At 37.3% G+C, this 121,896-nt stretch overlaps 4 protein-coding genes and 2 long non-coding RNA genes across 6 annotated transcripts; 4 read left to right on the top strand and 2 right to left on the bottom strand.

Moving 5' to 3' along the window:
- The first annotated feature begins 3,952 nt into the window (after positions 1-3,952).
- Positions 3,953-47,715, top strand: acvr1c (activin A receptor type 1C). Its single transcript, XM_030124266.1, has 9 exons — positions 3,953-4,203; positions 19,948-20,178; positions 30,679-30,921; positions 34,766-34,996; positions 36,405-36,572; positions 37,914-38,070; positions 38,629-38,753; positions 38,992-39,122; positions 44,853-47,715. The coding sequence occupies exons 1-9, from the start codon at positions 4,134-4,136 to the stop codon at positions 44,976-44,978; spliced, it is 1,482 nt and encodes a 493-aa protein (XP_029980126.1). The 5' UTR covers positions 3,953-4,133; the 3' UTR covers positions 44,979-47,715.
- LOC115411963 (uncharacterized) lies at positions 31,189-46,815 on the bottom strand. Its single transcript, XR_003934291.1, has 3 exons — positions 46,754-46,815; positions 40,708-40,712; positions 31,189-31,210 (listed from the first exon to the last, which is right to left on the bottom strand). It is a non-coding gene; the product is annotated as an uncharacterized LOC115411963 (long non-coding RNA).
- Positions 47,716-49,254: 1,539 nt separating the features above from the next.
- On the top strand, positions 49,255-54,470 carry cytip (cytohesin 1 interacting protein). Its single transcript, XM_030124267.1, has 8 exons — positions 49,255-49,885; positions 50,229-50,272; positions 50,519-50,573; positions 51,257-51,359; positions 51,542-51,635; positions 52,586-52,652; positions 52,924-52,990; positions 53,222-54,470. The coding sequence occupies exons 1-8, from the start codon at positions 49,718-49,720 to the stop codon at positions 53,698-53,700; spliced, it is 1,077 nt and encodes a 358-aa protein (XP_029980127.1). The 5' UTR covers positions 49,255-49,717; the 3' UTR covers positions 53,701-54,470.
- Positions 54,471-55,572: 1,102 nt separating this feature from the next.
- Positions 55,573-57,140, top strand: ermn (ermin). The gene is made up of 2 exons (XM_030124268.1): positions 55,573-56,309; positions 56,469-57,140. Exons 1-2 carry the CDS (start codon positions 55,766-55,768, stop codon positions 56,840-56,842), a joined length of 918 nt encoding a protein of 305 aa, XP_029980128.1. The 5' UTR covers positions 55,573-55,765; the 3' UTR covers positions 56,843-57,140.
- Positions 57,141-58,016: 876 nt separating this feature from the next.
- galnt5 (polypeptide N-acetylgalactosaminyltransferase 5) lies at positions 58,017-67,669 on the bottom strand. The gene is made up of 10 exons (XM_030124265.1): positions 65,900-67,669; positions 65,651-65,817; positions 64,590-64,709; positions 63,045-63,180; positions 62,065-62,184; positions 61,834-61,951; positions 61,411-61,740; positions 61,048-61,128; positions 60,130-60,282; positions 58,017-58,861 (listed from the first exon to the last, which is right to left on the bottom strand). Exons 1-10 carry the CDS (start codon positions 66,994-66,996, stop codon positions 58,721-58,723), a joined length of 2,463 nt encoding a protein of 820 aa, XP_029980125.1. The 5' UTR covers positions 66,997-67,669; the 3' UTR covers positions 58,017-58,720.
- A 26,727-nt stretch (positions 67,670-94,396) lies between these two features.
- Positions 94,397-115,884, top strand: LOC115411953 (uncharacterized). Its single transcript, XR_003934288.1, has 5 exons — positions 94,397-94,546; positions 97,082-97,086; positions 109,422-109,429; positions 110,907-110,914; positions 115,875-115,884. It is a non-coding gene; the product is annotated as an uncharacterized LOC115411953 (long non-coding RNA).
- The last annotated feature ends 6,012 nt before the right edge of the window (positions 115,885-121,896 follow it).

Raw genomic sequence — 121,896 nt, 5'->3', positions numbered from 1 at the left:
CATGTGCATTACAATGGCACAAAACATTTAGTAACGGGCAGAATATTGGTAAAATTGTATTTACTTTTCTTAAGACATTTTCATTTGTTTATTCATATTTGTTCAGGTTATTCATGTTTTTTTGTAAAAGTATAGTTTGGTAATATAAACATTTTCATGTAATTTTACTTTTTTACAGAGAGAATTTGGGGTTGTCATAATTTATAGGTTATAATGATAATATTTTACTGGTCTGACCCACTTGAAATCCAATTGGACTGTATGTGTCTGTATGTGGAACCTGAATTAAAATGATTTGACACCACTGATTGTTAATATCTTTAGTGTAATTTTTGCATTTCACAAATTCATCCTGCGGGCCAGATTGGACCCTTTGGCGGGCTGGATTTGGCCCCCAGGCCTGTCTTTTTAGAGTAAAAAAGAACAATTACATTATGGAAACTATCCTTTAAAAAATGTGAACAACTATAATCAACCTGAAATTTAACCCATAAAGACCCAGTGGTAGTTTTCTCTCAATATTTAACTTTTCTTATGTGATTTAACACCATTTACTCTAATGTTATACTCTGTGTTTTGCATTTTTAAGTGAAAATCCTGTATTTTCCTGTATTTAACCCTTTCATGCATAGTGGTCACTACAGTGGACAGTTATTCTACAGCTGTTCTCTTGTATATTCATGGGTTTTGTTGTTTTAGTTCCATATCAGTCACATCAGTGGACACTTATACATCATATAACTTTGCTTTTCTTAATAAACCTGATATGCAGTGAGATGTTTGAGTGTAAACCAATTGCTGATTGTTAACAGACTGTAATTATCATTTTTTCTTTAACAAAATGTGTTTTTTTTGTATATTATCTCCATGAAGTGATGAAGTGAGTAATAATTAGTATTAGAGTATGTTTAAATATGAGAAGACATCAGATTAGCGGCATTAAAAATGTTTTTATTGCATAATTTTCACACAGTAGATCAGTAAATACACATTTCTTGGTTTCAAAAATTAAATGTATCATATCCATCTGAGTGGACATTTTTGCAACTCCATGAAAAACAGGTTCATATAAAAATGTTAATCACGTTGGGTTTTTTTTCATGCCTAAAGAGGAATAAAAACAGGGAGGAAAAATTGTGATTAAGGTTCTCATAATTCATGCATGAAAGGGTTAATTTAGTGATCATGTAGATGTTCACTGAAGCTCATATTAACCCATAAAGACCCAAACCACAACTGGCAACCAAAAGCATCTACTGATCTGTTGATCCACTAATCCTATTAATATATGTAAATAATTGGTGTAAAATACAGTTTGTCATCTTTTCATGGACATCAGATATGACCCATTTGGCCGTTCAGAGACTCCGTAGTTACCATGGAAACACCGTCATCTTCTACAACATTGATTCACCAGTAAAACCCAGGGAGTTGGATCAGTGACAGCGGATGGACACAATTGTTTTATGTTTAGTTATTACTATAGTATTAGCAGCCTGTAAATAGGCTATTACCAAAAAATGGTGCAGATTAGAACTATCAACAACTAACGACTGGCTACAAATTATGAATGGAATATTTGAGATGGAGATTCTGACCCACAGATTGAGGACTCAAGAAGAACAGTGTCATGAAAATGAAAGAAATGGACAATTTTCATTTCAGCGTCACAAAGGTTTTTTTTATGGTCAATGAATCCCAAATGTCCCTCATATTTGTATTGTATTGTACAGAAATCAAACAATAAAAATAAAATGCAAAAAAAAAACCAACAACTCCAAAATGTTTCGTCTTTGCTGTTTATTTATTTCATCCATTACCATCATTTCAGATCAAATGCACCAGTGGAGTCATGCGTTACACTCAGCTGGTGGATTGTGGTCCTGTGCCATAAAGGGACCTTGTTTCTGGAATTTTAAGTTTATAATTAAACTGCTGTACACTGTACGGTCTGTGTGTGCTGAACTTAATTTGAACTTGAATGTGAGAATATTCCATAGGGGCCGTGAAACTGTGGAAGTCGGTCAGAGCTGGTTTTCCTTGGAAATGTATGCATGTTTATGTTTAAGGTTTGGTGCAAAAACAGCCACTGTAAATGTGAGAATATAGTCTTTTACTGTTCATTTCACAGTTTGTCATTTTCACAATATATCGCACTATGCAACAGTCTCAGGTCCACATTGGATTTGTTAGTTTAATTAAGTTATAACGACCACACATACACATTTATCAGTCTCTGTATCTGGATCAATGGGAAGAATATTCAGCATTAACCCTTAAGGGCAGTTCTAATACGAGTCACACCTGTACGACTAAAAAAAAGTCTAAAAATAATGAAAATTAATGTCATATTCTACTTTCACTTTTCACTTACATCTGACCTAATTATTGATATCAAATATTCATTAATTTTGTAAATATTTTAACCTTTTGAATGCCAAATTTTTGCCACCGTGTTTCATCTGAAAAAGAAAGCAAGAGAATCTATTATTTTCAACATACTACATGCAAAGTATTTTTGTGTTGAACTGTGACAACCTGGGATATGTCAACGATGAGCAGCAACACTCATTTTTATACATCCACACATACACGCAGTTGCAGTAGCAAGAGGCAACGAAGACGTTTCCATGTTTGTTGCCGCTGCGGCCATAATGCTGTTTTTTTCCCCCACTAAATTTTTTTCCTGGTATTTCTTTTCCACTAATTTTTTTTTCTAGTATTTTTTCCCACTAAATTTTTTTCCCTGTTTTTTCCCCATTAGAATTTTTTCGCATTCCCCACCCCCACTACATTTTTTTCTGTTTTTTTCCCCACTATTTTTTTTCCCTGTTTTTTTTCCCCGCTAAATTTTTTTCCCGTTATTTTTTTTCTCCACTAAATTTTTTTCCTGGTATTTTTTTCTCCACTAAATTTTTTCCTGGTGTTTTTTTTTCCACAAAATTTTTTTCCTGGTATTTTTTTCCCCACTAAATTTTTTCCGTGTGATTTTTTTTCTCCACTAAATTTTTTCCTGGCATTTTTCTCCCCTCTAGATTTTTGCCTGGTATTTTTTTTCCTACAAAATTTTTTCCTGGTAGTTTTTCCCCACTAAATTTTTTTCCTGGTATTTTTTCCCCATCAAATTTTTTCCTGGTATTTTTTTCCACACTAAATTATTGTCCTGTAATTTTTTCCCCAATATTTTTTTTCCTGGTATTTTTTTCTCTCACTAAATTTTTCCTGGTATTTTTCCCCAATAATTTTTTTTCCTGGTATTTTTCCCCACAATTTTTTTCCAGGTATTTTTTTCCCCCACTAAAATTTTTCCTGGTATTTTTCCCCACTAAATTTTTTTCCTGGTATTTTTTCCCCCACTAATTTTTTCCAGATATTCCCCCTACTAAAGTTTTTTCTGGTCTCCCCCCCCCCCCCCCAACTAATTTTTTTTCCTTGTTTTTTTTCCTACTAAGTCTTTTTTATGGTTTTTATTTTTCCCACTAAGTCTTTTTTATGGTTTTTTATTTTCCCCATTGCCAACTTGCACATACTTTCCTTTTTTTCTAGTTTGGATTTGTGTGCTCTGTGTATGTTTTTGTGTTTTTAGTCAAATCACTTATTTTCCTTTTAGTTCAGTGATCATGGTGTGGGGCTGCACCCCCTATGACATATAATCTTTTTTTTTTTTTTCTTAAATATATATTATTTCTTATTATTATACTTATGTAACTGTAATATCCACCGGACTGAGAGGAGGAGGAGGAGTGTTATTTTTTCTTCCCCGGAGCTGCAGTAGTTAAATGCACACACACACACACACACACACACACACACACACACACACACACACACACACACACACACACACACACACACACACACACACACACACACACACACACACACACTCATTCACATGTCTTTATCTGGGCTCTGCAGCCTTAATCCTCTTAGATTCCAGTAAACAGAGGCGGAGCTCCAGCTCTCATTTGCGCTGGGCGCTTCTCCTTTCTTGCTCATATTTACCGGGGCTCATATTTGTGCAGAGCTGCGCCGCCGTTACAATCTACCGCAATGTGTTGGAGCGGGCTGTCGGTGGAGTAGGTGGAGCGGGAACCGGTGCGTCGGAGCTCGGACCAGATGCGCCGCCGGTCATGACGCGTCCCGGGAACAGGAGCTTTCAGGCGGCGGTGATCGTCCTGTCTGTCGCCCAGCTGACCGCAGGTACCGGTCTGGACACCACACACACTTCATAATGCTTTAATACAGAACAAATCAGAAGACAAGACTGAACTCTTCCTATGATTGAAGTTTGTGTGGGTCCACAGTGCACCGGCTCTGATTTGCTGAGTGGACTCTTTATTCTAGTGTGAGTGTTCCAACACACAGACTGCAGTGAGTTAGGATTACAAATCTAACATCTGCCTCCTACAAACACCTGTTGTCCATGTTTTATAGAAGAACAGTGTGTTAGGGAGAACATTTCTGATGTTGTCACCTGAACAGCAGTAATGCTTGGAAGTCTTCCCATTGCTCCCAGTATCAGAGGCAGGTCCTGCTCTGTCCCAGTCAGTGCTCATGCTCACATCTACAGTCCACCACACTGACAGAGTTCACAGTGGCTGTGGGTCATTTCCTTCTATGGACTTTGACTCTGCACATAAACATGTAGATTACTCAGTGACTTTTTTTTTTTAAGTGATTGCATTTGTGAATATATTCAGATTGTACACTCTCAAAAACAGAGGTACCAGCTTGTACTTAAAAGGGTACAAATGCTTGTCGCCGGTGGTGTACTTTTTTGAGAGACATTTCTGTACCCTTTCGAAATGGTCCATTTTTGTACCTTAAGTACTTTACATAGAAAGAAAACTCTCGTATAGTTGATGATGCCATGATGTTTAACCCTTTCATGCATAGTGGTCACTCCAGTGGACAGTTCTTCTCCAGCTGTTCTCTTCTATATTCATGGGTTTTGTTGTTTTAGTTCCATATCAGCCAACACAGTGGACGCTTATGCACCATCCCATACACTGACATTCATACAATGATTGTATTTTTGCTGTTCTTGATGAACCTGATCTGCACTAACGTGTTTGAGTGTAAATCAGTTGCTATTTGTTATTAGACTGTAATTAACAGTTTTCTGAAAGAACTTTTTTTTTTTTTTTGCATATCCTCCTAAGACCCAGTAAGGCGTTTTGTCCTCTGTAGGGGACAAAAGTTTGTCAGTTTTACTTAAAAAAGGCTGTGCATTACAAAAGACGTTCCATTAAAAAAAAAATCAATCAATCAATAAAAATGATTTAAAAAATGTATCCAAAAAACTGTTGCATTATGCAGTTTCCAATCAAGACAATTTTTTAATGTAAAAAAGCTAAAACTGTCAAATTCCTGGGTCTCAGGAGGATATTATCCCCATGAAATGAGTAATAACTGATATTAGAATATGATAAAATGTGTGAAAACATTAGCGATTTAGCAATTAGCGGCATTAAAAATGTTTTTATTTCATAGTTTTCACACAGTATATCACTTTCTGATGATGAGTTTTAAATACATGTTTCTTTGCTTCAAAAATTAAATGCATGGTGTCCAACTGAGTGGACATTTTTGTAACTCCACGAAAAACAGGTTCATAAAAAAAAAAAAAAAAAAAAAAAAAAAAATCCTTTGTATTGTTTTTTTCATGCCTAAAAAGGAATAAAAACACTCAAGAAAAAAATATTGACTAAGGTTCTCATAATTCATGCATGAAAGGGTTAAAGTTTGAACCGGTGGCCTAAATGAGAAAAAAAACAAAAAAAACAGCATAGGCAAGCTACGACATCAAGACATGGAGGTGTGAATGAAAACTTGATAAAACAGAGATTATGGCAATAATCAGAGGTTCTAATAAGCTAAATAAATTATTAGGCTATTATCATTGAGCTAATTGGGCAATTAAATTAAAACAAATTATTATTAAATATAATATAGAGTAATTACAGTATGCTATATAATAATGTGCTCATCCTAATGTTTGAACTCTAATTAGGCCTACTGTTCAGTTCTCCCAGCCTATAGCCTATTCTCATGGTCTACATACATTTTTTAATGCTGCAGGGTACCTTATAGTACAAATTTGTACTTTACAGAACTTTGGAGCCTTTTTTATAGTCTAAAGGTGCAATGCTGGCCTCCTAAAGACCAGTATTGTACTTTTGAGAGAACATTCTTAAAAAATGTACTTAAAGGTACATAAATGTTCTGATGTCGTACCTCTATTGTTGAGAGTGTCTCTCCAGAAAAAAAAAAAAACATGTATGTGGATGAAACAACAACAAATATCCACCTGCCACTCATTCATATCTAAGTTCTGAACAGGTTCTAACCCAAATATACACTGTAAACTAAAAAAAAAAAAAAAAAAAAAAAAATCTGTAATTTAATAGAATTTTCACTGTTTATTTGACAGATTTTTCCTGTATTTTCAAGATACAGGAAAATATCAATGAAATTACAAAAATAGACTGTGATTTCATATGTCAAATGTAAAATAACACAAAAAAACTGTGAATAACCATAACATTTCATAACCATAATAACCATAAAAAGTTTAATACTGTAAAAAAAATAATAAAATGAGATAAAATTCCTGACAATTAACCGTAAAAAAAAGTATTTGTTTTGTAAGTTTAGCAAGACTTGTTTGTTAATTGACAAATATTTTGTGTAATTACGGGAGGTTTCACAACAAAAATGTTGAATAAATGTATTTTTGTGAATGTATAACATGTAAAAACACTGATAAACTGTCCAAATACAGTTTTTATCAGTGGATTGTACAACTTAGTCTCACTGAAAATTATTTATGTATATATTTGTAAGTAATCTGATTGTTTTAATACATGAAAATATTCTTTATTAAAAATTAAAAAGTAAAAAAAAAAAAGCAAAATCTCATGTAAAGTTTGGGCAAAAAAACTGTATTTTAATTATGGAAAATTACTGTATTTTTATGCGTTATTTAACAGTATTTTTTCAGCACCCCTGCTGCCGGAATATTACTGTTTTTTTTTTGTTTGTTTTTTTTTTTACAGTGTAGTATATAAAAGAAAATGTGGTCTTCTTTTTCACCTATGTTGCTCCGATAAACAACAGTGTGACTAGAAATCTGATAAAGTTAAATACTGCAAAAGGTACATCCTGTTGATATGTGCTGTTTGGAATGAGTTAACACTGATTTTAATACATTAAAATGAAAGCATTTGGCTGAATCTGTTTCTGTTGGAGCAGGTTTTATAATTGTACAATGGATAAAAAAAAATCTGAAAATATTATCATGTTGTTAACAGGCATTCATGTTTTCCCAACACCAGTTAATAGAAGTGCACTTAACACACTCACTCTGCTGTTCACAATAATTCAATCAGTCCATGGTAATCAGAGGAGTTTTTTTTTTTTTTCTAAGATTTCCATCAGTTAAGACTGGACTCAGTTCGTGATTCCATTCTGTTTGTCATATATGAAGCATAAGTGTGACTGTTCAGTGCAGTCGATTCTAGCTGAACACCTCTACGTCACAGCGCGGTTCTGTGTCCCTAAATGACTACCTCATAATCAGTTACGTAAGAGCTTATCAAATTAGTCAGATAAATGAAACTACAAACGTTACTGAGCACAAATAAGACACTTTCAGCAATAAACTCGGATGGTTTTGTACCTTCGTCCTCTTTTATCTGTCGCTCAGCTGTAGAAAGATTTAACATGAGGCTGACATTATGTGGTTTTTACTCTTTGTGCTTTTGCGACAACTACAGGGTGTAGAGTGTCACTTAATGAGGACGCAGGTCAAAGTCAAGCACTGTGAAGTATAAGGAGCAGAGAATCTAAAATGGAACGCTTTCATATGCACACACAGGCTCAGGTTGTTCATATCTTTGAAGCTGAAAGTGTGTTTTTTTTTTTTTTTTAAATCTGGGATGTGTTCATTCTAATCCAGACTTCACTCACTTTTCTCTTTCTTTAACCCAGGGGTGTCAAACTCATTTTAGTTCAGGGGTCACATTCAGCTAAATTTGATCTGAAGTAAAATTATAATTTAATAATATATAAATAATGTCAACTCCAAACTTTTCTCTATGGTTTAGAGTGAAAAAAGTAAAATTACATTATGAAAATACTTGCATTTACAAACTATCCTTTCAAACAATGTGAATAATATGAACAAACTGAAAAAAATGTGTCATTTTAATAATACTATGCTTCAGTTTATCATTTACACATGCACAATATAACTTACAAATACACAAAACATTTAGTAACAGGTGGAATATTATTAACCCCTTCATGCATGAATTATGAGAACCTTAATCAAGATTTTTTTTCCTGAGTGTTTTTACTTAACTTTAGGCATGAAAAAAACAATGCAATTGAATTTTTTTTTTTTTCAACCCATTTTTTGTGGAGTTGCAAAAATGTCACCATGCGTTTAATTTTTTGAAGCAAAGAAACATGTATTTACTGATATATTATGTGAAAACTGTGAAATAAAAACATTTTTAATACTGCTAATCTGATGTTTTGTCACATTTTAACATACTCTAATACTAGTCACTACTCATTTCATGGAGATAATAATAATAATAATATGTTCTAATAACAATTACATGCACTTGATTTACACTCAAACATGTTAATGCAGATCAAGTTTATCAAGAACAGCAAAGTTACTGTAATGGTATAAATTGCAGTGTATGGGATGATGCAAAAGCGTTCACTGTGTTGGATGATATGGAACTAAAACAACAAAATCCATGAATATATAACAGAACAGCTGTAGAATAGATTTCCACTGTAGTGACCACTATGCATGACAGGGTTAAAATTGCACTTACCTCTCTTAAGACATTTCAGGTTGTTCATATTTGTTCAGGTTATTCAGATATATTTGCAATATTATACTTTGTTTTAGCGTAAATACATGAAAACATTTACATTTACGAAGAGAAAAAAATGGAATTGTGTGTATTTATAGGCTGACCCACCTGAGATTGAATTGGTCTGAATGTGGAACCTGAACTAAAATTATTGCTAACATCTTAGTATAATTTTTGCATTTCGCAAATTCATCCCAAGGGCCGGATTGGACCCTTTGGCCCCTGGGCGCATGTTTGACACCTGTGATTTAACCCATAAAGACTCAAACATGCACCAGCAACCAAAATTATCTACTGATCTAAACTGTTTAATACCTGTTGATCCACTAATTCTATCAATACATGTCGATAATTGGTGTAAAATACAGTTTGTCATCTTTTCATGGTCATCAGATATGACCCATTTGGACGTTCAGAGGCTCCGTAGTTACCATGGAAACACCGTCATCTTCTACAACATTGATTCACCAGTAAAACCCATGGAGTTGGATCAATGACCGTGCATGGAGACACTTGTTTTATGTTTAGTTATTCATAAATTTGCTGAAGAAGTCACTTTTTTTTAGTCTTCTCTGTTTTGATGGAATAACCTTTGAATTTACAGAGTTTTCATGAACATCTAAATTAAATATAGGAAACTGAATACAACAAACACCGTCATCTTCTACAACATTGATTCAGTAAAACCCATGGAGTTGGATCAATGACAGTGGATGGAGATACTTGTTTTACATTTATTTAATGATATATTTTGATGAAAATGTCAGTTTTTCTACAGTTTTTTCATTTTTTGTTAGAGTAACCCTCAATTTTAATCTGAGCTTTTATTCACATCTAAATGATCAGTCCATTAAATACTGGAAAATAACAGATTTTTACCGGAAAAATGCAAAATACAGAAGATTATTTTATGATAAATGGTGACAAATCGTTCGAGAAATATTAAATATAGAGAAAAAAGTAGCACTGGGTCTTTATGAGTTAGATTTGGGTTCTAATTTAAGTTCATACGATCAACCATAACATTATGAGTGCTGCCAAGAAGATAAGTGGTGATAATAAGGATTCTTTCATTCCAGTGGTACCTTTGACTGGGCTGGATATATCAGACAGACAGTGAACATTTAGTAATCCAAGCTGATGTGTGGAAGCAGCAGATTTAATGTAAAGAACTGGGGCTGTTTGCCAGGGGCCATAGTGGAACAGTGAGGACGGGGTCTGAGCATTTCCACCACTGTTACAGTTGAGTGTTCCTGGTCTGCAGAGGTTAGTAGAAGATCCAGAACAGACTAAGGAGGGACATCCCAGCAGCTTGGTCCAGATACCAGAGCACCTTCAGAGGTCTGATGGAGTCCAGGCCTCAGCTTAGAACTGGTTTAGTGGAAAAACGTCTGATCCTGGTCCCCCCCCCCCCCCCCCCCCCCCCCCCCTAAATTTTTTTCCTGGTATTTTTTTCCACAGTAATTTTTTTCCTAGTATTTTCTTCAGTAAATTTTTTCCTGTTTTTTCCCCACTATTTTTTCCCCTGTTTTTTTCCCCACTAATTTTTTCCCTTGTATTTTTTCCCCTCTATTTTACTTTTTCTTTTTTCCTCCACTAAATTTTTTTCTTGGTATTTTTTTACACACTAAATTTTTCCTGGTATTTTTTTACCCATTAATTTTATTTTTTTTCCTGGTATTTTTTTTACCCACTAATTATTTTCCTGGTATTTTTTTTACCCACTAATTTTTTTTCCTGGTATTTTTTTTCCCTGCTAATTTTTTTTCCTGGTATTTTTTTTAACCAGTAATTTATTTTCCTGGTATTTTGTTTCCCTGCCAATTTTTTTTCCTGGTATTTTTTTACCCACTAATTTTTTTTTTTTTTCCGGTATTTTTTTTACCCACTAAATTTTTTTTCCTAGTATTTTCTTTAACCACTAAAATTTTACTGGTATTTGTTCTTAACCACTAAACTTTTTTTTAGTGGTGAAGACATTAGACAGGTGGTCATAATGTTCTGCTGCCATAGATGTTGGATTGGTTGAGATTTGGTTTTTCTTTGGATCACTTTGGGTAAATACTTAACACTTTACACTGACAATGAACAAAATCTGGAGATGTTCTGACCCTGTGGTTTAACCTTCATATTTTCTCTCTCTGTCAAAGTCGCTCAGATTCATATTCTTACTAAGCCAAACTTAAGGCAATTCTTCATCATCATCTAACCCCTACCCTAACCCTGACTCTAACCCTAACCCTACCCCTAACCCTGACTCTAACCCTAACCCTACCCCTAACCCTGACTCTAACCCTAACCCTACCCCTAACCCTGACTCTAACCCTAACCCTACCCCTAACCCTGACTCTAACCCTAACCCTACCCCTAACCCTGACTCTAACCCTAACCCTACCCCTAACCCTAACCCTAACCCTAACCCTAACCCTGACTCTAACCCTAACCCTAACCCTGACTCAAACCCTACCCCTAACCCTGACTCTAACCCTAACCCTACCCCTAACCCTGACTCTAACCCTAACCCTAACCCTAACCCTAACCCTAACCCTGACTCTAACCCTAACCCTGACTCAAACCCTACCCCTAACCCTACCCCTACCCCTACCCCTAACCCTACCCCTAACCCTAACTCTGACTCTAACCCTAACCCTAACCCTACCCCTAACCCTGACTCTAACCCTAACCCTTCCCCTAACCCTAACCCTAACCCTAACCCTAACCCTGACTCTAACCCTAACCCTACCCCTAACCCTACCCCTACCCCTAACCCTAACTCTGACTCTAACCCTAACCCTAACCCTAACCCTACACCTAACCCTGACTCTAACCCTAACCCTAACCCTACCCCTAACCCTAACCCTAACCCTGACTCTAACCCTAACCCTGACTCAAACCCTACCCCTAACCCTAACCCTACCCCTAACCCTACCCCAACCCTGACTCTAACCCTAACCCTCGCCCTAACCCTCGCCCTAACCCTCGCCCTAACCCTAACCCTACCCCAAACCCTGACCCTACCTCTAACCCTACCCTTAACCCTACCTGTACCCCTAACTCTAACCCTGACTCTAACCCTAACCCTAACCCTAACCCTAATCCTAACTCTATTTGATGCAGCATGAACACACACGTGGAACCCTCATAAATCCTACAGATAACACACCAGTTCAAAGTGCTGTGTTATCTGTACACAGTTCATGTTATCCTGTTGCACATATTCATTTCTCAGTTTCTGTATCCAGATCCAGTCTGAATATATGTATGTACAGCAGTAAAAACGACATTTTCAGGGGAAAAACATTCCATAAATCAAAGAAGTAGTATTTAGTGTGACCTCCCTTTGCACTGAACATGACTTTAACCCTTTTCTTCAGACAATATGAGATTTATGGCATTAACTTTCAGATGTTTTATACCAGGTTTCATTCAACACACGTCAGATGTCTCGCACTGTTTGTGCTGCGTCTTGTCATGGGGTCAGGGGTCACATTAAATACTGACTTACACCTTTACAACCCATTCAGTTCAGTTTGTGTGTGTCTTTTAAGACCTGAACACATTTCCTGTATTCTTTCTTATTGTATCTGAAGAAAAGGGAATGAGAAATAAAAATGTGCTCATTTCAACCCCTACAAAATCAACAAACCCAAAGGTGACCTAAGATGTTTACAGATCATACAATGAATTCAGATTAATCACAACCTAAGATAGATCACCCTGTTGTACTTTTCAGTATATTGTAATTCCAGTGGTCTGACAGTATCTCCTTTAGACTCAGACTCAGGATTTTATTCAATCATAAATGTTCTCATATCATAGTTCGGTGCAATACTAGTCATCCTTGTGGCGATACTGGTACAGTTGTCTTCTATAATATTGGTGATGTTTTTACTGTGTTTTTTATTGATTTTTATTTGTTGCTTGTTTGTTTGTATAGGTGCCCTATCCATAGTTTGTGTAGTTGATGGCAATTTCAGTTCTGTTATTAAATAGTGATGTGTAATTTTATAATTTAATTGCATTTAAAAAGATCTTACATGATTGTAATTTAATATTTGAATTATTATTTGCATGGTCATGGTATTTTGGTTATTTCATGTCAATGTACTGGCAAGTTGCTGAGGATAAAAATAAGAGCCTGTAGCTTTAAGAAGGTCCGGTGAGCTTGGGGGTGCTACTGGCCTGGGGGCGGGGGGTAGACGACATTAGAGCCAAGAGGAGCTCACGGTTTTTCTGACTGTGTTGGGACTTGTGTGGATAAGTTCATATATTTATATAAATTTACAAAATTTACTTAGGGGGTCAAATGAGTGGCCATTTTTGTCAAAAAAAAAAAAAGTTGTAAGAAATGCATAGAACTGTGTTGAAATAATGCTAATACATTTGTGCACAGACTACTGGTATTATTTGACAGTGGAAGCTATATTTTTTAGAAATATTGGATTTTGAATAGCATGTGTATGTGAAAACTTTTGCTGGTGGACGGACGTGACATTACCCATGATGCTCTGGTCAGTACCAGTACTTTATGAGGAATAAACTTATAGACTTACTATTGCTAATTCTCCTCTTATTCATAAATGTTAGTATTGTGGATCTAAAACAATAACAGCTGACACAAAAACACAAAATGTGCCAGTGGACAGATGTGACATGGTTGGTACAGATCCCATCATACTGATGCTCGGCAGCCATGTCACCGTTTACACTAATGATCCCTGTGCAAAAACTAGGATTAGAATTATTTATTGTATAGTTTATCATCATACTAAAGAGTAAATAACAATATAAAATTATTTCTTCATAAAAATGCTTATTATTAGAAAACCGTTGATTTAAAAAGTGACTTGTGACATTCTTAATGTATGTATTGGTGTAACATAAGCAGGATGGATCAGCACCATACTCCTTATTGCAACCTGTAAAAATAAATTGTGATATGTAGGATATAATCTTGTAAGAAAAATTGGGGAATCTAAAAGAATAGAATATTTGTTTTTCAGGTAAATTCAGATAAAATATAACTTGGCCATTTGTGACATGAAAATATAGCATTAATTGTGATGAAATCGGACATTTTTGAGCTGAAAACATAGTTCATATGACCATCATCATGTTGCAAAAGAACTGAAATCCTGTAAATTTGCAGAACTTGCATTTACCAACACAAAGTTCCTTTGGGGATTCACTTATATTGATTTCTTATGCACAAAGACATAAATAAGACCTCTAAGCAAATTTTAGCCGATATATTTAGGCCTTATTTGGACAGAAAATGTATGCAGTGGATTCCTGTATGTATTTTACTTTTTATTTTTTGTATTTTGTTCAATAAATCTGAGAAGACGAACTTTGGTGGAGGACACACTTTTTATAACATGAGTCAGCCATAAGCTCCGGTGGAAGGTTTTATTGGAAAAGCAACAGATTGTTTTTAAATGGACTCTTCAGTCTGGAAATGATGATGATGATGATGATGATGATGTTGATGATGATGTTGATGATGATGTTGATGATGATATGTGGCTGCCAGTGATAATTACCAATTGTTGTTAAGATTTTCTAAGATGTGGCTCAACTGCTCCACTATTTGGACTTTTTCCACTTCTCCGTAGCATGAAACCGCATTAGATCATGTATTATTCATTTTTAGTTTTAGTTTTTTGGTTTGGACAGAGGGGAGAGAGCTGCAGGCATTTCCCCCTCTGATCTGTGGTTCCTGTATTTTTAATAAACAGGAAGTTGTCCTCAGGACTAAAGGGCAGATGTACAGGTAAACAGTACAAAATAAGAATGACACCAGTCCTGTTTCCTTCCAAAGTACAGTAGGTTGGTGAGTATTTTTGGCAAACCCTCCTCCTCCACCTGTACCTTATTTGTACTGGTGTAAAACATCTCCTTCATCGTGGGTGCGATTGTAAAATTTAGTTCTGAGAATCTGCTTGCCTCGGGGGTCGAGTAGCCTTTCTTTGATACTTGCTGAGGCCGTTTGGTCCAATTTCATCAGAGGACGTCACAGATGGAGGATCAGATAAAAACTCCCTCCAGGCTTCTTAACGTTAACTTCAACCCTCAAACTGGAGCTCAGTACTACACACTCACTGCCTACCTCTTAAGCATCGAAATTATTAGAGTGAGAGCTTTAATTATTATATTTACAAAGTTATACCTGCTTGAAATGATGAAAATGTAGCCGTGCAGATTTCAACTGTTTGCAAATCTGTGTGTGCTGTGTCGGATCTTTCATTGTGTGAGAAAATGCAGAAGTAGTGTTTTTTTTTTTTTTTTTTACTCTATAAATTTTGTGGAAGGGTAACTGTTGTCCAGCCTTGTCAAACCGTCAAATTGAACAGTGTGCCTTTATTCAGTGGTGCACTGTTCAGATAAAGCTCTATTCGCATTCAGGAATATCAAAAGTCCACCTTCCACCAGACTTTCCATTCCTCGAGGCAAGAGAGGATTTTTTTTTTTTTTTTTCAGCAGTGGAAAGTTTGTAAATACATTTTGTAAGTCAGGTCATGTTCATAGCACAGGCTGAATTTGTCACAAAAATGTATTTATTTATTTAATCTTAATTTGAGCTGCAGGGATGTGACCACCATATATGCTGCAGTAAATAACATACAGCATTTTTACTGTTATAAAATGGACTTACATTTGTTGACAGTGCAGCAGCGTGTACTTTTATTGATTACAAATGATCGATATCCTGCCATGTATTAACTTTAAAAGGCCTATGCTTATTGCACCTCAGTTACAGAAACACACTATGTTAAAACTTCATTTAAAACTCATTATCCTTGATGCTGTTGCCAAGCAACTCCCACTATTCTGATGGAGAGAATTTTTTTTTTTTTGTCACATACTAGTCAGGCTTTCCGAGAAGTGATGTCCTGGTTTCTGTTAAAATCTGCTGCTTTTGACTGCATGGGCGTTCTACAGGTAAATCAGCCCTAAAATACAAGTGGGAATTTTATTTATTATTTATTATCTATTCTAGTCAATAAATGCTGTTAAAAGACCAGACCTGCTATAAAATGCACAAACAACACATTCTATACAATGAGAACATGCTTTAAATTTGCCCCTTAAGTAAATAGATTATATTTATATATTTTATATTTGTTTAACCCTTTCATGCATATTGGTCACTACAGTGGACAACTGATCTCTTGTATATTCATGGATTTTGTTGTTCTTCTTGCATATCAGCCAACACAGTGGACGCTTATTGGTCAAAACACAGTAATGTCCCGTCAGAGAGCGAACTTTAATTGATTACCGTTCCAACATTTATTTCAGTATGAAGTAGCTCCTTGTTTTGGATAATCCCTTATGGTCCAACTAAAGCAAAAATGAATTTAAAAGTAAAACTGTGGGTCATTTAGCAACACTAATCTGTCAAATTGTCTCTAAAATGTCCCGTCAGAGAGATTTTGAATACTGTTTTTGACCCTTATGCACCATCCCATTCACTGTAATTCATACCATTACTGTAACTTTCCTGTTCCTGATAAACCTCATCTGCAGTAAAATATTTGAGAGTAAATAAATTGCTAATTGTTATTAGACTGTAATTAACACATTTTTTTTTTTTTTAACAAAAAGTTTTTTTTATTGCTTATTATCAGAGTGAGTAATAATTAGTATTATAGTATGTTAAAAATACCAGAAAACATCAGATTAGCAGCATTAAAAAAATTTCTTTCATAGTTTTAGTCAGTAAATGCATGTTTTTTTTGCTTCAAGACTTAAACGCATGGTGTCCAGCTGAGTGGCTATTTTTGTAACTCCATGACAAATAGGTTCATAGAAAAAATTTCAATCACATTGTTTTTTTTCATGCCTAAAGAGGAATAAAAACAGTCAGGAAAAAAAAATCTTGAATAAGGTTCTCATAATTCATACATGAAAGGGTTCAAGTTGATAATACATAAAAAGGATGATAAATTCATCCAGTTGGTCTTGATTATACACAGCTACATTAAACACAAATAGCGAATGTTATGACAAAAAAAAAAAATACATAAAAATCTCCACCTGGATTTAACTCAGCAAATAGTTCACATCCTTTCATTGGATAATTACTGCAGGGATTAAAATGTTTCAGCTGCAACAAGTTCTTTAATCCTAACTGATGCAATGAGTAGTTTCTCATTTCTTCAACAACCATCAGTTTGTAGAGCTCATAAAGACTGGACTGTGCTTCAATGGAAAAGGGTCATGTGGTCTGACGAGTCCAGGCTGACCCTGTTCCAGAATGATGACACGAGGTGGATGAAGTGATTACCCATCATGCCTAGTGTCTACAGTGCAAGTCGGGTCAGTGTTATAATCTGGGGTTCATTCAGTTTGTCAGCAACATTATATGTATAATAAAAAATGAGGTTAATGGAATATACTGAATGAACAGGTGGATTATTTCTTCAGGCTCAGATTATGCAAGATTTTACACATGGATTGGCCTCCACCGAGTCCAGACCTGCAGCCCATTGAGAATCTTCTGGATGTAATGGATCAGACTTACCACACTGGTCCGACACTTCCATCATTAATACAATATCTTAGTGAAAAAGATGGAAATAAATGTTAACAAGTGGTGCCAGGCACAACAAACTCCACCCCTCGCACATATTGTATCTTATTTTAGCATCGATCCAGCTGGTGTCATCATGTCTATGCATGTGCTGATGTCAGCACATCAGTTGCCTCTGTACATATGCCAAGTTTGAAGTAAATTTAAAGAAAATTGATGTTTACATAGACATTTGAAATTTTGCCCATTATAAGTAAATGGGAGAAAAAAAAGATTTTAAAAATTCATACAAATTTGGAACTTTGACCTACTCCTCCCAAAATATAATCATATCTATTCTGGGTCACTGGCAATCTATAAACCCAATTTGGTATGAATTCAACCAGTAGTTTTGCTGCTACAGACATGTGAAGTTTCACCCATCATAAGTAAATGGGGAAAAAAAAAATGATTTAAAAAAAATTCATAAAAAATTAGAACTTTGACTTACTATTCCCAAAATGTAATGAGATTTATTCTGGGTGACTGGCAATATATAAACCCAATTTGGTAGGAATTCAAAAATAGTTTTGCTGCTAGGGTGTTGACAAACAAACAAACAAATAAACAAACAAACCAAACCAAAAATGGGGGGTAGGATAATAAGCATTGTGTGGTACAGAGCATGTGTCATGTAATCAAACCTGAAGGTTATAAATATATGTGTGTTTTTCATACTACGAACAGTGGAAGGAAAAAACACCACTTACAAAAGCCACTCAAGGTCACAGCATGAACTCTGAACATCAAGAAACAGACCTAAAGTTTCTTCTTGTGAAATGTTTCTGTCCCCGTCACTCACAGTCTGGACAAAGTGTCATGGATGAGCTGATTTCCTTTTAATTGCTGGGAAACATGACAAAATCTCCATTTCTAAATTTGAAGTGGGCTCACAGCATTAAACACTGGAATCAAAGTTTGGTTCAGTGAAGTTTCAGAGAAATAATTTTTTCAACTCTTAGGGCTGGGTGATAAGATACTAATTATCAGGACATTATTTTATATCCCAATACTGATAATGATCACATTTTACATTGTCTTTTGGTTATTTTGTTTAAATTCTCAGCCATACATTATAATCATTCAATGATTTATTGAATAATTATAATTAATTGTAATTGCTTTGAATGTACTTCTATATTTCTAAAATGTTCCTCTTAAACATTACTAATATCTACTGATGTGAACATTTTTTATCATGATAATAATCTTGGCTTTGTAGCTCAGAATCACAGCTTAATATAATTTAATTTTGACACAAGTCTAACACCAGTGCATTGGATTAGAACAGATGATCCGTGCTTTTCCAAAATTTAAGATCTAAATTGGTATATATATATTTAGCATGTCTATGTTTATTGTAGCATGTCATTTTATGCAACCTTAAATGTTCTTTCTTTCTTTCTTTCTTTCTTTCTTTCTTTCTTTCTTTCTTTCTTTCTTTCTTTCTTTCTTTCTTTCTTTCTTTCTTTCTTTCTTTCTTTCTTTCTTTCTTTCTTTCTTTTCTCTACTAAAAGCTTGACTAGGGACTGGAGATGGAAACTAGCAGTAGCTGTAATCTCTTTATGTGAATCATCGGTTACAACAGCTTGTTGGTAACAGGTAGAAGTGATACTATGTCATTTGCATTGTCCCTATCAAATAAGCTTTCTAAAAATAAAAAAAATAAAAAAAAAATAGGGATGTGGCCAGTTTTCTTTTTTTTGTCTTTGCCAATTTTCAGTGTATAATACAAGCAATAACATCAAATGAAAATAATTTCCAATTTAAACTGGAAGAGTTTTTTTTTTTTTTTTTTTTTTTTAAATATCACCTTACTAAAGATAAATGTGAAGATGTTAAACGATGAAAAATGAAAAAAGTGAATTTACAAAAATGTAAAAAATGAAAACAACATAAAAAAAGACAATTACACAAAACAAATGTAATAAGATAAAACTACTTAATAGGCCCAATAAGATGAAAATAAGGTAAAAGATAAACACGTAAGCAAAACAAGGTGAAAAATATGTAAGAGACAAAAGAAAAGTGATGTAAAATACAGACTTCTAAAAGTGCGAAGGTCATTTATGAGATAATTCATCAGTTTGAGTTCAGATAGGTGTCCTGGGTCGTCATTATGAGTTCAACTACAGTGAGTTTATTTCCAATTTATTTTTCCGTTTGGCAGGTGGCGGCACTTTGCTCATCCATCACTTGCAGCCTTATCAAACAAAGCATGACAGCAGCTTCAAGTAGAACACAAGATTACCTGGGTGTTAAACTAAGAGGTATTATTCCTACAGCTCCGGGCACTTAAGAGCGCGGTCCCCATTACATAAGAGCAGCATCCTGTTTCTGAAGGAGTTAAAGACCATTGACCAGGAAAGTCTGAATGATACTGTCTCTATAGTGATCATTAAGTGTCTGTGGAGAAGTGGTTGCAAAGAAAAAAAAAAAAAAGTAATCTGGAGTGCTAACTTTGTGTTTCAGGTCTGAAGTGTGTGTGCCAGCTGTGCGCCAATCACACCTGCGAGACGTCCGCAGATGGCGCCTGCTGGAACTCAGTGATGTTGATTGATGGGAAAGAGGAGACGGTCCAGTCTTGTCTGTCGCCCTCGGAGATGAAGGGCCAGGTCTTCTGCTACAGCTCCAGAAATGTCTCTAAGAGAAACTGCTGCTTCACTGACTTCTGCAACAACGAGACACTGCATCTCCACCCAGGTACAACCCACTGAAACATGCATATGAACTGACAGCTTCTGCATCCACACTGACACTGGAGCATCTTTTATCTGAATTTGATGGGAAAAACCTCATCCAAAATAAACCCCCCCCAAAACAGGAAATTGACTAAAGATAAATTTATCCTTTCAGGCGGTCGGTTAATCTCAGTGTTCTTGGCAGTTCAGTCCACAGCAACGCCCGCCCAATCACTGTGGGATTTCCCACTCATTCCGTCCCCGGCTAGACGAGGTGGACGCTGATCCTACTAGATCCTGTGACATAACAAAGCTGGCAGAGGCTGCGGGCCGGCAGTTAGCGAATCTCCCCTCCCGCCTGATTTATAAATACTTTGTACATGTAGACGTACTGCACGGTTAAAGCCTTTCCTGAGTCTGCTGAGTAGATGTGGGCCTGGAAAAAGAGGAGGACGTAGCCCTGTGGTTTCCAACCTTTTTTGGCTCAAGACCCCATTTCAATGTCACAGATTTCTGGCGACCCCAGACATTCAAAACAGAGACTTTTTTTTTTTTGGCTAAAATTAATTTTTTTTGGATCATGTAATAGTTTGCTATACTATGTTACAAATAAACGTTAATTTTAGAGGACATTTAGTCTATATCATGTAAATTTTTATGAGTAAGTTTTAATTTTTTAATTTTTTTTAATCAATTATTAGAAATTTCAGTTGACCCTGTGTGGGGTCCGGACCCCAAGGCTGAAAAACACTGCATTAACAGCTCCCAATCCCCTTTTTAAGTTGTTTGGTACAGTCTGTTCTTTCTCAAACTAAGAAAATCTTGTGCCACAAACATCTTAAACCAGTGTACACGTCTGAATAAAGGGGTTAACCCAGTGGTTCCCAACCTTTTTTGGCTCAAGACCCCATTTTAATGTCACAAATTTCTGGCGACCCCAGACATTCAAAACGGAGACTTTTTTTTTTTTGGCTAAAATTAATTTTTTTTGGATCATGTAATAGTTTGCTATACTATGTTACAAATAAACGTTAATTTTAGAGGACATTTAGTCTATATCATGTAAATTTTTATGAGTAAGTTTTAATTTTTTAATTTTTTTTAATCAGTTATTAGAAATTTCAGTTGACCCTGTGTGGGGTCCGGACCCCAAGGCTGAAAAACACTGCATTAACAGCTCCCAATCCCCTTTTTAAGTTGTTTGGTACAGTCTGTTCTTTCTCAAACTAAGAAAATCTTGTGCCACAAACATCTTAAACCAGTGTACACGTCTGAATAAAGGGGTTAACCCAGTGGTTCCCAACCTTTTTTGGCTCAAGACCCCATTTTAATGTCACAAATTTCTGGCGACCCCAGACATTCAAAACAGAGACTTTTTTTTTTGGCTAAAATTAATTTGTTTTTGATCATGTAATAGTTTGCTATTCTATGTTACAAATAAACGTTAATTTTAGAGGACATTTAGTCTATATCATGTAAATTTTTATTAGTAAGTTTTAATTTTTAATTTTTTTTTTTTTTATCAGTTATTAGAAATTTCAGTTGACCCTACGTGGGGTCCAGAGCCCAAGGCTGAAAAACACTGCATTAACTGCTCCCAATCCCCTTTTTAAGTTGTTTGGTACAGTCTGTTCCAAGGTTATTATCGTTAACGAAAACTAACGAAATGACGAAAACTAGAATTGTAAAAACATTTTCATTAACTGAAATAAATAAAAACTGTAATTAAAAGAAAAAATGATAACTAACTGAAACTGTATTGTGTGTTTACAAAACTAACTAAAATGGATAAAAATTATGGATAAAATTCCCTTCGTTTTCGTCTTTGTCAGTGGTGGATTGATATGAAATCGATTTGTTTCCCTTTAGCAGTTTTAGCTGTTGGCACCATATGACAGTTAACAGTCTGTCACTTCTCGTCACTTGTCATTTAGAGTCAGCTTTTCATCCCTGCTCCACCTGGAAACATGGAGACTAAAGTTGGAAGAAAGTAGAGTCCGGTCTGGGATTTATTTGAATTCGACAGCGAAGAAGAGAAAAGCTATTAAAAAAAAAACAAACTAAAACTAAACTAAAACTAAGCATTTAGAAAATAACGAAAACTAATAAAAACTAGCAAACCTGCTCTAAAAATGAATTTAAACTAACTGAATTAGAGAAAAAAACGTCAAAACTAAATAAAACTAAACTATAATGAAAATCCAAAACTATTAGAACCTTGGTCTGTTCTTTCTCAAACTGAGAAAATCTTGTTACAATACAGTTTGTCATCTTTTCATGGTCATCAGATGTGACCCATTTCAATCAATCAATCAATCAAACTTTATTTCTATAGCACTTTTCATACATTTGGATGTTCAGAGGCTCCGTAGTGTACGTGAAAATACTGTCATCTTCTACAACATTGATTCACCAGTAAAACCCATAGAGTTTGACAAATTACACTGGATGGAGACACTTCTTTTATGTTCAGTTAATTGATATCTTTGCTGAAAATGTCCCTTTTTCTTCAATTTTCTCTGTTTTGATGTAATAACCTTTGAATTTACATGAGTTTTCATGAAAATCTAAATTAAATATAGGAAATTAAATATAGGAAAATACATTATTAAAGTGAAAAATGTATATTTCAGAGGATAATATTACAATAAATGGTGATAAATCACTTCAGAAAGCTTGACAAATGACAGTGGTTATAGACAGTTGTTATGTTTAGTTAATATATTTTGCTGGAAAAGTCACTTTTTCTTCAGTTTCCTCTGTTTTGATGTATGAACCTTTGAATTTACTCTGAGGTTTGATGAACATCTACATGATCTGTGAATTCAATATAGGAAAATACCTGATTGTCAGTGAAAAATGCTAAATGCAAAGGATAATGGTGATAAATCACTTAGAGAAGGTTAAATATAGATACATATTAATTTGGAAGTCGTCACAAAAGGTTAAATAGAGAAAAAAAAAATCATTTGGTAACTGCAACACAAGTACCACTGGGTCTTTATGGATTAAGTTGCATTATAATACATTGATTGATTTATAAATATTGAAGTAGCATTGTCATATAAACATCTGCACCATGTGAAGTCAGTGACTCAAATTAAACAAAGAAAGCCACGGTATAATTCAGCGCCATTTTAACAGTATTTATTTTAGTCCAATTGTGGACTCTGGAGGGTTAATTATATAGGAAGGATATAGGGAGACTGTAAAAAATACAGCACTTGTTTCTTGAGGTTTCCTCAGTAGGGGGCAAAAGTTTCGCAACTTTATTTAAAAAAAGAAAAAAAATATCTGAAGAAATTGTTGTCCCATGCTGTTTTCACCAAAGACTATTATTTGCTTCAAAAAAAGCAGAAACTTTTGCCTACCTGGGTCTCATGGGGACACAAACTATTTTAGAACATAGCTATTTTAACAGCTTCACATAAAAGGGATCATTTTGTTAAAGCTGCATTAACCTATTTTTGTTGGGCTGAAATTTTGTATTATTTTGTACAGTGTGTATTATAGCCACATTGTAATTATTGCTGGTGATCTTGCAATTTTAATATGATTTTAGTATTAAAATACACTGATTACTCCTTTAAAAATAATCAAATATACAGTCATTTAAAAAGATGCTCCTTATGTTAAGTAAGCACATTTTATTTATAGAGCACTTCTCACAGTCACAAAGTACTTAACAGTGCAAAATACAAATAAAATACAATTAAAATACCATTTAAAAATACAATGTTACCTCTTGGCTTATTCTTACTACATCTAAAATATCCCCATACAACAGATATTGTGTTTATTTTGTCATTTTCTTTAATTAGATGAGTCTCAGTTCATTTAAATCTGAAACTCTGCATCCTTTTGCTAACATTATTCTCACACATGTTGATATTGTATTTACAACTGTGATTCGTTTAACTAAGCAGCCCTAGCATTTATATAATACAGTTCTGACCTTTTGGCCTCTTGAAGCTGAACAGCAGCATGTTGTCATCCATCTTTAATTATTCATTTGGGCTTTTCTAAAGCTCTTTTTTGCAGCTCATGGTCTGTTGTAGGTATTTGACTCTTTAGCAGCTTTAACATTCCTCTGTTCTCCAACGAATTCCAACTTAGAACTGAACAAAGCTGCTTATCATGTGTTGCTGTGCAGGTACTACACAGTGGTCCGTTTGGGCCTTTTTGGGTAAAAACCTTCAGTGTTGACTTCCTTGTTCCTTGTTTGCTCACTAATGTGCTGTAATGATTTCAGCCTAACCACATATACACAGTTCATACATTATGGATGGTCTATGGGGAGAGTTAAACCCACATTAGACATCACATGAGACACACAGAAGGGATTTATCCATGTTTCATAACATAAATACTGGCAAAAAGTAAGCAGTACTGATGGTCTACACTTTTGACAATGTTTAAATCATTATTACCCCACGCCCCAAAGGGGAGGCAAGGGGTGTTGTTTTTGGTTCGGTTTGTTTGTTTGTTAACACTCTAGCAGCAAAATTATTAGTTGAATTCATACCAAATTGGATTTATAGATTGCCAGTGACCCAGAATAGATGAGATTACATTTTAGGAAAGGTAGGTCAAAGTTCAAATTTTTTATGAATTTGTAAATTCATTTTTTTTCTCCCATTTACTTATAATGGGTGACATTTCACATGTCTGTAAAAACATCAATTTTGTTTCAGTTTACTTCAAACTTGCCACATACATAGAGGCAACTGATATACTGACATTATCACATGTATGGACATGATGACATCAACTGGATCGATGCCAAAATTAGATACAATAAATGCGAAGGGCGGGGTTTGTTGTGCCTGGCACCACTTGTTTAATATCATTTTGTTATGATTTAAAATGCTATATCTGAGTAATGACACCAGAAAGGTCGTTTTCAGCGCTGGCCCTTTAAATGCAAATGAGCCACTTCACACCCCACCCCCTCCAAGTTGTTGACCGTGCTTTCTGTCCCGTTCAGTCACTTGTTTTCATCAATAAAACCAACAACTGAACATTTTAGGTAATCAGCCCGAAGTCTGAACATATTTTCAGTTTTTACTACAACCGCTGCTGCTGATAAATGAAATGTCCGAGAAATGTTCGGCGGAAGTCTTGACCTTATATGTGCAAATGTCGTGATGTAACTAGTTATAAAACATAACAAATTAAGCAGAAATTGAAACGAGTTGCAGAAATCCACTTGATTTGCTTAAATGAATATAAAGATAGCTTTGCAGCACCTGGAGGGTTCAAATTTAAACTTTTGGAACTATTAGGGTCCAAATACACAAATAAATGTACCAAAGACTAATAAAAGTAAGTTTAGCAAAATATGACCCCTTTAAATCAACATTGCATTAAACCAGGGGTGTCAAACATGCGGCCCGGGGGCCAAAACCAGCCCGCCAAAGGGTTCATTCCGGCCCGCGGGATGAATTAGTGAAATACAAAAATTACCAATCAAGGATGTTAAAATAATTTTAGGTCAGTTTCATCTGAAGTGGGTCAGACCAGTAAAATACTATCATAATAAATTATAAATAATGAAAACTACAATTTTTTCTCTTTGTTTTAGTGTAAAAAAAAAAAAGTAAAATTACACAAATGTTAACATTTACGGACTAGCCTTTTACAAAAAATGTGAAAAACCTGAACAAATATGAACAATCTGAAATGTCTTAAGAGACTTAAGTGTAATTGTACCAATATTCTGTCTGTGTATTTGTAGATCCACTGTGATCTGTAAGTTGTAATGAACATGTGAAAATGAGAAGCTGAGGCCAAATAATGGCATACATTGTTAAAAATTTCACTTTTTTTCTTAATAAATTTCATTTTGGTCATGGTTGTTCATGTTTTTCCACATTTTTTAAAGGACAGTTTGTAGGTGTAAAAATTTTGACAGTACAGTGGTAATTTTACTTTTTTCACTCTAAAACATAGAAATTAGACATACAAATTTTGGAAATGATATTATTTATGTATTATTGTATTATTATTTTAATCATCACCAGCCCACTGCAGGTCATATTGGGCTGTATGTAGCCCCTGAACTAACATGAGTTTGACACCCCTGCATTAAACTGTTATGTGCCACAAAAAAAAAAAAAAGTAGATAAAAATTTATTTGGATGTCACCACAAAAGTAGATCTGTGTCTTTAAGGGTTAATTATATCCATGGGAGTCCTTGTAATGATTTCCATGTGTGCACCATTATACTGACACTGATACGTCTTAATGTAATGTTATTAAAGTGAGGTTTTACAGTGAGATTCTTTCTTAATGATGCAATGTGTCGACAAAGTGTCATCCCACTGGGTCACAGAATGTCTTCTTAGCACCAGTTGCACACATGGCAGGATCTGAATTTAGGTAAAAGGCTAATGATTTCTTAGGAAACTGTGGTATAGTTCATGTGTTGCTTTGTCCATCTGCAGCTGTTGTGTTTTTTAAGCTCTGGTCGTGAGGACATTTCATACTCTGGGGGATTTAAGGAGGCCAAAATGCTAGAGTAGTTATTGCAAATATCTAAGTATTAATAGACAGGTTTGTATTTTTTTTTTTTTTTTAAAGCTGATTACAAGACTGTACTTATTATCTTTGTGTGCAGGGAGGTTCTGTTTTTGTTACCATTTTACATAAGAACTTCAGCACTGATTTCACTCAAAGTTACCGAACGTGGGCCATGAGTATTTTTAGGGACAATATTTTTCCTCACCTTTAATATTAGTGCTGTGTCATGGGTTTATTCCAGTTTTTTTTTTTTTTTTTTTTAGTGTTGGCTGTGCACTTATATGTCAGTGTGGCTGCAAATCTCATTATCACAGCGCCCACCAGCTCTGCTATTTTTGTTTGTGTCCAGGTCTCGTCTGCCCACCCACAGACTGAATGAAGGTCACAGATAGAAATGCCAGGTTACATTGTTTTGACAATCTCACCGTACAGTACAGTTTAGCTGATCGGTGATTGCTTAAAAATCAAGGTGGCGGAACACTTTTTGAGAAATACACGTAGAGTGAAAATAAGTGCAAACGCTGCTGTTGTATCTCGTTACTTTGAATTAATGACATTTATGGACGGTGGATAAAAGCGGTGGCATCCTCTAGATTAAACATTTTTTGGCAGACGTGACTTTGCGTCTGCCAAATGCACAATATTAATCTCACTAATTTTATGATTGCTCACCAGTGGATGTATTAATTTTGCTGAGCTAGTGTTTGTAATGAAATACGGTGCAGGAGAAAAGGCAGGTTTCATTTTACATTAGTAGTCGTTCAGTTCATTCTAACACTTACTGAACAATAAAAAACAGATGTACTAACCTTTAAACTATGTGTATCATTATTAGTAAAGTTAATATTTTGACCTTATTGTTATGTCTATGTGTATTTTCCAACTCTAGACTACATAATTTAGATTGTTTATTGGATTTAACCCATAAAAACACAGGGTTGCTTTTGTGGTGGTTCCCAAATGATTTTTTTCTCTATATTTTACATTTCTTAAGTGATTTGTCACCATTTATCATAAAATAATCTTCTGTATTTTGCATTTTTCCACTAAAAATCAGGTTTTTTTTCCAATATTTAATTCACTGATCATGTAGATGTTCATAAAACCTCAGATTAAAGTTGAAGGTTATTATATCAAAAACAGAGAAAACTGAAGAAAAACTGACATTTTTATTAAAATACATCATTAAATTAACATAAAACAAGCGTGTCCATGGGTTTTACTGGTGAATCAATGTTGTAGAAGATGACGTGTTTCCATGGTAACTACAGAGCCTCTGAATGTCCAAATGGGTCATATCCGATGACCATGAAAAGATGACAAACTGCATTTTACAGCAATTATTTACATGTATTTGTATGATTAGTGGATCAATGGGTATTAAACATTTTAGATCTGTAGATGATTTAGGTCGCTGGTGTATGCTTGGGTCTTTATGGGTTAATAATTGTAATGATGTGATATATGTGTATTTGTGTAATAAGGGAAAATGTGCCCTAAAATGATTTACATCTTATATTAAGATGTGCACAGTTATGAGGCAGGGTCTTTATTCAAGGTAAATGGGTCAATAAAGAAATTTAACAGACAGTGAAAGTAAAAAATGTAAGCAAAAAAATTATAACATACCTTTCAGACAGGTGAAACGCTCTTGAAATAACTAAACTATTGAAGAACGATCAAATATTTTGTGGCAAATAGTCAACAGGGTTTCCTACACTGGTCACTAAATACTGTTGAAAAACCAAAAATTGTATTGAATTGTATTGTGTTTTTGAGAATATTTGTTACATTTGCACTGAAAAATGAGAATAAACAGAGAGGCTGTAGTAGTTACTATAAGGAAAAACACTGCACATGCACCATATCCACACTGGCTGTACTGGAAATTGTTTCTACATAGTAGAGCTATTTTTTATACATACATTTATATTTTTATGTATACTTTTTTTTTAATCTTATGTGCTGCATGTATGCTGAGACCCTCATCATTGCCCCGGATAGTGCAATCCCAGGGATCAAACATCACCTTGGAGACCTGAGTTCCTCGGTAAAGACAAAACTGAGGAATCTGGGTGTCATCTTTGACCAGGACATGTCTTTAGAATTCTACTCCAAACACCTAGTCAAAAACTGTTTCTTCCACCTACGCAACATCTCCAAACTCAGATCTATGGTGTCCACAAATGAGCTCGAGATGATCGTTCACGCTTTCGTATCTTCTCGCTTAGACTACTGCAACAGCCTGTTTACATGCTTAAACAAGAAGGAGCTGGCCCGTCTACAGTTTGTCCAGAACTCTGCTGCCAGGCTCCTGACCCGCACAAACAGGAGAACCCACATCATTCCCATCCTTAAATCTCTCCACTGGCTCCCTGTTCTATATCGTCTTCATTTCAAAATTCTTGTGCTAACTTTCCGGGCCCTACATGGCCAGGCCCCTGCATACATTGCTTCCCTGATCCAGCCCTACAGCTCGACTCGTAGCTTGAGGTCTTCAGGACAGCACCTGCTGATGGTTCCACGGACCTGTTTTAGCACACGCGGTGACAGGTCTTTTAAAGCTGTGGCACCACGTCTATGGAATGACCTGCCTCTACACCTACGGTCCATGGACTCTGTAGAGAGCTTTAAGAAACACCTCAAAACCCTCCTGTTCAAAAAGGCTTTTTAGTCTCCCACCTGACCCAGGACCACCACAGACTGATTACACTCTATGTATTCATCATAACGTACTCCATGTGTCATCCCCCCCCCCCCCCCCCCCCCCCCAGTCTCTCTATATCTCTATCGCTCTCTCTTTTCTCCTCCTTTACTCTCTCTCTTTAACCCCAACTGGTCAAGGCAGACAGCCATCCTTCAGGAGTCTGGGTCTGCTCGAGGTTTCTGCCCGTTAAAGGGAAGTTTTTCCTCGCCACTGTCACCAATCACAAGTGTTTGCTCCTGAAGGATTCTGTTGGGTCTCTGTAAACTTAATTTGATTCTGATTTGAATTGATAAAGCACTTTGTGACTCTGTCTGTGAAAAGTGCTCTATAAATAAAATTTACTTTACTTTACTTACTTTTTAAAATATTTTACTATTAGCTGCGGGAACAAAAACACATTTCACTGTCTATTGTATTATATAAAACCATGCATGTGTCAAATAAAGCAGTCTTACCTTTTTTTAAACTAGTGAGTCAAAACAAATATTTTCAAAAAAAGAACTGTGCAGACTTTTATATTCTACAAAGAAACTCAAAACTGACTTTCCTTTGCTGAACGTTGAAGTTTGAGGTTCACAAACATTTTCATCGCTGTCATTATCCATTTTAATGTGAAAATCTTGTTTAAATGACTGAATGTCTTTCATTATGTCCATAGTGGAAGGGTTTTCCATGTCCATACTGTAACTCATAGAACCGTCTTCCTCTAAATCCAACTGAGGTGGTTTGTTGTCTTAAACTTGTCTTTTGCTACTTTTTTTTGGCATAATTGTTTTTTTTTTTCTTTTTGTTCTTCTTCTTATGCTTTAAATTTTGTCTCTACCCAAGTGGTATTTAGGAATTTTTAGGTGGGATTGTCAGTCAAACAACAGAGCATGAGAGACATGTGTCATAAGTTTGAAACCTTCACCAACATTTTTGATCAAATTAGTTCAAGGCAAGGCAAATTTATTTATATAGCACCGTTCGTACACAAAGCAATTCAAAGTGCTTTACAAAGGCGTAAAATTACATTAAAATCATAGAGAATAAAACATTAAACAAAAGGAAAGTGCAGAAAAGATAACATTAAAGAAGGAAATTAAAACAGGAATAAGACACAGTTAAAACAAAAACTAAACAGTCTTAACTAAAATTAAGAAATTAATATTTAATTTCTTCAATAATAAAATTAATCCTGACATATATATAATCTGCCTCATAACTGTGCACAGTAGTAGGGTCATATCCATCATGTTTTTGTTTGTTTGAGAACATCCCATCATGGTGTTGTATATGTTTGTGTGTTTCAGAGAGGCCTTCAGAGGAACCGGGCTGGACCAGTGTGCACCTCATCGTGTTAGTCCTGGTGTTGTCCTGCCTGTTGTGCGTGGCCATCCTCCTGGGTGTGTTTATCGTACAGGGTCAGCGCTGCACATACAGCCGAGCCCACAAACAGGACCCAGAGGAACCCCTCGACGACCAGATGCTCATGTCACCTGACAAATGTCTCAAAGATCTGATCTACGATATGAGCACCTCCGGCTCTGGATCAGGTGAGGAATATCACAGCTCTTAAAAAAAAAAAAAAAAAAGAAACAGATCTGTGTGTCCGTTTATCTGCAGTTGTAGCACGTTTTAATTTAATGTTACACAGAGGAGGTTCCTGACATATAATAGTCAAAGATGGTCCGAAATATTTTTGTGGGATTCTTCACAATTATGAGGTAAAGTACATTTGGTTATTTTTGTCAGTTCCACAGGAAAAAAAAAACTCACACACATACTGCTTGACGATATATAATAATAATAATAATGATAATAATAATAATAATAATAATAATACTAATAATAATAATAATACTAATAAAAATTGCATTTATAAAGCACTTTCGTTCAGCAGAATCTCAAAGTGCTACAGAGGGAAGACAGTCCAGTAAAAAAATAAAATACTGTAACAGGAATAAAAGATTATGCGAAAATAAATAAATAAAAAAAACACAGCATATATGTCAACATGTTCAGAAGACAATTCAGCATTGAGAGCAACTTTTTATTTCCAAATCTGTCATATCTGATGGATAGTCAACCTCCGTACTAACACTAGTGGCACTGAAATCCCATCCACAGTAACTCACAACAACTGGGGAAAGAAACATACAGTTGCAGAAAAAAATTATTAGACCACCCCTTGTTTTCTTCAGTTTCTTGTTTATTTTAATGCCTGGTACAACTAAAGGTACATTTGTTTGGACAAATATAATGACAACAACAAAAATATCTCATAGGAGTTTAATTTCAGAGCTGATATCGAGCCATTTTCCATGTTTTTTTTTTTTTTTTAAATAACCAATTCCCTTAAGTTCTTACATCAATAGCTATAAAACAGTGCTTTTAGGCATTCCATGTTTTCTTCTCTGTCTGTTTTAGTCACATGACACACACAGGAGTTAGTACTTGATTGCATAACCATTGTTTTCGATGACTTTTGATGGTCTAATCATTTTTTCCGTGACTAAATCCTGGGAGTGTGTTTAGAAAATCAAGGAAATGATTTCAATCGGTCAATTCAGCAGCTAGCCAGCATTTTATTGCCAGTGTCATGGAGACGGTTGAGTCAGTGAGGGACAGGAGGACACTGGACAAGCTGCTCTCCATTATGGACTATTCTTTTCGCCCACTTCACTGGACTGTAGAGGGTCAGTGGAGCTCTTTTTTTAACAGAGTCATCCAGATCTGTTGTCAGGGTGAACAGTACAGGACTTCATTCATACCGTTCTCCATCCACCTGTACAACAGCTCACCCACCTGTAACAGATACTCATACATTTACATTATGCACCTTAGTCACATTCATACCTGTACGTATATAGTGTGTATTTACTTCCCTTTTCCTGATTGTACATATGCAAATGTTGTATTTTTCCTGCTTTATTAGTGTATTCTATTTATATAATTTATTGCTTTTTATCTCTTCACACTTACTTTCCTTTTTAGATTTATTTGCTAGTGTTTTTTTTGTTTTTTTTCAAGAGTGTTTTTATATGCAACCGAACTGCTGCAACCAAGTAATTTCCCTTGTGGATCAATAAAGTTTTGTCTGTGTCTATGTCTACTTAGATTTGGCTTTTAGGCCCCAAGAACATCAATTCCTGGAGATATTTTACATATAATTAGAGGGGTGTGATGAATAAATGGTGTTCTGGCTTTTTGGGAGGTGTGGTAAATGTATGCAGAGAGGCATGTTAGTGTTTGTGTCTCAGTGCAGATTGAGTTGTCTGCCTGAACTGGCTCACAGGCTTCATTTATAATACATATATGTTTATTTGAGTGTATTCACAACATAGTGGATTTATTTAGCAAGGTGGATGTGATCTAAGGCAGTGATGGGGTTTTTGAATCAGTATAATTTATAATTGCATCACATGCATCATCTGTGACCTGATAAGACAAAAGTACAGCGTTAGCTTTGCCTTAAAGCACAGATGTCAAACATGCGGTCTGGGGGCCAAATCTGGCCTGCCAAAGGGCCCAATCCGGCCCATAGGATGAAATACACTAAGATATTAACAATTAACGATGTAAAAATCATTTTAATTCAGGTTCCACATACAGAACAATTGATCTCAATTGGGTCAGACCAGTAAAATGTTATCATAATAACCTGTAAATAATGAAAACTGCAGATTTTATCTTTGTTTTAGTGTAAAAAAAAAAAAAAAAAAAGTAAAATTACATGAAAATGTTTATATTAACAAACGATATTTTTCCAAAAAATGTGAATAACCTGAAAAAATATCAACAACCTGAAATGTTTAATGAGAAGTACATGAAATTTCACTAATTACCTCTGCCAAGGAGGTTATGTTTTTGCCAGGGTTTGTTTGTTTGTCTGTCTGTCTGTTTGTCTGTCCGTTAGTGTGCAACATAACTCAAAAAGTTATGGACAGATTTGGATGAAATTTTCAGGGTTTGTTGGAAATGGGATAAGGAAGAAATGATTAAATTTTGGTGGTGATCGGGGGTGGGGGGGCCCATTTCCAACAAACCCTGAAAATTTCATCAAAATCTGTCCATAACTTTTTGAGTTATGTTGCACACTAACGGACAGACAAACAGACAGACAGACAGACAGACAAACAAACAAACCCTGGCAAAAACATAACCTCCTTAGCGTGGGGGGGCCACTGATCAGCCTTGGCGGAGGTCTGCGCTCTCCAAGTGCTTCTAGTATTATACCTGTTACTAAATGTTTTGTGTATTTGTAATAGTAATGTAAGTTGTAATGCACACGTGTAAATGATAAACTGATAAACTGAGGCAGAATATTGTTAAAATTACACTTGTTTTTCTTAAGACATTTCAGGTTTTTTAGATTTTTAAGGAAACGTAGATGTAAATATTATCATAATGTAATCTGACTTTTTTCACTGTTATTGTTTTACTGGTCCGGTCCACTTCAGATCATATTGGGCTGAATGTGGCCCCTGAACTAAAATGAGTTTGACACCCCTACCTTAAAGTATAAGTAAAAAAACAAACTGTCTATCTTTTTTTTTACTTAAGGTAACTTTAAGACTTTAAAGTGACAGTATTTGATGTCTCTTTTTGATTTGTCATATTCTACATTCACACTCTGCCCCCATTTCTGGTGGTAAATCAATAAGAAAAGATGCTGGAGAAAAAAACTGAAGAAGCAACAGAATAGCCACCTGTTCTGACTGTATGTAATGATAATCTAATGAAGAAGAGAGAGTGGATTACCACTGACTAATGTGGAACAGCACTAATGCAATTAATGTACTGCTTAGTGTAAGTCATTAGGCATCACTTTATTTTTATAGCAGTTTTCCAAAATAAGGTCACAAAGTGTTGAATAAAACCAAACATTTTCCATCATAAAAATCCTGTTAAATTATGGAAGAGAATAAAATCTATAGATAAGAGTAAACACATAGTCAATAAATGGCTGCTCAGAGTAAACTGAAGCCTGTCATAAATGTAAGAGTCTGACAACATCAAAAATCTAATGTGCGTGGATGTAGAAAAAAGATCTGATGAGACATCCACCCCTGTCACCACCTCAAAAGTCAACTTGATGAGTGTGTATTGTGTAGTTGTGTGTGCGTACTGAGGGTTAAGCTTGTGTTTGTCACCGCCTTGTGCTTGTGCGACTACATTTGTGTAGGTGGAGCAGGAATCCTCCATGGGTGGGATGGTGTTCTGTTTGCAGATACTGCTCTGTGGGCTTATATCACATGCACATGGGTGTTTTTTATGTACACAGTTCCAAACTAAAGGCAGACAAAAGACAAAATACATGTCTACATACAGTAAAAACAGAAGTCATCTCCATGTCATAGTCTGACTGATGGGTTTATTTGCTTTTGCGTCTATCAGGGCTGCCTCTGCTGGTCCAGAGAACCATCGCTCGGACCATCGTCCTTCAGGAGACTATTGGGAAAGGGCGGTTTGGGGAGGTGTGGAGGGGCAAGTGGAGGGGAGAGGATGTGGCAGTGAAGATCTTCTCCTCCAGGGATGAGAGGTCCTGGTTCAGAGAAGCAGAGATTTATCAGACTATCATGCTACGACATGACAACATCCTGGGCTTCATCGCTGCAGACAACAAAGGTGCTGAGATACACTGACCTAACATGTGGCAAACAGGGCCGTTTCTAGCTTCATGGGGGGCTTAAGCAAGATGCTGTTTGGGGGCCCCTAGTTTGTGAAATTACAGTCAAGAGATTCCTAAACCCTGTAGATGGTCTACTAAGACACCACAATTTATTACACTTCCTCAACAAAACAGGCTACAGTTAAAATTAAACATCTTAAATTGAGCCACTCAGCAAGTTAAACTGATAATAACTATAATACATGGAAAACAACAATCCTCTTTTTGTCAATCAATAAAACAGATTTTCAGTGTTTGTAAAAAAAATGTTTACTTTAAATAAGAAAACACAACTTCTTTTTGATGCCATTATGGTGTTTGTTTAGCTTAATACTCTCGCTAACAGGAATGGTAGGTGGGTAGCTGTCAATCATTCCCATTGTACCTGTCGGCACATCACTAACTGTGTGACAGTGCGGTCCAATGAATGTGACCGTATAATGCGTCAAAAACACCAGCCGCAGCTTATGATTGCAGTTTATTTTCATTTATATCCTATGTTTATTTTTTAAGCATATAAGGGATTTAATAAACACATGAGATAGCTGCAGATAAAGACAGAACATTTTAATTTTCCTCAAATGAGGCTGAACATGCAGCTTTGGGGCCCCCTGGTGGCTTGGGGGCCCGAAGTGTTTGCGTAGTTTGCCCACAGCAAGAAACGGCTCTGGTGGCAAACATACGAATTTGTAGGATGAGTGAAGTGCAGAAGTGACATTGAAGATTTTAATGGTTAAGGGTGTCCAACTCATTTTAGTCCAGGGGTCATATACAGCCTAATGTGGTCTCTAAAATAAGAGCATAATAACCTATAAATAATGACAAATCCACATGTTCTTCTCGGTTTAATGAGAAAAATGTACAATTATACTATGAAAATATTTACATTTACAAACTATCCTTTCACAATAAATTATGAATAACCTGAACAAATATGAACAACCTGAAATGTCTTAAGAAATGTAAGTGCAATTTTAACAATGTTTTAATGTTACTAAATGTTTTGTGTTTTTGATCCACTGTGATCTAGAAGTTGTGTGAATAATAGGCTTAGACATAATGTTGAAATTGCACAGATTTTTTCCTTTAGAAATTCCAGATTGTACATGGTTGTTCAGATTATTCACATCTTAATCGTGTAATTTTACCTTTTTCTCACTGAAACACAGAGAAAAAAATTGTATTACTATTTAAAGGTTATTATGCTTATTATTTTACTGGTCTGAGCCATTTGAGATCACATTAGTTTGTATGTGGCCCCTGAACTAAAATGACTTCAACCCCCCTGCACTAACTTGTCTGTATCATGACTGTGTTACATTTCTGAAACAGCTCTTCTAACTGAAACTGTTTTCTGTGTTATAGACAATGGCTCATGGACTCAGCTGTGGTTAGTGTCAGAATACCATGAGCATGGATCTTTGTTTGACTACCTGAACAGGTACACAGTCTCAGTGGAAGGAATGATTGTTCTTGCTTTGTCCATCGCTAGTGGACTGGCACATCTTCATATGGAGATTATCGGCACGCAGGGTAAGAATATATATATTTATATTTCCTTTATTTAACAAGGTAAAAAAAAAAAAGCCTCACTGAGTCAGTAAATCTCTTTTTCAAGTGTGACCTCGCCAAGAAAAGCAGCATAACACACAGTTTCTGACAAGACAAGACATAAAGAACACATAATACAAAAACTTACATCCGATCGTTACAAAACAATCATTTGTGCAGGTTCCTGTTCAAAAAGGCTTTTTAGTCTCCCACCTGACCCAGGACCACCACAAACTGACTACACTCTATGTATTCATCATAACGTACTCCATGTGTCATCCCCCCCCCCCCCAGTCTCTCTATATCTCTATCGCTCTCTCTTTTCTCTTCCTTTACTCTCTCTCTCTCTCTTTAACCCCAACTGGTCAAGGCAGACAGCCATCCTTCAGGAGTCTGGGTCTGCTCGAGGTTTCTGCCCGTTAAAGGGAAGTTTTTCCTCGCCACTGTCACCAGTCACAAGTGTTTGCTCCTGAAGGATTCTGTTGGGTCTCTGTAAACTTAATTTGATTCTGATTTGAATTGATAAAGCACTTTGTGACTCTGTCTGTGAAAAGTGCTCTATAAATAAAATTTACTTTACTTACTTACTTACTTTAACCCTGTAAAGCCTGAACCATTAAATCATTGACAGAAAATTCCAGTTCTTTGAAACTGGAGCCTTTACTGGTCCTTCTGAACAACCCCAATTTTTTTTTTCAAATATCAATTTCCATGTATGAGTTTAAATTTTGTATCATATTTGATACATCAGGTCTCGGTGCTCAAATATTATTATTTTTGAACAAACAAAAACATAATATAACACAAACATGTCTAACAAAATGGTAATTCCCCTTCAAAATTGGCAGCGTTCTGCCTCCTTCCTTATTAGTGACAATCTTGTAGTGTCACTGGCAAGGCCTCTGGTGAACGAATGCCTCTCTCCTGGTGGATTATCTGTGTATTGCATGTATTTAATTGTATACATCAGGTTTTTCAAGAAAAAAAATATCTCACTGATCATGTAGAGGGCTTCAAAAGTCATGTATCAAATATGATACATTTGGCGCTATAGGGTAAAAACAGTTACATTGACCAAGCTCATTGATTTCACGCTCCTTTAAAATAGCTTTAAATTCAACTTAAGTAATAAGTTCAGATAGATTTAAAGGGAGGGCACCCATGCAGAGGGGGCAGCTACAAAGAAATGACACTATTTTCATTTTCAGTTATTTTTTTTATTCTTTTCTGTGTAGATGTTGTGGAATTTAGTGAACATTTACCATTGTGAAAAATGTTCATACACAGTAGATTTGACCTTATTTGTCACTTATTTGGCTCCAGGGAAGCCTGCCATCGCTCACAGAGACCTGAAATCTAAAAATGTCCTGGTGAAGAAGAACGGCACAGCGGTCATCGCAGATTTGGGTTTGGCAGTGAAACATGACTCCAACACCAACACCATCGACATACCGTCCAACCACCGAGTCGGAACCAAGAGGTCGGGTTCATACCAGAGATAAATGAACACATATTAAATAGAAAAGTTTTTAGTATTTTTGATTTAAATTAGCACAAATTTTAAATTGCTTTTTAATTTTTAGACTAATTCACCAAAGTAAAGCCTTAAATCATCAGTGAGTGGTGCCAGTTCTACTTTTTTTTTTTTTTTAAACTTTATTTTTCTTATTTTACAACAAACATGGTTAAACATACATAGCACAAACAGCAGGAGAAGGGAGTCACAACTTACATAGGAAAAATAATAAATGATTACATGAATAAATATGTATTCTCACACAGTGTAGTTTTACTTTTTTGAGGATGTACATCAGCAAAACTTACAGAAAAGTAACATTTTAATCTTTCTTTGGCAAAACATCCACATTAAAACTGATGTTCGGAACTTCTTTTTTGTTTTCTGTTGCGCTGAATGTATGATGGGCCTCATGATTTTAGTTTGAGAGAAAACTGGGCACAGATTCACAACAAAGAATAGATTACAAAAATAAGCGCTGACCATTTTGTCATTAGGCCTTAATCATTTTGGCTTCTGCAGGTACATGGCCCCAGAAATCCTGGATGAGACGATCAATATGAACAGCTTTGAGTCATTCAAACGGGCAGATATCTACTCGCTGGGCTTGGTGTTCTGGGAACTGGCCCGAAGATGCTCCATCAGGGGTACCGTAAATGACACAAGCACACACTGATTCAGCCACCTTCACTCGTACGACTATCTGATTAGATACGTCAGCGCACTAATAGTACATATGTAACACCACTGACTTTATGTGTCATTATGTGCCAAATTTAATGTAGTTTATAGCCTTACATCACCTTCTCACGTCATTTTATATAGTGTAATATACAGTAATGAAGGCATGAGTCAGGAAAATGTCAATCTGCATTATTTCCACAGGATTACATGAAGATTTCCAGCTGCCTTATTACGACCTGGTGCCTTCAGATCCATCCATCGAGGACATGAGGAAGGTGGTTTGTGAGCAGAAACTGAGACCTAACGTTCCCAACCAGTGGCAGAGCTGTGAGGTGAGCCATGATACTGATAATAACACACCAATAATGTGCACGTAAATGAAACTAAAACAAGTCTTTTCATGCTTATGATTTAATGATAGAGTCTGAATTTTGGTCAAGAGTTCTGGTTTAACCCATAAAAACCCAAACAGCCATCAGCGACACAAACCATCTACAGATATAAACTGTTTAATACCTGCTGATCCACTAATCCTATCAATATATATAAATAATTGGCGTAAAATGCAGTTTGTCATCTTTTCATGGTCATCACATATGACCCATTTGGATATTCAGAGGTTCCATAGTGAACGTGGAAATAACGTCATCTTCACCAACATTGATTCACCAGTAAAACCCATAGAGTTGGATCAATGACAGAGGATGGAGAAACTTGTTTTTTTACATTCAGTTTACAATAACTTTGCTGAAAAAGTCACTTTTTCTTCTTTTTTTGTCTGTTTTGATATTATTAAGTTTGAATTTACTCTGAAGTTTCATGAACATAGATAGATAGATAGATAGATAGATAGATAGATAGATAGATAGATAGATAGATAGATAGATAGATAGATAGATAGATAGATAGATAGATAGATAGATAGATAGATAGATAGATAGATAGATAGATAGATTTTATTGTCTGTCACAAGTGACAGAAATTCTTCTTTGACAGGCTTATATACAGCATCGCACTAAAAACACAAACATTTCAACAAAACACATTAAACCATGCTAGAGAGGAGGCGGGGTGTGCAGTTAAAAACAGCAAAGTGCTCATTTTAGATCATTCAGTATAGTTACTGCGGAGGGAATGTAGTATTGTTTATAGATGTTCTTCTGGGCCAGTGGAACTTTATAGCTTTAAATCCCTTTTAACCCTTTCATGTATACTGGTCACTACAGCGGACACTTATTCTACAGCTGTTCTCTTGTATATTCATGTATTTATTTATTTTTTTTTTACATATATCTTTATTAAAGTTTTAAGACATTACATATCGTTTCTGACATGAATTGGTAACATTGTGTAGATCTCCCCTGAGTGTAATAGTTATAGTTTTCATGTAATTATCAGTAAATGCATGTTTCTTCGCTTCAAAAATTAAATGCATGGTGTCAAGCTGAGTGGACATTTTTGCAACTTCATGAAAAATAGGTTCCTAAGAATGTTTTTTATTATTATTACTTTTTTTTTTTTTTAATGTATTTTTTTTTTGTACTTTTTAAAAATTTATTTATTTTTCATAAGAAAATTTTCAATCGCACTGTTTTTTACATGCCTAAAGAGGAATAAAAACACTCAGGAAAAAAATCTTGATTAAGGTTCTCATAATTCGTGCATGAAAGGGTTAAAAACTCATTTATTTAAGATTGCTTTTAATGTTTAATCTTAATGTTTAATGTTTAACTGTTTTATATTCATATACCTGCCTTTTGCACCTACTTTTAATTTGTTTTTAATACGCCTGTTTCTGTTTTTATCTGCTGCATGTAAAATGTCTTTGAGATATTGAAAAGCGCTATACAAACAAAATATATTATTTTTATTACTATTATTATTATAGCGTTTGCCTGATGGCAGCAGAACATCTACATGATCTATGAATAAACAAAGGAAAGTACATAATTTACACCAAAAAATGTGAGATACAGAGGATAATATTATGAAAAAAAACTGGTGATAAATCAGTTAAGAAAGGTAGAAATAGACACAAAAAATCATTTGGGAACTGCCACAAAAGTAGCACTGGGTCTTTATGGGTTAAACGTGAAAAAATAAAGGAAGGTCCGCACAACCTGTGAGCTCCCATGTTTGTTTTCAATACAACTGATGGCAAATAGTAAATATGGAGATGGAAAATGCAGTCGGTGAGTGTATGTTAAGTTTGGTGTATATTATATGTTATATATTATTTTATATATGATCACGGACAGACAAAAGATGAGTAAATGTAGTCACATCCTTGAGGGTGTAATGTCGCACAGTGACATTATATTGGGGTGGTCACAATGTGATTTTGAGATGAATGACCAAAAGACATTTTACATGAAATGATGCATTGATGAACATGATACAGTTGTTAATATAGTAAAAAAACTAACAAACCTAAAGCTTTTTTTTTCTTAAGTTGGTCTGTTTTCCCTGAGTCCTGACAAATCTACATTCACCTTCAACTGAGCTTCATTGTTCACTTCTAGAGCGGCACTGACATGACATTCCATCATAATGTTTTTTTTTTTTTCTAACTTCTACTTGCACCTTAGTTTCAGATTCAGTATGTGCAGACATTCCACAGTCTGCATATGTGGCTGAAAATAAATCCATAAGCCTGCTGAAACCTCACAATCTGCAGAAACCTTCATAGAGATGCTAAACCTCACTGTTTCATTTGTCCACAGCCTGGTCTATGATGCCATATTTTGTAGCAAAAAGATCCCGGACAAGCCCCCATATTGTCATGACTTACATTAGCAAGGACAAAACATGGAGACCAATATCAGTTCCAAAAGTAAAAATTTATTTAGTTAGAAAGAATTAAGCATTTTATTAACCCATAAAGACCCAGTGCTACTTATGTGGACGTTCCAAAATTTTGTTTTTTCTCTATATTTAAATTTTCTTATGTGACTGATCACCATTTATTACATTATCCTCTGCGTTTTGTGGTTCTTCAGTGAAAATCAGATATTTTCTTATATTTAATTTACTGATCATGTAGATGTTCATATAAGCTCAAATTAAAGTTGAGGGTTATTATATCAGAAACAGAAAAAACTGAAGAAAAAGTGACTTTTTCAGCAAAGATATCATATCATAAACCCAGTGTGTCCATCCACTGTCACTGATTCAACTCCATGATCAATGTTGTAGAACACAGGTGTCAAACATGTGGCACAGGCGCCAAATCCGGCCCGCCAAAGGGTCCAATCCGGCCCACAGGATGAATTTGTGAAGTGCAAAAATTACACTGAAGATATTACCAACCAATGGTGTCAAAATCATTTTAATTCAGGTTCCACATACAGACACATACAGTCCAATTAGATTTCAAGTGGGTCAGACCAGTAAAATATTATCATAATAACCTAAAAATAATGACAACCCCAAATTTTCTCTTTGTTTTTTTGGTGTAAAAAAGTAAAATTACATGAAAATGTTTATATTACCAAACTATACTTTAATAAAAAATGTGAATAACCTGAACAAATATGAACAAATGGAAATGTCTTAAGAAAAGTAAATGCAATTTTACCAATATTCTGCCTGTTACTAAATGTTTTGTGCGATTGTAATGCACGTGTAAATGATAAACTGATAAACCGAGGCAGAATATTATTAAAATTGCACTTGTTTTTCTTAAGACAATTCAAGTTGTTCATTGTTATTCAGATTTTTAAGGAAACTTTGTAGATGGAAACCTGATCATAATATAATTTGACTTTTTTCACTGTTATTATTTTACTGGTCCGGCCCACTTGAGCTCAACTTGGGCTGAATGTGGCCCCTGAACTAAAATGAGTTTGACACCCCTGTTGTAGAAGATGACAGTGTTTGCATGTTTACTACAGAGCCTCTGAACGTCATATCTGATGACCATGAAAAGATGACAAACTACATTTTACACCAATTATTTACATGTATTGATAGGAACAGCGGATCAACAGGTATTAAACAGTTCACATCAGTAGATAGTTTTGGTTACCGGTGGCTGTTTGGGTCTTTATGGATTAAATAGTAAGTTCATCAATACTGTGTTCCATGTGTGGATATGTGAACATGTATTCTATAAGAAAAAAGGTATAAGATGACAAAATAGCAACAAAAGTCCAACCAAACTAAACAACTTATGGTAGAGACTGACTTCCTGCTCAAGCACCTCTATATATAGAGAAGTATTCACAGACATCCAGGTGTCAGACATCCTCCCTGAAGGACCAGATACCTAGTTCCTCCAACCAATAAAACAGAAACTGGTCCTGAGGGTTGTCACACATCTCAGTTGCCGAATTTTGTGCAACTGACACAGTAAATATATACTTTCTGTTTGTTTGTTTTTTTGTACTTTTTAGGGGCATTTTATTTGTAATGACCTTGTGATGTTAATTATCTTATAATCTGTCTGTCAGAATTACTATAGGGCAATACAGTCCTTATTGTGGGGCAAAAAAAAAGTTTTATCAGGAGTTACTCACACCAGTCATTCATTCAAACCCTCATTTTATACTATTTTATTTATAGCAAAACCCAAAGGGAGTGCACCTGAAAGACCCAAGTTACATGAAAGGTTTAAACAGAAACACATCAAATTCACAGCATAGGAATAATTACACATCTGTGACTTTTTCCATCCAACCCTCAGGTTCGTGAGGCAGAAACAGTGACAGGAAGTCATTTCAGACCTCTTGTTAGTTGGATGTGTCAGTATTGAGTTCAGTTTTAACCCACTGCAGTATGGTAGAGAGGCTTCCAACTGTGTCTGATATTCTCATATTTTTACCACTTATTTTTGGCCACAGTTAAAAAAATAAAAAATAAAAAATAAAAGAGTTTAGGCAAGCTTTATCTGCTGTAGCTCAGTTTCCTGTTATACATTATCCACATATAATCTATAGTTATCTATGTACAGTTGTGGAAAAAATTATTAAACCACCCCTTGTTTTCTGCAGTTTCTTATCCATTTTAATGCCTGGTAAAACAAAAGGTACATTTGTTTGGACAAAGTTTAATTTCAGAGCTGATATCTAGACATTTTCCATGATTTTCTTGATAATAACCAAAATCACTTCAGTTCTTACATTAATATCTATGCCATTGTACTGACAAAAACAGTGCTTTTAGGCATTCCATGTTTTCTTTTCTGTCTGTTTTAGTCACATGATACACACAGGAGTTAGTACGTGATTGCATAACCATTGTTTTTGATGACTTTTAATAATTCTTCCCACGACTCTATCTATCTATCTATCTATCTATCTATCTATCTATCTATCTATCTATCTATCTATCTATCTATCTATCTGTCTCTCTCTCTCTCTCCGTCTCTCTCTCTCTCTCTCTCGCTCCATCTATCTCTCCAACTCTCTCTCTCCTTCTCTCCATCTCTCCATCTCTCTCTCTCTCTCTCTCTCTCTATCTATCTATCTATCTATCTATCTATCTATCTATCTATCTATCTATCTATCTATCTATCTATCTATCTATCTCTTTCTCTCCATCTCTCTCTCTCTCTCTATCTATCTATCCGTCTCTCTCTCTCTCCGTCTCTCTCTCTCTCGCTCCATCTATCTCTCCATCTCTTTCGCTTTATCTCTCCATCTCTCTCTCTCCTTCTCTCCATCTCTCTCTCTCTCTCTCTCTCTCTCTCTATCTATCTGTCGCTCCATCTCTCTCGCTCCATCTCTCTCTCTATCTCTCCATCTCTCTCTCTCTATCTATCTATCTATATCTCCATCTCTCTCTGTCCATCTATCTCTCCGTCTCTCTCTCTCTCTCGCTCCATCTATCTCTCCATCTCTCTGTCTCTCTCTCTTTCTCTCCATCTCTCTTTCTCTCCATCTATCTATCTATCTATCTATCTATCTATCTATCTATCTATCTATCTATCTATCTATCTATCTATCTATCTATCTATCTATCTATCTATCTATCTATCTATCTATCTATCTGTCTATCTATCCATCCATCAGTGACATATTGGCTTCGATATAAATCACACTGTCTTATTGTTCATATACCAGGCGCTCCGTGTAATGGGCAAACTGATGAGAGAGTGCTGGTACGCCAACGCTGCTGCTCGCCTCACTGCCCTACGGGTCAAGAAAACAGTGTCTCAGCTGTCTGTCATCAAGGACGTCAAAGATTAAATGGATCTTCTGCCCTGCATCAGCACAGTACCAGAGACACTGGACAGTCCCCTTAACCTGCCCAACGCTGCCCTCTTCAGGACTCGACCGAACTGTTCACCCTCACAGACCATTTTCAGGTTGTTGTCGGTGCCAAAGTACATGTTGGAAGTGTGTCCGAAGACGCCCGAACCAAATGTCTGAACTTTTGATAGAAGAGCCATATAAATAATAAATGTACAGATTATTTTGCTACCTCAGATATTTAAGTGCCCAAAGCTTGAAGTTGCACATTGTGATGTTTTATGTGCCATATTTTGTAGCAACACAGTCTTGCTGAGTAGTTAAAGTGCTCAATGACAATCATAACATATACTGCTCAGTGTTGTATATAAATAGTGTGTTCAAAGCTGTGACTCTCCCAACATCATACACAAGTAAAAAGGTCCGTAAGATGAAGATAAGTAGGTTTTTACACTGATCTAGTTTGTTATGGTAGCGACGCAGCATGGCTACATGGATGGCAACGATGATTGGTTTATTAGCTGACCGGTTTGGAACAATTCCATTAACTTCTGACTTTTGATCACTACTGCCACCAATGAGTTCTAAATAAAGTGAAAACCCCTGAGGTAGAAACATTAAAATCAGATTCATCAGAGCTGCTGTAAACCCAAAAAGCAGAGTGTTTATCATTATAAACATTTGGATTTTAGTGAAACCATGACTTTGTGTGTTGTGCCACCCTTTGGCCAAACTTAATATTTTCACCGTCTGATTATTGGGGATTGCAGATTTGTCAGGTTGGCACATTTTGCACAATTGAAGCTGTTCTTTGTTAAAAGGAGCTGCTCCATGAGAGATGAATGTGAGATTTTTGACAAACAAGGGGTCATTTGTGAATATATTCATGCCAGAAACATGTTCAAATCAAATTAGACACTTTTAATGACGCCATAGAAAGATCCGAAGTTGATTTCAGTTTCATTTTAGCGTAAGTTTGACTGAAATATACATCGATTAGTCATAACATTATGACCACTGACAAGCAAAGTGGAATTTTTTTTCTTTATCTCATTACAATTAGGCAGCAAGTGAATATTTAGCCCTAGAAGTTGATGTGTTAGAAACAGCAAAAATGAGCAAGAATAAGGATCATCACTGGTTTAAAGTGGTTAGTATTTACCAAAAGTAGTCCAAAGAACAATCAGATCTCAATCAATCAAGCATGTATGGAAGCAGAACATTATCACCATTTATTTAATATTATGTAGGACCCCTTTTTCCACAAAACCAGCTCTGACCTGAGGCCTAGACTCCATAAGACCTCTGAAGGTGTGCTGTGGTATCTGGACCAAGATGTTAGCAGCAGATTCCTGAAGTCCTGGAAGTAGAGAACTGGAGCCTACATGGATTGGATTTATTTGTCCAACACCTTCCACAGATGCTTAACTGTCCTCAGATTTGGATGTCCTGCCTTAGTCCATTTGTGGTCAGTACTTAACCCTGCAGACCATGAGCACTCAACAAGACCTGTAGTTGTGGAGATATTTTGACCCAGTCATCACCGTTATGATATAATATGTCACTCAGTTGCTTATGTTGCTCATTTTTCCGCTTCCAACACATCAGCTTCGAGGACTAAATGTTCTTTTGCTGTTGAATATATCCAACCTATTGTCATGAAATAATCAATACTATTACCACTTCTCCTATCAGTGGTCATAATGTTATGGCTGATTAGTGTAAATATCAAAGGGAAAAATAATAGCAGGTTTTAAAGCAATCATAATAACAACAGAAAAGCTTAATGTATGGGGATAAAAGAGGGTCATGTAAGCATTAAATCAGTGCAGGTTTAAACATAGGTGGACACATATAACACAGATAAGCCTTGTTGTAACAGGCTTAGAGGAAATGCGCGCAGGTAAGTCTGTACATTGTGAGTGCTTGTGTTTGTATCCAGGTATGTGTTAATGTTTCATCAGATGTGACACAACCCTGTATTTAAGGATGTGCTGTATTTCAGTTGTGTTTGTGAATTTACCCCGTCCACTATGGCTTTTAGTTCATTTCTAACTCTTCATCCTCAGTTCATGTTACTTTGGTGTATTTCCTATTATGAATGTTGATTACAGCAGTGTTGCCTCTTCATAAATAAGCTAATGTACAGAAGCCTGTTGCTCTATCGGCAAATATTAGTCCACTTCCCATCTTGTAAAGTGTATTTTATTGTCAAACAAATGATAAGTCGACTTCAATCATGTATTTATGTGACTTTAAGTTGCTAATTTCTAATATGTTTATTTACATTGTAGCTCAGCCTTTGTCATTGAAAACTTGTTTGTATAGTTTTATTTTTTTATCTGATGTTGGTTTCAATGCTGAGCCATGATTATCTTTTGCCCGTTGTGCCGTATGCTTTCTGTTTCTCTAAGAATCAGATGGATGGCACTGAAAAATTAAACGTATAAAAACATTAATTCCAAAGAGGAGTGATCACCATGTGCAATTCCTGACTGTGTCTTTTTTATATACATATGTATTATATGACAGTGACTATTGATGATGTAACACTGCTTCAATACTATAAGGATGACTCCCTCCAGATTCTTAGATCCAACATTTCAACATTGTTAAAGTGTTTTATGTTGTTGCACAGATGTTGATTTCATGCCATTGCATTGCATCCTTGCACTATTTATTCTGTATAGTAATAAGTGATATAAGTGGGTCAATAAAAACACTTTTTAATGGAGTGTACTAGTGTCAGATGATTATTTTCTTAATAAAAATGCGCAAGGATGATTTAATTCTGATCACATAAGCTTCAGTTTGAAAGTGCTGGTTCTGCAGAACTGTGCTCATTACTGCATGTAGGACAGAATTTCCCAGTCCCTTATCTGAAGCAGGTCTTTGTACGCTCCTCAACAAACTTTTACCTTAACTGACATGAGTCATTTCCAGTTTCTGCTCTGCCGCTTTTTTTTTAATTGTACACAGCGCATATAATCTCGATATGTCCGTTAGACAGAGGAAATAAAGCTGTGACACAGAGGCCATCAGCAATACCTGAATGAGTCAACACTGAGATTCTGCTGTGCTGCTGAAAGAAGAACACAAGAAAAGTTTCCCCTGTGAAATCAGAAATCAGAGAATAGAATAGAATAGAATAGAATAGAATACAATACAATACAATACAATACAATACAATATATAAAGTGTCATGAGATAACTTTTTTGTGATCTGGCGCTATATAAATAAATTTGATTGTTTGAGTGATTTAATTGGTTTTCCACTGTAAGTCGCTTTGGAAAAAAGCGTCTGCCAAATGCATAAACATAAACATAAACATAATACAATAGAATAGATAGAATAGGTTGGATATGATAGAATAGAATAGAATAGAATAGAATAGAATAGAATAGAATAGAATAGAATAGGTTGGATATGATAGGATAGGATAGAATAGAATAGAATAGAATAGAATGGAATAGGTTGGATAGAATAGAATAGAATAGAATAGAATAGAATAGAATAGAATAGAATAGAATAGAATAGAACATAATACAATACAAGGTGCCCAGTAGCTCACATAAAATCCAAATTAACACCAATACAAGAATATACACTATATATAAAAGTTTGCATTGTAAAGTAAAATAAGAAGCGCATAAAAGACAATAAAAAAAGTGGAGCAGCACTAATAACAAGGCAACTGTATTATTGATTAGATTAGATTCATAGGCCATTCTGTTTCTTCCTTTTTTGTGCTGCTCACAATGAAAAGAACAAAAAATTCTGTGCTTATAATACAAAAATGTGAATGTGGAATTATAATGTGTGTTCCAGACAGTCTCGTGGTTGGTTGGCCAATGGCGCTGCTCGGGGTCAGTGGGCCAGAGGGGATTGCTGAGCAGAAATCTGAAACTTAAAGGGCCTTTCAGCTGACTTCATAGTGTACATACATACATGGTATATCTGTATTATTGCTTTATTAATTCTTTGTCCATTCAGAGTCTATATGAATGCAGCTTTCGGATATTGTGAAAGATGATATTCCATTTGCGCAGATTAAAGAGTGTACTTTTGAAAAGCTTGGGTGTGGTGGTGGTGGTTTTACTTTAATACGTCAGCTATTGTTCATCTGACCACTGGCCTGTGTGTCTGATTTTCCTTTTGATCCAACCATGTCTGATGCCTTCGGCCCAATGACCCATGCTGTCTGTTTGGGGAGCGTGACACTGGCCCCGAGCTAAATCAGCCTTTTGTCTGCTCTCATAAGACAAGTCTCCCTGCTTGGCAGAACACAGGACTCGGGCTCAGACTGAAGCTTAGCCCATTGAGGTACTGAGAGGCTGGAAGCAGGTGCTGGTAAAGGTGTGAGGCGGCAGTTCCTCATGCATTACTGATTTCTGACAGACCATAAATCGAATTGCAAAGACTGCAAAGAAGAAAAAGGGGATATTTGAAAGGGGGGAACTAAGAAAAAGCTTACACATCTTCAATCATTTCCCTTTCAAAGCAGCCATTCTCAAGAAACAAAAAGAAAAGTTACAAGAGGTGAACAGGAAAGTTGGTAAGTGAGGCTGTGGTCTGCAGATGCAGGTCCACCACAGTCGTCACATGACGTGGATTTCCGCTCTGACACATTTTGCTGTTGGCTGCACAGCAGGGCAGGGCCACACAATCACTCCACAGCAGCAGCAGCAGCAGCAGCAGCAGCAGGATATGATGGTGCTTTGAGGACTACTCTACCATGCAGTCCACCATGAATTTCAATGGACTTCAACGCCAGGGCAGCCAAGAGAATAACAACCTGGATAATACTCTGAGGAAGAAAAGTTCTCTGTGGTACCGCCGTTCACTGAGAGGAAGCAGTGATCGACACCGACAGAACACAGGAACAGTACCCAGAGTGTGCAAGGTGAGACAATAACTTATGTGTGATATGATGAAGGACTTTAGAAAACAAACACACATGCAATCTAGGTTGGATACTACTGAATGTAAATAAAAATACAACAATATATAAAAGCTGATATGTTTTATTATAATTCAAAGCTCATAAAACTTCCGTGAAACAGTTCAGTAGTTAACCACAGTGATTTACTTGGTAACCACAAATGCATCAGCAGTATGCAAAAGCTTTTTAACTATTTTAATCTTTTGACTTATGTAACACTGTGAGATTGACATTTCCTCATATATTTAAGACTCTAAATAGCTGTACTATTTACAGAGGAACTGCATTTTTTTTCTCTTTACAGCCCAAACGGTCCAACTCACTGGTTAATTACTCTGACCCGCAAAGGTAAATATATCAGTACTGTGTGTGTGATTATTACAAGTAGAAACTTCCTTTAATAGTCTGCACAAAAATTATCATTGCATTTTTTTCTCTTTATGCGCCATGCCCTGCAATTTACCCTGCTCCTGCCTTAACCAGTGAATTTCCTCATTGTGTGATCAATAAAGTTTCATCTTCTCTTATTTTATCAATGCTTTTTTACTGAAACCGAATTAAGTGCTGAGAATGCTGTTGTTTTCTTTTGCACAGGACCACAATTGTGTTAGAGAAGCAGGACAATGAAACATTTGGCTTCGAAATTCAGGTGAGCCTCATAATTGTGCATATATTTAACCCATAAAGACCCAAATATACACCAGTGACCAAAAGCATCTACTGATCTAAAATGTTTAATAACTTTAGAGCCCCTAATCCTATCAATACATGTAAATAATTGCTGTAAAATACAGTTTGTCATCTTTTCATGGTCATCAGATATAACCCATTTGGACGTTCAGAGGCTCTGTAGTGAAGGTGGAAACGCTGTCATCTTCTACAGCATTGATTCACCAGTAAAACCCATAGATTTGATCAATGACAGTGGATGGAAACACTTGTTTTTAGTTCAGTTAATGATATATTTTTGTGAAAAAGTCACTTTTTCTCAAGTTTTCTCTGTTTTTGGTATGATAACTCTCAAATGGAATCTCAGTGTGATGATTAAAGTGCATGACGAATAAGGAAAATACCTGATTTTAACTGAAAAAAATGCAAAATGAAGAGTATTAGATTATGATAAATCTGGATATATCGCTTAAGAAAGGTTAAATAGGAAGAAAAATTAATTTGGGAACTGACACAAAAGTAGCTCTGGGTCTTTATGCGTTAAACTAAAGTATCTGACCATCTTTTGTCAATAGTCATGTTCTTTTTTTTATCTCTGGCATTGTTTATTTTTTCTAAGTATTGTTTTCCCAGTTCTTATGACAGTGATGTCTCCTTTTGCAGACATATGGACTGCAACTGAAGAACAGCGCAGATGTGGAAATGTGCACGTTTGTGTGCAAGGTGCAGGAGGACAGTTCTGCAGAGAGTGCAGGCCTAACCGCAGGTGAACCTCCTCTATCTGACACACCTATCGCACCTCATCTGACCTTTCCGATGTACAGATACATAAATTCTTGTAAACACTACATATACGGCTCCAACACACCCACACACAGTGAAGTAATGCAAATTTCTGTTGTACTCTTGTAAAAAAGTTCCTGTTTCTTGCATCCTCATTTACCGTAGGGGATATAATAGTCACTATCAACGGCGTCAGCATCGAAGGATCATCCCATCAGCACATCATTGAACTGATAAGACAATCCACCAACAGTCTAAAGTGAGTGAACTGAATAATAACTTATTTTACTGTTACAGCTGTAGAACCAGTGTTGAATGAAGTACTCACATCTTTTACTTAAGTAATATGAAAATACTCCACTACAACAAGAAGTATCAGAAAAATGTACTGAAAGTGTGAAATGAGAAAAGTAGTCATTGTCTCTGTCAATGTTTTACTAATATATCTGGTGTTTTTATATTCATTTTACTCCTGCATTAATGCGTATGTTGTATTTTACTACTGTACATGTTCATGTTTAAGCTCATTTTAAGAACTTGATTTGCTGTTGATAATTTAACCTACATAAATGCCTCATATCAGACTCAGACTCAGTTTTCTTGTCACTTGATCAATGATACATGATAGAACGAAATGTAGTTACCCAAGTCTCGGTTTGTAGCATAAGAAGATAAGAATAAAATCTAAAATAGAATAAGTAAACAGTAAGTAGTTTTGGCATAAAATATGCAAAACTATGCAAAAATTATATTAAAAAAAAAAAAAAAAGATAAATAAATAAAATAAAATCATATACATTTTTAATATGTAAAAAATGTCACTGTATGCAGCAACAGCAGCAGTTAAAGTGGTGGTGCCTATATGTTTGTAATGTTACTGTCCTCTTAGAACTATTTACCTGTAGCTCAGCTGTTTTTTAAGTAACAGGGATGAAGAATTTTCTCAATCACATGTTTCAGTTAATCACAAACATACAACATCATCTCACATATAGTTATGAAGTAGATGAAAAATGTGAAAGTGACTAAAACTGTCTCAAAGAAAAACTTAAGTATAGTAGAAGAACCTGAAATGTGGACTTAAATACAGTATGTAGGTATGTTAAATAGAGAAAAAAAAAGAAGATAAATAATGAAGTACACTCCATGCATAATAAAGCAGAGTACTTTGTGGTCAAAGTAAATGTGATCATGTGTTTGTGATTCCAGGATGGAGACTGTATGTGGGACAGCAGTGAAGCAGATAGAGTTGGAAAAGAAGATGAACTTGCTTAAGGTGTGTCTCTTTTACTCAGCCCATGTCTGTTGTTGACATAGTGCACCTTTGTGGTTATAATAAACATCCTTAAAACAACTGCTGTTAAACCACACAAACCCACCCCGGTCTGATTAAAGGATAAACCGACTAATATTATTAAATGACCTAATCTTACACCACAGATGAAAGGTGCAGCCTCGTTTTAGATGCTGTCTTTGCAGTCTTTATGTGAATGAAGAGAGTTACCCTAAATAAAACTGTTTTTTTTCTCTTCTTTTCGCCCATACAGCAATCACTACGTGAGAAACTGATGGAGCTGCAAACACTTACATTACAGGAAAATCGGCTACTGCGAGGTAAGAGAGTTGGCCCAGCTGCCAGACCACAGCACTTCCTTTCTCACAATCATAGTCGTATTGCTGATGTTACACACTTCATCACGCGAACTGAAGTGTAAACTTCAGATAAATTACAGAATATGAAGGAGTTCCCCTGAGAAATACACTTAAAAGCTGCTGACGGATTTCCTGTTTCAAACTTCTTAGCAACAGCAACTTTTACTGAAAGGAGCTTCATTATGTTTTCAGGTAACACCAATAACTGCAGCCTCCACCCCTCGACAGACTCAGCTCTGAGTTCCCCATCAGGCCACTGTGGCCGTCGGTTTTCTAGTAGCAGCAGCTACAGGAGTGTGATGACAGACGACAGTGACCAGATCAGTGTGTTTGACGATCTGAACTCACCCAGCCCCTTAAGTGCAGCCAGCACCACAGAAGACGGCTGCTTCTTCACTAGAGATTTCACCTCACAAGACAGAAGATTTTCCTCCTCCAGCCACCACCATCATCATCATCATCATCAAGCCCTCAGCCGCTCCAGCAGCTCCAGCCTGGCAGGAAGCAGCAGCTCACTGTCCCCGAGCTGGGACGAAACCAGGATCTCGTCCTTGTTTGGTACCTTGCCCAGGAAAGGCAGGAGAGCCAGCGTCCGTAAACACATCTTCAAGTTAATTCCTGGACTTCAGAGATCAGTTGAAGAAGAGGAGACAGGAACGACTACTCAGTGACAGACAGACACAGTCATAAAGCATATACCTTCATTTGTCACATTTAGGTGAATGCATAAAGGATGGACACTGAGGAACCAGTGACTGGTTAAGAACAAAGTATACACACATTAATACCCTTCAGTGTGAGCTTGCCTCACTATACAGACTTTGCAATTGCACAAAAGCATTACTCTACTGGGAACAAATGCTTGACCTGCTTGACTCAATGTGTGCTTACAATGTATGTTGTTATCCTGTAGCTTGAATTGAAAACTGACTTCCTCCTGTGCTATTATTAATCATTGTGTATTTAGCATTAATCATAAAAGCTGTACTGTAGCCCTTTAAGTGTGATCACACACTGTGATCTAATATGTACAGTATGTGACAAACATTTCTGACATTTTAGGCCAGATCAGTAATTGAGCAGCACTTACATCACATTCAGGTGCTCAAAACCAAAACCAAAGCGCTACACTGTATAGATAGCTGCTCAGCTAAAAACAGGATGTGGGTATGAGAGGCACTAGTAAACTCTTTCATTTTTCAGGACATGCATCTTAGTTTCAATGCTCAGACGCACTGAAACTGCTGTTTGTAAATTGTGAATGTACAGAAATGTGTGCTGTACTTTCAGTGACAAATAAAATAGAAACTCTGTGAACTTTAAAGGTTTTTGAGTCATGATTTAAATATTTTGCAGAATCAAATTTATCAAGTATGATCTAAATCCAAGAGCTTCTTACATATATTTGTTCAATTTAACAAACCCACTAGAATTTTCTTTGAATAATAGATGCAAATACAGGTACAGATACACATGCGCACGTTAAAGCCACAGTTTCAGTCTGTGATATTAGTAGCCACTAAAAACCAAAGACATCTGTTGAATTTCCTGAGGGCTCTGCCCAAAGGGTCAGTTCTATCTAATCTAATTTAATGTTATCTGATTAAACTAATTTAAATACTCCTCATACATACACTCTCCCACCCTTACACACATTTACACATACTCTTTTTCTTTTATTTGTTTATATTTTTGTTGTACTTAGTCTATTTTTATTTTTATCATCTTTGTTTATGTTAATGTTGTAATGAGGTGAGATTAATTTTATAAATTCCAGGGGGTTTTCTGATCTCACCTGCACAATCTGTTTCTTTGCTTGTCCTAATGTTTGATTTGTTGTTGTGTGCAAAATAAATAATAAAATAATAATAATAATAATTTGTAAAAAAACAAACAAACAAAAAAACCCTCACAATTTTCTCAAAAACTGAGGCATATTTTCTAATGCAAGCACAACAGTGTGAAACCATTCTTCTAAAATGAACCAAGACTAGACCCCCCACACATTTCCTGCCATAAGACTCACTTCTTTAGTTTCCTGCTACATGAGGGAGCTTCATTTGTAGTGCTTGAATGATCATGAAATTATCTAATGTTCTTTATTTTAAAACAGCAGAACAAAATGAATTTTAAAAAAGTCTTCATTTTTACATGCAAAGTGATGGCACTTTGATCTCTTTTTCGTGTCAGTATTTATCATAAATAAACTTGAAGAAAATGAAGTTGTGCATGTAACCACAGTACTGCTGTGTAAAGTGCCAACAATAATCTCAGTTTGCAAAATGTTACATCAGCCTTACTTAAGATCTAAGGATCTGTATGCACTTTAAACTTAAGACATAACAGGACTGTGTGCTACAGTAAAGAAAACCTGTTGGAGAATGTTAATCCAGACTCGGATCGGTACAGAACATGGTCACCAAGTAAAGATTAAAGAATAAGTGCATTCAGTCCATATGCAGATGCCAGAATCACAAAGGGCCTTTGTTGGACCCCTAACAAAACCCCTGTTCTTCAGCGGTGCAGTTTGTACAGAAGTACATGGTAGTGCACACTAGAGAGCTTGGTCTTGCACAGCTGATTGAAAGGCAGAACAGATTCTCTCTTTTCTGTTTGACAATGTAAGGTAATGAGTTTTGTTCAATCACGACAATGCAAAGTCACAGGTTCTTCACCTAATTCTGGAAAGGATCTGACAAAAGCAGCTGAGGCCAACAGAGAACTTTGAGATATTGGATGGAGAAGATGGAGAAGAGCACGACTCCAAACGTTCCAAATCTCAATGAGGATGCGCTGGCGTGTCAGGTGCTGGAGATCATCGGTGGGATCACGCTTCGGGCCCTCCAGAACCTCGAAGGGCCCGAGGAAAGAGACGTGTGGTCGATGGAGGAGGGGGATGACTCTGTGTTCTACAGTGATGACGATGCAGCTCATCAGGACATAAGAGACAACAAACCATGTGAGTTTAATGAGCACAGGAGGCTTGTTAACAGTGAGGCGGATGAAACACTGGCCCCTCAGAGGGAAGACGATCTGGGAGGAGGAGACGAGATAACAGAAGATGATGCAGATACTGAGGTGGAGAAGGAAACGACGCATCAGGACATTGTGAATAACCAAGAGGAGGAACACAAGGCACCTCAGATAGATGTGACTGAGCCTGTGGATCATTTAGAAACTGCAAATCCACATGCAAACATAGAGGGGACAGTGGAAACCTGTGACCTTAACAACACACCTGTGGACATGAAGCCTGAACACAACAAACCTACAGAGAAAGGTAAGAAAACAAACTATTATGCAAGTGTAAGAATGACATTATATTCCAAATGCAAAATAGCCTCTTTCATATATTTATCACCAATAAATCAGTGATTAAAACACATACATCTTCAATTTTCCTTGTGTTATTTAAAGCTTTGTATTCCTTTTCTTTCAGCTGAAGTGAAAGAATCAGTAGAAGCCCAAACTGCAAACCCTGAACGCTTTGATGTAACTAATGAGGAAAAGTTTACCGAGGATGCAACGACGCCAAAACAGATGTCTAGTGCTGAGCTCCACATATCAGATGACAAGCAGCTTGAGGTGGATTGGCAGCCAGAGCAGGGCTGCAGCTCCCACGCTCCCCGGGGGCTCAATCACGACTCCGGTCCAGGCTGCTCCACCCTGCCTCCACGCAAGAAAGCCAGCCACCAGACATCCTTCAACCACCTTGACTCGTCCAAGTACAGCACCGTGTCCTACCGCAAGATCCGCAGAGGCAACACCCGCCAGAAGATAGAGGTGTTTGAGTACATGACGATGAATTTGTGAAAGGATTGTTTGTGCTTTTTTTTGGTGTTAAATTATAACAGCTTCACAAACACAAAAAGAAAAAAGAAGTAATATAGGAAATTGCTCAGAATTCACAAATCCTAACATACCGTTGTGCTCATAAGTTTACATACCCTGACAGAATGCACATGGGACGTTCTTGGATGTTCCAACATGACAATGACCCGAAACACAAGGACAAGCCGACCTGTCATTGGCTACAGCAGAAAAAAGTGAAGATGAAGGAGTGTTCATCTCAGTCTGATGACCGAAATATCATTGAGCCACTTTGGGGAGGTCTGAAACATGCAGTTCATGGTAGAAAACCCAAAATCTTAAAGGAACTGAAGGTGTTTTGCCAAGAAGAATGGGCAGCTTTACCATCTGACAAAGTAAAAGCCTCATCCACAACTACCACAAAAGACTTCAAGCTTCAATGCACTGCATTTCAGACCATTACTGTAACTGTACTGTTCTTGATAAACCTGATCTGCAGTAACATGTTTTAGTGTAAATCAATTGCTTGTTATTGTTATTAGACTGTTATTTAATTGTTAACAGAACCACAAAAGACTTCAAGCTGTCATTGATGTTAAAGGGGCAAATACAGAGGATTAAGAACTAGGGTGTCTACTTTTAATCAGGGTCATTTGGATAGTTTCTGTAGTCAGTATGATCTAAAAAGAGCAAACACATTTGTTTAATAATAAATGGCTTCACCCAACCACTAGCCATGAGTGAAAGAAAACTTTTTTGTATTATCAATCATATTCTCTGAAAAATGGCCAAAGAATCACAAATTCTGCTAGAGTATGTAAATTTATGAGTACAACTGTACGTGTCAGACTCTCAAATTTCTGTTTATCTGTTCTCTATGGCATGACTGACAAAGAATGCTTAAGTTATCTCATATCCAGGAATGTTAGGTATGTTCTTCCACTTGCTGATTTCCAGATGGGAATACCTTGTTATGTAAGCCAGGTACTTGAGATTAAATAAGTAAGAAGCTCAGTCCTTTATAATCTTACTAACTATTATAACCAAGATGCTGGTTGGTATTAGAGATCCGTCTTAACCTCTGGATTGCAGACAGTAAGTAGGATAAGTACTTATAAGTGACTGGCTTTGCATTAATGCCCAATAACCATTTGTGGATAAGTGAGAATAATAAACATTCATGCCGAAAATCTTCTGCATTTTATTTCTATTTTCTTAAGAAAATGATTTGGTATCAATTTGACAACAGTTCAGATACTCATTAAATAACAGCACAGATTTACAGAGTGTTTTGAAACAATACTTCCCCCTAGTGACAAAAAGAAACTCATACATGGAGACAGTTTTTACAAAAAAATAACATCAACAACCTGAAACCCAAACCAATATAATGCAGCATTTAAAGAACGGAAGCAACCATTAATCTGAGTGCTTCATCAAAATGAGAAACATGAAGTAAGTGCCATCTAGAAATCTAGATGCATCACTGTAAATATGTAAAAGTCTCATACAAGCAGAAATTTTCAATGTAACATGCAAATCAACTCATTATTCAGTCCCAGCACACAATAAAACGTTTTTCACTTCAAATGTAAGAGGCACTATTCATATTCGATCTTTGGTAGCGAAATGATATGTTGTACGACTAAACCTGGAACCTGGTCCTGGTCTTGTTCCTTTCTTTGCCATGATCACATTAGATTAAAAAAAGGACATCATGTACATTGCACATCCCCACCCTCATCTCAGCCTTACAACACTCACAGCTTTACCACCGCAGTACTGTCACCAAAGCATTTCCCGCATCCAAAGCCGGACCACACCTCGTATTGAAGAGTGGGCTCGCTGAAGGGCTCTACTACTTTAAATTTTTCACTTTCATCACTGAGTGTAGTAATGTGTGAACTGCCACTTCTGGAAGGCATTGTTCTTTGTGCATGGGCTCAGGAGAAGAGTGTCACCTTTGGGTCCCGCCTCCAGACACATGTCGTGGGAAACGAGGTTCGCTATGAAGTGCTCCGCCTTCGCAAAGAAAGAAGAATTAATACAGGGTTCCTACAAACTACATTTTATTTTATCTATACTTTATTTTGATTTCTTTTATTAACAGACAACACAATACAGAAACTAGGGGTCACTGGTTGAACACAAGATATTTAAATGACAGACAGCAGTAATTATGCATGGTTTTGTTTACAGTCCAGCCATTTTCTCCAGTGCTTTATGGAGATATGTTCCTGGAGCCGTAAGTAATAAGTCAGTCTTTCCATAGAGTAGATTTCCTCTATTATAGCTAGCCACTGATCCTCACGTGGTGCATCCGTTTCCAGCCAGTTCCTTGTAATGGCCTTTTTGGAAGCAATTATAAGAATTCTAATAGATAGATAGATAGATAGATGTACTTTATTTATCCCAAACTGGGAAATTACAGTGTAGCAGCAGCATGAAACACATTCAATAACAATATAATACCATAGCAAACATGAGTAAAGAGAAATATAACATAAGAGCAAACACTATACACTGCACACTATAATTTAGAAGTATAAAAGATCTGAGTAGAAACTGAATAATAATTGTAATGGGCTGAAAAATAACTGTAATGTGCTGAAATAGAAGTGTAAGGTACAAAACAAGTTGAAATATTCCAATACATCTAACACTAATACATCTCCAGGTAGCAGTCCCAGCAAAAAAAAAAAAACAAAAAAAAAACTTGGGGTCCTTAGGAATTCCTACAAGCTAAATTTAAGACTTTTTTAAGACTGGTTAGAACAGAATTTAATGCCTATTTCATGGCCATAATGGCAAAAATTCATGACTCCTAGAATTTAGGAAAAAGTATTTACTCCAATGCCTTGATTCTCACCGTTCTGAGTCATTTCTCACCAGGGGCTGCAAAGGTAGCAATTACTGGTTCCTAATTTCAGTATAAATTGTCGAGTTGGAACAAGTGGAACTAAGAAGACTATTGTCACTTTCTTTGCAGTTTGGACATTTGACACATTTAAACACAATACAGCCAACAAGTTTAAGACCTACCATATCAAATTTAACACCTTTTAAAGACTTTTTGAATGTATTAAACGCAGATTTGTAAATTCAAGACTTTTAAGACTTTTTAAGACCCCGTGGGAACCCTGTGGGAACAAAAGCATCAATCTGAATGTAAAACTTGCTTCTTGGGGGATTTCAAGTTGTGTTTTAAAGGCTAGGAATTTTGGAATGTCAGAGTTATGGAAAGACAGATGTGGTAAACAAAGCAAACGACACACCCAAAGTTGACCTACCAGAGCTGAATTGGAAGATTTGTGGAACCAGCGCAGTTCAGGTTTGGCGTTGTCACATAATAATAAAGCAACGCTGTTGTCTTTGCCCTGGGGAGCAATACACGTCTGCTGGTGGCGAACGAGCTTCATCCAGGTGTAATTAAAGTGCTGACTCTGAACAACACAAAGACAGAGATGACTGACCAAACGTCTAATTACACTCTGTGAAAACGAAAACATTTTGAAGGACAGCTCAGTGGGGCTGCTTGGAATCCAACAAGGCTACATTTAGAAAACCCTGGTCTTGTCTTGGACTCCAGTCTTGTTTATCGTGGCGTGGGTCTTGACTGTACTAAATCTGCTCATGGACTTTTGTGTTGTGTCTGTCATAAGGCCAAAAATGCATAACAAACTATGTGCATGTTTATTGAATACCAGGTTTGATTTAGAGCTAAAATTATCAGTGGAATGAGAAGAGATGAGAATTTGCCTTCCCAGATACTACTTCTATTCTGCAAATCAGACTGTCTTTATCATCATTGTACATGTATAATATTGTATGCAATACTATTGGTACAAATAAAAATGAAATACATCATTAAAAAGAAACATTCTCATAAAAACTAACAAAAAAGTACTTAATGCTTCTAAAAGAGCTAAAAACAAATCTAAATATGTAGAAAACACACATACCTTCAAAAGGCACTTCAGTTATTGCACACTCCAATGACATAACACTGTGGTTTAACTATTTTACAAAATTTGTCCATGGTTTTATAGTTCTGAACCGTCTCATCCCATTAACTTGAAACAGGGTTAAAAAACCTGTGATTGGCACCAATACCACAACTTAAGAAAAAGGACAATGCTGCCTTGCTTCTAAAATATACAGTATTTTTCTTTATTGTCATATAATACTTAAATAGAAATAAAGCCTACCTGCTGATTGAGGTCACATGTTTCAAAGAACAGAGATCCTTTCTTGAGACTGAGACATTTTCTTAAGCCATGATTGAAAACCTGCAAGAAAAAAAAAAGAAAAATAAATGAAGGTTTTCACAAGTTGACAACTCCGCTGCAAGGATTTTGTTACCAATTTATAAGCTGCAGAAGGAAATGACCCTTGCTGTTTCTTATTTTCCCCCTAATAAATCCTTACAAAGCACAGTCAAAAAGGCTTTAATGTGTGTGATCCAGTTTAACAGCACTTTTACAAGCTTGTATTTTTTATGTTGGTATAAACCTAGTCCATATGACAACTACCAGCTGCCAGAAAGAACAGCATGCAGAACGTTCACATACCAGGCCTTCAGCTTTGACTAAGGGGGCATCAATATCAGGATACACGTTCTCCAGGTACCACTTGAAGCTCTTGCATTTTAGCCTTTTCCTCAGCTCGATCTGCTCAGTGAGGTTGCCGATGTTAATGACGTTTTTATCCAGCAGGTGGTGGTAGCCGTGGCCGTAGAAAACCTCCTTGTACTCATCCAGCCAAACCTCTGCCACTCTGGCCAGGTTACGCTCCACCGTTTTCTGCCTGTCTTTAGGGAACTTGTAGGGATTCTGGCCTCTGAAAATGTGGCCCACTCGAGAACAGGGGATGATCTCGATTTCACCTCCACACATCCAGATCTGAATGCAGCAGGAAAGAAAATATTAGTATTCATACTCTCTCAAACATATAATAACACAAATATCACTATGAAGACAATGTAAAGAATGTACCTTAAAGGAAATTTCCATATTCTCTCCGCCCCACACATCCAGGCCTGGGTCATAGGCACCAAGTTCATAGAAATACTTCTTTTCTATAGAGAAGAGCCCCCCTGCCATAACAGGACATCTGCAACAGACACATGAATAAATACAAAAGACCAAACCAAGAAGCAGAAAACACACACAGGCTAAAGAAGACATGTGTTTTCTGTTAATGCAAAAATGAGTGTATTTAGTTACCTGATGGGATCTGTGATGGTCATGTTATTTTTCTTAATATACTCCTCAGATAAAGCATTCCACCCAAACACCAGAGGCCATTTGAAAACACCTCTTTGGAAGTTATCAACCAACACATAACTGGAAAGAAAGCCCCAGAAAGAAATGAATACACATTAAAATGGGCTGAAATTTTGGTGAATGAAACAGTAAAAATGTACCAAAAAAAAAAAAAAAAGCTTCAGTAGGCAGAAATAAAGGGGGGGGGGGGCACCAGGTGTTAAAAAACACACCATCCTTGCAAGGCTGAACCACACATTACAACTCAGTGGCTTGGGATCATAAGAGAAGTTTACACCATGGAGAAAATAACCCTTCAGCTTAGAATGAGAGAAAGTGTCTCTGTGACTAAGTGGGAGAAATGGACACAGCGAATGATGCTTATTTTGTATGAAAGATATCGGTAACCATGACTGTTATTTCTTCTGGGTTTTTGTTTTTTTTTTACTAACATATCTGTTCTATTTCTCTAACTCTACAATGGAATACATAATTTGAATATACATTTGTTAAAATGTGAAAAACTTCAATAAAAATGTGAGTATCAAAAAAATAAAAAAAAATGCACACCATCCTTCTGTAGCAGACTGAAAGATGGATGATGCAAGGCTATTTCATGCCACTATGGAAAAGTGAGGCTAAAACAGGACAGGTATGGGATGGAGTTTCGACAATGACTGGTCTTTACAACTGTCAGTCATGCTTTTTTCTGTCCCCACTCTCTGAGAAATCAATCACAGGATAAATCTAGTTCTAAAGTCTGAGACCAGAGCCAGGAGGAGGTGCAAAAGTCTTGTTTTTTTTTTATAAAAAAAATATTTTAAGTACAATACGTTCAGAAGATATGATTGGATTTTGACCCAGTTATGACAAAAATACTACCCACTGAAGCTTTAATTTGTCCTATGTATGGCCTCAAGTTGCTTAAATATGGCACATACCTCATGTCTTTATCACTAATGACTTCAATAACTGGACAGGGCACTTTCCTGCGATCCTGGTAGATTCGTTCTAATAGCGGCTCCAGCCAGCCCACATTACACTCAATGTGGGAGTCGAGAAAAGTCAGAACTTCACCTGTGAAAACACCAAACATCCTGGTACCATTGAACAAATAGACACATGTGCACACAACAGTGTGGCACCTATAACGCTTATCAAAGACTTCTTTGACAGGCTGTGGTTCATGTATGCAAACAATCTGCAGATCCTGAGGAACAGAAACAGGTTCTGTATGTGTTGTAAACATGTTACAGTCAGAGTTCTGAATAGCTCATTACAAGTGCAAAAACACAACCACATTTCAAGTGTTTTGTTGAACTTGAGCACAATTCTAAAATATGATTACATCAGGGGTAAAATAATAAAATAACTCACAACCACAGCGAGGATACAGAAGTCAAATAGATCCGGGGTGGGCAATAAAATGTATCACAATAATTAAAACAGTATTTTGATGAGTTTTTATGTTGAAGATAAATCTAAGCATGTACCATACAGAAGAAATAAAGGCAACACCTGCAAAGTTCCACCTGCAGGGAGATTTTCTGTTTAGTTAGTAAATCTCAGTTCAGCACCCTGGTCGGTAAATGTCTGAACCAAGCAATTCCAAATTTCAGGTCCAGTCAGATGTTTTATCCTTACAGCATAATCCTTTTATGCAGTCCTCTTAGTTACTAGCAGTTACGGCCAAAATGTCTCCTACAGACATTACTGATATGCTGTACTTATAAGAGTAGATAGAAATGAAGTCACAGTGAAAATGACCTTAAACCACCAAAAAATGTCATTTCATCCTCGAGTTCAAGTGAACATTTGTGTCACATTTGAAGGCTGATTCTGTGAAATGTTTGCTCAGATATCACATTGTAAATATAATCAACAGAAGATCCTTCACTGTGGACACTGTGTAGTGTGGTTACATTTTTGTTTTGATGGCCTCAGTCTGTTTTTGATACATAATCAGGAACATGGACTCAAACTCTGAAATCTCTGTTGATTTGTAAGTGAAAACTGTCAATGCTGAGAGACTTGAGGTCACATTCAAAGACACCACATGCATTCAGAAATCTATAATGAAATGGGTAAGAACATGGCTTAAAATGGAATTGTTTTCTTTTTTCTTTTCTTCGTAGGCCTACATGTGTCATTACACTGACAGTATGAAAATGCATCCAATGATAATATTGTAAAGTTTAGCTAAGCTTTCTGTCTTTGTGGTTCAGGGATTAGCAGGATACTCTTCCAACTGGCAGCATCATTAAATTATACACCATAAATATTGTGATTGTGTGGTTTTTTGTCTCCATATCACCACACCCTGGCATAAAATCATTCTATATTTAAGCTACAGACACAGGCCTCATCACTCAATGAACCATGAAATTCTTTTTTTTCCTGTGCATGGTACAAAAGTCTCTCCCTCCTCTTCCTTTGTGTTTTTATACTTCAATATGTTTATCACAGAATTTTTCATCATAGCCTACCTTTGGCAGCTGCCGCTCCAGCCAGCCTTGCCCTGATCAGGCCCTGACGCTCCTTCAGACGAATGATTCGCACTTTTGGAAACTGGGCCATATAAACATCCAGCTGCTCCTTCAGATAGTCTGCCAGAGAAAAACTGAGTAGTAAACCAGTATATGCATGGATCCGTAAATGTATGTGGTTGTATTACAACAGACATCAGACAACTTTTCAGTATGCCTGTTGGACGCACAAAACAGCCTAAAGATGTAACTGTTTGGTACTTGTGATGTATGACTACACTGTAGGTCAGGGGTGTCAAACATACAGCCCGTGGACCAAAACCAGCCCGCAAAAGAGTCTGATCCAACCCGTGGGATGAATTTGTGAAATGCAAAAATTACACTGAAGATATTAACAATCAAGGGTACATATAGCCAGATTCAACTTCAGATCAGTCAAATCAGTAAAATACTATCATAATAACCTATAAATAATTACAACTCCACATTTTTCTCCTTATTTTAGTGTGAAAAATGTTTAGATTTACAAACTATACTTTCACAAAAACATGTGAATAACCGGAACAAATATGAACATGAAATGTCTTACGAGAGGTGCAGTCTTAACAGTATTATACCTGTTACTAACTATTTTGTGTTTTTGTAGATCCACTGTAATCTGTATGCTGTAATGCACATGTGTAAATGATAAACTGAGACATAATATTCTTAAAATTGTGATTATTTTTCTTAAGGAATTTCAGGTTGTTCGTGTTGTTCTTGTTATTCACATTAGGATACTTTGTAGATGTAAACTTTTTCATTATGTCATTTTCTTTTTCTGTGTTATTATTTACTGGTCTGGCCCACTTGAGCCCATATTGGGCTGCTTGTGGCCCCTGAACTAAAATGAGTCTGACACCCCAGCTGTAGGTCATTCTGGACAGCCTACATGTCTTTTTATAATACTGTGCACTGCAAACCAACTGGGAGATTCCCTCTTGTAAGTCATTAACTATCATCCCATATAGATCCTTTCAAGGTTAGATGCTCTAACTGCGGGGCATTCATAGCTTCATTACCTTTGGTGCTGAAATCATCCACCAGAATGATTTCTTTAAGGAGGTGTGGTGGCGATCTGTTGAGAACACTGTGAACAGAGCGGAGGAGTGTGGACCACACTTCATCCACAAAGCAGAAAATCACACTGGTGGATGGCAAGTCATCGTGAACCAGGCTCTGTTGACACCTTAAAACACAGCCCAAAAAAATAAAATTAGAAAACTAAAATCATTGCCATTTCAGGGGGTTATGTATGGAGGAACACTCACGATTCAGGCCTGGTGTCTGGGATGGCACGATCTACTGGGATCTTGTCACTCAGGTAGACATTAAAGTGTCCTTCATTCCATCTCTTCTTCACCTCTGCATCCTCTTCGCTGCCGACAATTACCGCCTGACCAAACTGCCCCACAGCTTTGGCATCTCTGGGAGAGTGAGTCATATCCAGAGAAAGCACTTTGTGGACACCTGTTTTTTTAGCAGCAGTTAAGTCTCCTTTGGAGTGCTCTTTGGCTTGGAGGCTGATTGTGGGTTTCAGGAGTTCCTTCTGTGCATCCAGATCACTTTTACCCACAGTCTTGACCGGTTTGTCCTCTTTTTTAACCTTTACCTCATTCCCTTTTACATCCTTCCCAGGAGTATTAGACGTAGTTTTAACAGAATGTGCCTCCACTTGTTCTCCAATCTTGGAAAGCCGTTCCTTGACTTTCTCATTTGTTTTAACGTCCTTTTTGTTTAGATCATTCGGCACCACGTCCTTTTTCTTCTCTGAGGTTGGTACTGGTGCTTTTTGATTTTCCCGAACACCAGGTGGCACTTTGGTTATATTAGACACCACTGGAGGTAATGTCACTTTTTTGGATACATTCAGCATTTTACTATTTTTTGAGTCTCCATTCAGATCCAAGTTGACTGGTTTTTTGGCTGGTGTATCATTATGTTCTTCAGATTTGACATGATAAGGGTCAGCTCCATCATTATCTTTGGATATAACAGATTTATTGAGCAGAGTGTCTCCTTGTTGCATCCTTCGTGGTTTGTCTCCTTGCTTCCTCCCTCCATGTCTGTACACTTGTGCCACCTTGATGTCCGAATCGAGAGCCCCTTTCTCGGCTGGAGTGACCCCCAGATCGACCTTTTGCACCGGGTGTTTAAAGCCCCCTTTCATCAGCTCTGACACCTTGGATTTCTGCTTGTAAATCTCTCTTTCTCTGATCACCCTCTCCTTTAACAGCTGACTGTTCGCATCGTTTATTGAAATTCGCAGTGCAGCCATGTCAAACAGAAGCCAAATGACAGAAGCAATGAACACGAATGCCAGCACCCTTCCACTCCCCCTTAAGTATCTCCTAACCTTCATCATCATTTTCCGATTTTTCACTAAGGAAATCCACGTTTACCCACCCGTGATGTCAAAGTATCATTGTGCGTGACCGACTTGTGACTTGTTGGCTAACTTTTCTTATCTTTGAGTATGATACCTGCCTGCGTGGCATGCTAGAAACATTACTTATAGCATTTGCGGTAGTCAGTCTTGTGTCACAGCCGGTTCTGACACATATGAACCCACGCAAACGTACAATGTAAAGTTATTTTTCCATACCGTATCGATCCGATCACTTCCTGTCGCCGCGTGGTGTTATGTTTAGCTCGTAAAAACTAGCCAAGTTATACTTTACTCCACAAAACTTTACTCGCTCGATCTCCACGCCACACAACTTGGACTGACATTCGTTGTTGTATGGGGACGTATAGCTTACCCACTTCCACTCGGTCAGCTGTGATTGGGCAGATTTGTTAGATAAGTCCCGGCCTACACGGAACTACAGGTAAGCTAGCTACAATTAGCAACAACCGTACAGGAAATAAACAGTTTGCGACTAAAGTAAAGCGTTAAAATTGGAGCTCCAACGTTTCATTAAATAAACACGAAGATATTTGGTTTAAAGTACCTCTGCCAAGTACTATTTAAGGCTTAAAACTGAACACAAACTCATAACGAATGATTAATGTAAGCTTTAGCTAGCTAGTTTACTTTAGCTACTTTGGTGCAAACCGGAAGTTGTGTGTTAGCTAACTGTCATTAGCGTTAACATTTACATTAACAAAGAGCACACCTACTAACCACCTCTGGTATCAGCATCAGACTGGAAGTTGGCAAATAAAAGCTTTGTTTTAATTGTTTACTGTAGTCTTAGTGCTCAGACGTCATAATATCAGATCTGTCAGCACTGTGAAAGACATTGGTATGTATGTATGAAACAGGCTTTACACACCCTGAAAGTAGTATAACCTGGTTTTCTACATTTAAAGGGTGTATCTGTGGTCATCAGACATCTAGCTTAGACTTGTTTTCTTCAGTCTTAATTATCTGTATAACTGGGATAGAACTATTACCAGATACTTATAATTATACAGGGACTTGTATAATCTTCCATAAAAAATGAGCTGTGAGTAACATTAACTCAGTGTTTTTCAACCTTGGGGTCAGGGTCGCCTGGAATTCAAATGGGGTCGCCTGAAATTTCTAGTAATTGATAAAAAAAAAAAAAATAGAAAAACGTACTAATAAAAATATATGGAGAGTTGAGAGAGACAATCCCAATACATAAAAGACATGACAAACTGTGAAACTGAAACTGAAGCATTGTGGCACTGTTTATCTTTCAAATGTTCATTGTGGTCAGTTTAAGATGCTGCAGCTCTTTCATAATTCATAGTTTAAGTTATCGTTTGTTCAGTATTAATTGTCAGTCTTGTAAATCCAAGCTGGACTGACTGTACATATCCTGACCAAGGAAAATAAAATTCTACCTTTGTGCAGTAATCTACACCTGGCTTTTCTGCCTCCGTCCATAATAATATACATTATGTAGACTGAATGTCGTCTAAAATTAACATGTATTTGCAACATAGTATAGCAAACTATTACATGATCAAAAACAAATTAATTTTAGCAAAAAAAAAAAAAAGTCTCTGTTCTGGGGTCACCAGAAATTTGTGATGTTAAAATGGGGTCACGAGCCAAAAAAGGTTGGGAACCACTGCATTAACTGATTATACCCTACTAGGAGTATTGTTGGTCAAAAGCAATAAATAAACCCCTTATCACAGCAAAACTGAAACCAAATATGTTTACTGTTTTATACCATAAACATCAGTTTAAGTTTAGGTAAGTATAGCTGAAGATGAACATCAACAGATTGAAACAAAATATTATTGTAAATTGCTCCACAAAGATTGTAATTTTTTGTAACAGTAATAATGAGATGGTTAAAAAAGGTTGGTCAGTGTTTCTTGAATTATCAAAAATTATAAGGAAATGACCTGATCAAAAGTATAAAACTAGATCTATAATACGGTTGGACAGGTTGGAGCCGTGGTGGTTCAGTGCCTGTGGGGGGGCGGCATCAATATATGTGCAGCGTAAATATACACGCGAAAAGCTTATAATGTCGTACAGATAGCACGCCGATTTACCATCAAAAGTGGCGTGTATATTGACGCAAAGCCATGATATCACGTTGCATATTAGGTATTTTACCCTCTATGTAAAAGCAGCAAATTCTCTCATTGATGAAGGTGCAGCAGTAAAATTTTTGCACTGTAGATAGATAGATACATTGATAGATAGATGGATAGATCTGTTCATCATCATTTTCATACAATTATATTTGTTTTTGACATTTTGTTTCTTTAAAAGTCCACAAAAGACATGTCTGTCATTTTGAAATAACCAAAACCTGAAACTGTGCAGTTTTTATATTAATGTTTGCTTTACATATCCACCCTAAAAAGAGATCATCATTAGATTAAATATTCTTACATATTTTACAACACAACATACACATACATGGAAGTTCACATCTGCAAAACCTGCATTACTGCCTCCATTTGGTAGTGATTAGTGAAGGTGACGGCAGGTTTTCCTCTTCATCAGCAGGCCTCTCCTGGGAGTCCCATTGACTCCATCCAGCCTATTAACAGTCCCCAACATGAGGAGGGAGGGGAGTGGTACCTCCCATGGTGGCTGCCCTTAGCCACACTACACACGCTTTCATTAGTGTGTTAGCTAAATGATTGGCCTCAGGATAGCCCCCAAGCCCTGCAATGCATGTGTTAGCTTATATGTTCTATCCACTGGTCAATTTATTCATTTATTCACTGATTTCTGCATTCACAGTCATGAAGGCATCATTTGGTAAATTTAATTGTATTATCTCTAAACTGATGGACATTAGGTTTGGAAAAACACAGTAAGAGAGAGGGGAGCGTGAGAGTCAATAAACAATGTATTATTATTCAGAATCCTACCCATAGTGGCATTACCTGAGGTGATACAATAGGTTCACATGTCTGTAGTCCTCTTACAATGTATACACAGAAGAGCTGACCCTGTTATCTGATTAATCAGTTGAAGAATTAACAGAAAAGCAGCACTAATTTGATTGATTAATCGTTTAAGTCATTTCTAAAACATTAGGGATATATATTTTTGTTTGGTTTGGTTTGTTGGACCTATTTCAATCAATTTAAAGACTTGACTTCTGTTCAGCTTAAATGGATATTTTACATATTCATGTTTTTTCTATATGATATTTTACACACAAAATGAATAAATGACCAAAATAAAATCTAACAATAATCCACCGCAACATCATTCTAATAGTTTGTTTATTGTATAGAAATATTTCTTGCACTAGCAATTTCACCACCCCAAGCTTTTCAACCTAAAAACTCATCTTAACATAAAAGGTTCTTCAATTTTAACTGAGCAATACTGAAGTACATGTTATTTTTTACTAATCAGTCTCACTCATTTTCATTGAATTTGTAGCCCGTTGACCTTAGAGTGAGTAACTGGGATGAGTGTTAGAAAATCAGTAGTTGCTCAAATGTCCATCTCTATTAGAAGTACTGCTGTAATTTACATGTACAGTAAGTGTGTAATGAATGAGCTCCCTCACAGCGTCGGTAATGCTCCAGTGCTCTTGAGTTTTGAGAGTTATGAGAATCACCCTGACAAGAAAGTTCAGCACTTAATACAGGCAGCATGAAAAAATAATAACTTTTTGTCATATCTGACACGTGTAACTTAAGCTGTCATAACGTTTCTCATCAAAGGGATTACACAGAATTGAGGCAAATGGAAATGTTAAACTGGCGGTGGCATGTGTAAAATGAGCTAAATGTACTTGTATGATATCTTTAGAACATGCTAATTAGACCCTGGAATTAAAATTACAACAGTTGGTCTGTGTAATTTACATAGAGGTCATGTTGTGCTAATATGGCACTCGTTGAAATAGACAGCCAGCAACAATATGGTTAAGTCTGACCCACTGACATTTTCAGCTCCAAATTATGCACATTGTGTGAATTAAATTAATTAGAGAATTCATTAAGAAATATGGCTTGCGGAAACGAGTAATATTTAGTTATGTGATGTAATTTTCTTTCATTGTTAAAGCTAATTTGTTTCATAACACTTCCTGCGGTAGTTTCCCCACTGTACTAACTATGATGTATGTAATTTGTTAGCCATTTAATTAATTATGATTAGAATTAGTGAATGTACAGCCTGTTTTGACAGATGGTTCCCATCATGGAGACCTTTGCACAATTAACTTGTAATCAATTGCGTTCTATTTTTTTGTTTGTTACAACTTGAAGTTTATGTGGAAAATATCCATAGCATATGTATCACATGTTTGTTTTACTGAACATGTCAAATGAAAAATTATGTGTAATTTCCTTAATAATATAAACCAGATAAACAGTGTTAATTAATTTCATGCTACCTGCCAGCTAGTGTTAGAGCAGTTTAACCTGTTTTAATTGTACTGTTTAGCATCTTGTGTTCTCTCTTTGATATACTCTCAGATCATAAATGGTCTTTCCAGTTGAATATCATAAAATATCAGCTGCAGCTTTCACTCTTTTTCTAACTACATACTGTATGATTACACGCACATTCATGTATTCAATTGAGTTGGTCTTCTGAAATATTCTTTTAGACATTTTGACATTTAGTCATTAGTGCATAGTGCTAGAGCCATATGTGCATCGTCAAATGAGAAAATCCACGAAGCTGTTGCGGTTCCATTTAGTTGTACTTCCAGTAGTCCACAAGATGGAGCTTTAGCTCTGCTCATCTTGTGCCTCTGGACTGCTCTGCTCCCCATAGCTGCATGAAGGAATCTGCTGTAAGGACTTACTGTATGTTGTCTTACCTTCTAACTTAATTTTATTTAGAAGTAAAAAATAAAAAAGTAAAATAGGTCCTGCTCATTAAGTTTTGATATTATTTTATTTTGACAGATAAGAATTAGAATAATCAGAACAATGTTGCGTATGTGTGTATTTTTTTCTACTATACTTGCATAAAATGTGAATATTTTGGTATTTCTAGTGATGTTGATAAGGGATACTTTAACCAGTTTTAACTCTGTAGAGCTATTTGTTATCTTTACATGTGTGATTTACTCCAGGCATTGAAGAAACAGCAGCCACATAGAAAAGGAAGTCAGAATACAGGTACAATATAATTTCCTTTACACTCTTGGTTAGATGTGATTTTGCTACATTTACTGCATGTATATTTTGTAGGAAAAAAAAATCAAGTCAAAGTAATAATGCTGATTCACAGTGTAAAAACATGAGTATTGTTACAGTCTACCACAGATCAGGCTGTAATTAAATTCAGTACTGTATTGTAGGACTGGAATACTTTATCAAATAACGGCCCTGTTAAAGAGGTCCAGTGCCTTTACCCATTTTTTTCCAGGTGACATGAAGGTGATACTGATTTGGCTCCCACTGGACATGAGTTAATGTCTGACATAAAAAAATAACTACATAATTTGTCTCAATCCAGAGGGCTGACTTGGCATGGACAGCAGCAGTCCTAAATGTCACCCTATAATGAGTTCTGGCCAAAGGTACACAGTTAGGACAGTGCCCGCTGGCACCTGGGATGCCCACTGGCGAGCTTTATACCCCACAGCCATTTGGACAACCCCAGTTTTCTTTGTGAACACTGCCTTACATGATTTGCATCCAAACAAAAAGTTTCAGTATTGTGAAGTTTCCTTTTAGCCTTTTAGCAATGGAGTCGTACAGAGCAGAACACAAGAGTAATTTAGTTTTATTGTGCTAAAATATAAAATATGACACAATAAAATACAATAGAAAAGAGTAAATAAAAAGGCACGGGTGTCACTAAAAGCCTTGAAGCCGCTTATAAAGTAGACCGTTTTTTAAATAAACTGCCGTGAAAGAGATCTGAATCATTAAATGTGAAATTGTTGATGTGATTTGCACGAACTCAAGCAACACCTTGAATGATTCACTAAGTTGTCATCGTTTCAAAACGAACACAGGAAGACTTTCAGTTTTGAGGAACTTGACTTCTTTTGTTAGACTGGTATGAGACCTATTGGCAACACGCTGGGTTTATTATCTTACAAAGGCACAGGAGATGAGGGAACATTGTATCTAAATTAACTTTTTCTATTTCCTGGTGAATGAAATCAATTCCATCCTTTTATGTTACTTTCATCTGCCTTTTGTCTTGTTGCGGAATCTTTTCTCTTTCTCTCTCATTCATCTGTTTTGCCCTTTCCTTGATCTGATAGCATTAAACATATAATTAAGTCATAAAGGAGGGGACTGATGAGTGTAGCAGATGGTAATTGCGTCCTACATTTGAATGAAATGATATGCATTGCTACAATTTACAGCCTTCGCCTCATATTTTATTCAGCAACCTTTTATCTCTTTTCCTGCAGAATTATTCTGCAATAAATTTAGACATCTTATCAATAGCTGGAGTGATAGTGGCAGAAACATGGAAAAAATGAGCCTCTGCCGTTTTATGCTGTTTAAAATAATTTTCCATAATAAAGGAGCTATCAGAGCTGCTCTATCACTGTAGAGGGGTGGATTTTCCTAAGGCTGCCCTTAGTTTGCGGACAAGCTGTCACTCTCCTGTTAGTCTGAAGAAATGCGAAAGGACACAGAGAGATGGTTTCAGCCAAGTTCACCTCAGGTTTCTGAACCCTAACTAGGATCATAAAAAGTAGTTGTTTCCTTCAGTAGACAGTGAATAGAGATTAAGGCAACACTTGTATTCTTTCCCAAAACAAGCCTGAGCATTTAAAAGACAAATTCTATCAGATTATAATCAACTTGGATCTAAATAAAAAGTTCAGCGTACATATTCCACTATTTCTCCACCTCATTTATGTCATGGAAGATAGACTACATATTAGAAATGCCTTTCATTAAAAGCAAAACAATTCAACAACACGACAAACTATAGTCTCAGATGCTGAATCAAGAACGGTTCCAATAAAAACTGAACATAATAAGCCCCATTTATTCAATTAGGCTGCATTGGTTTCAACAAGATATTTTACAAGAGTGTGATTAACAGTAAATGGGAGTGAAAAAGACAAAGTTGATCTTTCTTCTTCTATTGAGAATGCCGATGCACAGCAAAACTGCAAGGAAACAAAGTAAGCAGTTCAGTGTCATCCAGCTTCAGAGGGATGACTTTTTTTGGAGGATAATTTGCTCTTACTTCCTCATGAAAACTTTACTCCTGCATTAGCGATGAGCAGAACAGTTGAATGGAGTTGTGCCAGAAGGAGCTTTTTGTCCCATTGACATGCTTTCCTCTCACAAGTCCCTGGTGAAGAGCTGGACTCCACTGATATTTGAGGACTGGTAGCTGGGGCGATATAGGTTTAATTCTCATGTTCCTCCCGACCTGCCAAGTACAGACGTCGCTTGCCAGCTGGAAGGCTTTCATGTCTTGGGAAGCGAGGGTGGAGGGGTATTAGCAGGGGCAGAAGAGATGGGGGCAAGTATACAGTACGTACACAAGTGTCTCTAGACCTTGAAGGTGCTGGAGAAGTACTTTCCACATGTAGGCACCTTAGGCACTTAGCGTTTAGTCATGATGCAGGTCCATTACCTTTAAGTATAAGTGCTTATGTTTGGTCGCCTGTTTTTACAACCCTTCTGGCTTGAAAGGAATCTACCCGGGGTGACCCAACTCTATTTATTGATGCCTCCTGAGTTTCCACTTGCTGGTAATAGACTGGAAAACACAGATAATGTGTTTGATCGATCAACGTGAACAAATTTCATTTGTTGGGATCAATAACAGTTTACAGTTGACAGAGTCCAAAGAACTACATTTATTTGAGCTTTTTGATTGAAGCTGTCTTGGCAAGCCAGCAATGTGAGGCACCCCAGACCAGGCCTATGTGGCAAGCATGGACTCTTCTGTTCTATTATTGCCAGCAATCTGTATTTAAAACTAATATCAGTGTGTGCTGCATGGCTTGAGGCAAAAGGCACCAAACCAATCTGATATACAGCATGTGTTTCTTTTCGGTTCCTTGTGATGTGAATTAGAATGTGAAAAATAACAATTCCCCTACATTTTTCACTGGTATCCATTTTTTCATTTGAGGGTGTAATGATTAGATTTTTTTTCCAGCAGCATGATTTGTATTATGTTTTCACTGTGTTCAAAACATAATAGAAAAGTGATGTGGAACCAAAGGGAAAAAGAGGAAATTAACTGACGTGCAGTAGAGAGACGTTTCCATGGCTCAACCTTTTGCAGTTTTCTTTATGTTTCTGCTTTTCATGATCATGCTCTGTGGAACGCCCTGCAGACATGAGAGCCCTTGCTCTGTGTCACACAGTTCCAGGACAGGCCGCTACCTTCTGCACACACAGACAAAACAGCATGAGATGGGAAGTCCACATGGATAAACATTTGCTATTGTAGGTGTTGCTTCAGGCAAGTGCTATTCAGGGGGAATTTACTGTGTATACACTGGTGTTACGGCAATAACCTTCTTATAGAGGTGTCTTTACAAAGAGTTTTACTCCAGTGTGGTAAACATGCTCATATTGGGCTCAGTATAAAAGATCAGTATGTTTTGAGTTGTGTGTAATATTTTACCAAATTTTCAAGGACACAAGTGCTGATGGTCTGTAATTTCGATTCGAGATCGAGAAAACCAACAGTGATCCTGCTAACAAGGGTCTACAGCTTATTCCTCTGTGTCATAAAACTTTATTGATATTCATACTTCAAACACACATGAGCCATAATATTCCATTATTCGTTAATTATATGATTAACACAGGCACCACAGTTTATCTTATGCACATTGATATAAAGTACACTGGGCTGCTACAATTCTGAAGTTGAAAATAGTCCCAAATGTATGGTTTTACTCTTTTTTTTCACCACAATACTTTAGTTAACTATCACAACACCACTTTGTTTTAGTCATTACAAATAGAAAGGCCTGTAGCTGAGGCCTGCAGTCAAAACAGAATTGGAAGTGCAGTAAAGAAAAGTACTAAGAGACTAACATGTTTTTGGCAGTAGGAAAAGTATAAAGTATCATGCCCCTTATCCTGTAAATTAAAATAATGGTAGCAGTATATGTTCCCCATTAACTAGTATCTTATTAATGTACATTTCAGTGGGATATTTTCTTTTAATTGGTCACTTTAAGCATATACAGTCACAGAAAAAATGATTAGACCATCAAAAGTCATCAAAAACAATTGTTATGCAATCAAGTACTAACTCCTGTGTGTATCATGTGACTAAAACAGACAGAAAAGAAAACATGGAATGCCTAAAAGCACTGTTTTTGACAGTACAATTCCATAACTACTGATGTAAGAAATTATGTGATTTTGGTTATTATCAAGAAAACCATGGAAAATATCTAGATATGAGCTCTGAAATTAAACTCTTATGAGCTATTTTTGTTGTTATCATTGTATTTGTACAAACAAATGTACCTTTAGTTGTACCAGGCATTAAAATGAAAAAGAAATTGAAGAAAACAAGGGGTGGTCTAGTAATTTTTTCTGCAACTGTATAAATGCCTTATTTAACTGTTTTCCTTTAATAATTACTGGTTAATTATAGTAATGACAGAAGCTGTAGTAACATGACTATCTTTAGCTCAGTAACTGGTCATCCCCCCTAAATAGCACTTATTTAATATTGGTGTTTTTATGTAACAAAACACAAATCTGTAATACAGTCCAAGTAACTCTAATTGAAGGCTGTCTACTCAGAACCTATTTAACTAATATACAGTATAATATAATTAAAAAATACAACTAATTCAATAGTAGTTCCACACTTTTTAACTATATAAACAACTTGTGAATGCTAAATATGTGTACTTTTGCATAAAGTGTTACCGAAAGTAAGTATTTTTCAAAGACATGCAAATGTTATCAAAAGAAAACCTTCATTCTTTATTTTGCTGAACACATAATGTGTTCTGACCCTTAGCATTTTCTATCCTTGAGTGACCCTATTCCATTTGTGACCCCGGTACTTCAGTGAAGAACTCTAATGACCAGTGGTAGTGTAGTTGCATAGAAGATGTCTTTCTGCAGTCCGCTCTTACTGTGGGCTCTGTGTGTGATTGCTGTGTGGCTGTATTCACAGGGAAGGGCATGGGCTCAGATTGGAGGACAATGCATTAAGACTGCTGGTCCCTATGCCTTAGATTTGGCACAGGTTAGAGAGAGGCATGAGATGCATATTGTTTGTGTTCATTTGAATAAGGACAAATGTCAGATTTCCATGGCTCCGGGCAGCCTGCATGTTAGATGATCAACTCTTTTGGGCCCCTGGATGTGGGGTCATCAGTAGCGCTTCCAGGTCACTGTCACTGCATGCCGGTTTGGGGCCATAATTGACCTTTTGACAGAGCGCAGGGAGACAGCCTTTCTCTAAGGGCAGGAATAATCACTTTAGATTTACTTGTGGCTGTGCTCATGTTAACTAATTAAAATGTTTGTTCTATTAAAATTAAATTTGTGATGTAAGAAATGTGTTTTATAGTTAATTATTAATTATTTTACCAGTGGTGGTTTTATGATGATACTTTGAAAACAACCACTGATAAACTGTAGAGATAATTTGGAATGGACTTATCTTTATATGCAAATTAAAATATATTTATTGACATTTAATGTCTTTTTAAACATAGATGACACACAGTATAACTAAAAAGACAACACAGTTGACTGCAGTGAATCAATGTGAATCAGTTTGGATATTTTCCTGATGTTCCTTATGTCATTTTATACTTTGATATGTTTAGTTAACTTTGTGTGAACAAATGAGAACATTTCATCTCTTATAGTTAAACTGCCGTCACTCTCTGTTGTTCTGGTGCGTAGCTCTAAAGAAAGGTTGAATACAGCCATTTCCCAGAAGCCCTTGAGCTCCCTCAGGGTTCTTTCCGGTCCAGGATCTCTGAAGATGCGTGCGTTTACCCTTCACTGTGCTTGTTATTCCTCACAACCTAACACCCACGGCCATGTCTCTGTCTTCATAGCCCTTAACAATAACTTTTATTCACACTTCTGTTTTTTTCCCACCCACCTCGTTATTATTCTCATGATATCTTAACATACATTTGCTCTTTTATTTACTACTTCTTTCCCAGTCTCTTTCATGAAAGTCCTCTTATTATTTTTTGTATTTTTTATTAAAGTCATTTAAACTTATCTAAAAGATAACATGTATCACAGAGTATTTTCCTTAGTTCTTATAATTGATTAAATATAGCTAAGAAAAAACATTATTTTCATTTATACGAGGTTTATAAATCTGTCAGTGTTTCAAGCATTATGTATCAAATCCAGATATATGAGCTGGAATGTGTAGAAAAATGCTCTCAGCATCGTTGTTGGGATCTTGAGAGTATTTACAAAAAAGCAGAAAGACTGCCACAGGCCAGGCCTTTGAGACCAGGGTATTACATTATTAATTAAAATACAAGTCGCCTTGTTGCCCATGGGTATACAATGTAACACACTTGATTGAATCAGGTACTGGCAGCCTAGGACTTTTGTATTTTGTGCTTGAAGGGACGAGAGAAATTTGAGCACGGCTGTATTACTCTACACACAAAAACATGTTTTGAGAAACGGTTGTGAGCTGTCATTGAAAGCAATAGCAGGCTTAAAATACAGTTAAATTCTTGGGCAGTAGCAGGAGTTCATGATCTATGAGCAAACTTTTCTCTCGGTATGGACTTTGTATCGTCAGTCTACATGTTTTCCGTTATTTGATTTGTTTAAGAAATCAAAGCATTTGTTCCAATCACCGTTCAGCTCATGAGTAATCGATAAAATAAAGTAATTAACCATTGCCCACTTTCTTTCTTTAAAAATATACTGTTGCTCATAAAGTTGGAATGAAATATTTTTACTTCCTCTCATGAAATGATTATAATAATGTGATTTATTCTTGACAGATAAGGTGTTAGTGGGACTCATTGCAGCTGGTCAAAGGTGATTACTGATGTATATAAATAGGAATAAAAAGAGGAAAGTTTCTGGAAACAAAATTATTCCATTATATGCAACAATGTACAAGCACATACTGGATTTAATGAACAAATGCCGCTAAACTGAGGATTGATCGTGAGTTAATGTTTTACATTATGAACCTCCTGAGTTCTAAGAGTGCTATAGCACCACAAAAGTACATTGTTCTGCAATAAATGTGGGATTTGAAACATGATAGAATCCCTTTATTTTTACTCAGACTATATGAGCTACTCCTTACTATCTATATAGTAGTTTATCATAAAGTGCAGACAAAACTGAAATAGTCTTCCTTCATCCTCATTAAGGGTCTGCTTTACAGAAGTGTGAATATGTAATCTTTTAATAAGCGCCTTGACAGAATAAAGTTGGTCGCTGTTCCTTTAGTGCTGGGTTGGGAGAGGTAATGGCACCCGATGCTGGCCAAAGGTAACCGTAATGAGTGTTGGGGTGTACGTACAGAGTGTGAATGACATGGAGAGAGAAAAGCCTATGTGTGCAATGGAGAGATTGAGATGGATAAATAGAAATGGAGAGAGAAAGAGAGTTAGAGAAAGGGAATCCTGTGTCCTTGGCTGGAATTTTTCAGATCTCTCCTCTCCTCTCCTCTCCTCTCCTCTCCTCTCCTCTCCTCTCCTCTCCTCTCCTCTCCTCTCCTCTCCTCTCCTCTCCTCTCCTCTCCTCTCCTCTCCTCTCCTCTCCTCTCCTCTCCTCTTCTCTTCTCTTCTCTTCTCTTCTCTTCTCTCCTCTCTCTCCTCTCCTTCTCTCTCCTCTCTCTCCTCTCCTCTCCTCTCCTCTCCTCTCCTCTCCTCTCCTCTCCTCTCCTCTCCTCTCCTCTCCTCTCCGTTGATTCCTACTGACCTCCAGTCTAGGTCTGTTAGATGTAGTCCAGGTCATAGCAGACAAACGAACGATGGAAATATCAAAGCCAGCCCAAGGCCTTTACATTTGGTTTTCTGCTCCAGGTAATCACAGTGTGTAGATCAGCACAGAGCACAGCTGAGGCCTTGTCTTCTACTTGGCCTGTCTTTTATTTCTCCGTCTTCTTTCACGGGGCTGAATTCCGCTGATTTCATTTCTGCTGTCATAAGCAAATCACACTGTTGATGATGTCTTAATAAAGTCTATAGCGACTAACATCCAAAATAGCAAATTCTACTAATTCGTTAATTGAAATAACACCATTGGACTGATAATGTGTGAATTGAAAGGAAGTGCTGCAAGCTTTGGAAAGATGGCTACACATTAGACGTAGACCTGGATCCATCTGGAAACAAAGTGTTTGTCAGTGAAGCAGCCCATTTGTGCGAGATCATGGCTGGCTGTTCAGCGTGCGAGGTTCTGAAGTGTATCAAGAGGCACAGCTGAGTGAGTCGAATAGTCTGTGGTCTATTGATAACTAGCGCCTGTTTTAAAATCCTGGCACAACAATGCAACTAGGGCCTTGTGTGCTCCACTGAGCAACAATACCTTCTCTGACTGGCAGCTTCAGTGTAATGATGACAAACAACAATAAAGGTGCTCTTTTCATCGGCCTCTCATTCCTGCCACATTTTGATAAGAACATTTTTTTTAAGTTCACTTAGAGAGATAATGTATGCATAGAAGATATTTATATTAAAGTTGGGGCATTTTTACAAAAAAATTATCTAAACTTCTTTAATTCGCAATAATGTCTAAAAACAAAAAAAAACCTGAAAAAAGTGCTTATTTTACTTTATAGGCCACCTATCTTTATTTCTACCTACTCCTCTTTCTTTCTTACCCTTACCGATATGCATTCATCTTCACACACACAAAACACACGCGCACACACACACATCGTCGGTCTTCATTTCTCCTGGCTTTTTTCGCTCCCTGTCTGTCTCAGTGTGTGCATAGAGCTGGTTGGCTGGGCCAGTAGCTGGGAGGTATGGTGGAGTGTAAGCAGTGTTGATGTGGATGGCCCCTGGTCAGAGGCCAGGGCCTGGCTGTTAAAACGCAGCCTCTTTTGTGCGTCAGAGCCAGCATTGCCAGTTCTGTTCCACCCCTGTCGCTAGGGGTGGGGAGGCATTTACCCACCACATGCATTCATTCCATTGGCATTGCTTGATGCAGGGCTAAATGGCATTGTTACAACGTGCCTCTGAGAAGTGTTGACAGGTCCATATGCTAATTTTAATGAATACAAGGGAGCTGTGGTTTTATTCACCTCAACTCAGCTGCAGAATTCTATCTGCACATAGACTAGCAAATATAATTGCCGCAAACTCAAATGAGCTCATTAGGAAATGTATTGAATTTACACATTATTTCCAGTAGTTAAGCTGAGTTATTTTCCCTAAGGACTCAATTACACACTCATTTGTGACTCAGGTAAATGGCTTTCTGGTGACTTTTTCAACTGCAAAATTGTAGTCACTGAATAATTTGTAAGAAAGCTGTTGTACAAGCACATCTATTGACATTCATTTGTGTGAGGCCTTCAAAATATGAAAAAAAAGAGACAAGATAACTGCTCGCTTTTGTTCCTTTACTCCCTTAATTTGATTAACTCATAACATTTCCTTCACTCGTGAAATCTTTGAATGCTTGCTCATTTGTCTTCTGTGTGTTTCCTCCTAATGTTTTTGTTCACAACAGCCTTGTTGTCTTTCTGACACATGTAATTTCATAAGCGACTATGTACTTGAACTTTATCCATTCAAAAGTGCGAGTGTGGCTCCGTTTTCACAATGGAAAAAGGACAGAACGCTCAATCTAAAAAAGACCTGGTGAGTCAGGGTTCAGTATCAGGGATTATGCCAGCCTACTGCAGCCTTGAAATGAAAGTGAACATTCATAGAGTGACTCATTTCTTGAACCATGTCCTCCTTGAGCCACAATGAAGAGATTGTTGGGGGAATAGACATGGTGTGGAAACTATGTGACAAAGAGGAGTGCCTAAAATTCAAATTGCTCATCAAATTGCTGTTTGTTCTGTGTGAAAATGGCCTGGTTTTATGGAAAACAACAAAGAATTTTGGATGGGTAAGCATAAGGGTTTCCACAGAGCTTTGTATTGGCTTGTGAGGGATGAACTAAAGTGACTCTGGTTTTTGGCAGAGTTCCCGAGAGCTCACTGAAGACAGTTTCAAGCAGATTTAGTGGACTTCAGACATTAACATGTGCTACTCATGTCAAGGTATAATGTTTCAGAGGTGATCTCTTCATGATTGGGGTAGGTGTAGTTATAGAGCAGCCCATACAAAGAGTTGGGCCTGAACAATAATGGCTGGAAAAAGTTGACTAAACAATTACAATGCCATGATATGTGAATTCATTTCCCAGTTACAATAGAGGAGTCTTTTTTGCAGTGCTGGTCTATTGAGCTTGGATGCTGTGATTGTGGTTTCCAGCTGAGGGAACACTGAGTATGACTACGGTGATTCCTTCACTCTCAATCATGTACATGTTATTGAAACCAAAATCTAGAACAGCTTTACTAAAGCTACTCAAAATGCAGAGGGGAGGAATCACTGTGTTTTATGTGGGAAGGTGTTCAGTTGTGAAAACTTAAATATGAACAAACTGGACAGACATCTCTATTTGAGGCATTTTCAAGATCAAGAGAAGGCAAAATAATCTTTTTCTTTTATGAAACCGTTAAGATAGATGTCAGGTATTTGTTTATGCATTGCATTTGAATTGTTTGTTTAATGAAGCTGTTAGATTTTGACTAGTGTGGTGCTATATCTAACATTACGTAAGTCTTGAAAGGGATTTTTGAGATAATCTATTTAGCTGTGATCAATACTGGTTCATTGGTCTTTTTTCTAATGCAGATTAGGCAGCAAAGTGCATTTATTCAACATTGTTTTGCTGGTGGAGGCAAAAGGTAGATCTTATGGGAATTAATAATGCATTTTGTATTATTAGACACTTGAGATACCCTAAGTTTTTCTCTTCTTTTCTTGAACTGATGGGACCGCTCAGGATTAATAAAGTTGATCTGTATCTGTACCTTTCTAGTCTCACGGTGAAAAGTTTAGGATCCCCTGCTATATATATTAGGGGATGACAGAGGAGATTTTGGAGGGAATGACTCGTCAAAAAGGTCACACACCAGATCCAGACTCACATGGCTTATTCTTTATGCTGCTGAGCCAGCAAGCTGTCCAGGGTATGTAAAAGTAAGTTTTTGTCCATGACTCACTCGGTGTCATTCTGTGCACCTCTGTATTGTGATTCCATGGTTATGTGGGCTGTGCTGTGAGTGTTGGCTGCCCTCGCCCATGGAGTCACCATAAGGGAGGTGGGGCTGGGCCCTTGTGCTGCTTTGGCCCTGCAAGCCTTGGTCCAAACACATCCTCTGCACTCAGCTGTAAATATCACCAACAGCTGGTGGCACACAAGTTAGTCGTGCTTAACAAATTACTGGCCTACATGTGGAGGCAAAGGGGGCTTTACTTGCCTCCTTTTTCAACCAAGTGGCCATACAAGTAGCTGAAACAAAAAAATCTGAGGGACTGAGTAAAAAATCATTTGAACACATCTTTTTTTTAAGGTCCTGGAGGAGCAAAGGAGGTTTTATTAAGTAAAAATCTATACAGAGATAGCTCCGTGTGACAGATAAACAACCAAGTAGTCAGCTCTGTGTGGAGATGCATTCCAGTCAAAAACAACATAAGGTCAAACTTTTTGGAGACACAAAGTTGTTTGATACCCCCCCAATCGTAACTGGAACTCCTCTTAGACACCAGACTGTGTTTAGAGAGATAGGAGTGATCAAAGTTACCTCTGAGCTCAGTAGCAGTCTAGAGCTCATGGTATCACCCATAATGACATTCAGTGCAGTCCAGATTACATTTATGATAGCATATTTGATACAGCTGTACACCAGCAAAGAATAACGCTGCCTAAAAGAATAAACCCCCTTTTTTCAGTTTAAACACAATCCATTTTCCAGTGTAAATCACTTGTCACTCTATTGCAAATGTAACTGCTCTGATCTGAAAGAGAGAGGTGGAGAGAGAGAAAGAGAGAGAGTAAAGATTATCTTTTGAGCCATTTCACTGGCACCGTTGCGTGACAGAGACTGACAGCTCTTTCAGATGACTGACAGGTGTCCTTTGAAATGCCGGTGAAGCAGCTTCTGTTCAGACTGTTGAAATGCATATTTGGAGCTCTTATCATAAAGGCATGGATGGCCCAGATAGGTGCCGTTAACATTGCAAATGGCTCCAGAATTATTCATTGTCAGTGCTGTGGGAAAGAATGGGGGGGTGAAGTTTGATTATTCTGCTCACACAATGGCAGGGTGCTTAATGATTCCTCTCCACCTTGGCAGCGGCATGTGCCGACTTCAGGCGCTAGCGGCGGGTGACACAGGTCTGGCCAAGTGTTAGAGCAAGATCATACGTCCGGGCCCCATTTTAATTTCTAATACATTAATCTTTTCCTCACAGATCCTCCATGAATATTCCAGGGCTCCTTGTTTGTCGGGAAGGCTGTCTCGCTTTCATCTATTCAGGTGGTTTCATTCACTGTGAAAGCCAGCTAAATGGACCCGATCAGTCAATGACAACCGGGATACAATAGAGCCCGGTAACACGTCCCTTTTCTCCTTTCAGCCTTCTGATAGACAACCCTGACACCTGCTCCCTGGGGAGACCCTCCGCCAAGTCAGTGCACTGTTCCTTGAGAGACTTCCCTTACTTTATCAGCCCATAAAGGATTGTCACAGGTGACTATATCAGCTGAGGTATGGAGCTGCTCCCTCTGACCTGCCCCAGCGCTGTGCGGTCGAGGCGCCATACACCAAGGCACCATGCACCGCATCACAAGCGGATTAAGGTGGCTTAAACGCTGTCATACAAGCAGACTCAGTGCTTCACACTTTCTAAAAATGTTAAGCCTTTGTTCTCTTCCATTAATTAGCATTGTCTTAAGTTCATTAGACCACTGCTCATGCTGTTCCTAATGAAGCAACGTAGACCACCTACAACAGCCGAAGCTTTGTAGAGCCTGACCTGACAGTGGCTCCTGCACTTCCCTGTCTGTAGTGTAATGACTTACACGCAAAGGGATGCAGCAACACACATGCAGGTTTAGGAAACATTAACAGTTAAATGGATAAATTAACCGATCATTGAGTATTAAAAACAAATGTTGCATTCATGTATATTTGTGGGCAATACTGAAATGCTTATGAAGATGTGTTCTTTTGTACCATGTATCTGTTTTCTTCATCTGAACACAACTATGTCAGATTAACAGATTTATCAGTGGCTTCAAGGGTAGCGAAAAAGTTTGTTCTGTTCTTTTCTTAAGGGATATTTCAGGGTAGTACGCTTAATCCAAATGAGCCCATCAGTCAAGCATCCCTTTTCCACACCTAAATGAGACTCACAGGGGCCTGTATTCTAGAGAAGCGCCACACAGTGCTATAACTCAACAGAGCACACACCTTTGCAGTGGAAACTTAAATGTGCATTGGCATATATGGATATTAGAAGTGTCAAGCCCAGTGATGTAGATTTGGTGCCATTCATAATTATGATATCTGATTTCAGCTCAAAAGGGACACTCTAGAGAGAAAGCGGGGGGAGAGCACCAATATTTTAATGGAGAGGAGACAGCCTTCTCCCTCAAGGAACATCCTCACTGACACTGGCTGCTGGAAAATTGGGATTTATACTTCCTGTTTTCTATTAATATGGAGATGAATACAGGTGTTCCTGTGTCGTAAAATTAGTTTAGCTCTTGCAAATTGCAATTACACGTGTTGAGAAGAAAAGGGAGATGCATTTTCACAGGCAAGAGAAAATGTGAGAAAATTAGGAAAAATATCTAGATTTAAAATGAACATAATAATGTGTAATTCTGTCCTCTCCAGCCCCCTCAGCCCGGTCTGGCAGCTGCTCCTATTTGTTCTGGTGGTGGCTTAACAGACCGGTACACTTGTCCTCACTGCTCGTGCAAAGAAGCGCAGCAAATAAGCTGTGAAACGTTTCCCCCTTGAAGGGTTAAGACTCAGGAACGGCTTGAAATCCCAAGGAAGTCATCCAAAATTTCTTGCTTTGTTCCGGAGGGGCTTGTGGAGTACATTGTTGAGCAGAGGACATTTGTGAGTGTAGAAGCAAGGTGAGGAGGGGTTGTACCATAGACACTCTGCAGCAAGAAGGAGTGATCTGCTTAGGTTTGTGTTCACTGGGAGAGCAGCCCAAAAGAAGAAGTCTCTTTCTTCTCTATTGAGTTGTTCAACACACAGATAGTAGTGATTACGCACTAGGAGACCCTGGCAAATGTACTTGTTTAGGTGTGAAACAAATAAATAATATGCACATACTTTTACTGTTATGTAATTACTTTAAACCCAAAACGTCAAACCCAAACTTTTGACTGCCTGACAAACCCTTGATGCCAAAACATGTCGGTTTGTTTAGTGGGTTTAATATAACCATACTCTGACTATAAATGTATTTAACTGTTTAAAAACAGACTGGGCGATTTGTTCTTATTTGTACAGGACTGTATGTCTATGTGATCAAAGTCATCAAACTCATCAAACTCATTTTGAGTCAATGAAATGCTCCTGCTGAATATCTTCTCATTCAGTTCTATAGCTCAATATGACAAATTGTTTTTTTGAGTTTTGCCACAAAGGGATTTACAGTCTGTACAACATAGAGATCCCCCACAGAAAAAAAACAACTTAAATGGGGGAAAAATATAAAAATATCTTCATATCTGGTACGCTAAATTTAAGTCCAGTTGACACTTGTCTACATGGAGTTTTTGCAGTTAGTCTAAAAGTAGCTCTTCTACACCTACAGACTCTCTTCACTTAATCAGAACTGTATTTAATTTCACCTTAGTTCCATTTCCACAGCATTAGAAAACAAATGCACTACTGATTTATATAACAAGACATGCAGGCAGTAGCATTTACCTGGCACTGGGCTAACTTTCTCTCCACAGCCAATAGAGAGGCTCTGGTATTGAGGCGAGACATTAATTCATTGTGTCAACCTGTCCCCCTGGAATATTTATGATGCTAAATACATTTAATTAGGCACTGGAGCTCTGATGGGAGAGAAAATGCACTGTCAGTAAAAAAAAAAAAAAAAAAAAAAAGGATTTTGTTACCTCTAATCCTGATAGGCTGGCAATGCTACTTACTCACTTACTCAATGACAGGAGGACCAAACACACAGCAAAGGCGCATCTGAAACACTGAAAATCATTTGTGACATGTTCATTATAATGTCATCATAGCACCTGAAAAGCACAGTACAGATGCTTATTGAGAGGAGGTATTTTCCTGAGTTGTATTTAGATTGCCTTGGATGGCTAGAATACAAAAGGACTGATAAATACAGGAACATATTTTGTGGATGATGATGACTTCTTAGCATTAATGTCTTCCTGTCAGCATAAAACCAAAGCTGTTAGTAGCTCAGAAGGTTCAATTTAATGTATTAACCTTTTATCATTCAGTTCTTGAAAATCAGAACTGAGGATAACTGACTCATAACATTTTCTTCCTGATAGCATAATCTCAATCATAATAAAAAAAAAAAAAAAAGAAAAAACAAGTAACAGAATGAATGTTTACTCTGTATTGCTCTACTCATAAAATCATAGAAAAGACAGATTTTGATGCATTGGCTGACAGCACGGAGTAAAGTGAGACATCATGTCTGTCTGTGATAAAAACATGGCTACAGTAAATAATAGCCAGTTTCCATCTTGACATCTGTCATCTGAGTGGAAATGGATGGGGAAATGACCAGCTCTCTATCGGCCAAGCTCTGGCTGTGTCACTGGCTGAATGATGCAAATAGAAGATAATATCAGTGCTATACTGAATGGCATTACTCCAAATCTAATGTCATTAAAAGGGTGGGTATTAGCTTTGCTGTCTGGAGGTGGTGGTGTGGGCTGCTCCGACTTGACTGACACACAGATTAAGTGCAGTGACAGGGAGCACAATAAAGTCATCAGAGAATGTGACATGTCAGTTAGGGGGATGAAGGGATGAATTGTCACTCTCTGTCAGAGCCCATCCTCTGCCTTATCCATGATGTCCCATACACCACCGTGGGAAAACAGGACAGCACGGCCAGTCCGCACAAATATTTATTCAGATAGAGAGACACGTATACCCACTCAAGCTTTCCTTTCACTACATGTTTGGAAATTTACAGGAAAGGTGTGTCTATTTCTTTTTACAAGCTGTCATATGGAATGTGTTGGTGTAATATTTTAATTGTGGCATTAAAATTGTACTGAATATTATTTTAGGGAAGGCTACTTACTCTGGAGCTGCTATATTTCTGTTGATAATATACTTTACCTACACTTTGATAAAACCGTAGTTTCCAAAAAGCAAAAATTCTTGTAGTTTTAGTAGAATATTCATCCTTCATTTAGCTAAACAAACATCTGGAAGCAAAAAATAAACACAAAATTATTTTATATTATTAGCTAAAAGATAACACATCCTATCTTTGCAACAAAAGACTAAATCTATTGCGTACCTTTGTATCAGGATGCTTTCGTATCTCAGCGTGGGTTTGGAGATGGAGTAGTCCCTGGTATTTTAGAGTATACAGTCTGGCCAAAAGATGGCAATGTTGCAGTGCTGAATTCCAAATGAGTTTTCTACTACTTGGCCCCCCATCACTGACTGGCCACTGCCTTCCCCTGCAGCGCTCGTCTTTCCAAAGTAGCCCAGAAATTTGTCATCCTCACAGCCGCACTGAAGTGTAAGAATAATGGTAGATTTGACCACTAAAGTTCCACTAGAAAAGTTGATTACATAGAGGACGAATGAAAAGACAAAGTTAGGTGTGATAGGTTGAAGGAATCGGGCCACGAGGCATTGAATACACTTTCTCTGTCATACAGTATGTGCTACTTAGTATCCAATTAGTACTTTGTCTTCTAGTGCAGATTCTACATAATGTGGGAACTCTTTTTTTTTTTAATTCCCAGGTAGATTGTTTCCGAATTTAATATTATTTTCATCTTTTTTCTTTTTTTTCTTAATCTGTAAGCATTTTATTCTGCAAAACAGAGCAATTTCTATAATTATTATAAAGCATATTTTTGTCTTTTAAAACACCAGCTTTTAAATAAATCTACCATCACCTCCTGTATCATGTCTATACTTTATACAATTAGGTTTATTTAGTCTTAAGTGCAATTTGCAGTCGGAAGATTTTCTGTTGAGTGTTTCTGAGTGGTTACAGGCAGTGGGAAGGCATTTCACTGAATATGGTGCAGACCCCCAGCAGTGCAGCAATTGTACAGCTATTATAGCACTAAAATACTTGAAACATACCTCTGCAAATGGACTATGAAGTTATGTGCTGCACTGAAAGGGTTAAGAGTGAAAAAGATATTAAAAAAGAAAAAAAAAAGAATTATAATTCCTCAATTTCCAGAGAGAAATTGTGTCTTCAGTGGCTGAAAATACACATTTTTATTAATTAAATCTAAAAGGTGAAACAACTTTGTACACCTGGTTATAGCATCTTTAGTGACACTTGTTTGCACGGTTGTTTTGAAAGTAGCAGGAACAGAAATCTCTCTCATGGCCACTTTGCTGGTCTTTAATATTGGCTTATTGCCTCTAAGCTGTCACTACTTAGAGCATTTCTTTTCTCAGGGGATTGTCTTCTGGGACCTGAGAGATCTCGGCTGGCTGGGACTAGTCAGCTCTGTTGCACTGTGCTACTGTGTCATGTTGCATGTTATGTACCCTCATACTACTTATTCCTTCTGAAGTACACTTTGAAATTGAACATGTGTGTGAAACATGTTAACTTAAAACATTACTTTACTAAATCAAAAAAATCAAGCTTGTTTTAGCTGTATTTGTGATGTTTTCTGTTCTTAAAAAGGCTGTGATACTGTCTTGTCACTATTCTCCTCTTTAGAACTCCTTTCTTTCTTGGCATATAAACTGTACAACAGTCCAAGGATTTTTCAATGAATAAGGTCAACACATCTGAAAAAAAAAAAAAAAAAAAAAACACAAGAGCTGAACGCCAGTTGAGTCTCAGTCAGGTAGCCTCTTTGCCTTAGGCAACTGTTATTTGTTGGTTATTGCATTAGTGCCAGGTAGACATGAACAAAAACTCATATTTGGAATTTGTAAAAAAAAAAAAAAAATTATAATAATAAAATAAAAAAAATAAACAATGCTTCTTCCCATACATCAGTTAATTACTTTATTGATACATATTAAAAGTAAATTCTTTAAAACAACATATTCAGCTTTTTATATTAAGATTCAACCTTTTATTTTGGAAATGTGACAGTGAGGCACAATGGGAAACACTGTAGGTGATTTGAAGTGTATAGAAATCCCAAGATTTAGCAAAAGGGTGTGATTTTCTGCTCCTGAGCCTAATCCCACCATTCCTCCACCTCTCCTCTCTTATGCCAGTCACATTTTCTAATTAGCTTTCCCTGTGGAGGAAGAAGATGGATTATATTTTAATATCTGGGGCCTAAAATTAGTTTATATTTTAGCAAGTTAGCACTTCTTAGAAGTTGATTTACTCTTGAAGCTGTAAAACCCGTGCGCTTGCAATTAATCATTCTCTCTGGTCCTGTTCTCAAGGAAAAAGAGGCTGCAGTGTCATAAGCTGGATCACAAAAGGTAAACACCTAATTTACACTATTTAGAAATCACCTCTCTAGTATTGTACAACACATGACACTCGCTCCTTCAATTGTTCTGTCCTACTCCAGTTATTAATTACAGTACACTTTTTAACAAAGCGACACTGTCTATGACTAATCATCGACACAGAATGATTAAAGATGTTCCTGCTTTTCTGAATTACTTGCTTCTTCTTCGTCTGGGTTCATTCATGAGCTTCATGTCGCTGTTTTCCCCCCTCTTACTCAAGAATTCGGTTAGCTGTTACCCGATTTCCAGCGTCCTGAGAGGTTTTCACAGGCCCATCCATCAACACTAAGGGGTTAAGGGAGAGGCGACAATACTGCTGCTGTGATGTAAAGCACTGAGGGATTCATGGTTATTAAAAGGTAAGCACAGCTGTACATACAATAGAAAAAAACACCATTTACCAAATAATCAGACTTTTTTTTTCTTAAAAATTCATCTGTTTCTGGTAATTTAATTGTTTTCCAGTCTAAATGAAATATATGGCTATCCACCCACTTTTACATGTAAAAGTTTAATACATAACTGCTGTAAAAGTGAACTACTGACTTCTGTAGAAAAGTTGTAAGGCTGAAAAAAAAGAATCATGATATGACTGGAGTGAAATGCACTTGTCAGAAGAGCAGGTGCACGGGTGTTGTTCTTCACCAAGCAGCCCTCCCTTACAGCCACACAATGTGAGGAGAGTCAATCCTAAGCCTGGATCTGGCATAGCTTTAGAGTGCTGTTTGGTGACTGGAGGTAGAGCGGTGTCAGGAGGATCATCAGTGGCTCTCTCCCAGGGAGATGAGCAGCATAGGCCAATTTCATATGCGGTGCTCGGCCCCTGGGTCTGAGTGGAGGTGGGCTGGGTCCACCCAGTATCCTGGCTTCATTAATCATCCCGCCAAGGCTTACCGGCAAACCCCCTCCCCGCCCTCTCCTAGACAACCCCTCGGATTACACAGAGCCAGCGAAATGTCAGCCCAAATCTGAGTCTTGATGCAGATAATCATTTCAATAATATTTCTCCATTTGTGCCCCTGATGCCAAGGGAATAAAGCTTTTCCACTGTCAGGTAGCATAAGACTACAGTTGGTGGGAATACTTGACTCTGAGCCAGATGGCTTAGCCATGCTTGCAGCATATGTTCAACAAGCAGTCCTGTGCCAAGCACGCATTAGATTTTTTATTAATTTGAAGCAGCCAGGAATGCATATGTATATATTTATGTGATCCGCCTACTACTCACCATCGCTCACCCCCTGTTATATTTTCTATGCAGAAGTTAACTAGACTATGCTGTCAGGGAGAAAAAATAAGATCACTTTAGTCATTTGATTGAAATAAACAATGATAAGTAATGTAACATTTTTGATTTTATGTCTAAATATGCAATATGCTAGTTATTATTTAAGCCACAAATAAATATAATAAAAAACCTCTGACTGGGTTACTAATCAAAGGCAATTAAATTATGCTTTTATGACATATTATCTGCCATAGTGACGTTGGGTGTTACAAAGCAAATTACCATTTAGATGCATGAATATGCTTGGGTCCAAGACAAAAGAAACAGTACTGCATGGGAGGGCAAATTTATTCATTACCACTAAGTTGAACTTCCCTTTAACAGCCCTGTGCTCTGCAATCCTGGGAGTTCTTCTCTCAGTGACTTATGGTAGTGCATGGGGAGGGGGGACGGCGCGCCGAAAATGTCAATAGAAATAGTAAGTGTGAGAGGGAAGGCTTGCCTAATTAGTGCCCATTTAGATTTTATGACGGCTCTGAGATCTGCTCTTCCTGACAGAGAGCACTATAGTTGCATATTGTCCTAGCCTGAGGGAACCATAGGAAAATCCAGATTTATTGTACCTATCATACCAGCATATTTCATTTGCCATTATGAGATGCCATCTTGCAATGATGCCAGATTATTTATTACAGATTAAATTGTGGGACCTGGGTGGTTGAGGAACATTTCAAAGTACCATTCCTCTTATTAACTTCTTCATTATCTGCCCCACTGTGATCTAAAAGCTCGCTCCTTTTTTACCTGCGTTAACAAATACATTACTGATTGGACGATGCCTAACTGTTTTTCTACTCTCTGCATTTGTTTCTCAACATTAGTGCCACTATATACCACAACTCATCTATTCTGTTCATCATTAAAAGCTAATTTGGAAAAGAGAAGTTTCTTTTGTTCAGGTATTTTTTTTTCACATTCTTTTACAACCAACAGCTATGAAGAGACACTGCGCCATGTGATATCGCTCAGAATTATCCTCATAAAAATAATGTGGACTATTTTAGATGTTAATTTAATCAAGAATTATATTAATGTCCTTTTGGAGGCACATAATATTAAGTGTTGCATTCTTATTCAGTCCTGTCTTACTGTGCTGTTTCCAGATGCTTGAGTGGTTTTATACATGGTGTATTAGGCAGTGTTTATTTACTATGTCCCTTAAACCCCAGGATGTTGGCATTTATCCTATTTACACATCAATATTACATCTCCATGAAGGCCTTGAGAGTTGCATTTAAGTCATTGTGCAGGGTGGTATTAAAATGTACTCCATACTGTGAGGGGAGCTCGTCAGGGAATAGCTGGGCCCTGGACTCCCATTACCCAGCATAAAAGTGTCAGCCACTTTAATTACATTCATGCCTTCCCTAGTCCATTTTACTGCAGCCGCAATCAGATTTCATGCATAGATCTCATGGCTCTGTCTCAACCATTTGGACGTTATTGGCGGTAAGATGAGTATATAGCTTGATTTTTAATTTTTTTTTTTTTATTTTTTTTAACTTTTTTCTGTCTGTTTTTCTGAACTTATGATATATGACTCTGGGTAGCGTCAGGGCGTGAGGTATTACAGGTGTTTTCCTCCGGTCATGGATCTTCAGTCACAGGCTGAAAGCTCTGTATGCTTCTTGGTCTCTCAATGTGAATTTGAGTATCTGTCCCTGGAATTGTTGATTAAGTTGGCATACCCAGCCACTAAATATCAGTGCACCCTGCTGAGAGTAGAAGAATTGGCTGTACACAGGACACCCACACAGAGATGGGTGACGGCGGAGGAGGGGAAGTAGGTGGTGGTGGTGGTGGGGGGTCAAGTTCCACCGGTCAGACTGTTAGCGAGTGCGGAAGAGGCAGTGTCACTTACTGTTTCACGGGGAAGCTTCCTGACCTTCTAGGAGTGAAAGCGAGATCCTCTCTTGTTTATACTCAGCCATGGATCAGTGCGTGGAATATGTCTACATCCTCTCAGCCAATTTCACACAGAGGAGGCGCAGTGTGGGCGGCCGACACAAGCCGTTTCCCCTGGACGATGAGGCCCATCCCTCACCCACGTCCTCTGTCTGAGACTGGAGGTGTAGAGACAGACAGAGACAGAGGCACTGTACTGCTCCACTGGGCCACAGAACTATCCCCTCCCCAGGGACCCTCATGTTGGGACCAGCCTCTGACTATGTCCTTATTTAAGAGACATGGTACTCTCTCAGCCAAACAGTAATGAAAAAATCTATTAATTATGTGTATATTTAGCAGATTTTCCCTGAAGGTTTGCAAAGGTCTGAGATGTTGTGATGGCTTTTTTTTTTTTAGTTGTTATATGACTAAAAATTATGCATTTTTACAGTATTTAAGTAAGTAAGTAAGTCAGTTTTATTTATAGAGCACTTTTTACAGACATGGAGTCACAAAGTGCTTTATAGTGCAAGACAATTAAAATACAGTTTAAAATACAATTTAAAATGCAATTAAAATACTGTTAAAATGCAATAAATACATTAAGTGCAATCGGTTTGTAGCAGACCTGAGTCAGTTTGGATTTAAAATGCCTGCTTAAACAAGAGTGTCTTAAGATGTTGTTTCAAAGTCTCAACAGAGTCTATTTAGAAAACCAAAGTAAACACCAAGTTCCATTTGAGAAAATTATGGATTACTGTTATTTTTAACAACCTTTTTTACCTTAAGGGATAGTCTTTTGCTTGTGGAGTGAGAGTTTTATTGTAGTTTCTTTATCTGCAGAACCTTCAAAATGCTACAGAAAACACTGTATTTATATTTAGTACGTTCATGATAATTATATAATGCTGTGTTTCCCTACAGCTATAATGTAATGTGAATTTCTGGTCAACTTTTTCAAACAAAATATGCATTGTGTCTTCCTGTCTGAACAGTGAAATTGTTAAGAAAAAAAAATCTCACATAGCCTCATCTGAAACGCCCTGTTTTGAAATGACAAGGAAATGAGTCCTTCTTAAGGTAATTTATAGGCAGAATAAGTGGACGTAAAGCACTCAGGTGAATTATCAGAGAAGCCATTAATTACCTCTAATGATTTAAGCATGACAAGCACATTTGCTATAAAAACTATTTATGATGCACATTAAGGTCAAGCTTTTCTTAAAAATAAAATTCATGCACATATCTTCCATTGAAAAATAAGCCCAAACAATCCTCCCAACTCTTAATTAGAAAATAAGGGATTTACACCAGTGTGGTTCAATCCAATTTTGCTTTAACAATCAAAAGGTAATCAAACCTCAGTCAGTGATCCCACTTCAGAACCACACACTTCTCTTGGATGAAGCCTCTTTGCTTCATGGCCAATTGATCTAATTACATAAAGAGAATTCTCTCCCTCTGTTTCTGTGATAGAGAGGTTCCTGTTAGATCCGGCTGTTCAGTTAATTAAGTCTTCATTCTTTATCACAGTGGTGGACCTGTGAAGACCATCCAATATTCTGTCGTTCCAAAGCCTTCTCTCGGCGCTTTGTCTTGTTTTTCGGAGGTGAACGGCGCTCCAACCACTGTCCTATGTTCCCCGAAGCTGCTCGCCTTGTAATCAGCGACCCCTGTTACTCAATTATGGGGTGCGAATTTGGGCTCTTTGGCGACCTTCTCCCAGTGATCCTACTACTGACCCTTCAATAAGAGCGCAGCCTTCCCACCACTGCTTTGTGTGTTGCGTTGCATTTTTTTTTTTTTTCATTTGTGGGATCTTTATGAAGAGAGAAATGAAAGGAAGCGGGTCACTCATGTTGTGTTCTCACATCTACCCACTTCAGAGGCACTGAACAGGAGCTTGGTGTTTACTTTGATTCTGTGTAGGGTACACCTTAAGTTCAAGGGTTGGAGGGCAGGAAGCATCACTCTCTTGTAGGTAATCATATCCAGCTTTGTGCTCCTTGTACCTCGACACTGAGGGTGGCAGCTTAAAGGCTGTCTGGAGTCTTGTTCCACCACCGGACCACACTTTTGATATCCACGGCAGAAGCAAACCTCCTACTCTGGTCTTTCTGATCCAAAAGGATTCATCTCATCTCTGCGTTGATGTAGAACTCCTCTCTGTACCACACCAGTTTTTTATGTACCATACCACATTTCTACCACTCCACGGTTTTAAGATGACATATTAGCCAGCTCCGGGGTGGTTAAAGGTGATGCAAAGATTACAGCTATTTACTGAATTATCTGTCTGTGAGACTACCCTCATATCTCTGCATATATTACCTTGAGCTTGAGTTTAAAGAGCGATTGCTCAGAACATGGAAGTTAAAGAGGCAATTACATAATGAAATGGGCCATCAATTCTGTTCCTGGCCTTTTTCTCTTTGAACAGAGATGGCCCAGATATCCCTGGTTTAGCTGACCCAGTAGAAGTACAACTGTTTGTATTAAACTCTCCTTTATCAAGGGAAGCTGCATGGGTCTGTCTGGCTTTCTATCTCTGTTCCGTAATTCAGTTATTAATTACCCTTCCTCTCAGAGCAGCAGTGGCCATTGTATTTACAGTGTTTCCATGGTGACCCTAGCTCATTTATAAGGTTTGTGTCAGTATTAAGACAAGACCTGTATTCAAATAGCCTCCATCTAAATATAGCAGTGTCTCATAATGTGAGGGTTATTATAGTGAAATTAACACTGCTCCATTGCAGGCTGTATTATATTAGAGACTGGTAATATTGTGCAGTACTAGAGCTTACAGTGGAACATAGGGGGAAAAATTATATTGTACAATTTTTATGTTGATAATTATAGTCTAGATTGAGAAATTCTTTAATTTTGTAAATATACACATTGATAATATTAAATACAAAAAATAAATTAAAATTACGTACAATGTGATTAGAGTGCAATAATTACATTTTACAAACCAATAATAATTAGTACTTTATTTTGACATTTGTGTAATATATAAATTACTGAAATTGTTTCAAAACTTGTTTGGTAACGAGTAATTTAAAAACTGTCTTTATTTAAATTAATGTAATTTGATAAAGTAAATAATATAGAAAAGAAATTGTGAAATGCCAAATATTTAGACAGAACTTGCACAAGTTTTTAGTGTAGTAATAAGCACCATAAACATGGATAGTGGGTTAGATAGTGTTTTTTTTAAGTAATTCATTGCTTTTGTCTGTATTTTCTATGGACCTGTACACATACACTGTCATTGTGTGGAGGTGTCCTCCTATAGTCCCAGATTCTCCTCTGTACTGTGGCTTCAGTTTGTCCTTCTGGTGTGGAGAGTCAAAGAGTAAGATAGTTGGTGCTCTTATTTGGGCCCAAACAGGACCCACACCTTCTGTCACAGCCTCAAGCCCTAGGCCCGACGGCAACCTGCTGCCAGGCCTATGTGTGCTGCCAGTTGTAGTTTTTAATTGGCCATCTGGGGAAAGCTGGATCTAGTGGCTGGATATTAATCAGTAAATTAACCCAGCCATAATACAACTCCCTCCCAGTGGAAACCCGGCAGCTGTGGGCAGAGAAAGAGAGAGTGAGTACGCGAAAGAGAGATGAACCATAGGCTGGAGAGGCTGAAAAGGGAGGCTCCCGAATGGGCTGGCCCGTGATTGAACATTTCCTCCATGTCCCTTGCCACGTTCCCCTGTCTGCAGCGCCGCTGACCCCCAATTTGTCTGACAATCACATGGAGGATTATCTCCAGCATGTCAGTGCAGATGTCACAGGTACTTCCTCTCACTAAGGACAAAGCTGCAAATTCAGAGTTAAAGCTTGCTTTTCTGGCCAAAACTGGCAGCTGTATTGAAAGCTGGAGTGATTGGAGGGAAAGTGCTCTACAAAAGTTCAGGGGGAGGTTATTTCTGCAAGGTCTTTCTGTGTGGTGTGTGTATGTGTGTGCATATGCGTGCATATGTATGTGAGCTCTTGTATCATTAGTGTATTTGACTGACTGGAATTGCTGGCGGTCCCCAGAGTTAACCAATTAAAAGGCTAATGAATATACAACAGCTAATTATTATAAGTAAGCTAAATTATCATAATAGCCTGTGCTTACAGTTTCAGCTCTGAGTTTATACAAATGGAGAGTCGGAACCAAATTTGTAGGGAGCATGCACATATTGCTAATGAAATGATGTAGGTCATTGACGTTGGAGATCACATCAAAATGAATGTAGAATGTTTATCATATTTTTCTTAAGTACACAAGGTGACATTATGGGGTATTTTATGAGTCCTGTACTGGGATTTAATATCTTTAGAGACCATAGGAGACCATTTCTGAAGAAAGCAGTTCTAGATTTTTGTTTTGACTGTGAAACAAGTAACAACTGTGCATATCATCGGAATAATTCCATATTCCATTATCATTGTGTCTTATGTCTTATAACCAAAATATCGTATCACAGTATCATTTATAGAAGCACTGAGTTCGTTTTTCTTGATGACAATAGGTGGTATAAAATTAACTGAGAATCACTAGTCATGTTGTCTTGAAGTCTGTGGTGGATCCAGATTTCCAACGGGAACCATTTTAAGCACTGTGTTAAAATAACATCATAGCACCGGATGTCACAATACATCACAGGAAAGCAATGTCAACAACTGACCCTCTCTACCTCTAATATATTCATGCATAGCAAACACAAAGACTCCGAACCGTGCAGCTTATGCCATCTGACCCTGCGGAGGGCTTTTATGGCGTGATGTCATCACGCCCCATTGTCATAAATGAACGAGCTCACTCCTCCGCCTGCCTGTCAATAAATTTTCAAGGGGCCTCGGTCATTCATCCCTACTCTACTGTGCGCTAGATGGACATGAAATAATTGCCATGCAAAGAGTTGCACGTTTCCCTTTCTAATTTTAAGGGTCAACAGCATTTTAATACCATTTTAAACACACACACAGTGTTTTTTATGATGCATGTACAAGCGGCTTTTGATAGCTTAACCAGCCAAGCATGGTTAAAGAGAGAAACCATTGCAGCTGCTTCCAAGACCCACTTAATTTAGTCCCTTGACCCCAGTTCACCTGAGTCTGCATGGAAATCATAATGCAATTCAAGTGTGAAGAAAAATGATATATTGTGTATTTACCCCAAATATTTATGCAGGGTCTACTAACAATCATGCTTACTCCTAATAAAGGGAAAGTGATGCCTTGTAACACCGGCAGAGCTGGGTTGCTGCTACATTGCCTGAGGCCATTGTTTCCTCCATTATCATTTTCATTGGATTCTATACAGGGCAGTGTTGCTGGTGTTTACAATGCCTGCCTCATATACTGTAGACCTAAGGTGCTTTAAAGCGCTGTTTTAGAAATTGAGGATTTTTTTCTTTTTTTTAAATTTACCTTTAGTGGAAAAAAATCTAAACTATTGTATTATTTAATATGAAGAACACATGACCAGCTTTTACTGACACATATAAGAAATATTCTTCATTCCACAGCAATAGTTTCTATAACAGCCCAGGTTGTATTTTACTAAAAAAATAATGGTTTGCAGTAACTGTGTATGACCCCCCTCCACTGTGTCTCATTTGGGACATTTCCGTTGGCTTACTTACTTATGCAGTGCATTAATTATTGCCTAAAATCATATGTGACCAGTTTTCCTTAACAGAAATGAACCTCTTCTTCTTTTGAGAGGTCAATTGGGTATCTGGGTATTAACATCTGTCCCACAAGTGTTGTTCGCCAAAATATTTACTAGCTTGTTTGCTCACTTGACATCAATTCTTTTTAATTAAAAATGAATGGACTTTTAATTTCACTTGCTTGTGTGTTTTTCATTTCATCAGAGGTAAAATTATTACATGTGCACTAGGTTGGCAACTAATGATTAATTTCAGAGTCACTTAAAGTGACGATTATTATCTTGATTAATCGATTACTTGTTTGGCCTTTAAAATGTCAGAAAACACCCCAGATGACATCTTCAAATGTGTTGTTTGGTCAACAAGACAAAGATATTGTGATTGCTGTCATAGATGAGATGAGTTTTTTTTTCCTTTAAAAGTTACTCAAACTGATTAATCTATCAATAAAATAGCTTGTCATAATTTAATAGTTGACAACTCATTGATCAAGCAAATAGTTGTTGTAGCTCTAATCTGCAAATATGATGTGTCATATTTATTTATTTTATTTTTGTTTATTTGTTTATTTAACAGGGACAGTACACATTAATAAACATTTTTGTAAATGTGCCAGTATTAGCAAAAAAGCTATTTTTCAACTGTTGTCCCTGGGTAAGATATAAACTATCAGCATTCATAAAATTACAAATATTTAAAAAATTATGGCTACACCCACACATTACATAGCATTAGTTCACACATACTTTACATAGCATTAGTTCACATACACAGTATACACAGTTAACCTTTAAGTATTAGTAAAACACCAAACATCATAACTACAGTCTTGGAAAAACTTATTAGACCATCAAAAGTCATCAAAAACAATGGTTATGCAATTAAATACTAACTCCTGTGTGTATCATGTGACTAAAACAGACAGAAAAGAAAACATGGAATGCCTAAAAGCACTGTTTTTGACAGTACAATGCCATAGCTACTGATGTAAGAACTGAAGTGATTTTGGTTATTATCAAGAAAACCATGGAAAATGTCTAGATATCAGCTCTGAAATTAAACTACTATGAGCTATTTTTGTTCTTATCATTATATTTGTCCAAACAAATGTACCTTTAGTTGCACCAGGCATTAAAATGAACAAGAAACTACAGAAAACAGGGTGGTCTAATCATTTTTCCCGCGACTGTATGTAGCCAGAATTCAAGTGACCAGAAGTTCACGCTCACTTTTGTGACTTTTTAACAACATCCAGATCCAGGTACTTACTGTGCACTGCATTATTTTTCACTATTTGTTGAGGTTCAACAGGCAACAGTGTCTGTATATCAAATAAAAAAGACTTGTTAAAAAAACCTAATAGAATAAAAGTGGAAATGAGTTGTCTCTGTACAGTAACACCCCTGGACCAGATTGTTAGTCTGCAGTTCAGTTCCTTAAGAAGTGTGTCAATAGTTATTAGCTCCCTAACAAGACGATCAGGTGAGCCCTGTGCTTGTGAACCAAAGCTCCCTGAGGCACAATCATGTTATATATTTCCTGAGGGGAGGTTTCTACTGTACTCTGGGTAGCAGTCTTCCAGAGCCCTATTAGACTACTGTAGCTGTATAAAGAGTCAAGCAGAGAGGGTGTCTCATCAGTGCTGATAACAGGGTATCTGGTCAAGTCATTAGCTCTCCTCTTATTGAATTCCTCCAGCCAAATAGACCAAATGAAGCTAAATAAAGCTATAGATGGTAAGGAGCCTACAGCCCATTAATATGCTGCCACCTCTCCTCCTCCTCCTCCTCCTCTCAGAGACACACTAGCTTTCTCCCCCTCTCTTTTCCTCTTATTCTCACTTTCTCTCCTTCATGGCCACATACTCTCTTTTCGCTTTTTCAATCCATCTTTTTCTCTTCACCCTTTCACACAGTCTTCTCTGCTCTACCATTTTCAGCTCGTCTCTCTCTTTTTTATTTTGTCCTCTCCTTTTGCCTCCTTCCTCCCATCCTCTCTCCTCTCCTCCCTCACTTTCTCCTTGTCTGGGGGCCCTAATGGTGAGCATGTACAGCAGCTCTGACACCGTCACATCTGCTGGCAGAGAGGGTCTCTCCCTCACCACACAGCCTGCTAATGAGATCTTCCCCCATTTAATTAATACCATAAGAATTTTAATTCTGACTGAATCAATTTAATGTGATGTGATTTTGTCAGCTCTATTCCCCAAGTAAGGAAAAAAACAGAGCGGGCCCTGATGCTTATTACATACATCATTTCACGGGCCCTGCATTCCCTGCTGACTTAAACAAATTCTAATTAAGACTAATTAAAGCATCATTTATGAAAACGCTTGTGATAGTTATGCAAACATTCTGGGTGGGTATGCTCTGCATGATAATTACCCCCCGGTTTAAATTAAGACCTGTTCCCTGGCAATTATGCTAGCCACACACCAGCACCTCATGGAAAATGTTCTTTATTCAATTCCTGCAATTAACTATGAGACCTGGCTCCTGAACTCTTCGCTCATAATGCATTTTATACTGCGAAAAAGGATGATTATGTGTTGTTTTCTCCCCTCTGTCAGGTGGAGTAAACGGAGCCAATCAAGTGTTCTGCATCAGAGTTACATTGAGGTTAAAGTGATGATCATAAAGCAGCCGGCGGTGACTGATATTCGCTGTGACACTCACTGTCTTTGGGCGAGGTGATTAGTTGGTGTTTTCTAGGTGAGTTTTTGTCACATTAATGCTGGTTAGGCAGATGTGAGCAGATGCGCTGTCTTAGATCTCCACCTCTGCTTGCCACTGACTTTCACTGAATTACTTCAAACACACAGCATGTCTACATTGCTACATTAGTTGTGCTTTAATTTGGGTCTTTTCCAGATCCCATTTAATGTCTGTGATCTTAAATGTAGTATATTTGAACTGGGTGTGTGGTCATGTGTCATTGAAGCATCATTCTCCAACTCTTAACCTTGAATTTGTGACGAACTGGATCAAAGAGTTTATCAAATATAATAAAATAGTCAAATGATTGCCCCTACAGTATGTAAACGCTGAGTAATGATGAATACCAAAGCATATTAAAATGAAATGAATGTGCTGATCCAGTTGCTTATGTCAGCTAGCTGTTAATAGACCTACCGCAGAACGCTGCTCTTTATCAGGCTTTTAGCAGGAGTGTATAGTATGACGCCATTTCACCTATCAGCTCTGTTGATTCGGCAGCACACTCCCTGGGTTACATTGTTTTACTGTGTGGACCAGGCTATTCTTGCTCTACTGGGACTATTTAAAGCCCTTCAAACTTCTTAATGGGGCTGAAACTGTAACAGTATTCTATCAGTACTTAAAATATGACATTTTATAAATGACTGAGCAAACTTATTAAACTGGCAAATCATTACATACATCTTTCTCATCCTAAAGCCACAAGATACAAGATACTTTGTGTTGCTTCTCAAATATAATGATGAACAGATGTGAAGCTCTATATATGGCATGGTAATTCATCATACTTTTAAATGCTTTTAATAAAGTTATGGCTTCCCTGCGCTCAGATGGCTCACCACGGTGGTGTTGTTTATATGTTTGCACAACACTTATCACTTCTGTCGTGTTTGTTTACTTTTCTCTGTGTGTTCGATTTTGGCAACGCTGCAGCATTATTGCGTTTTACTTCATGAGAGGCAGCTGGTTCAATAAGATGAGAAAAAAACAGGCTCTATTCCCAAATCAGTTGCTGGTGAGGTTGAGGGAACTGGAGCGGCAGGGAGCAGACCCTGGTTCCATGCACGTCCTGTTTTACGTGCACTGCCTCCTCCCTGTACATGCAGATGGCACAGCGCTCCCAGATTTCATTTGAGGTAATCTAATCCCTCCACTGCTCCCTCTAGAAAGGAAGAGTATTAGCAGCCATATGTCAACCAGATTTGTCAGATTATTCATTACAATTAATTGCTGTTCCACTTAAGGCCTTTAAGGCTGTGAATTGCTCCGAAATCTATTGCAAACACAAAAATTATGAGTAAAAGACTTTGGCCCTGTCATTCAAATTTCAGGCTGACCTTTAGCGGAGCCTGGCTTTTCTGAGGGAGTGCAGGAGAGAGAGCATTTCTAATTGGTGTTTCTTCAGCCTTTTTTTTTTTTTTTTTATATATATATTTTCCATCTACAGGTAGAACGTCTGTCTCTATTGACAAGGAATAGAGGGAAAACTGAACTGTTGTGCCAGTCTAGGATGATTACACCTACTGTCCACTGAAGTCCACTGTTCTTTTTTTCCTGTTGCAGCACTCGCTCCATTAAAATACTTGCATATTGTTGATATTCACATTTTCAATTTGTTTTGCTTATTGTTGGAATGCAGTAACACCATAGTTAGCTTTCTGCAGAGTGTATACTGTCAACTGAATTTCAATGTGGACCTTTTTCGAAGGCTGGCTGCAAGGCAGCCTAATAGCCACCTGAATTAATGTGCTGTCCAAGGATATGAGCCATAATACTTTGGTGATTAATGTTTCACTGGTGCTCTGCTTCCATAGTTAGGGCTCAGACCCCAGAGATAAACTATTCACTACATACTCAAATCACATTCAACTAACACACCGAATCACAATCAACTCTAAATCAGATTTTTGTTGTTTGTGTAGTTTTTTTTTTTCTTTTAAAACAAACTTGACTGAAAAATATGTATTTTAAATTCTATTAGCTCAAATCACACCAAGTAGTCCTTGAACAAAAAGTCACAGCAAATTACAACGAGACTATGATTGTGATTGAAATCCATGCAGCTAATTCATTGCTGATGATGTATTTTGGTTAATTATGGAGTTGAGGCACTAGAGGAGTGCCTTTAAGCCTGTCTGATTGGCCCACTTAATTGTGCTTTATGAGATGGGGCTTACCAGGCAGGGCTTAGAGACTCAGTGTTAGGGCTGAAGTAGGAGGAGAAAATCTCTCCCAGGTCATATTACCCAGGCCAGAGTTAATGAGAAGGTGGAGGTAAGAGAATCCATCACCATATCAATCTGCACCACCTCTACTCTCACCTCGACTTCAGCTGTTTTTCATCTATTCCACATTGATCATCATTAGTTTAATACAACATTGTCATAAACCCTGCTACCCTTAATAATCGCTCTACAGGCTTTGTATGGTTTATTGCAATAGCTAATAAATAAAAGAAAAATGATACTTTGATACACGACGGTCACTGCTTTACATGCATTATTTTATGATGATTTGATTCAAGAAAAACAGGTCCAACTATTGTTCGTCATTAATCAAAGACAGGACAGTCTATACTCGTCTTTCTTGTTTCTTATTGTACTCGACAGCTCAGGCTGCCTCAAGTGCCTTAGAGCAGCTCGATGAGAACTCGTATCCACCTGTATATTGGGAGAAGGAGGTGTTGAAATATTTCAGATTCTCCTCTATACTCATGGTGCCAGCGGATCGATGCTCTAAACGCAGCTTGCCTGGCCTCGTCTCATCACTGTACTCCTGCCGACTGACACATCCTCATTATATTACAATACGGTTGCCACTAAAGGTCATTCTCCCAGAACATAATCACACACAATCAAAACCACAAACTTCATATATCAAAGAGACAGTAAATAGCCTCAGGGTTTATTTTCTACTGCCACAGAAATGCTTTGAGTCTATTCATAAGATGAAATTGGGGTGATATAAATTAAGATCTGTTAGATCTGGTGCCACATAAACATGACAGAAAAAAATATTTTGTAGAGTAAACTGATTTTTGTCCCTTACTGTTGAAGACATAAATAATTTCTTTCCTTTTTTTGTACTTTGTTAGTTATGTGTTGCAACAGCTAAAATTTTGTATTTAAATATCTGATATTCATTGTAAAAATGTGAAGTCTTCAATTAGATGAGGCGCTGATTTTTTTGGCAATTTGTACGATTATAGTTATTGAAAGAGATGGGCATTGTGTCCAAGCTTCTAATCTTTTTCTTCCTCCTCCATCAGGAGTAGGTTGTCATGAAAAGAAGTGTCAAAGTAAAAAAGAGCGGAAACACACCCCTCTCCTCCATATTACCATAATGAGGAAAACACACTTAGTGGGCCATGACCTGATGTCATCTGATTAAAGCCATGATTAATGATATCCTTTTACCAAAACATGCCACTACTGTAACTGTCTTGGATTAAAAGCAGCAGATGGTAATGTATTCATGCTTTCAGTGATGTGTGCTTTTATCCGTAGTGTGAGTGTATGTGTGTTTAATCGCCAAGATGCTTTGTTTTAAATGGCTTTAATATCTGTGTTTGGTCCATATAAGAACCCAGAATGCATTTTTTTTTTTTATTAGTTTGGTGTAAAGATGTGTCTCAGTGCTTGTTATGAGCTCCTTTTTGTGAGCTATAAATGACACAAACTGCCAGCACCATCTGTTGGAGAATTAGACCAATTTAGGTTTCATATTTGGTTTAACTGTGGATACATGTGCAGGTTCTGTTGAATTGTGGCCATAAACCCTTTTTTTTTCCCTTGTCAGAATTGCATTTAAGGAACAGCTCAATGTACAGTCCATAACTGGCTAACCTTGCCCAGAAAAATAACAAACTAGAGATGGTGTTTTCGCTCCTTTGGTGTGGAGGTTGATCTTAATAACGGCACAACAGTGTCCCATAAGAGATCGCAAAGCATCTTGTTTTGCACTCAGACTCCAGTCTCCAGATACCAATGTCCAGTCGATGACTCAGTTGAAAATATTTTCCTCTGGTTTTTCCTCTGTCCAGACGCCATGTCAACAAAGCCCCCAGTGTTGCCACGATGTAGGAGCTACAATGTCAGTCTGTCTGCTTAATTGCGAGTGGGATGAATGTTAATTTACTCAGTCAAGAACCCTCTTTGTAGCACTTTTATAGCCCAGAGGTGTAGATTTACATCTTAGGGACACAATGAGTTTTAGCTTGTGCTAAAAGGGGGGTGATAGGGCCCACATTCCTTGACGTCCTACAGCATATTGTTCTATTGTATATGAACACCTCTCTGCCACAGAACAGCACTGGTGAGGGTAGGTGTCAATATTGGGGGTGGGGTGGGGTGGGGGGGGGTCATCTTGACCTACAGCTGAACTTGCAGAAAAGGCAACACTCTATATTTCTACAGTCTGCACGGTCGACTTCACTGAGCAGACGTGATGTAACTGTGCACAATGTATGTCAACACAGCACTGTTTTGTCTATATGCCCCTACAGACAATGGGCCGCATGTCTGATATATGTACGAGGTGTGCTTATTTAAGGCAGTGCGACTTTTATTTTGAATCGCTAAAATGTACCTGCAGTGTTATACTGTACCATTCAAAACTGAATTCCCATAAGAACAGTTCGGACGTTCTGCGAGATCTACCTCATGAGTACGAAGTGTAGTACTGTGTAATTATGAGAGAGGTGGTCCTGGCCTCAGGGGATTGCGGCTAGATTTCACTAGAAAGGTTCCTGTGAACTACATGAAAATGCTCAAGAAATCCACCCCGCATTTGTGTATTGGGCTGTCAAAAAATTAAATGAAAAGTCATTCTAATAGGCGACCCTTGGCCTAGTTCATATTTCCTGTCAATTATGAAAGTATGAAGTCATGCATAGTTATGAGGCATGGGCGGGCCTATTAAAATTCATAAATGATTTGTGTTTAGAACAGGTTACTCTAAACCACTTAATTCCACGTGGTCATGTAGAACTAATGCCGCTCTCCACTGTATACCTAAAAAGAGGCAGGTGCTTTGTGTTTCAACCAAATTTTAATAACTTGATTCTGAATATTACATTGCAGAAAAAAAAAAATGTGTGAGGCTGGCTTTATTCTTGCTTCAACATTGACGCCCTCTGATTTGGAAACAGCTTTTGTCATAATCAGCTGTTTGTTTAAAGTCAGAAGCTGCGAGGAAGAACGGACACTACAATGGGCTAATTGTTTTCTGGTAATTATACCTTATTCACCAGCAAACGTTTTGTGGACCTCTTGGGCTCTTGTGTAACTCAGGTGTGTGTAATTACATTTCTTAAGGTCAACCTTTCACTAGGATGAATTAGTGAAATTGCATAGTTGACCACTTTAGGGCATGGATCCAAATGCAATTATCTTTGTTAATAGAACTGCTCTTCAGTGGTTGAAGATGATTCAGAAAGCAACTGATTGACACAAAGTGTGTGGACAATACTGCTGAAAGTTGACTAATAAAGGTTCTAGTCATACATTTTTCATGATGAAAACATAAAAACTATCCATATTAACAGTTCCCCATTACTTCAAATTAGGGACAAGTGTTTTGATATTTAATCGTGAATGCCAGTGTAAATACTGCCTCAAATACACAAACATTTGATTTGTTTTCTCTCACCATAAGGGGCCTGGTGCGAGATATTGATCTGAGCATATCCTGGTCAATCAGACTAAATGATTGCCTGTAAGCCGCCAGCCTCCCCTGCTAGCTGGAAGGCATGAAGGGATCCAGAAGAAACTGAATTATAGCAGCCCAGATATGAGCTGCTTGGCTACTGATAGTTCCCAGCAGCGTCGTGGAACTGAGCAATGCAAATGTACAATAAACAGGGCCTAAGCTGGTGGAGGTCTTTCAATCACACAGGGGCAATAGTTCAACCCCCGCCACGCATAATCCCAGTCTTGAAACCCCTGGGACTCCTGCCTCCAACCTGCTCAATGGCACAAAGATATTAGATAGCCATATGTAGATTCACTAGGTAAACAGACTCTCATGATAACACAATACGCTCTCTTTTCTACCAGGAATATATTTGAAGCTAAGTTGTGCTTTCTTCAGAGGGAAGGCTCAAATTGAAGGCTTAGCTTAGCGCTATCAGAATTCGATGCAGCTGTTTGCTTTGTTTAACGTCCTTGATATATCTCTTGCCGAGAAGAAATTGGTATCTCTTCTGTGTGAATTAAGTTGCCTGGGTGTTTGCATTATAGACCAACCTAGACTTAAGAGTGGCTGATAGAGGGTCCGTTTAGGGGGGCTGAAGTGTGTTCAGATGAATGGAAAAAAGATAAAAAAAAAAAAAAAAAAGGAATAGGAAAAAACCAGAAAATAAAATTGTATGGAATGGAAAACCGAAAGAGCAGCAGAAATTTTAACATCCTGATCATGTTCACTTATTTTACAAGCTGATGATTCAATTGACATGTGGCTGAATTTTATTTTAATGTATCTTCTGTGTGATCATCCTTGTACTGTATTTGACGTTTATTGTTGATGCTTAATCCTTTACTGGGACATAGTTACTCCCTTACACAGAAACACAAAATCATTCATACACAACCACAGAGCTGTACCAGACCTGAGAGGAAACCCACACAGTCTCTCTCTCATTGACAGATACATCAGCCGGAGAAGCCCATATAGATACAAATGACAAGTGTGCACATCAACATACACATACAGCAGGGGAAGTGTCTGTCTGCACGTGGGGGAGGGTAAAGAGAGGGGAGTGGGATGGCGTGGGGGGTGATGGGGGAGGTTGTGCGGTGTTGACAATGTTCTCCAGGTCTGTGCGACCCCTCCTCCTCTTCCCTCCAGCCCTCGCCAGCGGCTCAGCGGTCCCAGCAGGAGCCACTCCAGCCTGGTGAGAGGGTCCTTCCGGCCAGTGGGGGCTCTGGATGGGGGGGGGGGGGGGGGAGTGGGAGTGGGAGGGGGGTAGAAGAGGAGAGACGACACGGGCCACTTTAGGCTTGCATCACATGGTCCATGTGAAAGGAGGCTGCTGATGAGGGGCTGACACCGATCATCCATTCTGCCTGTCCGTAATGTCAGATAGTGTGAAGTGACAGGAGGACGACGTCTTCAAAATCCGGCAGATCAGTCTCTTTTTGTTTGCAACAAATGTAGCAGAAACAGCCACAGGAGTCCCAGATATGGCTAAGTTGTTCAGAAATAGCTCTCCTCTAATGCCCCTTTTTGCTTCTAATTGCTGCAGGAGTTGTTTCTCTGAATTTCAAACCTACAGCACTGATTTGTCATAGGACGACATGCATTATATATATATATATAAATCTATGCATTTGTTCCTAATGCTGCCCTTGAGATACTTTCATTTTGACACAGATATTGTACTGTAATTAGGTGTTTCTCAGTCCTTCTCTTCAGTATTTGCAGTCCTACATGATAGTTAATTTCATTCAGTTGGTGTTCTAGGTCTAAATCAGTCACTGATTACATGACAAAAATGAAAACCAGCAGGGCTCTGCATCCAAAAAGACCAGGAATAAGAGCATTTAAAGCTCATCGCGCAGTAGAAAGCAAAATGCAAATGAGTTCATTTAAAAGTAACTAAGTTTGTGTGTTTTCAAAACTTGTCTGTAGCTGAAGGCGCATGAGCGACGCTGGAGGCTGTTCCGTTTGGCGGCAAGCACACACATGCGAGAGCCTGTTCTGAAATGTAAGCACTTGTGAGTAAGAGATGATAATGATAGGATAATAGGAATCTATTAGTCCTTCAGTTTTTGCACGCCTAATAATTAGATTAATTGAATGACACTCATTTAGAGAAAATGAGGGACCCAGTGGTGTTAATTCAACCTGTGTTTCCAGATGCTCATTTCTAAACAGCTAAGTGAACTACCTAATCATAGCACCATCTGGGAATTCCCCTCCAAGGCAGCAATAGGAGATGGCGCCATAATATGTTTTAAAGACATCGACTGATGGTTGCCCGCACTGAACATATTGAAGCTGCTGTTTAGCCTCTTCAGCTACAAACAGAGGGTAAAGTGTCTGCCTGGATTATTAACTCCCCGTTCATTTAGGGCACCTAATGCTAATTTCTGTCTTTTATATGAAGGTAAATAAGGTCATTATAGTTGTGTTAATGATTAGCATATCTCACAGGTGTAATTCTCTAGGAGTATTGCTCTGAGACTCCTTCCTTCAGTAAAAATCACTCAGTGCCATGCCAACAAAGATGGGAGACTGACTAATTTATCCCCAAATTTGCACCATGTACAAAAAATCATGCAAATGAACTGGGTTCTCAATTGGAAGACACAGCATTTGGGTGACATTAATCAAAGAAAAATATGCAGACAAAGGTGACAGTAATCCCAATACTCATGCATAAGTAGCACAGCTGTGATTTCACACACTGTATAGTTGTACAGTACATGCATGGACTGCAGCTAAATTGGAAATCCTATACATTATAAAAACCACCTTCTCTCATTATTTTTTATTTTAGCTCACAGTGATCAAATAGATATGGACTTTTTTCACACTTAGGTGCTCATACCTTCCAATTACAGTAACACAATTACAAGTATCTGTTGGTTTTTCCATTATCACTATAAGTTGGCAAGAAGCAAAAAAAAAATCATCTTGTCAAGAAAGAAATGTTTGTTATTTGAAAATGAGCATATAGTTTATAGAACATATGAAGCTGAGATAAGATATGAAACAACTGAGATGATTTCATGTGAATTGATGGTTAAACGCAGGAGACATCTGTCAAGATAAATTGTGTGGTTTCATGTATGTTTATCAGTCTGGGTAATGATGATTGATATAGACATGTGATAATTGTAATTATCTCCCACTGCCTCTTGCTCTATACACATGTGCATCTTCATTAGCTCAGCCAGCCTATAGATATAGTGCAGCCATATACAATTCCTTGGAGTGTGAAATTTCCTAACAGTCGTTTTCTATTCATGCGCTTGCTGTATGATTGTGTGCGAGAGCAGTGCAGTGCCACAGCCCGAGCTCACCTAAGCTCTCCACTGAGTTGTAGTGCAACGCAGCCTAATCCCCCAACAGAGCCGTCAAGCCAGCCTGCAAACAGAGCTCACTGCTGGCTCTCTCTGCGTGGAGGGAGCAAACCAACATCATAACAAAGGGTGTTTATGGAAAAATAGATGCTGGCGCAGCCGACCAGAAAGGGCTTAGCAGTGATCAGACCCCCGCTCCCACCTTTATCCTTCACCGTTCACATTGAAATGCAAATATCAAGGCAGGGTTTCCACCCGCGTGCCACTCACAAATTGAAAAGCAGTTTTTATCTATGCAAATGCAAGCATGGTAATTGAAGTTAATCAATCAATGCTAGCTTTCACTAAAACCTTGAACATGATTGAATAAAGTAATTATCATTCAGGAGAAAATGATGAAGTTGTAGACAGCATGAACCTTATTAAAGGAGGATTTTGAGTCACAATGGCTTAATTTAGCCAGCAGCCCCCTCTGTGTCTCTGTCTTCTGCCTTTTCTCCCCTCAGTCTCTGTCTCTGCACCCCTCTCTCACTTCCATGTGCCTGTTCTTGGGCTGCTTCTTGTGTGAAATAGAAAAGCTCACTGCTGAGAATATTTGAAGGTGGTGTGAAATATAGCCAAATCAGAACACTTGTGGTACTTGGCATCAGGTAACTCTACTTGAAAGTATTTTATGGCAGATATTGTCATGCATCATGTGCTTTGATTGAAATCATAATCACACACCTTAATCTGTACAATACTACTAGGTACTTATCGGGATTATTTTAATGCAATTTTGCTAATTTATGTTGTTCAATGAGTCATGTAATATTGTTTTAGGAGTTTGCAGAATTGAGTTTATCACATGATTAATAATCTCCTAATCATTTGCAGCAGTTAATTACTACACTGTTGTCCATGAAGTTGGAATAATTTGTTTTCAGACACATTTCTGTTCTTTATTCCTTTTTATACACATCAGTAATCACCTTTGACCAGATGTAATGATTACATACTGAGTCCCAGTCACACTTTATCAAGAAAAAAATCGCATTGTCAGTCATTTCCTGAGAAGTGGTAAAAATATTTTATTCCATGTATATATTTAGATATTTCTTTTTTTTCACTTTGTTTTTATTGAAAAAGGTGACAAAATATCTTCAACATTATATTCATACAGATGTTATCTATTAGAGCCATATTTAGATATTTCTATATGTGAGTAACTTGCTGTGGTTCATGTTGGGACAGTTTTTTTTGTGACCTGGTTGCGCAAAGAGGAATAAGTAAAACTGATGTATATTGTCCTCCCATGTCGGTGTTTAATAAAGAAGATTCCCTGTTGTCACCGACAGCCCAAAGAGTCTGCAGAACAGTACAGAAATCAAGGTTACACTATATTTGTCTAAGCAGGTGTGTTGCTAAAGTAACTCACTGTAGAATCAGGCATTGAAATGCAGATCTTGAAGGAAAGGACTGTGCCCTGAGAGCTTATCCCCACTGACCAAACCCGAACCCTTTCTGATTCATACTTGATGTATCTTTTCTTTGAGCTTGAAATGACACTTGTACATAATTGTTGGGGTTGTGGACGGGGAGAAAAAGAGACATCAGTGTCAACCATTTTCAAATGAAGGCTCTCCCCCTCAGCTTCCACCTGTCAGCCAAGACAGTGGTAATTGAGACTTCCAGTGTGCCGGGGCTACCTTACTGTGGCTCTCCTGGCTGCTCTCCTCATGGCAGGGCTAGTTAAAGGCCTCTTCGGTTTGTCACAGAGTTTAATATGCACCCTACATAATTATGCAGGATTCACAGTGCTATCAAACTGCAATTCAAATTAGTTCAGGATTAAAGGCACAGAACAGTACTGGTTCCTTAATTGCATTGTACTGTGCTGATCACATTCAAATACCCATTACTCATTCCCTCTGCGGAGCAATAAGTCAGAGGGATTAATACTGAGGCAGGTGACAGGGCCAAGCCATTAAAAGGCAGTTATGCAGAAAGCATGGCTGGTTTTATTCACGTTAATGAAATCAGCGAAATGAAACTGTAATAGATTTATCAAAGCTCAGATGGATTTGCAGTAAATCAGTTTGATTCAGGCAATCAAACTGGACAATGGAGATAGTTTTCAGCTACAGCAGTGGATATCACGCAGCAGCATGTGAGAAGTGCTGATATTCTTCTTGTGAGGATTTGGTGAACACCCGGTGCCTAGGCCCTATTCCCAGAGCTGGGCCTGCTCATTTTTGTCAGCTAAATGGTGCCAGTGACTGATAAAACATACTGCCTTCCAGTTAAACACCATATTCTTCTACCCCCTTCTCTCATCCCACACTCTGTCTCTCTCTCTCTCTCTCTCTTGCTCTCCTCTTGAATTTATGGACCGCGTGTTGCTGATTCTGGCTTGTTATACAGTGCACAAGCCCATGAATTAGAACCTAAATTCACTTACATCAAATGGATTAGTGTTGAAATCCATCCGTCTGAGCTCGTCTCATGGCACGGCGCTTCATCTGGCTGTCCAACACAGGGTGCTAGCTGGACAAAACACAGAAATAAAGAAGATGAAAAAAACCCCACTTAGAAATGTGAAGGGATTTGTTAAACCAAACACAGTTTAGCGTGTAATGTTATCTCCACAAAAATCATCTTTTTTTTTTAAGTCAGAAAGCAGCATCAATAGATAAACATTTTACATTTTGCGTGTAAACCTCTACAGTGAGAGAATTACACCAGCTACGCCTTTGTGCTTCCTCGCACTTTTTCAAAGTAAAAATGGTTAAATGACCTGAGCTCAAACGACATTATTTTTAAATGTGTTCTTAATGAGTCGTCCACTGTACAGTATAAATTCCAATTACATCCAATTAACCCCAATCAGAAGCACCTCATCTCTAGCCTCTTTTTTTATTTAATGGTTCGCTGCAGCTTCAACCATTGATTAGGCTGAATGAGCAGCACTACTAAATGACCACCTTGAAGGAGACGGGAGCTGTTAGCCTTAATAGCGACAGTGTGGCCATTACACCTCTGTGTGCACAGTTCCCTTTATATAACAGGCTAGATCAACTTTTATATTGGGGTCTGATGGGCCTCTATCAAGGTTGATTTTGACTTTAGCCCATTTGCTTCGCGGAAAAATGTTAAGTAGAAACCTCCCATCCATGAACACTGGCCCATTATTTTCTAATTACAATACATTTAGATCCTCCAGTAGGCATGCATGATTATACACAATGCCATTTGAATGTGTACACAGTGGAGGTGTTTTTAGAGCAATTTTGATGAGCAAAACTGTGAAAGGCTTTGTGTTTTCCTTAAAATGTAGAATAGTAAAAAAATCAATAATGTGGAATATGTTTAAAAGTGATCAGTATTATTTGCTGCAAAAAGTGTTTGAGGTTGTGAGTGATCACAACAGCTTTTTTTTTTTTCTTTTGGTTAGAATCAAGACAAGACTCTGCTCAACTGCAAGAGAGAGACAATGAAGATTAGAAATAAAAGCATAAATCCATTCAATGTGAAGTATCCTCGAGTGTTAGAAACTGGCAGCAGACGCTCGGATAAGCCCTCCCACACACTCAGTCTTGAGAATTTCACTGTTTGTGTCCTTTTGAGGAGTTTGCATTGCATAATACCCACATGGCTAGCCACAACAATCTGTAGATTAAGCTCTACAAAAATATGCATTAGAACTCCCTGGATTTACAGCAAAGGGTTCCATAAGTGCATTCAAAATACAATTCCCTCATAATTTCAGCTTTGTAAAAAAAACAAAAACAGCACTGGTTTGTTAATGAAAGCACCCATAGTCGACATTAGAAGTAGATTAACCAGAAGAGAACTGGAGATGCACAATAAGTCTTTGAAACAGCCTTCATTTACAATAGTCACAGCAGTGCCAAACATATGAAACCTTCACTTTGACAGTGTGCATAAGAATATAATTGCTTTATTTATAGATGGTGTGAAATTAAGCACACTTAAAAGCCTCGGACAGTATGGTTTAATCAACTCCCTTGATTCATGCTCACAATTCACACTGCAACTGAAAGCAGGGCACATTAAATACAGTCCCTTATTACTCTATAAATGCAAGTGGCCAAGCAGACAAAACCCAAGTAATAAATTAATAGTAATAAAAACACCAACTGCACGGACAGATACAGAAATTAAAAGCCAGCATCAAATACAACACACTGTTCAGCTTAATAAAAAGCAAGACAATAACATTTCTAGGAACCAATCGCATGCATCTAATATAGGTTATTTAAACACATTTAATATTGATTTGTAATTCATTTGGCATCGACTAAATTAATATAATAAATATTTAGCATTTAGGGTCCATTTGGAAAGGATAATGTACTGATTTTGAAGTCAGAATACATTAAGAAGCCAGCTCACCCAAATCACAGCAAAAATACACCATCATCCAAACAAATAATCACATTTTCTACTGGTTTCTATTGGCATTTGCTTAATGTGTTAATACAAGTATTCACTGAGATCATTTCTTCGGCAGAAAGAGGGGAGTTAGTATATTGTCAAGATATCAGTCCAGGAAATGTTCAGAACTGAAGCAATATCACTGGTCTATGAGTAAAATGCTTCCAGAAAAAAAGTAATGAATTTTTAATTTTTTTTCCCATTCTTTGTTTATTCAGAGAAGCAAATCATACAAAACTTCCCTTTCAGGTACAATTCAATGTCCACACCTCAAATGTGAACGAAAGAGTGAGTTACTAATAGGGGTGTTAGAAAATATCGGTTTTGCAATATATCGCGATATTTCACTTCACAATACTGTATCGATATTAAAAAGTACTGTATCGATATTTTTAGGTATTTATTCAAATGCAGATATGGCGGGGGTTCATTTTTGTTTTTGGTTTTCTTTATGGTTTATATCTTATTTATTATTATTTAACACTGTTTTATTAAGTAATGGTTACCTGAAGCATCCTAAAAGCACTTCTTACTGTCTGAGAGGCAGATGTTAGTTCCTTTGTTGGGATTGTACAAAAATAATGTTATGATGTTAGTTATGAACTAATAGAATATGAACGTTTGAGCAGGATCTTAAACTGTAATGTCTGTAAAACATAATTTAAATTTTAACACAGGAACATTTTGTGATATAGCAGTGGATCCTGTTGTGATCAAATAAAAATGTGTTTAGAATTTGTGCATATTTCTGGTGTAATTCAGTTCTTCCAGGCAATAATCATTTTAAAAAAAGAAACCAACAAAAAATTGCCTTTTTAACAGTATCATGATATATTGTGATATATCGTATCGTAATCCTAGTATTGTGATTTGTATCGTATCACCGGAATCTTGCCAATACACACCCCTAGTTACTAATCCAAGTTTTTTAGTAGAATATAGAACAAATAAAACAAGTGGGCGGGAGGAGAGGGCTTGTTCCGCTTCTTCATCAAGATAAAACACAATAAGGTGTGTATGTCAAGGTTCTAATAGTTTTGGATTTTTCATTATAGTTTAGTTTTATTTAGTTTTGACTTTTTTTTCTCTAATTCAGTTAGTTTTAATTAGTTTTTGGAGCAGGATTTCTAGTTTGTATTAGTTTTCGTTACTTTCTAAATGCTTAGTTTTAGTTTAGTTTTAGTTTTTTTAATATATCTTTTCTCTTCTTCTCCGTCGTACTCAAATAAATCCCAGACAGGACTCTGCTGCTTTCTCCCAGCTTTCGTCTCCATGTTTCCAGGTAGAGTGGGGACCAGAAGACGACTGGAAACCACAAGTGACCACAAGTGACGGACCGTGAAGTGTCGCATGGTGCCGCTAGCTAAAACTGCTAGAGTGAAAAAAATCGCTTTCGTATCAAACGGATGCTGACAAAGCCGAAAACGAAGGGAATTTTATTCATAATTTTTATAAGTTTTAGTTAGTTTTGTAAGCACACAACACAGTTTCAATTAGTTATCATTTTTTTCTTTTAATAATAGTTTTTATTTATTTCAGTTAACGGAAATGTTTTTTATACTCTAGTTTTCGTCATTTCATCAGTTTTCGTTGACAGAAATAACCTTGGTACAGTATTGGTCATTGTTTTAATATCTACCTTGTACAGACTTAATAACTACCCCAGTCTTCAGGTCACACTATTTAGGCAGGTCAAAGGTCAAGTGAGTCATTGTGACAGCCTGATGTTCAAGGGGGGTGGGGTTAGAAGAGATTCAGTTGTAGTAGAAAAGCAATAATTAAAAAACAAAAACAAAAACACATAACATGCTTGGATTTGAAAACCCTCTGCCTTTGGTCCATGCCAAAGTTTTTGCACATACAGATGGACAGATGGACAGACGATAAACTGATGACGATACCCTGTGGGGAGGGCCGAGGGTAAAAACAACATCCTTTTATTGCCCTAAATTGTTCAGCCTTCAGCTGAAGTAAAAAGTAGTTTTACTGAAGATTATGCAAATGTCAATGTAGCTGAATTACAAGCAAATTAGTAATAAATGTAGTTACAAGTTTAACTACTTCCCAATACTGCTGAAATGTTCTTTTAATGAGTTTAATCTAAAAATTTTACCAAATAATTACATAAAAAGTTCAAGTATTGTCAAAGTAAATGTAATATATCCCAGTGGGTACAGGAATATATAATAAATGTCATTGCAATCCATCTAATAATTGACTATTTCTATTTGTGCAGAACCTGGAGCAGACCTACAATTTGGTTTTAGAATCATCCACAAATGTAAATTATAAAAAAAAAAGAGCAGTGAAATGTGTAGTTCTCAGATCTCTTTAGGCACTTTTACAGAATGTTAAAACTCCACTTTCATGGTTCGCTCTCCCAATTATACAGCATCAGTACGATGCTTTGTAACACTGAAGGACATTCAGTACGTATACAAGGTTCATCATTTAAAACCAGAAGTTAGAAATCAAAAACTCTCCTAATTAGTTTGATTTTACCACACTGTGTCATCAAAATGTCAGAAGCCTCCACACTTTAAACACATCCCACTAAGGCTTTAGACATCTCATACTAGTAGAATCCACTTAATAAAATGACAGCCTATTGCTGATGAAGCACTGTACAGGGAAAGTATAACACAGGGCGCCTTCACTGAATAATTCACCTCCACAAGGAAGATGAGATGTTTTATGGTCTTGTGTGAAAATGTGGTGACAATACAGTATATTTTTCAGGCAGTGTCCAGCTCAGGTTTTAGACTGGCATGGGATTTCCGTGACCTCCAGCGTCAGTAGCAAGGGCCTTATCTCCAGAGGGTCAATTACCATTCGCTTTTGCTTGATCTTGTTTGTTTAACTTGACACAGTGAAGAAAGGGCCGACATTGACCAGAATCCGCTGCATTAATGTGTTTCATGTTCTGCATTCATCATTGTCACAGAGCTGGAGAAGACTGCCGGTGTCACGGGAGGATGGGGAAGACGGTGTAAGGTTTTTTTTTTTTTTTTTTTTTTGCGTGTTGTACAGAGTTTTGTGGCAGCGTGGAAGGGAGGTAAGAAGATAACATGCTTAATTTCTTTAGCATAATAGAAAGGTTTACTGTAAGCTCCACTAATCTGATTTGTTTGGTTCATTCCGGATTTCATACATTATGTTTTAATCTAAATCCTGATTGTGATTGAGAGAAACCATTTATCTGTCTGCATTTTCACAATTGTGCAGGAGTTTTGCATTAACCCTTTATTGGGCAAGTGATTATATTTGGTAATTTCCACATACACTTCAAGACAGTGGCAACAACAGTTCCAGTGAGGACAGTGAGTCAACAATCTCAGGTCCAATGTGGTCTACAGGGTCTGTAAGGTCCACCTCTGCATGAACAGTGAGTGTACCTGCTTTGTTAGGTACCATGAAGTAATGGTACTAATGTAAGGAATGATGTTCAAAGGGATAATGTGGATGTGGACAGGAGTCTGGATCAGCACTTATGGTACTGTAATGTTCTAAAAGGGATGTTCTTTTCCCCTTACATGTGTTTTTCTTGTATTTTTTTTTATATATACTTGTTGGATTTTTTTTTTTTGGTCACTTATGGGTAAGGAGCCAGATATAGTAACTTCACTGACCTTGATTTTCAACATAATAAAAAATTCCAAATAAATTCACAAAAGTCTTTGAGTACCTAGAAACACACTATATAAAACCAGTGTATTATTATTATTATTATTATTGCCAAATGCATAAACATTATTATTATTATTATCATTATTATTATTATCATCATCATTATTACCTCCACCAGGAGGTATTGTAATCACTTTGCTTTGTGTGTTTGTTTGTGTGTTTGTTAGCAACTTCACGGGAAAACTATTCCAACCATCTTTACCAAATTGTACCCACAGATAGGCCTAGGCCCTGGGACAAACCCATCAAATTTTGGGCCAAGTAGGCCAAAGTTCAAGGTCACAGCAACATCACAAAATCTACAATTTTCCTATCTCTCATCATTGAGCAATTTTCTAAAATTCATAAAAAATTTCAAAAAGACTCCGATTAGCCTCCAATTTGATACACCTGTAGCTTATAACAATATCTTGTATCTGGCACAAAATTGTCCACATCCACTGTGGAATGTGGACTCTGTGGACATTTCCATTTAACATTGAAAATCCCATTTACCGCACATTTTTCATTATAACTCAACAAATATTGACTGGATTTTAATATAATTTGACATACACATGACTGGTACCAAGCTTCAACTTTTTCTGCTGTATGGAACAACCTTGAAACTGTTTAATTTAAAAAGAAATAGTCGATCCACACATGCACACTGTTCGGGGTGCTTGGAGGAGGTTTGCGTTCTCTGAACACTTATTATTATTATTATTATTATTATTATTATTAAAAGTAATGCATTCTTGTTATGTCCTCCAATAACACACTAAGGATGAAATTTTGAATTTCAGAGTATTTCTATGAGTGAACTATAAAGGGTTAAAATACTTTATTTATGTGTATTTCTACATATTTGTTGTCTTTTTAATAACTCAAAAATAGCTTGGAATTGCAAAAATAAATACATTAAACAACAAAGCAGCGGTCCATAATCATACCACTCCCTAAATCTTATGGCTGCAAATAAAAAGTTTGGGATTTTAAGTTATCTGCTAAGTTTCTTGATTATAAGTACAAGTGTTGTTCAGACAGTTCAGAGCTCCAACTTCCCAGTTCAATGTCTGGCTTGTGTGATGATATGTGAAAACCTGTAAATGTAATTCTCAGGTGATCCTTAATATAGGATCTACTGTTACAGCGTGTGGACAGCTAATTCAGAGTGTAGTTCGCAATATGTCTCATACTTAGTTCCTTTCCTTTGTGTGTACTTTTTCATCATCTCCTCTTAGTTATTTCTGATGTACCTTTACAGCAGCACACAGATGATCATGAAATGAATTCACCACACAATTCTTTATTTTCTTGCATTTGAATATATTTTTGTTCATTTAATCTGCCAGAGATAGCCAGAGTTGTTAAAATTTATCTGTCATGTAAAAGTCACTGTTTCATTTTATGCAGAATTATGTCCTGATTTACAGCCTCTAATTGACAGGTCATGACTTTACTCCAAGGAAAGCTAATACTGTGGTGTTTTATGGATGTATAGGCACTTGGGAGTCGAACCTCACATCCATGACAGATGACAAGATAACTTAAGCATTCCTTTTCACATAAAGTAGATTCATTGCCATGGTTTTACACGACTACTTCTTTTACAGTATGTGTTTGGCTTTTTCCTTTACTTGTAATATCTGTGAGGTAATTAAAAATAATTATATTCTGACTAAAGATGCAAGATCTCAATCTCCCTATGCAACATCATCATGTTTACATCAAGGGACCATTGGATTTATGGGACCACTAGAGGGAGTAGTGAGTCAATCTGCTGGTCTCTCATTGTGAAACAAAACTAACGCTATGCAACGTGAATGAATGAATTGCGTAAATATACACGTCACTTTTAATTGACGTGTTATCTGTACGTATTATAAGCTTTCCACGTGTATGTTCACGCTGCGTCAAATACCACGCGATTAGTGGTTAGAGTTCGGGGTTAAGGATGTGTAAACCAGAGATCCTGGCATAAACTGACATGCGATCAAATGGTGTTGAATAACATATGAAAGGATGAAAATGTGTACATATAGCATGTCAAATGCCATAAGAACTGGTGTGACATACAGCGCAATATCATGAGATCAGTCTGCACCATGGGGCCTTTGACCAAAGCCTCAGTGATGAGTTGATCCATGGTTCAGACTAAACTGTGACAGTTCTGACTTTGTTTGGATGATTCCAAACAGATCTTTAGTGCATCTACTGATGACATAAACCGTGCACAAAGCTGGGGTGATTTGGGTTCCATTGTGGCTGTTTTCTGTCTAAAAACAAACTCATTTTCTTTCAGGGGCCACATTCAGCCTAATATGATCTAAAGTGGGCCGGACCAGTAAAATAATATAAATAATGGGTTAAGAACTTATAAATAATGTCAACACCAAAGTTTTCTCTACGTTTTTGAGTGAAAAAAGTCAAATTCCGTAATGAAAATATTTACATCTACGAACTGTACTTGAACATAACATGAACAAATATGAACAACCTGAAAATTT

This window comes from Sphaeramia orbicularis, chromosome 21 (genome assembly GCF_902148855.1).
Source record: "Sphaeramia orbicularis chromosome 21, fSphaOr1.1, whole genome shotgun sequence".
Classification (NCBI taxonomy): domain Eukaryota; kingdom Metazoa; phylum Chordata; class Actinopteri; order Kurtiformes; family Apogonidae; genus Sphaeramia; species Sphaeramia orbicularis.
Note: the sequence above shows the minus strand (reverse complement) of the source record. Positions and strands in the feature narration are given on the sequence as shown.

Bases quoted from the DNA above. Each gene is read 5' to 3' on its own strand.
- acvr1c (XM_030124266.1), top strand. From the start codon at position 4,134: ATGACGCGTCCCGGGAACAGGAGCTTTCAGGCGGCGGTGATCGTCCTG. The intron at 34,997-36,404 runs GTGCTGAGATAC...TCTGTGTTATAG, and splicing joins CATCGCTGCAGACAACAAAG to ACAATGGCTCATGGACTCAG. The intron at 36,573-37,913 runs GTAAGAATATAT...ATTTGGCTCCAG, and splicing joins GGAGATTATCGGCACGCAGG to GGAAGCCTGCCATCGCTCAC.
- ermn (XM_030124268.1), top strand. From the start codon at position 55,766: ATGGAGAAGATGGAGAAGAGCACGACTCCAAACGTTCCAAATCTCAAT. The intron at 56,310-56,468 runs GTAAGAAAACAA...CTTTTCTTTCAG, and splicing joins CAACAAACCTACAGAGAAAG to CTGAAGTGAAAGAATCAGTA.
- cytip (XM_030124267.1), top strand. From the start codon at position 49,718: ATGCAGTCCACCATGAATTTCAATGGACTTCAACGCCAGGGCAGCCAA. The intron at 51,360-51,541 runs GTGAACCTCCTC...CATTTACCGTAG, and splicing joins GAGTGCAGGCCTAACCGCAG to GGGATATAATAGTCACTATC. The intron at 52,991-53,221 runs GTAAGAGAGTTG...TTATGTTTTCAG, and splicing joins GGAAAATCGGCTACTGCGAG to GTAACACCAATAACTGCAGC.
- galnt5 (XM_030124265.1), bottom strand. From the start codon at position 66,996: ATGATGATGAAGGTTAGGAGATACTTAAGGGGGAGTGGAAGGGTGCTG. The intron at 61,741-61,833 runs GTACATTCTTTA...TGCTGCATTCAG, and splicing joins ATATGGAAATTTCCTTTAAG to ATCTGGATGTGTGGAGGTGA. The intron at 58,862-60,129 runs GTAGGTCAACTT...TTCTTTGCGAAG, and splicing joins AATCTTCCAATTCAGCTCTG to GCGGAGCACTTCATAGCGAA.